General features: G+C 37.5%; 1 protein-coding gene across 1 annotated transcript; it reads left to right on the top strand.

Annotated features, from left to right (window-relative positions):
• Nucleotides 1-28,632: 28,632 nt before the first annotated feature.
• Nucleotides 28,633-129,402, top strand: DKK2 (dickkopf WNT signaling pathway inhibitor 2). The gene is made up of 4 exons (XM_081131836.1): nucleotides 28,633-29,584; nucleotides 122,203-122,353; nucleotides 123,967-124,122; nucleotides 127,007-129,402. Exons 1-4 carry the CDS (start codon nucleotides 29,363-29,365, stop codon nucleotides 127,255-127,257), a joined length of 780 nt encoding a protein of 259 aa, XP_080987962.1. The 5' UTR covers nucleotides 28,633-29,362; the 3' UTR covers nucleotides 127,258-129,402.
• Nucleotides 129,403-144,179: the final 14,777 nt, after the last annotated feature.

Raw genomic sequence — 144,179 nt, 5'->3', positions numbered from 1 at the left:
ATGTTATGTATATTTTTACTTTACAGATACTCTGTTACAGGGTATAGTCAACTGTCCAGGAAGTTGGAGGTCCATTAAAGAGAGAGAGTTTTTACTGAACAGCTTTGGAGCTTGGAGAAAAGTACAGATGATGATTTCTCTCATCCCTTCCCCTATAACAGTATGTATTTTAAAATATCAGAAAGGGTGTCTAACTGGATGAATCACATAACTGAAGTGGTTATACAGTTTAGACATGCAACTTATATTCTATCAACATGCTTCTTCTCCATTGCACATAAGTTAAAGATTTAAACATACGATTGGATCCAAAGAAAGAATTGTGCAATATCCAGAGGTAATGAAAATCATGTTTAATTGGTTGCGCTTGACTAATGCTTGTGCGATCCCTACAAACTCTTTGGTCCAACTATCTCATGTAAACCACATCCTACATTTACATTTTCTCCTGTGTATCATTCTGAGTTTTATTTGACTACTCCCAAAATGTTAAATCCGATAGTTAATTGGTGACTTTCTACTAATTGATTAGCTGTTGCAAAAGGGGAAAAAATGGAATGTGAAGTTGCAAATCAATGACACATGCTTTCATATTCACACCAGTCTGAAAGATTATACATCACTGTTTTGTATAAAATGTATAAATAGGATATAAAATTAGCTGAAATTTTTTCTTCCTCTACATGACAGATAAGCAGAAAATGCTTTTGGATGCAACACGAAAATAGGCAATCCTTGGCCATTTTCTTGGAATTGTTTCCAAAAGAACAAGGAAAGAGCAAAGTAATTTTTCTTTAACAAGGACATAAACAGAGAAAAATGTGGAGAAAAGATCTTTTTATTAGCGGAAAAAGATTAGAAGTACAATCTGTAAGCTATAGCTATACCAATATATTGTAGTTGTAGGGACAGAGAAACTACAGTTTAATAAAGGACCCACCCGGCTATGATGGTGGTTTAGCATCTTGATGGAGGCCCCAGTACATAGGAGGCCAGAGCACTTTAGAGATAAAGCACTACATCATCTGTCCACTCCAATTGCATTGAAAGGAACCACCTGTCAGCATAAATACTTCCAAATAGGCAATGAGGTATCTAAAATATTTTATGATTTTTGAACTTTATTACCTTTAACAAAAAATTTTTATAGGACCACATCTCTTTTTCATAATAGCAAAAAGAAGGAGAGACATAACATTTAATGTGGAGAGATTTTATAACGATGTATACTATTAAAACTAAAGCATACCTTTTCCAAGTGATTGTATTGATTTAAAAAGTATGCAAATAAAGATACTGAATGCATTTAATTTATTAATTTTGTTAATCCTCACCTAAGGATATTTTTTCCATTGACTTTTAGAGAGAGTAGAAAGGAGGGAGGGGGAGAGAGAGAGAGAGAGAGAGAGAGAGACTGAGGTGAGAGAGACACATCAATTGGTTGCCTCCTGCACCTACCCAGACCAGAGCTGGGATTGAACCTGCAACCCAGGTATGTGCCCTTGACCGGCAATCAAACCCAAGACCCTTTGGTGCATGGGACGATGCTCTAACCACTGAATCACACTGGCCAGGGCAACACATTTTTCTTTTAATTATTTAAACCCATTTAGATAGGAGAGGAGGGAGTTGTATTCTCCTACATGTGTATGTTGCAAAAATCCAGAATAATTAGGTTGCAATCAAGAAGAGCTTTGTTGAATTCCTTGCATCTTTTCACTGTTGTTTTACATTTCTATGTTTTTACTTATATCTAATTACCATTTGTAGTGGAGTAGGCAAATTTTTTATACTATAATGGTAGGCATACAAGTCCATTCTCAAAGATACCCTTTGACAATGAATATGTATTTTATCCAAGAATCTGAACAACTCTTGTCTTTAAAATTATTTTATGTATGTATTCACTCATCCAACAAATACATGTTGAATGACCTTTACTTACTAGGCACTGTTTAGGCACAGGGGGTAGTGCTTCATTAATTAATGTATTTTGATGAGTTTGTTGTCAGTCATTTCCTAGGATTCATAATTTGATGGCAGCATTTCAGATGGTTTGAAGAGAGTTAAAATGAGAGAGCAACGCTGAACAATCACATGATTCTATTTTTTGAGACATTTTGTGAGCTCCTGACGTTGTCTATATTCAAACCTCTCCAACCTTTATGTGAGAAATATCCAGCAATGACTGAGTTTACTTCGATTTGAATAAGACTTGAGTTTTCTACCTTCACTGAACATGTAGATGCAGGAGTTAAACTCACGAAGACCGATTTTAAGAAGCTCAATTTTTGCATGTATGAATTTGTGATACTACAGCATATAGCCATTACATACACACTGCAAAAGACTTGGTGGAGAGAACAAAATTATATCTAAAACCTCCTTCACTGAATTAGTGTCTTATTTTTCTTATTGAAAAAAAAGGTTTTTTTGAAATTCAGGCCTTGCTCAAAGCCCTTTTCAACAACCCAAGAAATCATGGTGTCATTATGTTCACGGACTTTCCAATGTATGGAGATTCTGTGTGTGTGTGTGTGGGGGGGGGGGGGATGTGCACATACACTAAGGAGGCCATGTGAGGACATAACTGAGAAGGAGGCCCTCACAAGAACTTGACCACACTGGCACCCTGATTTCCAAATTCCAGCCACCAGAATCATGAAAAATAAGTGTTTGATGTTTGAGCCATCCAGTGTATGGTAATTTTTTAATAGCAGCCCAAACTGCTATTGTGAGATTCTACCTTTTATTGTGAGATTCCTTCTCTTGTGCAAAAGTATTCATCTCCCTATAAAATTAAGAATGTGATAACTCAGACCAACAAATCTCAAATTCTAGTCCACGAAATTCTGGAGTTTGAGCAATAATTTAAGGGGCAACAATTAAATACAATCTTGTCAGTGAAATACAATGTGGCCATGGGAGGTGGCTTTCAACGAACCCTTTGGGGACTTGATGCTAACATTGGAAGTACTTGAGGGAGAGCCAATAAAACTGTCTTCTCTGATTTGGGGAATTTGGGGTTGCGTTAGGGAAACAGTGACTAATTTATGAGAAGTATTTGGAGAAGATATAGTCTGTCAAAATAAATGCATCTTTCCTCTTTTCTTGAGAGGAAGCAAGCTGTTTTTTGGATTTCCTTGGAATCCTTAAAAATAGCAGGAAGAGACATGTTTCCATTATTCATGGTATGCTTTTTCCCTGCAGGTTGAACAGGCCAAATATTTGTACTTGCATAGGTGAGGCTGGAAAGTTCCACACATACTGGATATAGAGATCTTTAGGTGTGACCCATACCCACAGCTTAATCCCCTTTATTCAAGGTCCCAGGGCTTCCTCAGTCCAAGGACTGGTGACTGACTTTAGTCACACATGGATTCTAAAAATTAGGTAAGTCGAACACAGTGGGGAGGAGCCCAACCACAGGGTCACTCTCCTATAGTTGCATGTGTTTGCTGTCTATCTGGGTATAAAAAAGAAGAATTTACACTTTAGATTCCTTGGTCACCTTGCTTCAGACTGCTTAATCTACCTGAAAAGTCCCCCATATTTTCTTTCTCCTGTCCTCATTAAATTTAATTCTATACTTTTGTGAAACTTCTGAAGACAGGTAAGTCTAGGGCTCAAACCTCATCTTCATCAGCAAATTGGATACAGTATCAGTTACATGCAGGGATGTGATAATATGACTAAATGTAAAAACATGCATTCAGCCCTTAATGAAAAATCCTAGAACATCACACACGCCATAGACGACAGCTTGAAACCAAAGGTACAAAGATCTGTGTCTATATACTTTGCACTATTGTCTTAACAATACTTTATATCCAGTAAAAGGTTTTACCTTGAGTTTGTTCTACAACCTTATATGTGTTTCTAGTGTGGTTATAAGCTTAATCAGGTTGAGAAATCTTTAATCAGCTTTTTATATTTTATCTTCAGTGGCCATCTTAGGCACCGAGTTAAGAGGGCATGTGATAAGTCTTCCATTCTGAAATGAATTTTTTAAATGTAAAGGCATCCAGGTCATGCCCTGCCCACGTATCGAAAGAGGGACACCTTAATAAACAATTTCCACTCCACTAGAAACAAATGTGCAGGATCAATCTGTGGATGGCATTTGGCAGATTTAGATCCTCTTGGAAGATATGGAGGAAAATAATGCCTCATAATGATTGTAAATTCAATTTAAAATTGATTTAAAAGTCTCTCCTTTTGGTTATTATGATTGTTTAAGTTCTGGCCCTCCTCCTCTGATTACCATGATTTCTGGCCCCGTGTGCTCCTCCTTTATTTCTTGCCAAGGAATAAAATCAAACCCCACTGTGATGATCCATTTTCATTTTTCCAAACAAGCATTGTGTTTTCAGGAATACAGGGAGGGAAGCAGGGGAAAGTGAACTTCTGGTTGAACTGCTCAGCTCAGAATTCCCCTCCACTGGGAAACCTTTTTCTACACCTTCCCTTCCCAATTTTTATAAGAGTAATTACTCATAATTATTTATTTTCTGTGCTATCTCTGCACCCTGTACATACAGTTAATCTTTCACTTTCTCATACCTGCTGTTACTTATTTCTTTGCAATAACCTGTCTCCCTTCTGGGGCTGTGGGCTGCTTGAGGGTAATGACTGTGCTGTACACATCTTTGCATCCCGAGAGCTGTTTGAACGTGCATGTGACAATCATTCACTGAGCTGAAGTGCTGAGTTCTTAATACTATTACTTCTAGTTAACACATTGGAAAACATGTTTATGTGTTCATTTTCAAAACAAGTAAGCAGTGATAACTGTCTGGCTAAACCATGACTTTGAATAATTTTTCTTTGTAATACATATATATTTTTTCTGTTTTTAAAAGTTGATGTTGTTGTTATGTTTTTTAATCTCTCAACTCTTGGCGATGAATTACTTCTGCTACATATATGGCTTTAAGCTCTTGGTGAAAAGTTTCCTGCCTGCTCTGCCTTTCCTGATGAATGTTTTCCTGTTGGATGTGTTTAATTTATTTACTTTTCCTGTAATGACACATTCTTTCTAACTATATAGAACCTCTCTGCTTAAGTTGTTATATAAATATCCTAGATTGAATTGCCCCTAAGGAACTAGCCTGATATTAAAAAGATTTATTTTCTCTCTGTTGTTCCTCACGAATAAATTCAGCAAATACAAAAGGCTGTTCTTTGGAATACTATGTAAAGCCAGTCCCCGACTCATGATGGCACGACGCAGGATTCTTCAACTTTATAATGGTGCAAAAGCGATATGCACTCCGTAGAAATTGTACTTAGAATTTTGAATTTTGATCTTTCCCCAGGCTAGCGATATTTGATATGATACTGGATGCTTCTTCCGACGTTAGGCCGTGGCTGTGAACCTCAGCCCCCAATCAGCCACATGATCACCACAGTTAAAAAAATGGTAATCTATAGAGTACTGTGTTGCCAGCGTTTTTTTGGATATTGCATTTTGTGTTTTTGCATCACATCATGTCTACAAATCGCCCATCTGTGTCTCCTGCTCCTGGTGAAAAGAAGCTCAAGATAATTACACAATTGTAGACCAAGGTAAGTGTTCTGAGCATGCTGAAGGTAGGCTAGGCTCAGCTGGGAAGTTCGGTAGGTTGGGTGTATTAAATGCATTTTCGACTTAGAGGCTTTTCGACTTATGATGGATGTATTGGGACATTACTCCATCAGAGTTGACAAGCATCTTGTACTATGTTTAACTACCTTATTTTTTTTTTAAAGGTAAAGGTGAGAATAAATAAATTAATAACTGAATTCTGTTTATCTCTTTTCCTTATTTTCAACTTTACATTTTAATTTTTTACTCTATAGTCTTTCAAATGTAACTAAATGAGAATATTAATACTGTTTTTCCTATACTCATAAGAGAAAGCAAGATATATATTTTTTATGTAAAATATCAAAATGATTAATGATATGAACATGTATTAAGAACCGTAAAATAATTTTTACATGCAATTAAGGCAAAAGGGCAGAAGTTAATTTCACTACATAGAACTAAATAATTTCCACAATAATAATAAAGTGAGATAAACAAATATTTAAAAATATTTAAAATTATATTTAAAGTAAAATGATCTCTGCACCCTGTAATATTACACAGGGTTTAAAAGGACGTTACTGTTAGTTATCATTCTAAAGACAAGGTTTAGTTAGTTGTCCAGACCCACACAACTAGTTAGCAGCAGAATTCTCCTGACTTGCAGATCATGGTCTTTTTATTTTTACGCAAATATATCAGGAGGACACATCAAACCATGAATTGTCAATGCATTTCAGTTCTCTCCTTATTAAGCATAAAAATTATGTAATCGGTTATGTTTTGGTGCCAAATTTGTATTAATTTTCAATGCAAGGCTTACTATAAATATGCAGTTATTGCTTAGTGTTTGGTTCACGTTTTATTTATTAAACATTTATTTAGCACCTTCAGTGTGCTGCACGGTGGTAGACACTGAACATACCACAGCGGTGACGCACAGCCCTGCCCTGGGAAGGCATGGTCAGCAGCAGAGCCACACGTGAGCACATATTCTGAACATTAAAATTTTCCTTTTAACATTTCATGAAGAGTGCATTTGAGCTAGGACAGATAATATTCTTGGAGTTTTCCATGTTTAAGGAGATAAAACTTTTAGAGGAGCATAACTGGACATGTCTGAAACTGTGAAGTAGGACAATGGACCTGCCTTGTCCATACCCGAGAGACTCTTTTCCTGGAATTGCCTCTTTACAGCCTCTTCTCATTTGTCCCCAGTAGGTTCTGTGCTCCACTCACGCAGGAATAGCTGCTATTTGTTAAGCTCCTGCCATGCAGTTTTTTTAAATTGAATTTATTGGCATGACACTGGTTTGCAAAACCAAACAGGTTTGAAGTGTACAACTCAATAAAAGATCATCTTTACACTGCATTGTGTGCCCATTGACCCAAACAAAGCCTCTTTCCATCCCCATTCCCCTCCCCTCAATTTACCCATCGCCACTTAGCCCCCACGGCCCTTTCCCTCTGGCTCTCACCACACAGCTGTCTGTGTCTGCCTGTTATGGGTATAAGTTTTCTGGATAATCCCTTCACCTTTTCTCTTCTAGTCCTTGTGCTTCCCTCCTCCCCTCTGACAGCGGCCTGTCTGTTCCAAGTGTCCATGCCTCTATTTCTATTTGGTTCATCAGTTTATTTTATTCGTTAGATTCTACACATAAGTGAAATCATATGGTACTTGTCTTTTTCTGATTGGCCTATTTCACTTGGCATAATAATCTCCAGGTCCGTTCATGCTGTTACAAAAGGTCAGCTTTCCTTCCTCTTTACAGCAGCATAGCATTCCGGTGTGTAGACATACAAGGGCTTTTTGATCCACTGGTCTACTGCTGGGCACTTGGGCTGTTTCCAGATCTTGGCTACTTTAAGTAACACTTCAATGTACATAGGGGTGCATATATTCTTTCGAATTAGTGTTTCTGGATTCTTAGGGTATGTTCCCAGAAGTGGGATCCCTGGGTTAAAAGGCAGTTTTATTTTTAATTTTTTGAAGAAACTCCATACTGTTTTCCATAGTGGCTGCACCAGTCCGCATTCCCAGGAGCAGTGCACTAGGGCTCCCCTTTCTCCACACCCTCGCCAGCACCTGTTTGTTGATTTGTTGATGGAGCCATTCTGACAGGTGTGGGGTGATATGATGTCTCATTGTGGTTTTAATTTGCATCTCTCTCATAGTGACTTTTAGCATCTTTTCATATGTATATTGGCCATCGTTAAGTCCTCTTTGGAGAAGTATCTATTCAGGTCCTTTGCCTAAGTTTTTAATTGGGTTGTTTGTCTTCCTGGTGTTGAGTTGTGTAAGTTATTTATATATTTTGGAAATTAACCCTTTATCAGATGTATCATTGACAAATATGTTCTCCCATGGAGTGGGTTCCCTTCATTTTGTTGGTGGCTTCTTTTGTTGTGCAGAAGTTTTTTATTTTGATGTAGTCCCATTTGTTTATTTTTTCCATTGTTTCCCTTGCCCTAGGAGATGTATTGGCAAGCATATTGTTATGATAGATGTCTGAGATTTTGCTGTCTGTTTTCTCCTAAGATTTTTATCATTTTGTGACTTACATTTAAATCTTTTATCTATTTTGAGTTTATTCTTGTGTATGGTATAAGTGGGTGGTCTAGTTTCATTTTTTTGCATGTACCTGTCCAGCTTTCCCAGCATCATTTATTGAAGAGACTGTATTTTCCATGTTGTATGTTCTTGCCTACTTTGTCAAATATTAATTGACCGTAAAGGCATGGGTTTATTCCTGGGCTCTCTGTTCTGTTCCATTGATCTATATGCCTGTTCTTATGCCAGTACCAGGCTGTTTTGATTACAGTGGCCTTGCAGTATAATTTTATATGCGGTATTGTGATACCTCCAATTTTGTTCTTCTATCTCCAGATTGCTGAGGCTATTTGGGTTCTTTTTTGGTTTCATATGAATATTTGGAATATTTGTTTTAGATCTGTGAAATATGCCATTGGTATTTTAAAGAAATTGTGTTGGATGTATGGATTGCTTTGGGCAGTATGCACTTTTTAATAATATTAATTATTCTAATATGTGAACTTGGTCTATGCTTCCACTTATTTCAATCTTCCTCAATTTTTTTCTTTAGTGTCCTATAATTTTCTAAGTACAGGTCTTTTACCTCCTTGGTTAAGTTTATTCCTAGGTACCTTATTTATTTATTTTCTTGCAATAGTAAATGAGTTTGTTTTCTTCATTTTTTGCAGCTTCATGTCTCTGCTGTTTCTGTAACCTCTGTCACTCTCCTCAGTTCACTATTACCTATTCATTCTTTAAATCTTGGTTCAGATCTCATCTCTGCTTGGAAGGATATCTTCGCCCTCCAAAGCTGGAGTTATTACTCAGCCATTTGAAATGCTATATCCTGTTGAAGTGACCACTATTATACAAGTCTGATACATCTACTTGGTTTTTATTGTGATTTTGTATTTTATTAATTAATTTAAATAGGAATGGTTCCTAACATTTTTCTACTTCTACAGATGATATGTGGCTTTCATTAGGAAAGAGATGTCTTCTTCCTCAGAACTTGGATTGTTATAATTTAAATGGATCTGGGTTGTTTCATGTAGTGCATATTTAAATAGTCACCTCAAGGATGGAGGGATGGATTGATCAGTGATAAGAATTTACTTCAGAGGTTTCTTGATTTTCTGACTTGTCGTTATAGAGGTGAGTCAATTCCTATCCCTCAGCGTGGGCTCTTAAAGCCTTGATCTTTGTGCCACTGAGGAGTTAAACAAACCAAATAGTCCAAGGAGAGAACAGAGTATGTGACTCAAGGAGTAAAAAATTTGAAGCTCCTTTAAATCAATAATTTCTCAAAAACTTTTTTCTCTTAAACATGAGACTGCTTTTATTTTTAAATTAAGCTTCCAATGTGCTTTAATAATTTTGTCATAATCACAAGTACCTTTATAAATTTGAAATACCAAGCAGTTATAAGAACCCTAAATAGTTATAACAAATACTGTGCACTGTTTTACATTGCTTATGTTCTTGATTCTTCCATAGGTCATTTGCTCCTTTTATCTTCTGAACTAACACCACTTACTCTATTACCTCATCAGCACTCCTTTCAGTGAGATTATTTCAACATGTCGCACTTCAGAAACAATGTCAGACCTTGCAGAGCCTGAATTTTTTGCGTGAGCTTTCCACAAAATTGCTTTGTATATTAGGTCATAAGGGTTTCTTAAAACTAAATCAGACACATTCAATTGTGTATGGTTATAATTTATTTGTTTTAGATAAATATTATCTAGAGCGATATGAATGTGCTTTAAATTATTTTATGATGTCTTGAGAAATTCTGTTCATTGTAACATCAGAAATAATTTTGAATGTTTCAGTGGATCTTATAGGTTAGTCACTGATGTTTTTCCTTTCTCCTTTCTTCCCCTTGAACTTTCCAGCGATGCCAACATTTCTACACAATTATCAGAGTGAATGTAATGTCTGGTTTATTTTTAAAATCTTTGAGTTCTGAAACATATTTATACCGCACCCTTATGAATGCTGTAGAGGTAGCTCTGTTGATTTTAACTTTGTAAGATATAATGGGCAGAATAATTCCAAACATGTCTAATGTATCTTCTAAGATATTTATGGTTTAGTTTACTCTTGATACACACCAAAGTCCTCTGTATGGAACACAAATCATTCAATAGTACTCTCCAAGTATGAACGAATAATTCCAATCATTGTGGTTTATTTCTTAATGCTCTCTCTCACAATGCTATCCTTTTCGCCAGTGAGAGTGTGTGATATGCCTGCCGTGATCAGAATGGTTTTTATATTACTTTCTGCAGTAGAAAAATTAATGATTGCCTCTCTACTCACAAACTTTCTGAAAAGTGCCTGTTCCTGTTCAAAGCTTCCTCTATGGGCAACTGTGACCCTAGGCAGCTTCTTTGCATGAGGTGACCCTACCCCTAAAAGGAACCAATAAACAGGCTCTGTTGGCCAGGAATTTGGAATTTACAGTGATCAAATTGAATGAATCATCCAGCTAAGAAAAACTGAGCCCCAAGGTTATAAAAAGATGTGACTGGAAGTTCTCTCTAATTAAAAAAAAAAAAGACAAATCCGGTTACAGAGAGAAGACAGCCACAGTCATCAAACAAAGGTGGTTTTCAGAAAGCAGCAGCAGAATGAAGCAGGAGCACCAACCTGGGCAAGCACGGGAGACAGCAGCCCAGGAGGGGCAGAGGGAGTGGCCCCCGGCTCTCAGCTCCCAGGTCTGGATGGGTGCGATCCAGGGGAGCTGTGCTTTCATTCTTACCCTCAGATGCTTGGGAGACTGCCTGTTGTGCTCTTACTCTCAAATTTCTTACACTGCCTGCTTCAAATTTTCTATGCAAGCTTGAGTAAATTTTTGTTAATTGCAACCTGATAATCCTGAGAGGTATTTAAAAATTGATAGATATTTATAAATTTAGTAAGACTTGAGAGGTATTGTAAATAAAAAGAGCGAAAGAGATTCTCCTTCAAGTTCATATCATATAAAACTACCAGTTCCGAAGTATGGGAATAGAGAAATATTTACATTTCAATCTGAAAAAGAACTTTTCAGTGTTAAGGTATATTTCCATATTAGAAAATCATAAGCACTTTTATTCACATGATTTCGATCACACAAGACAATCATGTAAGATGTTTTCTAGTTCCTCAACATCTTGCGTCAGTCAAACCTGAATTCTAGCATTGTTTAGCTTGAACTTAATGGAAAGCATCCTTATTTGCTCAAGTAATAAATTTTCTCCATTTGTTTCCAGACTAGTATTTTTACAAGTTGTGCCCTTTTTTATTCCAATTCAGTATTTTTTATGTTTTAGGACTCTTTTGATTATATGTGACAAAAATCCCAACTTTGAAATAGCTTAGATTAAAGGAGAAATGTATTGCTCTCTTAATAGTAGAAGTTTTTAACATTAGACATGGGGTCTGGCTCAAACCATAACTAATTTTTTCTCTCTGTCTCGCATCTCAAGTGCCCGAGGAGGTTCAATTCTTAGGTAGATGCTTTCCTATCTCACACTCTGACAGTTAAGAAATCTAGAAATCTTGTCAAAAGAAAAACTCATTCTCAATGTTTCCAGCAAATGTCTGAGCCTGCTGCTAAGAAACAACTTTTGTGGCCAGAGAGCTAGAATGCTCCGAGTTGCTAGGTCCGGGTCCCAGGGCCACTATTGAAGTCACATGAAGTAAGAATGGGGCAGGGAGGAGGGGGGCAGTTAGTTTCACAAAGGGAAACCAAGGCGCTTTTACTATTAGGGGAAGGGCGATGGTCCTGGGAGGCCTAAGCACAGAAATTCCTTGTATCTGCTCAACATGTTCCACATTCATTCTGACTTCTCTTGCCCACCTCAGTTGTTACAGCTTTTTTGTTGTCAGTTATAGCCTGTTGACCTATACATTCTTATGCACTAATAGTGCATTATCTGTCAAATGACACCCCCCAATTCAAAAATCATTCATCTGGTGATAGCCTTAGAAGCCAAGATCTTTTATGTGACATGATTCAAAGAGTGCCAGGAGAGTTCCTCCTTTTCTTCAAATATTCCTTCCCATGACCTGCCACAGAGATGTGCTTTTTTGGATTCTAAGGGTCTTGGAGTTGTCCAGGTTTTTTTAAGCACAAATATTCCCTTAAAGCAGTAGCACTTTAAACCACTCAGAGATGGTGCTCTAGCAGGGATTAGTTGATGGCGAGTGATAAAACAGTTTTCTGAAGGGCAGTGTCTAAGGGAGATGGAATATTAGATGATTTTTGCTGGCACAACATCAAGGATTTACTTGGTCTAATTTCACAATTTTGCTCATGGTTACTCCTGCTCTAAGCCATCTTTTCTATGCTTCAACCCCAGTGGAAAAATCCAGATAAGTTATAATGACCATAAGAGAAGAGGGAATAAAATGACACAGGGGTTTCTTATTCTTAGATGTTGGAAAAATGACAGAATTTCAAGTGCCAAACCACAAAAAAGACCAGATACAAGAGCTCTCCATCAGTATTTGTGGGGTAAGACTTTGTATCAAAGAAAGATAATGCTGTTATATCTGCAAGTTTTCCTAGTAGGGAAAACTTATTTCAATAACAGATGTCGAGATCTTGAAAAATATTAAATTCAAGTGCAAAGCAATAATGTTTTATTGACGTGAATTGGAGAGAATTTATGTCTTTTAACGTTTTGCATCTTCTACAAGCCAGGAATTAATCTTGGTGTTAGAGACACATTGACATATAAAATCGACTCAAATCCTCACCTTCACTGAACTTACCTATTAGTGGAGAGCATATGCAATAATCACCATAGTAAGTAAAATATGTAGAATAGTAAAAACTTATAAATGCCTTTGGAGAAATAAAATATAGAGTAAATTAGAAGAGATGAGGAGGGCTTTGTGGTGGTAATGGTGCAATTCTAAGTAGCATAGATTTGATTGGAAGATAACAATAGGGCAAAACCTTGAAACTGGTCAGGGAATGAGCCCCAGGGACATTGGCAGGAAAAAGTGGGCAGAGAAGTCCCCAGGTTAGAACATGTCCTGAGGGTTCAGCAGCAGTAATGAGGTTGGTGTGTGGGGACTGAATGAACAAGGAGGAGACTAAAGGGAGATGAGAACCCAAATGAGATAATTACATTATTTTCTACCAAAATACTTTAGTAGAAGTTAGTTGTATCCGCTGAGGTTCTAAAAGTTTAGCTATTACATTTTTAACCTGTCTTTTCACTTCTAAAATATGATCAGATGATTAGATTACCAAGTCTGAGTGACGGTCTACTTTGTCTAGATAGTTTTACCTATTTTGAATTTCCTCAATTTAGAATCTCATTTTATAAATACATGTGAAATATTTCCTAAATTGATGTCTATGCGACGTGTGTTAAGAGAATGTTCTTAAAATTGTAATTTCTTGATAGGGCTTGAGGATGAGACTTTACCAAGTGTGACCATATGCAGTCACAGACTGGGTGTGGAGAAAAAAGGCAGCCTTGCAGCAAAATGTGCCTAAAAGTGGAAAACTGCAAACAATCTCCCTCTAGTGTCCAAGAAGGATACTGTGCAGATCTTACTTGGGTGGAATTGGTTGGAAATTGCTCAGATGAGGTCAAGATGAAGCTCAGTTTGGGTCTTGCCACTGACGCTGGGCAACTGTGGACCAGTTATTGATCAAAATCTTCAATAAATGGAAAGGGTGAGATGCATCATTGTAAAGTAACTTAGTAGCTGGTAAAATTTATTTGAGATCAGTTTTTATTGTGTTTGTCAATGTATAATATATTTTATAAACGTTTGTCAGTATCAAACTCCGTGGAGCCAAGGTATTTTGGGAAAAGTTACAAAAATAGAAAATGAGAGTCCCTAGTCTTGATAACAATAATATATTTTGAATTTTCTGTCGTGAGTATTTATTCCCAGCCCTGTCCTCTGCCACCAAGTGACACAATTTATGACTCCCCCCCCCCCTCCAGGGAATTCAAATGCTTAGAGAGTTCACTTTATTTAGTGTTAGCCAAAGTAAACACAAGAAAGCAGGTCTTTAAAAGGAAATAAAATATTACATTCCAAAAATAGATTATAATGCCACTACGTGGCTTTTTTAGTGGTAAAGTTGAGAATTGATAGAATTTTTTAATCAATAGAATTTTAAATCTTTTACTAATTATTTTAAAGTCAGATGTTTTTCCCTCTAGGGCTTGAGTTCTTGCTCAGTGCTTCCTGGCTATTAACATTTTTAAATTTTGCTTTACTACCTGTTCAAGTAATACTTGAATATAAGTATAACTTAACATTTGCATAAATAAACAAAAATACAAATGAGCCCTAAAAATTTAAGTAATATTGGAATACATCTAATAAAAAATACCCTTCATCAATCCATTTTCTTCAATCCTACTTTTCTTCCATGATTAAACCAACATTAGAGAATTGAACTTCATTAGAATATTCAATGTATACACACAAACACACACTCACCTGCATACAGACTATATTTCTGCATTATGCTTTTCTTACTATATAACTATATAACTTGGAGGTATTTGCATGTGGTAATTATTCATTTGTCTCTAATGCTCTTTCTCTATCTGTACATCTGTTTATCTACTTATCTATCTATCCACCCATCCATCTATCCATCCATTCACCCATCCATCCCTTTATCTGTCTAATCTATCTTTTTTTTTTTTTACATCACCTAGTAAGTCCCCTCTCCCCATCACTAATTTCTACCTCTTTCTGCTCATCTGCCCTAATCTCTCTCACCAAAGACTGGCTTTAATTGTTCCTGTTCAGAAGACAGAAAATACTATCAGCAATTCTGAGTTTGCATATTCTATTTCAAGAAGACATGTAGACTTAGACTGTTATTTTTAGTGTTAATTCCAAGTTTCACAGGGAAAGAAGGAGCTCAATGGCCTTACTGGTTCAGATATGACACTAAATTAATCTACAGTGGCCAAGTAGGCAGTTGAAGTTGTAGCAACAAGAACACCAGAAACCTTGCCCTGCAGCTACAGGAACTGTAAATGAGAGATAGTTCCCAGATTAAATGGTTCTCTGGGAAGAAGGTGGGGATCTAGGCATCCAATTCAGTAGGTATCTAGTTATAGGAAACCTTCCTCCTTAAAAATCCCATTCAATTATAAAACTTCCCTCTCAGAGGTGCACTCTAACACCAAGAGCATTATTTAGGACATTTGTGTAGGAATTATCTTCTTATACAATATTTCTGGGACATCCTCTTATATTCTTCTCTGGCTTCTTGACCACCAATAATATCATCTCTTCCACACTATAATATTATTGAAATCAAGTGCCACTTGAAAAAAAAAAATCAAAATATGCTTGTTTTAGGTATATCTCCTAGTAAGATGATCCCCAGTTTATGATTCTTTGACTTAGGATTTTTCAAGTTTATACACTGGTTGAAAAGCTATACACATTGATCTTTTCCTGGGCTAGAGATATGTGTAAGATACTCTCTCATGATGCTGGGCAGCAGCAACACAGCTGCCAGCCGGCCATGGGATCTCAAGGATAAACAACAGATACTCTACAGTGTACTGTGCTGCCAACTCTTTTTGGAGCATACTTAAGGTAGGCTAATCTAAGGTGTGATGTTCAGTAATTTAGGTGAATTAAATTCATTTTCAACTTATGATGGGTTTATCTGGATGTAACCCCATCATAAGTAGAGAAGCATCTGTAATGGACAGTGGCACTGAAGCTAAGTTGTCATTGCAGAAGAGTTTAGAAGAGGTGAAGGCCTCATGATGCCTTTATTATATATTATTTATTATTACTTTTTTAAATCCTCACCCAAGGATATGTTTTTATTGATTTTAGAGAGAGAGATAGAGAAACATCAATGTGAGAAAGAAACATGAATCTGTTGCCTGCCCTATGCACCCTGACCGGGGATCAAACCCAAAACCTGGGTATGTGCCCTGACCAGGAATCAAACCTGCAACATTTGGTGTATGGGATAACACTCCAGCCAGCTGAGACACCTGGCCAGGGCCTCATAATGTTTTAGGAGACTTTCAGACCCAGTGTTTTAATGTTTGCATTCTTTTGAAGAGATTAGAAGAATATTCATTTTATATTCTTCATGATGATGTTTTGCCCCAAAGGTCACCTGATGGTATAATTGGAGGTTTTGTCCTAAAAATTGTTGTTATTGTTACTGCTGTTGTTGTCACTTCTATATATGGGAATTTTCAAAGCTATAAATGCAGAAGAGTATAATGAATCCTCTTATATCACCCAACTTCAACAATTACCAACTCATGACCAATCAAGTTTCAATGACACCTCAATGAACTCACCCCTCCTCCAAATTATATTGAAGCAAATCACAGACATAAAGCCATCTCATCTTGTAAATATCCCAGTATGAATCTTCAAAAGGTAAGGACTCTCAAAGGAAAACTCATTCATCATAACTGTGATTGCACCTTAAACATTAACAATACCAAAGAACTTATACGCATATATGCATAACCCATGGACACAGATGGTGAAGGCCTGGGTAGGGGGCAGGAATGGGGAGAAGGGGGTCAATGAGGAAAAAAGGGGGAGCATCTGTATTACTTTCAACAATAAAGATAAATATAAATTTTAAAAGTAACAATAGTTTCTAAGTTTATCAAATGTCCATCATATAATTTTTTTCAATTTGTTTACTTGAATCAGATCCATGTATGATCCATGCATTACAATTGTTTAATGTATCTCTTAATTATTTTTTATTTTATGGGTTTCTTTCTCCATCACCCTTCTTTTCTCCAATTTTGTTGTTACTACTGTTCATAAAAACTGAGTCATTGTTATGTGGAGTTTTGCACGTGATCAGGATTTTGCTAATTTTATCCCCATGGTGCTGTTTAACATGTTTCTCCATTCTCGGTATATCTGAAATTCATACTTTGATCTAGATGTTTGATGAGATTCAGATTCAATTTTTTGGCAAGACAACTTGATAGGTGGTAATGTGAACTCCCATTAAGCAGCACATAATGTTTGGCTGTCTCAGTTTCTGTGATGTCATCAAAAGTTGATGATTGCCTAGATTTCATAACTCCTTAGGCATTGCAAAATGGTGATATCTTAAACTTATCATTTATTTTTCACATATTAACCCTTATGTGAAGAAAAATTCTTGACAATTTATTTGGTTATCTTGAGGTATGGTGAGACTAGGAAAAGCAGAATAAATGCTTTTTCCCCCCGTCCTTTATAATTTTCCAAACAGTAAGCTGGCTACTTGCATCATTCAGAGAATACCAATGCTTTTTTTATATTGTTATGAACTGATGGGCCTAAATCTATTTTATGAGTCCCAGTATATTGAAGTTATTTTTCTTATTGATTCACATTTGCCCAGCAGAGACTCTTCAAGTTGGCTCTGAAATCCTCGGAGCGTGATCCCAGCAGTCTTTTATAATTTCCTTGCTATCCGATTTGTCAAAATGATAAGGCTGATACTGTATATTTCCTACTCCACTCTTGAGGTTAGTTAGCATTTTCTGCAAAAGAACCCTGGATCCTTTTAGTAGAAAGTTAATAGGGAGACTGAACATTCAAATTCCACTATGCATGGCTTATTTCTATTTAGCCTCATGGTTTTTAAATCTGATTCTCCTTTCTCCAACATCAAAAATCCTGGTCTCCCACCAGGGAGAAAAATCCTGGTCTCCTACACAAAAGTGATGATAGTCCCATAGAAGCCACAGAACTGTCTCCCGATAATGATACCAACCCTAACACTTAGAATCTGATTATTAAAAAGAGTTCTGTAATGAATCATTAGTTTATAGTTGTGTAAAATATTTACATGGTTACATAGTCAACTCTATGAACTAAGAGTAGTTTATATCCATGGTCACTGCCACCCTATTCTTTGTTCTCCATTCTAGTTTTGTGGTGGTTTGTCTTAATTTTTTAAAAATCATAAGCAAAGACATATAGGTAGAGGTACAGTAACAGATATAGAGTTGAAACCTACCCTTTCCTAGTTAAAGGATAGTACACAATTTTTCATCTTGCTTTTTTTCCACTTAAGGATATGTCTTGGAGGTCACTCCATAGTAGTGATACATCACATCTTGTAGTGATACAACACTCATTGCTTTTCGCAGATACACAGAACTCCATTGTAGGTATGTCTTGAGTTTATTCAACCCATGCCCTACTTATAGACATTTAGATTATTTTGAAACCCTTGATATTACAAATAGTGCTACAATAAATAGCTCTGTAGCTATGTATTTTCCTATTTTTAATAGTGTATTTTTGGAATAGATTCTTAATAATGGGATTACTCACTGAATCAAAGGGAAAATTAATGTGTAATTTTCTAGTTTGCCAAATTCCTCCCAAGAAGGAAAATGCCATTTTGTATTCCCATTAACAGTGTATGAGTGTGCTTGTGCCATTTGGATTTTTACAGGCTTATAAATAAGAAATGATATATTGGTGATAGTTTTAATTTGCACCATTGTATTATTATATAAACTTTTTCATATTTTAAATCATTTAATTTTTCTCTAAACTCTCTGTTCATATCTCCAGGCTATTTTCTTTACAAAGTTGTTAGAAAACTTTTCTCTTTCATTTATCTCTTTGCACAATAGGTATTTTCACCATTTGCCTCTGCTTTAAGATGTAAATACTTTTTTTCTGTTTGTTATTAATTTTTTAGCTCTGTTTATAGTGATTTTTTGCCATAAATAAATCAACTTTATGAAACCCGATTTTCCAATTTTTCCCTTTATCACTTCTGGATTTTAAATCAGGAGAATATTTCTCTGGTTATGGAGGAACTCAGTTTATGGACAATTCATCCAAGTTTTCATTTTACCCCTTGCATTGCTTTATTTTTCACATTTAAATTTTTTATCCATATGGAATTTATCTGTTAGAGTATGAGAAATAGATCAAGTTTTAACTCTTTTCAGATGACTGTCTAGTTAAACCAGTGCTTTAAAAGTCCATCGTTTAGCCCAGAGGTTTTGGATGCTGCTCCTCTCATACTAAATGTCCATATGTAGCTGAGTATACCGCTGAGTTTTTTATTGTGTCACATTGGTCTTTTGTCTATTTACATCCCAATAACAAATTAATGCCTTATCTCCATCTCTTCAACCATTACTCTTCTTTTTTAGAGTTTTCTTGAGCATTCTCAGTTCGTCTCCCAAAAGATTTTTTCTTCAGTCCAATACATTTTGAAATCAACTTTGCCAGTTTCAGGGAATGAGAAACATGATGTATTTTTTTGTAATTACATTAAACTTATTAATTAAGATATAACTGACATCTTTATAACGTTGAGACTTCTGCTCAAAGAATATTGTATAACTTTCCATTTGGTTCAGTGTGCTATTTTTATTTTTTGGATGTATTTGTTGTTTTCATATAAACTTTGTACATTTTAGCTTATGTTTATTAAGCTTTATTAGATTTTGGTGATTGACACGGCGTCTTCTCTCCCATTATGACTTCTAAATTATTATTTTTCTTATGTATGAAGACTAGCAATTACTGGATATTAAGTTTAAAATCTACTTATTTTAGTAAATTTTGTTGTTGTTTTTTTAATTTTCCAGATATTTACTTACATAATATACAAATGGAAATAGTTTTACTTTAACCTTTCTAATTCTTATGGCTATAATTGATTTTTGTTGCTCCATTGAATGACTGACAGCACAGTGCTCAATACTAGTGGAGATCGTAGCCATCTTCACCTTGTTTCTTAGTTTCTAATTTAAGCATCAAGTGATTCCTTACTAAATAAAGATGCTAACTTTTGTCATAAGGTATGTGCATATGTCCATACATTTCCATTCTGTTGGTTACTTTTTAACATGAATGGTGTTAGTTGAGTGTTGCCAAATGCTTTTTCTGCATCTACGGAGATGATCGTATCTTTCTCCTTAGCTCTATTATCCTGAGGGAACATATTATTGGATTTCCTAACCTTACATTTCTGAGTAAACCCCATTTAGGCATGATGTATTGTTTAAAAGAACTGCTGCATTTAGTTTACCACTACTTTACTTAAGATTTCATCACATCAACATTCGAAAGGAGCTTGGTGTGTTGCTCTCTCTTTCTCTCAACTTGTTACTGCACAGCCATTAGATCATACTTTGTCTCTCCCTGAAGACTATTACGTAGATTTAGTTCTACAAGTAATTGCATATTTAGCGCCAGTCCTTATCTCAATGTCTCCCCAGTCATTGTGGTTTTCTAGATCTTATTTTATGCTAATTTCTAGGGGAGATTTTGAAAATGTTATTCTCTGCCTTCTTGGATTCGCAAACTGTTTTGTCTGGAACCTTTGTACAAGTAGCCAGAGAAAGTGTGAGAATGACGTGGTAGGAAATGAGATTGAATAGGTGTGAATTCTAATGCATTCTGCACATTCATTGGACCATTTACAACATAGTTTTTTTGCTTCTGTTTCTGAGTGTTTTGAATTTTTACAGTAGACTGCAATGCCCTATCAGCAACCTCTGCATAGATCTTGGCAAAAGAAGGTAGCTCTCATGCGTAGTTAGGTAAAAAAAAAAAGCTATGTTTTTTGTTTGTTTGCTTTAAATCTTGGCAATCTAAGACTTGAGAAGTATTGCAACCTCTCTTCATGGGAGGGGTAGACAGTTTTTTGTTTTTGTCAAGTCTCTTCCATTCACTAATACTGATCTAGGAAAGGCCTTTAAACACTTTTCTCCAGAAAGGTTGCTTTGTAATAATTTCTAGCTCTTTATCTTTCTTACCATTGATAAATGTGCATTACTGCCCTCTGCTGCATGAACTTGGACCTCTCCTACTCTTGCAGGCTAATAATAACTGTGTAAAATCATTGATTTTTTTAAAGCACATTTCTAACAGTTAACTGGAGTTCCCCTATTGTCAAACAATAATATCATGATAAGTTGCAATTTCCATCCACCATATATATGGATTTACTTAGAGGGATTATATAGAGTGGTTTCCTTATAGGCATTTTAAAGTTAAATGGTCTGAAAAAGAAAATCAGGTGATCATGTCTGCTATGTGCTGAAAGTGCTTTACAAATGAGCAGCAGACAGTGTACAAATTAACTTATATTTAACAGTCTTAGGCTGCATCTACACTTGGCTAAAGACAGTAAACAGTGTTGTAATAAGCATAACTTTTGATCAGAACTTGCAATTGTGAGCTTTTTTAATGGACGACCTACTAGAATTATGGGAACACAGAGAAGGAAAATCAGGTAATTCCATGAATGTGAAAGGTTATAAATGTACTTTGGTTTTTCATGTTTGAAAGGGTGCCAGTTTGCATAATCCTTGACCCCAATGTCAGCTCCAGTGATAAGTAAACAAAAGGATAGTTATCAAACTTTGAAAAATTCTATTACATATAAAGCTCATATTTGTACAATACAGTTTGATACCTAAAAGACCAATTGATCAAATATTTAAGCATTTTATTTTCTTGTTAATCAAGGCACACCCAATGATAATAGACAATAAGGCTAACCATTTTTAGAACGTGGAAACAGTTGCCATGTTCGAGAAGATATTATTTGACCTTGGGTATGTACAAATTTGCACATATATACTTGATACCAACCACCAAAATAGCATTTAAGGGATTTTAGAAAGAAGAACAACAGCAGCAATAAAAATTAACCTAAATTTAAGCTTATTCTAACTCATATTTCTTCATAATTTAAAAACTGAATGGTCAAAGTGCAGGTATATTCAAAAATGATTTCATGACCACTTTCAATGAAATTAGATATTCCCTCTGCTGCTGCATATTTAGCACTGCCTTGAATTAATTAAAGGTACTGTGATTCCAAGTGACTATTAATTTACTGACTAAACTCAACAAATTAAGTCAAACAACTGGACAAATTGAGTTAGTACCAGAAGAGCTCGCTGACTGCTGGGTCACTCTTTTTTTGATTGCCATTTCCTTTTCCTTCGTCCTACCATGATTTCACTTTTGTATCATCTACTCCTGTATTTTATTGCTTCCTGTTTCATTAACAAATTGCTCTTTCTCAACATAGCAATGACCTTACCTTCTTGGCACATAGCTTGTGGTCTTTGTTTTCTTTTTCAGGGCCCAGGTGGAATCTTGACAATCACATTCACACTCAGTCAGCTGGATTCATGTTTAGCCATAATTCACACAAAGAAGGAAGGTCAGCAAGTTAGCATCATTGGCACAGGCCGAAAGCAAATGGTAATGGGAAATTTTAAATAATGTTTTCAAGTGTATGACACATCGCTCACATTAAGTTTAGAAACTCTGGTAGAGTTCCAGAAGTGTTACTTTCCCCAAATGTTTTAATATGCATAATGCCTATAAATCTATCTGTTATAAAGAAAATTGTGTCCTCTCCCCCCCAAAAAAATTATATGTTGAAACCCTAACTGCCAGCACTTCAGAATATAATCACCTTTGGAAATATGGTCTTTAAAAATATAATTAACTTAAAATGAGGTTCTTTATGATAGGCCTTAATCCAATATGACTAGTATCCTTATAAGAAGAGGGAATTTGGACAAAGACAGAGGGACTACACAGTGAGAAGGAGGCCATCTGCAAGCCAACGTGAGAGGCCTCCAAGAAACCAAATCTGCTGACACCTTAATCTTGGACTCCTTGCCTCCAGAACCGTGAAACAATAAATTTCTGTTGTTTAAGCCACTCAGTCTGTGTGGTATTTTGTTCTGGCAGCCAGAGCAGAAATACTGTAGAGGGCCTTTTTCTGTTCTCTACAAAATTATCATTCAGTTTCCAAGAGGTTTTACTGGGCAAACCTGCAGTATATGCACTCATCCACTTATATTCTTGGTGTTATTTGTAGCCCTTTACTAAGTAGTTTATCATGGGCCTTTCAGGAGAATTGGTGTTAGGCCCTGCTGCAGCGATGCAAGGCACCTTCAGTTTCCTCTAACGGATTCTTCTTTTCTTAAGTGCACTCCACATTGTTGCCATAACTGCGCATCTATAATACAAATGAGGACCAGCTGTGCTACAAGCTACTTTTTGCTCAGTATTATTTAATATTGAACATTGCACTGAAGCCATAAACTATGGGATACAAATAAGAGATAATATGTATAATAGATATAAATAACTTAACAAGCCTGGCATATAAGCATTCAATATATTTTGGTTATTTTTTAAATTATTGCTATACACTCCAAGCCAGTTACCTATAAAATCTCTTCAATTGATTCAAGTTTAATACCTTGATTTATCATACCTCAAACTGTTCTTGAGAATTGTAGCTTATTTCTAGAGTATCAAAAGGTAGACTCTATTCTAAAATGGTCATTCAAAGATAAATTAAACACAATTTACATTCCTTATTACCAATTCCAGTTATGCTTCAAAGAAGATTTGAAACTGTCACATTGGAACCTATTTCCTTATTTTTTTGCAAATTGTTTTCCCATTACTTTAAAATCTGTGCCACAATTTACTTTATAGTGAAAGTTTTTCCATTTTCATTGATCATAGGTTCAGTTAATTTACCAGGAACAAACACATTGTACCATGACTGGATTAGTTACCCTGCCCTTCCATTTTTTAATATTCTCTACTTCACTGAATAAATTGCCAGATTTCCAATACTTTCTCCTTTAGAGTAAGGTTGGCTGTGGAAATTATCTGTAATAATAACAGGGTAGAAATCAGTCCATCTTGTTGGTTGGTAGATTGAGGGTTATAGTATATTTTGCTCAACTCACTGTAGCTTCCAAATCTAAACATTTAAGAGTTGATGAACCAACCAACCAACCAATACAACCCTCTGCCAAATAAAAATAATAACAAAAACAGGCATTGAAAATTGTTACTGGAGCTCTCCCCCATGAAGTCCTATCAAGAACACAGCAGCTCTAACTTCCTTATGTGACTTCTGTAGAACCTGGAGAGCTAAGGAACAGAGTTTGGAAGCCACTGGTCCAGGTTATCCAAATGTTGTTTATTTTGTTGCTCATCAAGATGAGATTTCTTTTCTTTTAGATATGTTTTTTTCCTAATTGATTTTAGAGAGAGAGGAAAGAAGAGGGAGTGAGAAACATCAATGAAAGAGAAACATCGATCAGCCGCCTCCTGCACGCACCCTACTGGGGATTGAGCCCACAACTTGGGAATGTGCCCTGATAGGGAATTGAACCAGTGACTTCTTGGTGCACAGGACAACACTCAACCAACTGAGCCACGCCAGCCAGGGCAAGATGAGATTTCTTGCAATGAACTTCTCTCAAGAATTACATGTATTTTTTTTCCCCACTGTCAAGTATAGTATTGTTTCTAAAGATGAATCTTGAAACAGAGTGCCAGAACTTAGCAGTAGGAGTAAGTGGACCACTAGGAAGGATATGTAGTGTATAGAAGTGGTAGAAATTGTGTATCACAAAGGGTAATATTTGGTGTTAAACATTCAGAGATTGTTTCTAATTTCAGTTCCACTTAAGGTAACTCACTTGTCAATAAAAGTTTGTCTACTCGAGTTTCTGACTATATTATTTGCACACATTTTGTAAGTTAGGTTCAGGCTCTGTGGAGGGCATCTGTTCAGTAATTCTTTTCATTTGGGTGGTACAGTATTGAAGAGGTGATTGGTATGTCAAGGACCAAAAAGTAAGCATCAGTTAAGCAATTATGTTTCTGATTCATTTACTGTGAAATCCCTTGGACCATTTCACTTCTGCATATTTGTGTCAAACACAATTAATGTCTCAAATGTGGATGATGAGCCCTATTCTCATTGACTGGTCCTATTGTCCCCGAGATCAAGGCAGAAGACAGTTAACAGCTGAAATTAAAACAGGCATCAAATAGGAGATGCAATTTTTCCTATGTCCTATGAAAATTAGTGCTATCAAGAAACACAAAAAAAGTGTTCAGAATACCAGAGCTCTCATTTATTATGAATTATTTGAAATGTAGTTGACATCAATACATGGTATTTTGTTTTTTCAGGCAGTGAGAAACATAAAACTCTGGTGTGATAGAATCCAAGTGTGAGTACTGCTAGAATAGAAAACCAGGTAGCCTGGTTTACTAAGGAGGAAAACCACATAACCATATTTTCCAAACCCTTTAACATCCAACAAAATGAAGGTCTTTCATGTCCACCTTGTGTGGACAAGATGATTTGGGGTCCTGTAGGGTCTACTAAAAAGTAATCTCCCTTCCCAAGTTTGCCATAGCACCATACTTTTGTTCTTACTAACCTAAAATGACCACAACTAGTGCCATTTCTTTGAGTTCAACCACACATGCAGGAGTGTTGCCTCTCTGTGCACTATTAAAATGTACATATAACTTATGAGAAAAGGAAAGACTCTGGGGGTAGTCTCTAATATTTTTATTCTCAAAGTCACACAAATACAATCCAGATCAGAAGTTCCAGCTAGCCTGTGGGGGACTGGGATGGGCAGAATTCAATAGTGAATGAGAACAGAGGAAGGCTCATAGCAGCAACTCCGGAGAGAGGCTAAGGGCAGATTTCAGTGAGGCATGGCCTTGACAGTAGACTGCAAGCCTCCCCGTGGCCAAGGCGCTGGCTGACCCACCTGCGTATCTTCAAGGCCCTAAACTTAATAAATATGCTGTCAATGCAAAACAACTGCTAAATAGACTGCATGGAAGTGGTCACTAGTGCAGGGAGAGAGACAATTTGATGGAAAACAAGAATAAAGTGATGACATGTATATTTAGCTCACCTTGGGGTTAAGTGTTCAGAAGGAAGCCAGGATCCAGAAACAATTGCTGAGGCACTTGTGGTTTTTCTAGAAACTAAAATGATCCCACAACTGGAAGAGCTAAGTTGGAGGGAAGGATGGCCAAAGGAAAAACCGTCCACAGAGGTACTTTCTTCTGGACAAGAGGGCCCTATTCTTACTTCTGTACAGTGTTGTTTTTATATATTTACTCCCTAATGATGTTATTGCAAGAGACATAAAAATCTATTTTTCTAATTAAATACGAAGATCCTATCTTCATACTTATTAAACACATGAGAAAACACATGTGGGGTTATGACAATGATCCAAAGACTATGTTTATTTGCAGTTAGTTGATTTTGTGCATGCATGTCTACTTGTCAACATATGGTTCATGTGTCTGTTTCTGTCTGTTACATAATTTCACAGAGAGCATTTGTATCATAAATGAAATGAGTTTTTACCTCTTTCTTTTTGTTTGTTTCCTAAGATGTAGTTGTGTATGTTTTAGGATTTGATTCCATGTTGTGTAGAGGAGAATATGTGTGCAAGTGAATTTCATGTGAATTTTAATTTGTAACTGTCTTGGTGAAAGTTTAGTTTTGGAGCTTGTAGGGAGTTGTGTAAGCCTTCGAGGTCATCTCTTTATCATGATACCCCAAGCTGAGGGGTTTCCTGAGAATAAATACACTGAGCTTGTAATCACTTTTCTTTTTCATCAGTACACATCCCAAGAGTTAGGTGGGATCCTATTTTGGATGGAGGTACAGAAAAGGGGAACTGACAGAAACAGGGGAAGTATCTTCAGATATTCTTTTGGCTTATCCGAGTTTGCTCTTGAGCAGATGGTGGATATCCACACCCTTCAAACCAGATGCAGAGTGATTTCTTGCTACATAGCTAGCTCTCTTTTGCTCTAAAATACTATTGAAAACAATAATAATAACTGAACCAGTGGGCTCCTAACTTAATTTTCCTCATTTCTCTAATGTTCTCTGCTTGGCAACCTGGAGTAAAGACACCAGACATACCCTTCTGTAAAGTCTGAGCTCTGACTCCCACGTTCTTATTTATAGAGCAGGGGTCAGTTTCCTTGCCCTCCACTAGTGCCCGGAATGCTCCGCTTGTCCTTAAAAGTCCATTCCTGAGCATATTTTTAAAACGTAAAAAATTTTTAAATGTGAAAATCTTACCCTAAGGAAGCACACAGATAAAAAGGAAACATGCCAGAGGGCGCCTCAAGTTTTAATCCCCCTTTGCCTCTGTATTAATTAATAATAATAATAATAATAAAAACACCTTTCTGGAAACTAAGGTTTCCACAGCAGACAGACTCACAGATTGGGGCAGAGGCAGAGAAACAGGCAAAGCTGGTGCTGTCTGGAAGAACCAGCTATAAATTCACACTTAGAACTCGGCCTTCTTTTGGGGAAAAGAAAAGATTCACCACTGTTCTCACTTAGCGACACGGTGCATTCCTGCCCTGGAGGTGCTGCCCGGCGAGTGCGGGATCGGGCGTGAGCACTGAGGGCGCGCGGTTCGCCAGGCCGAGCGCGCACCCGGAGCGCAGCCCCGCCCCGCAGCTGGCCGCCGAGCGCGCTGCGCTGCCTCGATTTCCCTGCGCACAGGCGCTAAAGACCGCGAAGCAGAAACGCGAACGACTTCGGAACAAGTCCTGGCGTGGCCGTGGAAGGCACAGTGGCCCCTGAGGGCTGAGCCTCGCCGAGCCCGGAGCTCGCCCGGGACTCCCCACCTCCCGCAGTGCTCCCGCGCCTCGCCCGCCTGCTGCCGCTGGCGCCCCCAAGCGCCGCGCGCCCAGGCTCTTCTTGGAGCCTCCTCGGACCTTCGCAGCAGCGCGTTGGGCTTGGGGAGCCGCGGGGTCTGGCAGGACAGGTTTCCCGTGGAATTCCCAGGGGCTAGGAGTGAGGAGGCCGTGGAAGGCAGCCCTCGGCGGCCCCCTGTCCCCGTGCGCTCCGCCCTGGGATGTCCTCCTCCCTGCGGGGGCGACTGTCTGGCGCGGGAAAGGTGCGCGGTGGAGCCGTGAGGTTCAAACCTTGGGAAACATACTCAGGGGCTCCCCATTCCTCCCAGCCCCTCACCGACAGGGACAAAGGCTGCGCGTGGGGTGGGTGGAAGGCAGAGACTATCGAGGCTAGAAAGCCCTAAGCGCGTCCTAGGAGAAAAGAATAGGACATCTTCCCAACCCTTCTCCGGTCCTCTCCCTCCGCATTACAAAGCCCCCCTCGGGATGGGCTGAGCACCCCCTCGGGCGCCGACACAGCCTCAGCCGCAGTCATCCCCTGGGAGGCACAGGCTAAAACCTAACTCGCGCGGGCTCCGACCACAGTATAACGCCCGCGGACTCACTTCCCTCGCCCTTGGGCAGGGCTTTTCCAGGGCTCCCCTCGGGGTCGGGGACCGAGGATGGGTCGGGAACCGAAGGGAGGGCGCGCGGGCGGTCCCCAGGCGCGGTGGCGGCCGGCCGGCCCCCACTTCCACGTTTGCACTCCTTGCGTTTCCACGGGTCCTTCCACCCTCCCGGGCCGCAGTTAGGAGCCCGGAGCCCTCACGTTCCTCTAGGGGCGAAACCCATTTTCTCCATTGTAGGGGGAGGGAGATGGGAGGGGGAGAGAGAGGGGGGCTGGCGGGGAAGCCGCAGGGGGAAGGAGAGGAGGGGGGCGGGAACACGGGGGGTGAGAAAAGCTTTTTCACTCTTTGTCACTCTTGAATTGGGGGCGGAGGAAGAAAACCACTATGTGAAGCTATAAAAAGCAAAGGGGGCGGCGGCGAGAGAGCAGACGCGGAGCGGGAGGCCCGGCGGAGCGCGCGACGGCTCCGCAGCATCGCGGCCGCACCCCCGGCGGCTCTCGGCCGCTGGTGTGAACCAGGGAAAGACGCTCCCGGCGACCGTCCGCGCGCGCTCGGGGCGGGGCGGGGACCTCGGCTGGCCCCGGACCTCCGGCGTCCGCTCCGGGGGCGGTTCCCGATCTCCCAGGAGAGCGCGGGCTCGCAGAGAAAAGGAAGACTTGAGTCCTGCAGAGTGTGAGGCGTAAAGGGTAGGCAAGGAAAAGAGGAGAGAAAAGCGTCGGAGGCCGAAGGAGAAGGCACTGGTGTCGACGTCGAGCAGCTAAGAGGAAGGCTGGAGCGCGGGGATCCCGGCGGGGCCACGGAGGTGCGGGGCGCGGCGCAGCGGAAGCGGCGGCCGGCGGGGCTGAGTCTTCTGGCACCTCGGGGCACGCCTCCTCGGCGGGAAGGCGCCTCGCCTCGGCTTCCAGTCACTGCACAACTTCCTGCGCTGGTGGAGAAGCGGGTCTTGCTTGGGTAGCGCGCGCTCCTGGTGTGAGGCGTGAGACTGAGTTCACAGGTGCTTGCCCCACCCCCTCCCGAAGCCAAGTGGGGTTTGGGGAGCAGCGTCTTCGAGCCTCCGCGCCCCGAGCGAGTGGCCCGCCTGTTGGGGTCCTCCCTCCCCTCGCATCAGCATCCCTCGGGCTCTGCGCCTCCCCGGGGACCCCTCGCCGGGAGATGGCCGCTTTGATGCGGGGCAAGGACTCGTCCCGCTGTCTGCTTCTCCTGGCCGCGGTGCTGATGGTGGAGAGCTCGCAGCTCGGCGGTTCGCGGGCCAAACTCAACTCCATCAAGTCCTCTCTGGGCGGGGAGACGCCTTTACAGGCCTCCAATCGATCTGCGGGCACATACCAAGGACTGGCTTTCGGCGGCAGTAAGAAGGGCAAAAACCTGGGGCAGGTAGGAAAACACCCCCAATATACTCTTCAAACCAGGAGAGGGAGGGACCAGCGCTCCCGAGAGCTTCGTTCGCCTTTGCGCCCCTTGAACTTCCCAGTGCGCTCGCAGGTGGGGCGCACACGACAGCTGGGGAGGGGATCCCAGAGCAGGTCTGCGAGCGCGGAGGGTGTGGAGCCGGCGGGGTAGGGTCCCGTCTCACCTTTGCTTTGGGGCTCGGGCATGTGCAGCGATCTAAGTGCGTACGCAGGGGTGGGGAAAGCGGCCGGAACGGTCCTTCTCGCAATTTAACTCGGCGATGCTGAGGATGATGCTAGTATCTAACCCGTAGCCACTGGCAGTGTTCTAAGCGTTTTACATATATTTAATTTCCACACTCTATGAGCCGGGCTCTGTTACTGTCTCTATTCAGCAAGTGGAGAAACTGAGGCACGGGATAGCAGTTCTTTGCCCAAGGCTTACTGCTAGTGTAAGTGGCAGAACGAGCGGGATTCCAGTCCCAAGAGCCTGAGTCTGGTCCTGGGCTCATCCTTACATTTCACAATCTGGAGGTGCTGGGTGCTTACCCACTTACAGGTTTTCCTTTCCTTCCAACCACTTTGTCTTCTTCAAAGAAGGTCACAGGCAGAAAGCTTCGATAGGCTCCCAGGTCTCACTCCTGGAGAACTGTAAATAAATCATCCGGGAGGGAGCAAAATAACGCAGGGACGGGGCTGCATCGTAGGCGCGGTCGACGGGGTGCCGGCGATGGAGCAAGGAAAGCCCCGGGGGCATTTCTCTGCTAGAGGGAACTTTCCGTGGGCGTCTCCACGTCTGCCTCTGTCTCGCAGACAGACAGATTGACAGTCACGTGTAAACAGTTACACAAACAGACACACACAAAGGCAGGCGCGCGCGCACTCGGCCCCAGCGGCGGCCGGCGCGCAGCAGCCAGGAGAGGGGGCCCTGTGGGCACCGGGAACCACGACAGCTCCTCCTTCCGCTCCTTTTGTAGGAAGCCCAAACCGAAAGCCAGTTCGCCAGACAGCACTGGCACTTGGCACAGCACAGCTGTCAACCCATGAAGGCGGTTCATTGCCCCACATACCCGAGTTTCCTTGTTTCAGCAAAGGAACCAACTGCAGGCGCTCTCTGCGCTCTCGGTGCCCTCCGCTGCCCTTGACCTCAGCGCCAGCGGCGGGGTGAAGGGTGACAGCTAGGGCCAAACCTGGATGGGAGCCAGGGAAGACCTGGCCCGCACTTGGCCCCCCTACTGCCCTCTCACGGGACAGTTTTGCTGGTTTAGCAGTTCCAGGAGGCCTCCTGGGCTTTGAAATGTCAAGCATTTCAGCTATCCCCTCGAAGGAATACAAGGTCTGCAATCACAGGATTTTCTTAAAGGTCTCAAGGGAAATAAACTATACATATGCATATACTTACACTGCACACATACATATCCTTTGCACTTTATCACACATGTCACTTATCTCCACACATACATGACCACGATCCTGTTCTCGTCCTTCAGAAACACCCTGACATTTTCAATCAGAACGAACCTAACGTTTTCTTAGAAGTCCATCGTGAGATGGGACCAAGGTTGCAAAGAAAGGATGCTCTCAATCCAAATCATCAGACGTATCTCTAAGGGAACCGACTTTCAAGTCCCACCTTATCAGTTGCTGAAAAGAGCCTAATGTTTAGTTCAGCCGAGGACAGAAGAAGGGGTCCAATGTGTTTTGAGGTTCCATGCACATCCTGTATGTTTCTGTAGAGGACTTTCTGTGTCTGTCACCACTGAACCCCAACACCTGATGTTCCTCAGTCAAATGGCCAGTATGTCAGTACTGGCCATGGGGTTACATGGACTAGACTGAGGGGTGCACCCTAGAACCCAGCTTATCCTTTATGTTTTGATAGTATATTTGTACGTAAATACTCATAAAATGTCTGTTTATATTGCTATTTCTCCAAGTACCTGCTCCTTAAACAGGTCGCAACTCTGTTTGAACGTCTTTATTAAACTGAAGATTTATTTATTTATTCTAAAAGTGAGTTGAATTCTTTGAGTTGAATTACTCAGATGCTCTCCATAACTTAGTGGTACTATAAAATATATTTTATTATATTTATTTAACTGCAATATTAGATCCTTAAAATCTATGGTTGGGTTTGTGAGAAAATTGTAACATATCAGAGATAATGGTAACATAAAATAAAACACTGAGTTGAATTGCAGGAAGATAGCTGGGAAATGCGAGGATTATCTTTTGTATATTCTGGCTGCTCAGTTGTTTAGCGGGTGATCTAAAATACTGTTGTCAAGAAATAAATAGAAAAATCTCTTCTCTTTGAAGTAGGAAGAGGAGTCTTTGAAAATTTATGAGTTTCTTTATTTTCTTTATTCCATTAGTTACGTGGTCACCAAAATCCTTAATACTCTTATTTTCAATCATGGAATGACAATTAGGAAAGATTATTCAAAAGGGAAGATGTAGTTCTTTTTACAAAGAAAAACTCTGAAACTGAAATGTAGCTAAGCTGAATTTTTATTCATCATAATAGAAAAATATGAATGGTTGAGAAGACTGGAAGTGAAGTGCCAACTGATCAAATTAGCTAAATTATGTAGGGTCACCCTGAGGCCTAGTAAATTCTGTTCTCTGCCTTTTCCCTCATCCTTGACTGATGCTGTTGAAATACATGAATTTCAGAGGTACAGGAACAAGGAGCTGTAGGATGACCTTCAAGTAGGCTTATTAGACACTTCCTCTTTGGGCTTCTATTCTGCAGTGAAAATTGTCTACTTAGTTTTTTTCTGATACACTTTCAGGATAGAGAATTAAAATAAAATTTTGATTGCCATTGCAGAAGAAACTATCAAACAAATCTAATAATTTATTAATCTCCAAAAGTGAAAATGAGACTAAGTGGGTCCCAAGGTTTTCTTGATTCACTGTAGATTGATTTCATATGAAGTAACCGTTCTTATTTGTAGGAATGCCAATTGTTATAGGCAAGGTGGGTTATTTGTAAATCACTCCTTGAAAACGTGCCTTTGAATTTCAGAAACAAACGAGGTGGGGGCTCAGAGAAAACGCACTGTGTTCCAGGGGTGTTACAATTCTCATTCGTAAGGTTTGCTTTCAAAAGAACGGCCATGAGTTATGATGGAAACTGACATAGAAAATTGAATGTAGAAATATTCAGGGAATTGGTACAGAAGTGGTAAAAATGTTTTTGCTGAGTTTTTCACATTAATATTTTAATTTGGCTTTTTGTTTGCATCTATTGCTAATGAGTTTTAAGATGCAGTGAATATATATATATATATATATATATATATATATATATATATATGGGATAAATTAGGTTGTAGGGCTGTTACTAACATATATGTGCGTCAATATTTTACTTATATACTTCAATTTCTAAAGAAATTATTGCAAATTTTCTAAATCAAAGGTAATTTTAAACAAAATCTTTACTATCATACAGATAAATATATTCTGATTAAGTACACTGTTGCTCAACATCACTTCTGGAGTTTGAGGTGTCAACTTTACAGGCTTTCTTAAAGACACATTTTTTTAAAGAGCAATTTATAAAATGATTTTACCTTTGCGATGCACAATGATATGTTTTCGGGAATGAAAAGCCTTTCGGATTTGTGTTGGTAATTGCTTCTTTTAGTGTCTACTCCTTGCCTTTTCCTTTTGAGACAAGCAGAGTAATTAATTTGAATGAAATGCTATAGAATTTTAAAATATTTAAAAATATTATAAATAAAGCTTTGGGAAATAATTACATTTTTAAGATAGGTCAACTTCCTGACATGCGCCTCTAAAAAGAATCTGAAACTGATTTAACGTTTTCAGATTTCATGATTTTCTAATATAACTTGGACATTTGGAGGACAGTGGTTTGGATGAAGTTATGTTGTGAAAAAAGAATGTTTGAAATACATTGAAACAGAAGCTTGAGGGAGTTGATTAGAAAGCATTACTATTTATATGCTGCATTTTCTTTAATAAAAATATTCTATTTGCACGCACAATCACGCACAAAATCGCTTGCTGAAATAACTCTACACTCTGTTTTCTATAGGTGATCTCCTCACTTTCTGAAATTATCCATGATTTTTTTTTTTTTTTTTTTTAACCCCAGCCCAACTTCCCCTTGCTGGAGAGTAAATACCTGGATATCAACTGACATTACACGAAATCGGGAAAACAAATCATTTTTCAAATCTTCCAAAATATAAAGATTTTGAAACAATCTACACTAAGGTTTCTTTCCTTTCACTGCAGATAATAGAGAATTGATGATAGTGGATGCAAGTGGAAGGTTACCTCATGAATAGCAAGAAAAGTATTTTAATGATAATCTAAGTATGAGCATCCATCATTTTATTTTTGTGCTAGACTAGCGAGAGCAAGGGACACGGTTACTTAAACTCACTCCAGCTGTGACTTCGACCCTACCATAGTCTTCTTTAGTGCTCCCTTCTGATACAAATACTTCCCAGGATGTTTCAAATCTTACCGTTATTTTAAAGTAGAGAAAGCAATATAATAGAAAGGTAACTGATGCATTCTGTTCTATGAGAATATTCCCACTTTCTTTTCTTTTCTCTGAACAATCACTTTAAATGTGCATTAAAATAAGCTATTAAATTATAGAGGCCTTTTATAATGCTCAGTATATTTACCATTTTCGACTGAGTCTCTTCTGAGTTTACTTCTTGGTATTGATGTAACATCAAAATGAATTACAATTTTATTTCTGTGTGTGACTCCCTGATGGCCCCTGAAAGGCATTTTACTTCCTGATACCTCTAGTCACTTGTCCTCATCTGCAAAAAAGCAGATAAAGCTGCTCCTAGTTATTTATCCGATGATTGAAAAGATTTAGGCGATTTTGTGTCTGCCTCTGTTTCCCACTGAGTCATTTAAAAAAATTCTGAAGCAAACCCAAAAGGAAACAAAATTCATACTACTTAATAGATGGACTTCTGCATGGCACAGAATTGCTTTAAGCTTGCATAGAAAAATTGAATATGGAATGAAAAACAAAAATTTAGTATTACTATTTAAGGCCATCAGAAGTTAACTTTCTCTTCCTCTGCTGCCCACTCTTGCTAGGAACTAATGAAGAACAGCACATTTTGTCTGATTGTTGGATTTCTTAAGGCAAATATAAATCAGTCTCCCACACAAAGAGGTCAACTAATGTAAAATATGGGAGATTTTTTGATAGAAACATCTGTCCACAGGAAGAAAAGTCACCATCCAAATATTTGAAATAGTGACTTCCCAATGGGTCTTGCATGCTAAGAACTTTGGGTCACTGCCCACCCCTTCAGGTCAAATTAAGGAATGAAGGCCATGAATATTGCCAGCATCTACTCAGAAGTTTGTAAGGAGAGCTGATCCCGTCAGTCCTGGAGTTTGTAATGGTAAATGGAGAAACCGTTAAGGCAGGGGGACTTCAATATCAGATGTAAATTGCTGTATTTTAACTCAAGTGATTTGTTCATGTAGCTCTAAAAACAGAATTATTAGTCTAACATTTATTCTACAACCACTGAATCTATTAACAGATTATATTTGGGGGAATCTTAATACTAGTTTAGAATGATCTATGTGCTCCAAATAATAAATGTAGAAATAAATCCAGCAAAACACAAAAGTAATAAATTTTTTAAAAAGTTACTTATCTCTCTTCCATAGTGAAATAAAATAAACAAATGTGCATCAGACAACCTTTTAAACACATTACAGTGTCTAATTTAATTGGTTGATTCTATTTATGTATTATAATTTGGTACACAGAATAGCTTAAATTTATGTATTTCATAATAATACAACACTTTAACTGCCCCACTCCATGTAAAACAAATAAAAGCAATGAATGAATAAGTACACTAAGTGGCAAAATAAATCAAAGCATCACAATGAAGGAGAGTGACTTCCTCAAGGGGTGGTCCTAACCAAATGTTTTCCAAAAGATATTAATTCTCTGTATAATGCTCTATCGTGTGGAATGAAAATGTGTTTTCTTCTGGGGACTGGAAGAAAAGAGTAATTTTCAGAGTATTATTTCCTTAAACTGGCTTGCAAAGGATTATAGCACACATTGCACTGTAGTAAGAGGTTCCGTTTATTGATTATTTCCTCTGGGCCAGCCACTGCTCTAGACACTTTATTTAAATTAACTCTTGATCTCTCCGCAGTTTTGAAGCAAGTCCTAGTATCATCCTTATTTCTATAAGTGGTGGAATATTTTATAAATGCTAAAACAATAATTCTCCTGAGGCACAGGGAGGTTATGCAATTTGTGCAAATCACACAGCAGTAAGTGAAAAAAGCCAAAATAAAAACCTATGCAAAAGAATGTGAGAGCCTGCATCCTCAAGTACCAGGCTAGGTTGCTGCAATTTGCTAAGGCTATTCTGGATTTAAGAGGAAAGCAGACCCTTTATTTTATTCTTCCGTCTTATGTTTTCTAATGACATGGGTATAAATGTAGGTTCATTAAAAACCACAGCAAAACCCAGGCCCTCTCCTGCTGCCAACTGCTGCTACTCCGAGCAGCCACTGGATGTTAGCACTTCATGGACACAAAGGCAGGCACCAGAGCCCTTCACCATCTTCGTCTCTGCCTTTCCTTGCCTCCCTGCCAAGAATTCTTCACTGTCATCAGGCAAATACACACACACACACACACACACACACACACACACACACACCCTTTCTTTCTCTACTCTGTCCGATAAATTATAGTGTTGCCCAAGTAGAAGAGAATGTTATTGGATAGATTCTATTTCTCTTCTTTTCTCATGGCAACCACCACACACTCCCTGTCCTGTCTCCCTGCATCTGAGTGCCACCATGCACCCACTGACAGCGACAGGCTGGGGCCTTCTGTATGGCCTCCCTACAGCGGCTCGAAGTTGGCTCAGCTGACACCCCGCTCACCCCGATCAGACGGGAAGGCTGTCTAGGTTTAGAGCCTGCTTTCTCCTTGCTCTGACCGTCCAAGCTGTCCTTCAGACGGTCTGTAGTAGCCCTACGGCCCTTTGGTTTCCTAGCAGGCTCTACGTTCCTGCTCACCACTCCCTAGGCTAATGTCTTTGAAAAAGTCACTTAATTCTGATTCTTTTTATTTTGACATCTGTGGAATAACATAACAATAACAATAGCAACAATAATAATAATACTTCTCTTTCTGGGCAACGGGGAGGAAAAGGAAAGTGCACGTTAGTACTGAATATCTTTATTGCTGCTGCCATCACAGAAATAAGTGAGGTCAAGTGCTCGTGAACAAAATAGAAAGGGGCTGCTTTCACTACCCACCACGCTGGGAAAGGGCAACTAAACTAACACATGCCCTGTACATGGAGGAAACGAATGACCTCAATGACACTAAGGCTGAGAATTGTAACACAGAATAAAACAAGACAAAACACACACACACACACACACACACACATGCTATGCCATTTCTTGTATTGCATGCTAACACTACGAGGGGTATTAATTCACTGTTGTCTTGTAAAAAACTGAGCAAAATGGTACATAACTGAGTAATTGGTGACACTACACAGAAGCAAGAGTACACCAGGCATTACACATATGATCACGATACGTGGAGGTCCTCACAACCACTGCAATATTAGTTATCTAAGCACAGGAACCAACAGAATCGAAGAACATGCTCGCGTCCACTGCCAACAGCATTAACTTGATATTCTCCAAAGTGAGGTCGCCTCTGCGAGGGCAGGCTGTCCGCGCTGCGCGGTGCGGCCCGGGAGCTTGCTGAGAACGGAGGGTGTCCGATCCCCTCGAGTGTCAGCTGTCCTGCTGGCAGGACTCAGAAATGCCGGGCTCATTATTCCCCCTTCATTCCCTTCACTTTCTTTTTTGTTGTTGTTTTATTTGAATTTGTTATGATTCAGGTAATTTGGAAATATTTTAACAATAGTAAATTGAGAGTGAAAGTCATCTCATAGAAGTGTGCGATACATTTCGCATATTGGAAACAAACTGGTTGCCAATAAGTGTTTCTATCTAATAAGGATCTAAAGAAACTTCATCCAAATGTGGGGATGGGGAAAAGTTGTTATTTAAAACCAATTGAAATGACGGCTCACATTCAAATAATATTCTTCGCTTGCTCTTCCTAGCTTTACTTCATCTTAACCCTTTGAAATTTGGCTCAACAGGCATTTTGCTAATTTGTCTCTTGAAATCTAGTCTTTTTTTTCAGTAAACGCCCTCTGTACTTTGTAGCCTGTTGTCTGTCCTTTATGCCTTACATATCCCTTTCTTTCTATAATATTACATATTTCTCTTTTCCTCTATGGCTCATTTCTCTCGATTTCATTCACCATTTTCTCTGTGGGCATTTTCCACATTCTCTCCTCAGTCCCCTTTTCTGTCTGTTTCATTTTCTCTTCTTTGCTGATATTATTTCCTTCTTTGGAATCATTTCACATATGCAAATATCTAGCTTTAGCTTGATTAAACTCCTGAGCCCCTTTGCCTGCTCAAATATTTTGGAAGTTTTTCCAGAAACAAACATACAAAAAAAATCTTCATATCATAAATTAAGCCTTTTATCTCTAACTTCAAATTGTCAGGAGTCAGGCAACCAAGTCTTTAGTATTTCTCTAATTTATAGGATTCCTTCATTAATTTTAATCTCTTCTGTTGCTTTCTTGTCATCCCAAATGCCATTGCTTTTACTCAGATATTATCGTTTCCCGATAGACTATTGCACTGTTATAATAGTTCAGTACTTTTTCAAACCATCTCTCACACTTCATCCAATGTGAGCTTTCTAAAGTAAAAATCTGATCAGGCTTTTCTCCATTCTATATACATTTCCAGAGCATGAAATCTAAATTTCTCAACACACAAGATAAATGCCACACAAGATAATTGGGATGTAAAGCCAAGCAGTCTTTCTTGAGTCTGTGCCTCAATCACTGTGCTCTGCTGCCCCTCAGATAAACTGGAGGCCAGAGAAACCAGCAAGAGACTTGTTATTGGTGTTTCCCAATTCATATGTGATTAAATTCCTCAGGTAAGTCAGTCAGCCTGCTCATTGTTTACTTGCTTCTTAGGTGTATGGTATGATCACGGTAAAAATAACATTTATTAGACATATGCTGGGTCCTTGGTCTATGTAGCTATAGAAACAAATGTAGTCTTGCGGAATCCAGTTAGAATTTTAAGGCTCAAAGACGCACCTAGAAATTGTCCAGTTCATGCTCCCATTTCCAGTACCACATTAGGGCCAGCAATTTGATGAATTTTCCTTTTTATAAAGATTTCTAAGGATGAACACTCATATTACATCTCTCAGTTAACTAGTCATCTTAATTTTAATTATGGTAAGAGTGGGAACATTCTGCTTTCTGCTGTAAGCAAAGCATAAATATAACAAAGCTGGAGATCACTCTCTGTTTAAAAAAACCATCCGATTAATAGAAAATGTGATCTAGTTATTTTTTAATGTGTTTTTATTGATTTCAGAGAGAGAGGAAGGGAGAGGGAGAGAGGGATAAGAATATCAATGACCAGAGTTCATTAATTGGCTGCCTCCTGCATGCTCCCTACGGGGCATGTGCCCTGACGGGGAATCGAACCATAACCTCTGATTCATGGGTAGGCGATCAATCCCTAAGCCATACCAGCTGAGCTGATCTAGTTGGGTTTTTTTTGTCGTTCTTCATGGATTAGACTCTGGTTCCCTTGTTGGAGAGTCAAACTAACTGGGAGAATAAGGCTATCTCCATAAACAGTCAAGAAAAGGTCTGTTTGTCCTAGAAATTATGCTAATAGTGTAAAGAGGTGCTGTCTGCCTTTTCCAAATATTTTAGAAGAAATTAAATTAAATTTTTAATTTTTTTTCCTTTGTAAAAGCTCCACTGTTCCCTGAGGAAGTCTGCTCCTAATTTCATCATTTATAACACACTCAAGGAACATTAGTGAGAAGAGGTAGATTTACAAGGAATTAGAAGTCTAATGAGAAATGACAAAGTTGCACCAGCAGGAGGGTAGGAGCCTGGTGACCTCAGGATGGACTGGCAGGAAGGGTGTTAAGTGAAGTGGACAAGTTCTTACTAAGGTAGAGTGGACGGGTAGAATGTGTGCTGACATATATCAAAGAAAGAAATTTGATAAAGATGCAAGTTTAAAATGATGCCACAGGTTTTTTAAAACAAACTCTAACATTATTTTTCAAAATTAGTCACTACAGACAACTCATTCTTGGATTTTGTCATTTAGACCTTTTTTGAAACTAATTTCAGAAGTAGATTGTATGTTTGTTTATTTTAAGCCAGAACTTTATGACCATAAACAATGTTATACATATTAACATACCATATTCAAAATACTTGGCTCTGAGTGGTTTTGTGTTGTTTCCATAAGCCAAATACCCTACAGAAGGTGAAGATAAAAAAAAAAAAAAAAAAAGTGACATAGTTCAGGAAACAATTCCAAAAAGTTTCCAAAGATTTTCTCACTCACGAAATCACTATCGAGGTTACAGTTATAAACCCTTCAATAGTGATGAGGGCTTTAAGATGGAAAACCCTGTTGGATTTATAGTCTTAACACTGAAATAAAATGTGTGTAATATTATTTTGTAATGAGGTCTTCTCCATTAGAGGAACCTGGTCAAAATTTACATGATATGGTTGCTATTTCTCAGAGAATCGTGGTGTTCAGGAAGCAATTAATGAGTACAAGCCAGCAGTAAGTTCCCCACCCAGAACCCACTCTCTTCCTGAAAAAGGAGACAGGAACAATTTAGTTCCATAGAGACTAGTTTGGTGACACATTTTTTTCAAGTGCCACTTATTAGATAAATTCATGAACTGAGGCCAAAAAAAAAAGATATGTCAAAGTTTATTTTTTTTAATGCAAACATATCTAATTAAAATTTCAGAGTAAAAGCCAAATTGCTTAACTCAGTAAAAATGTTTTTGCAGTTGTTCAAATTAATACAATGCTTCCAGAATGCTCTCTGGAAATTCTTGTAAATTTCCTTGCTTGCCTATTTGCCTTACTGCTATCTTCCCAACACTTTTCAGAAGGAAATAGCTTTTTAACAAGAAAAATCTTGAAATTAGATTTCCAAGGAGTCTTGGCCACACCAGCTGCAACACACTGTAACTGAATTTTAGTCTCTCTGTGTTGGTTCTCATTGTTAAAACGCAAGTGACCAACACTCAGGTCTTATGCCATAGCCATCCCTGTGATTGATTACAAATTGGATTGGAGTGTGTACTGTAATTTCTTGTTAGAAAACACAAGCTTTCAACACAAAAGGACAATTATACTTGATGGCCTGGCACTTAAAAATTAAGACCAAAAATATACTTCTGGTTCTTAGTAAATATCACTAAAGAAGAGTGTAACCTAATCTCACCAGTAATTCTGTTTTTTTAAGAAGTCCACTTCTTAAGAGAGTTAGAGACTAACTGGAAAGAATGCTCTGATGGTTGAGACCAGAATGTTCTGAAATTTCAAGGACTATTTAAAATACTTTAGGGAATCAAGACAGAGTGACCAAAGCAACAGACAAATTAACAATTTCAAATCCATGCTATCAGATTTAAGAATTGCAAACTTAATGAAGATTCAGCAATCATAATGAGATTTAATATAAGGATTTGAAGAAATGATATTCTGCAGGTGTATTCCATAAGATGTATGGGAAGGAAAGGAAGAGCACAACTGATAGCTACTTGTGACTTAAACACAAAATCAAGCAGGGTTAATAGGCCAACCTCCCAATCAGTCATTGCCCATTCATGGATAATACAGTCTGATATTGAACATGGTATTACTGTACATTTTCAGTACATTCCAACCAATAACTTACAGCCAGCATTAGTGTGCTAGGATACTGAGCAATATATATAGTGTATTGCTTCTAGAAAATAGGATAACTGACAGTCTTTCAGAGCCCACTTTATGTCAAGAACTTTGTGTTATCTCACTTAATATTCTCAATACCCTATGAGCTTCTATCATGTGCAAAACACAGTGAATGTTTGAGGGAAGCAGACAGGCAAGAAAGAAGATGCTAGAAAGGAGATGCATTATTACCATATTCAATAAGAGTTAGTTCAGCATTTGGTATCAGTGGTCCCATGATGGCTCAGCTTCACACTTAGAGTTATTTGATTATGGTTTTAATGTTGAATAGTTTTGCCTTTCTGAGTTAAATGGGGAAAAACACTTGATTTTTTTTTTTTTAATTCGTGAAAGTGAATGAGATTCATATGGTCATCAGGTCATTGGGTCATCATACAAATGGCCAACAGGTACATGAAAATATGCTGAAAATCATTAATCATCAGGGGAATGCAAATCAAAACCAAACTGAGATATCACCTCACACCTGTTAGAATGGTTACTATAAAAAAGACAAGAAATAACAAGCGTTAGTGAGGCTGTGGAGATAAGGAAATTTTTGTGTACTATTGGTGGGAATGTAAATTGGTACAGCCATTATAGAAAACAGTATTGAGGTTCCTCAATACTGAAGGATAGAACTACCATATGATCCAGCAATTCTACTTCTGAGTATGTATTATGAGAAAATAAAATCACTATTTGCCCGGCTGGGCATGGCTTAGTGGTTGAGCATCGACCTAGGATCCAGGAGATCACAGTTCGATTTCTGCTCAGGGCACATGTCCGGGTTGCGACCTTGACCCCCAGTTGATGTTTCAACTCTCTCTCTCTCCCTCTCCCTTCCTCTCTCTGAAATCAGCAAAGATATATTTAAAAAAACAAACAAACAAAAAAAACTACTCAAACAGGTATTATGTGCCCACATGTTCATTGCAGCATTATTTACAATAGCCAAGATATGAAAACAACCTAAATGTTCATCAATGAATGAATGGATAAAGAAGTTGTGATAAACAACTTGATATGTTGCCATCTGCAACAACATGGATAGATAGGCCTCAGTGGCATTATGCTAAGTGAAATAAGTCAGATAGACAAATACCATGTGATCTTTCTTATATGTGGAATCTTGAAAAAACAAACATATAAACAAACAACAAGCTTATAGATACAGAGAACAAACTGGTGGTTGCTCAAGACAGAGGGTGGTGGGTGGAAGAATAAAACTAACTTTTTTTAAACAAAAAAAAGTAAAGTGGAGAGATATCACCGAGACTGAAGACTGACACAACTCCGTATGCAACTAGTTCAGCAAATTTGTCTGGCTATTTTTTTATTTACTCCATTCCTTGTACAGTATATTTTCAATTACACAGAGAAAGATAAGCATGTTTTAGTGGAGCAGGCCTTGTATGAACTGAGAAAGAAAAATGATCAGTGGCATTTAATCTGAATTGTGAGCAATTTCTCAAGTAGGTCTACATTCTTGAATTAATTAGGATTATGAGTTCTTGGTCCAAGGGAAGTAAGGTGAATATTCTCACCTTGGTCAACTGGGACCTACTGAACGTGACTTGTCAAACTATTGCTATGTTATAGTTACTGCATTTTCAGGATGATATTGTAACTATACGTATACTATAAAGTATAAGTTTTCTTTTCATTTGCTTACCAATCTAAAAAAAGCGAATAAAATTGTTTCCGCCATCCTGGGGTTTTATTTTGTTTTATTATAAGAGTTTAACAACTTTGTAGAACTGTGCCTATGAAGTAGAAACACTGTCAAAGTCCTTGTCTTCTTATGTCTGATGAGTAAACCAAAATCGCCGTAATCTTCAAGGGGAGTAACTGCAATTACACATTAAAGGAACAGAAATAAACATTTTAAGTAGATGATCATTACTAAAAGGTAACATTGCTAAACAAGGACTTAAAGATAGTTTGTGGGACATTCATCCCCCAACTCTGCAAAGAAATGAGTGTTCGATCATACTCTTCTAGATGTCAGTTTTAGTGCAGGGAGACAAAGGCAATTGATACTAATTGTTTAATAGCTTCTGGATTGTTCACCATGTTTGCTCTGACCAGGTTTTCATAAATGATTAGGGAGTCGAGGTGTGGGCCAAATGTCTCCTGATGTTTTAGAAAGAGTAAGGGAGAGAGATATTCCCTTGTTGGTCTGATAATTGCAAACCCAGCGACAGGAACATAGAGCATTTTTGGAATGTGCACATGCTTAACACCTGGAATTTTCTGAGAGTTATAGTCATACTTCATCAGTCACCAGAATGAAAAGCCAAATGCAGATCTGAAGGCGGACTTCTGAGGCAATTCTTCTGGACTCGCAATATACCCTCCTTGTCATCTCTCAAACATAAGCTTTTAATCCCCTCTTCCGAAAATTGTTTATTTTAAAATATGAGGAAGGCTAAGGATGTCACAGCTGAGCTGTGAACTTTCTCTTTAAAGAATCCCATTCTTCAAACCCATCTTCGGCAAAGAAACTGGCACTTCATGTGCTGAGCAGATGGTGTCCTGCAGCACTGGCCAACCCACATGCGCAGCTGGGCCTATCTGGCACACAGGTGTCCTGATTTGGACCCTCTTGTAATTCTGACACCACACTTTCCTCCACTGGGAAGTGTGACTTGGCGTTGCTGTTTTTTCCAGTGACAACAGATATACGGGCCTAACAACAGCTCCGACTCAGGCGATAACATAACCCTCTAACTCATATTTAGCTCGGACCCAGAGCATAGGGTTTGTCCTAAGAGTCTGGGCCAACTTTTTGGTTTAGATTTCCTCTTTTTTATTATCTTTTGTCATTCATGTTTCCTCCCTTCACCTCCCTGAATTTTGGGTACTTCTCAGAAGGGTGAGAAAGTCCCTCTGATGGGGAAAATGATGCTGTAATACACAAACAAAGCTCAAAACTGAACATAAATTGGGTGGCTTTTCTACTCATTGGCAACTATTGGGCAACCACAGTTAAATCCTTAACCTTCAAGGATTTAAAAATTGGGAAAACTAGGCCAATTCATTCAACTTTTCATTGCATCTGACAAAAGCTACTGTAAAAGTAAAAGGAGATTTCAAATGTAGGCAGCAAAGAGGAAATTCAGTTGCCGTTTCTTCTGCATAGTCTTTTACATAATCATTTCCGTCTCACCAAGAATACTTCTCAGTGCAGAGCCCAGATGTTTTGAAGTTTTATTTTTCTTAAGGAAACAATATTTAAAATTTTTCCCATTCCTTCCCATCTTAGTAACAGCTGCCTCTAGCAACTGCTTATAATGAAATACGGCTAGGTAGGAAAAACATTGGTGGAAATAATGAGAGAAGTAGATGGTATCACAGTTTGGGGGTTTAGATTGTGTTCTTGTGCTGTCTCTGATTCTCTCTCTTTCACAACCTGATTTTGAAAATTATCTCATTTATTAAAAGCAAGCCATCTTCACATAATTGTCCTGTACACAATTGATTGGCTTTGCCTTTAGACGAGTAGACATAATTACTCAGCTCAAGAGGGAACTAAAATTGTATCACCCAGAAGTGATCTTATCCCACTGTTAAGATAATTCAGCCATTGTCGTTAATCTAAAAGGAAAAATATAGTATGGGAAATATATTCTGATTTTCATAAAAGTGAAGAATTTATTCCCTAGAATGATGAGTTTGATATTGATTCTGGGCTACATTACAAAGCAGATTATAAAATTAAGTACTGAGCGAAATAGATATACCCAAGAAATAACACAGGTTTTCTTAGAATAAATCATGACATACTAATTTATTATTTCTTGAGCAAAGAAAGCCGTCTGGTATCAGTATGCTGTTTAATCCTTCCCATCTGTCGTTATTCCCGTAGTGATTTAATGGTCTTGTGGCTTTAAATGCCACTGTAGAGAATGACTCCCCTATTTATTTATACCTCAAGGCAAAACCTCTTCCTTGAACTTTAAAATAATATACTCAAATGCCAACCTAATATTTCCACTAATAGATATTTTTTGTAGACCATATCGAGATTCCGTTTTTTCCCTTTTCCAAACATGCTGTCACATGGATTTCCTTATCTCACTTGATGATAAATCCATTTTTCTAATTGCTCAACCAACAGCCTTGGATTCATCAATAACTTTTCTTTTCTCTCACATTCACATTCAGCTCACCAGGAGAGCCCCTTAGCCTTATCTTTAAGACATATCCATAGACCAAAACAGGCATCTCTTCAAAGGTATGAGGTAATAGCTCACAGAAAAAATGACTTAGGAACTTAAATAAGATTGAACAAGATATGGACAGGGCAGCACAGACTCTCCTAAGAAAATAACTTCATATAAATATGAGAAACATATTTATTTTATAGTTTAGGAGGTGTTTATCTGTATACATTTAGAACATTAAAAAAATTAGTATTCTGGGAACCAATTCAATCATCAAGTCTGCTATTGCCAGGGCAGGAAAAATTACTCAAGTGTCATACACTATAAAAACAAAAACACTTTGTAAATCCTGTTCTTTGTTAGTAAGCTGGATTCCTCAATGATTTTCTTTAGTGACTAAACAACATCAAACACCATATATTAGCTTATTAGCTGTGTTCTTGATACCTTCCAAATGTTGTTTTTTTTTAAATTTATTTATTTATTTTTGGGGGTTTTTTTAGTTTTTCTGTTATGGTGCACATATCGCTAACAGTGGATGTTAAGCAGATAAGAAGAATGAGTTTTTAGACTGACTATGGCACTCTCTAATGGCCTTAGATACTTATATCTTAATACTGAGATGTGACAGCTCCTCAAACTCAGACTTTCAAATAACTTTGCTCTATTTGACTCTTTGGAAGGGCAAGCTTTATTTATTGTTAAAAGTTAGTGGAAATGCTGTTACACAAGAGGTGTCATGATATTGTTATCACATCATTAATTAAAGTCCCAATTTTTATCATGAGTATTAAATTTTTCTGTTTTAATGTTACTCATATAACCAATATGATTTATCTGTCACACAGGTACATAAACATTTGAGAGAAATCCTATTTCATTTTAGCAACTAAAAGTATCTCCTTTGGGCTAAATTTCAGGTTATTTTCTAATTCCATTTACAGGACTTGATATTTGTGTCTTAAGAGAGACTGAAAATACAAAGCTATATTAATTGATACTGTGATATTGACAAATTAACCAATGAAACAGACTAGAAAACCTACATATAGATTGAAACATAGGTCATTAAAGAAAGAGGAACTATTTAAAAACTTATGCTGGAAAAGTTGAGTATCCATATACAAAAATTTGATATTGTAACACTACCTTCCTATATACAAAAATCAATTCCAAATGGATCAGTGCTTATACATAAAAAGAAAAAAATATAAAATATTTAGAAGAAAGTATAGTAAATATTTTTAAAACCTTGGATAAGAAGGAATTTTTAAGCAAGGCACATGCCAAAATGAAAAGAAAAGAGGTAAATTTGAAAAAAGGTAAAAATACTGGCCTACCAACGACACTATAAAGAAAGTAGAAAACAGTCCATTAACTGGGAAATGTGTGAGCACATGTAGCCATCTGAAATCTGTGTGATTATAGATTATTGTCTAGAATATTTAACAAATTCCTATAAATTAAAAAGGAATTAGAGGGGGGTAATCTAATAAAAAATGGGAAAAACACACAAACATTCATTTGACAGAAGGGTAATAAGGTGGCCAATGAATATTTGAATAGATCCTCAAACTTACTCGTAGTAAAAATAATGCAAACAAAGATATTGACCTTTCATTGTATACACAATGGGTGATCAAAAATTAAGAAATTGATAATACCAACTGTGTAGGAGGATATGTAGAACTTTAATTTATTATTCATGGGAGTGGAATCATTACTACCACTGGAAAATATCTTGTAATTCTGAACATTCATACATTCTATGACTTAGCAATTCCGCTCCTATGAAAAAAATTCTGCTCCTTGTTCATGTGTGCCAGAAGATATGTATAAAAAGGGGTATAGAAGCACTGTTGGTAATATCAAAAAACAGGTCATCAACAAGAAAATGCATATATAAATTATGGTAGATTAATACAATGGAGAGTTATGGAAAAATGGAAATAAATAAATGAACTATAGCTAGAAGTGAGCATGAATGAAGCTTTGAAATGTAATGGTTACTGGCAAAAAGAAAAAATGTACAAATAATATTGAGGATACTGTCAAATTTGGTGGGAGGTATACTAAATAGAGGCAAATTATTAATATTGTTGTAATTCTTCGGTTCGATGGTGGGTTCACAGTTGTTCTTGATAACTTACAAATATTTAAATACATTCTGCGTGTATCAAATACATTTTAAGATTTTTAGAAATAAAAGATTGAAGGAGAGATTTGAGAATCTTTGAGGATCTTCCATTCAGGTGGGATAACTGCAGATGAGAGTCAAGAGAGATGGGAGTACCTATGAACACATCCTCTGAAAAGTATTATCACTTTAAAAGTAACTTTTAGAGGTCATAAGTTGACAAGAGTATTAGGGAGAGTTGTTTAAAAGTGGAACTCAGACTTTAGAAAATGTAGTTAAAACATTTTTTTTCAGTAACATCTTTTATTTTATTTATTAATTTTACCTAAAAGAATGGCCAAAAAACAAGCTGTGGTTATTCAGACTTAGGATTTACCAAGTATTTTCTCAGAAATAAACAAAGTGTGTCTGTTACTTCAAGGAAAACATTTCATATTTGTTGCCACAGTGAGATTTGAGTTTTCAAAGTCTGTATAACTTTAGGAAGCAACATTTTCTAAATAGTCGATGGATAAAGTTGCAAATTTATAATGTAAAGTAGACCAAAGGACTTTAATGTAATAGAGTATGAAAGATTCATAGATATGGTTTCAAATTTCATATGGCAACTAACCTTTAAGAAACTACCATTTGTCAAGTTTTGGTACAGTAATCAAAGAGAAATATTCACAATTATATGAAAAAGCTATTAAGATACTCCTCCCCTTTCCAACTACATGTTTGTATGAAACCAGATTTTCTTTATCTATTTCAACAAAAATAACATACTGCAAGAAATTAAATGCAGAAACAGTTAAGAGAATCCAGTTGTCTTCTACTAAGTCACACATTCAAGAGATTTTCAAAAATGTAAAATAATGCCATACTCCTCACTACATTTTTCTTCTGTTTAGTTATCTTTCATAAACTTATAATGGGTTATTGCTATTTTTTAAATAAGCTAATAAATATTACTTTTTTAAAAGCTTTAACTTCTAATAAGTTTATTATGGATAGATACAACACAGACAACAGCTTTTTGGTGCTCTCAATAGTTTTTTAAGATTTTAATAGGCTCCTTAGGCTCAACGCTGAAAACCACTTTCTTATGCATTAAATTGTTGGTCTTTGTCTTCCTGTGCTTAGGAGCAAAGTAAATAAAAAAGGTTCAGGAATTTCAGAACCTACCAGGAGAAGTAGGAAGCCAACTTGACCCATTCATTTTAATGTAAGGGTCTAGTTTCTCAGACTTAAAGCCTCTTACTAAGGTTGAATCCCATATTTTTCTCTTAAGCAATATTTATTGAGAAACTTCTACAGGATAAGCATCTTTCTGGAACTGGGAATACAGAGAAAAGAGAAATGCCCCTGCCCTCTCTTAGAATGGACGCTGAAGTTAAACATTGGATTTAACTTGAATTTATGACAGTGAAAGATTGTGCGAAAGCACAAAAGTGTACCTAGTAGATTATTTCAATTTAGAAAATAGCAATAAAAGTATTATCTTTCTTTATTGCCTACCTACTCTCCTGATTAGCTTAATAAAGGGTTAAATTATCATTTTAAAGGAAATCACTGGACATTTTATAGTTTTAAGTTGATGGGTTTTTAACCAAGAATCATGACTAGTAATCTAACTCAAAGCACAGACTGAGTAAGGACATCATATTGTTCCTCCCTTCCTAACTTTGTGGGAAGGCAGCCTAATTGTAGGTAAATACAATCATGAAAATGAAAGAAAACAGGTTTTGGGGTGTTTTTTTGGTGTTTTTGTTTTGTTTTATTTTGTTTTTTTGTTTGTTTTTAGTGTAGAAAGCAGCTTGATCTGTAAAGTGATTGTAAACTTCACAGATGGTAAAATGTTTGAGAATCCTTAGAGGAAAATAAAATCTTTTGAAATACAAATTTGAGGAACTGAGGAACCATCACCTGGGGCCAAATTCTTATTCCCTGTCATTCCAGAAGAATTCCCACAGAATTACAGAGATTTAGAAACTGGTTAGTAAGTACTCATTTAAAGAAAAATCTCTGTCAGTCAAGGAGCCAAAAATTGCGTTTTGCGTAACAAAATGCCTTACTCTATTTTGATACCTATTCAAGAATGTCCCTTCTATTGCTGTGTCAAAGTAAGCGTTCACATATTTTATTCAAGTGACTTACTTGAAAAACATTGCTGCTCCTTTGCCCTCCCCCCAGCTGCAATTCCCTTGTTGAAGCATGATTTCATAAATTTATTCTGAAATAAAATTTTATTTTCTCTTTGCTCTACCCCTTCCAGCTGCAAACTCCTACCAGATTTGTGCAATAATTAATATATATGTTTAAAATAAGAACTCCTCTTCTCTCTTCTACTGTCCCGTTTGCAGATTTCTAGCCCTCATATGGCTTTTTCAGCTTTTTGTTTGTAATAGTATTTTATAAACACAAAACAAGCTTTGATTCTCTTATACTTGTTTCCAAGCCCACACTGTCTCCTGACTCTCAGTCATTCTGATTCTTGCCAATGAAGGTTAAACCAGGCCCTTCCTCAACTGCAATATTACTTTTAAATTGCACTATTTTTATTTTATTTTTGAATTCTTTAGTCCTCAAAACATTACTGAATGAGCATTAGTCAAGGAAGGGCATGTTATCATTCTCTAGTTGTGAAAGTAAGGGGATTTGTTTTTAGATTCTAATTTATCTAATTTATCTTTATTGTTGAAAGTTTTGCAGGTGTCACCCTTTCCCCCCATTGACCTCCTCCCACCCTCCTGGGCCCTCTCCCTAGGTCTTCACCACACTGTGTCCATGGGCTATGCATATATGCACATAAATTCTTTGGTTAATATCTCCCCCTCCCCCTTTCCCTCTGCTACATGTCAGTCTGTTGCATGCTTCAATATCTCTGCTTCTATTATATTTGTCAGCTTATTTTGTTCATTAGATTTCACATAAAAGTGAGATTTTTTTAATGCTCGAGGACAATAGACATCCAGCTTTTTTCAGCTGATCCTTTAGAAGATAATCTATAATTCTTCATATTAAAAATGTAAGTATATAAAAGCATTTCAGTTGTTGAGAAGACGTACCTAGTTCTACTTTGATAAACTTTGATGTTCATATTTGTTTTCATTTATTGATCAGATTTGCAAATAGAAAATTCTCTTATTTGGCAGTTTATGAAATGGCATTACAAGTAATCAAATATTCCTGATCGTAGGCTAGTGATTTGATATTTCTATTATTGGTCTTCATATTTCTACATACTTTTGAAAGTTTCTGCGTAGTAAAATATCAAGTCTAGGAAACCCACCTGTCTTATTACTACTATTAAATAGTTTTATTTTACTTGGAAACAGATATTAGCCTAATTAGACACTAAATAAATAATTTGAGGTCTAGAGAAGGTTCACTTTGCGTGTGTGTGTGTAAGGTATTGTTTTGTGTATGAAGCACTAAAGGAACTTTGACCTCTTTCCTTTGCTCTTCTACATTGTGACTGGAGTGAGCTTCCAAAATTGCAAATGTGATGTTGTCTCTCTCTTTTAAGATGAACTCTAACTGCCTTAACATGACTTAGAAGCCCCTGACTTACAAGAGCACTTATCTTTGCCTCATACATGGTGCTTTTCCCTTTACACATTTTACCATTTTCCTTGCATAACTCTTACTCATCCTACAGGTCTTACTGAACTTCTCAAGACAAAACAAGATTCCCAGGTGTCCTAGGTGTACCAAGTATTTACTCTCATGACTGTTGCTATTCTGAATATTTTTGGTCAGTATTACCCCTCACTCCCCATTCCCAACCAAACTGAAAGATCATATATTTTTCACTAATGTATATTCAGTGTTTATCCCAGTAACAGACACAGAGAGAATATATAGTAAATATTACTTGAATGAATGAATGAATGAATGTTGAATTACAAATCCTTTAAAGTCCCTCTAAACCCTGAAATATGATTTTATTTTGCTTTTTACGTAGTCTATGTAGTTTTAATGGTGGTGATTTCAGAATTACTATTTTCTTTCAACCCTGTTTTATCAGAGGCTGAAACATAACTAAGAAACATTGAAGTTTAACCTAACAAGGTACAGCCAGAAAAGGAGTGAGTCTCAGAAAATGATATGGGGTTCTAGTTTGGGAAATTTCTCATTGTGAGAATTGATGTGTCCCAAAGAGTCAAGAAACCTGTAAAATAACATGCACTTGCCTCCTGCTCTTTCCCTCAAGTCTTAACAATATGAAGTATTCATTGTGTGTCTATTCTGGCCATTTAACTTGGCTCCATCCACTAGGATACCAGCTCCTAAACTTAGCTACACAGCAGAATCACCAGATGCCCAGGCTGTACCTCAGACCAATTAAATCAAACCTCCTGGTGCAAAATCCAGGTATCATTAGTTTTAAAACTAACTTCAGGTGACTTCAGTGCACAGTCAACTTGAGATCCCCTGCACTTGAAGGTGCCCACGGAGCTGTTGATTTGCGTCACATTAAGCTCTACAAGCATGCTCAAGAAAAGGGATCTTAGGGTCAGAAAATTACCTCCAGGTGTGAGCTGCAGCACCACTACACATTAGGTATTCAATTTTTTTCTCAAACATTTCTTTTTTTGTAGTGGTATCATTTAAAACTACATTTATTTTAAAATAATAATGGCATCTCAAACGGAGTCACTTTATTTTCAGGAATGCTGAGATAAATGGCCACTTTGGCAAGAAGAGACAATACATTTGAAAAAATAAGTTGTTTCCTTTCTGCCACCTTCCTTAAGCCTATGCTGAAAAGAACTTAAATTTTTCATGACCATATAAAGAGGAAATAGGGCCTTTGTTACTCTTGAGTCCATTGACTCAGAAGGGATATTAAAGTTCCATACAGGCACTTCAATTTAAGCACAAACTTTAAAATTAACATAAACTTCTTTTTAAAATTTTTAAATTAATTTTTAATTTTAATTTTTTAATGATTTTAGAGAGAGGAATGGAGAAAGAGAGAGAGAGAGAAACCAATTTGAGAAAGATCGATTGGTTGCCTCCTACACATGCCCCGACCAGGGATGAAACCGAAAACCTTGCGTATGTGCACTGACTGGGAATCCAATGGCCACCTTTTGGTGTATGGGAGGATGTTCCAACCAACTGAGCCACACTGGCTAGGGAAATTTTATTATTTTTTTAATAGCTGTTTATTTTTTTCCATCACCATTTATCCCCTCTATTCCCTCTTCCACTTCCATGCTCCCACCCCCTGCCATCATCGCACTATTGTCCATGTCCATGAGTTCTCTCTCTCTCTCTCTGTTCAAGCCCTCCACCTTAAAGGATAAAATCATGATTATTCCACTGGGGAAAAATTATTGGCCTAAAAAGAGCAAAGCTACTATGAGAGCTGTACTTTCAAGGTATATACACAACCATTATTTTTTTATTAGCTCTGAAAACATGAAGGTCTATATTAAAGAATGTCTTCTCTGTAATAATGTCAACAATAAAAAAAAAAGAAAAAAAACTCTTACCCTATTAATAAAATAAGAATCCATGAGCCTATACAGACTAGATAAGATAAATTAGATAACTCGGCAGAGGGAAAAAAAATGGCTTCTCTTTACATCTAAAACACTGTCTCTTTGAATAGTTTTCAGAATCTATCAATCTTTGCCATTCTTGTCATATTAACATTCCTTATTTCCCTCCACTTTTGCCTCCAAAATAGATACATTTTACAAGCAAGGAAGGTGAAGATTTCATTTCAATTCGCTATGAAAATTCTGTACTTTGCATTAATAATCTGAGAACACTATGTTTGCCAAAAGGTTCTTATTTAACAGTTACATGTTTCCTTAATTTTCATTTGATGTTTTGTATAAAAGCAGGACACAAGCCAGAGATTGTCACCTGCTCTTTCACTTTTTTTTTACCTAAGTCAAATTGGGAGGTATGTAGTATGGGTGTGCAGAAGGTGGTGAGCAGAGAGTAAAAAAAAAAAAAAAAAAATTAAATGTGGAAACCACCTGCACTCAATTCAGCCATCAAATGAATCACAGAATTTAACACTTAGCAAATACTGCACACTTAACTTAACCTGGAAGTCACTAAAGATTTCAACCAGATCCTAGAAATTTGACCCAGACAAACAAACCTTCTTGGTAACCAAAAGCTTGCTGAAGGTGTTCTTTTTCCCACAGCCAGGTGCTGCTAAGCATGGAAAAGGGATCTGAAACCAGGGAGGGCTCTCTCCCCGGGGTTTAGTTAGGGTATATAGAAAGCTGCACTGCTTTGAAAGCATCGTGGAGATGTTGAAATTCCTCCATCTGAATCCTGCTGTAACACCATGTTGCCAAAATTACATATTCAAACGATTACCCTTAATAACAGAAAAAAGCTGCCTGTCTTTTAAAAATAAAGTTACTTTAACGTGAGCCTTCAAACCATTACCTTTTAGCTCTTTAATTTTTATTTCCGTTATTTACCTTCTAGCTCATTAACTATATTCTAGCTCTTTGATTATCTTCTTAGTTCTTTAGTTTTTATTTTCTTTCTGGAGCTCTAAGAAGAATCCCTATCCTGGACTTTTTCAGATTCTAGAGGCCACCCACGTTCCCTGGCTTATGGGACCCCCTTTCTTCATCCTCAAAGCCAGCAACAGAAAGCCCAGTCTTTTCACATTGCATCTTTCTGACCCTTCTGCCTTAGTAACATCTATAAGTCTTATAGTCCTCTGACTCTAGGCTGGAAAGTTTTCAAATTTTAAAGACCTACGTGACTGGATTGGACTTGCCCAGATATTCCAGAATAATCTTCCCATCCCAAGGTTTTAAATATCTACAAAGTCTCTTTTGTCACAAGTTTTAAAGATTAGGATATGGACATCATTGGGAGACAATTACTCTGCCTACTGCAATATGTGTGACCTTTATATATGGCATCTATAATTTTATTGAATTATAGAATTATAAAATTAAGTAAATTAAAAGAAATTTATTGGAAATATTTTTTCATCAATTGCAGATGACTTGTGGTTAATGGTAGAATAGATGTTAATAGATTTTTAATTGGGGGCTTTGGTCTAAATCACCCTTGAAATTTCTTAGAAAGATATCATTATGAATTCTAGCATAGGCCTATTAATGCAGTACTTTTTTTCTTCATTGGTAGAATAGATCACTAGAAATGTGATCTGAGTACCAGATGCTGTAGTTAGCAGACAAAACTGTGTATCTGTAGACACTTTAATCACAATGAAGTTAGACACCACAATATTACGATATAAGAAACACTTTGGAACTGAGTAATTCAATAGCATATTCACACACCAAATCCCTCACTCTGATTATACAATTTGGAATCATGGGCTGAATTTAAGTTGTTTTTTCTCTTGCACTCTATTTTATAGATTTTTGTACTCTCTCTCCCAGTACCCACAGTATTATAAATATGTTATGTTGAACCATGTTGCTTCATAAATTCTAATTTTGACTATCCCCTGTAAAAAGAGAAATAAGTAAAACAAATAGAGAATATGAATTCCACTCTATGAGTTTTTCTCCCATCTCATAATTCATTTTGGAATGCAAGTATTAAACATCTTAGAGCAATGCTTCTCAAATTACAACGTACTTACCAATTACATGGGGATCTGATAACAATGCGGATCTGAATTGGTAGATCTCAGGTGAGCCTAATATTTTGCATCCCAGGTGATGTGATGCTGCTGGACCTAGTCTGGGACAGGTTAGTTGTAGCCTACTGACGATGTCCTGTTGCCATGGTAACCTGTGGTGGGAAAGGAAGCTGCATGTTCAGGTACTTGGTTTATGTGCTGGGTTGAGGAACCCAAGGAGTGAAGCTTTCATCTGTGGAATATGACTGAACGTGTCTAAGTCAGATTCCCACCAAGGCAGAACTTTAGGGCAGTGGTGCTGAGCCATTGTCTCAGTGGTGGCCAAGGCTGGTGGGATCGCTCACTGGTGGCATCCCGAGGCCTCTCTAGTGGGTCAAGCGCACACTGGGAGTGTTGTGTGTGTGTGTGTGTGTGTGTGTGTAGAGCATGAGCATTTCTGTCAGGACTAGAATGATGGTAAACTATGCCTGGCCGTAGCGAAGGCAGAGGAAACTCATGGAGGTTTGTAGCAGTCCTGTGTGAATCCCTTGTCTGACCTGAGTACAGGGGAGAAAGGCCAAGCCATCTACTAACTAGTTCTGTTCAAAGTCTCCCTCATAGGATAACAGGCACACATGGAGTACACCATGTGAAGAGAAAGGCAGAGATCTGCAAGCTGAGGATCTCTAAAGATTGTCAACAATAATCAGATGCTATGGGAGGGAGAGGCGAAGAACAGATTCTCCCTCAGCACCCTCAGAAGGAAACAACCCTGCATTTTAAGTAACATGGTTTTAGTGGACTTGAACTATGAAGGATTTCATTTTTAATATATTTATAATCCTATAGTAGGTGCCATGAATTATATACTATTAATCATTTATGGAATGTGATAGCTTATCTGACACCCTACTAAGCATTTTGTGTGTCATCTGATTTAATCCAAACAACAGTGTCAAAGAACTGTTATTATCTCCATTTTTACTGAAAAGAAAGCAAACACTGAGCAAAGTCAAATGATTTATCCAAGATCACGCAATTTGTAAGTAACACAGCTAAAGTCAAATACATCTGTTATTCCAGGGCCTGGGATTTTGATCACTATGTTTTGGTAATTATTTCAACTGGGACTAGACTGAAAACCCCAGGTTCAGAAGTTAGAATATTAAAATGAGGTTAATTTTCAATTTTCATACCATTTTTAGGGCATACCAAAGTTGCTTTTGACAACATGTGCTCAACGACTAGTGCTGTTCTCTTTCTTTCCCTTTTTCTCTCTTACTTTTTTTTTTTTTTTTTGGCTGTGGAAATCATTGAGCCAGCAAAGCAGAAGCACGTGAAGCCCTGCAGCAGATAGAGATTTTCCATTCACATTTTGAAGAGAATAAAACAGCCAAATGAAAGAACCCAAATGGCAAACACTGTAAAGTCATCCTTTCATAAAAATGTATTTTTGGTGAAGAGGTCTTTCATTTGGAAATTAGATCCAGCCTCTGCGATGGAAAAAGCAAGTAAAAGGCAGGGAGAGGCAGTAGGTCTGCTAACTATATAGTCGCACAGTGATACTTAGAGTTCCAGAATACAAAAATATAGACTTAAAAGATTTGGATAATTTGTTCGCATGCCTATGCGCTGTGAAATCAGGCACTGGGAAGAAACAGAGTGTTGTAGCTCGTTCAACAATATAATTCAGAACAGATTTTTTTTTCTTCTCGAACACATGGTTTTGAAATTGAAGATTTCTTTTCTTCGAAGGAAGATGAAAAATTCATCATGTACCAAGGGCAAAACATTAAGTGCAGGTTAAGATCTCCATGGCAGGTAACACTGCACTTCCTGCTGTCCTTTGATTGGATGCGTGTATTTCTTGTCAGAAAAGACCAGTGGGTTGAGGTCTGGAGTAGCCTAGTGAAGGTATCAACGTCATGACGAAGCTTTCACATTCCAAAGAACAGTGATTTTCTTTTCTGTTGTGAATTCAAAGGGCTTATTTTTCCTAATTATTTCAGAAACTGTTTTCAATATATTGTTATAGGTCTTCTCTTACGGAAAACAAGTGGCCTTTCATTTCTGTAGGTTACAAAACTGATAGTTGGTTCCTTGTACACATGAGATATTGTCCACTAAGAACAAGACGGGGCGCACCTAGAGGTGCTGAGAGGCGAGAAACCACGTTCTCTGCCTCTAGGAACTTAAAATCTGCAAATCATCTGGGATAAGAGGAAAGAAAAAGAAAGAAGGTACTGTTCTCTAAAGCAGGAGATACCTCCCAAGGTTTGTGCTAAGAGCTTTATATGTATTTTTTAATCCTTATGATAATTAGTACTAGTTGATTCAAACTCCAGTTCAGCTTCCTCCATAAGCTATTTTTTAAAAAAATATATAGTCCTGAAAGCATGAACATCATCATAGAGTTAAGGGTTAAATTGTTTATTTAGAAAGTTCTTAGAAGAGGAAAGGCTTTAGAATTGCCAAGATTTCTATTAATTTCCTAGGGCTGCTGTAACGAAGTACCACAAACCAGGTGGCTTAAAACAATAGAAATGTATGATTTCAGAGCGTGGCGGGGAGAAGCCTGAGTCCGGGTGTCGGTGGCGTGGGGCCCCCCGAAGGCTGCGGGAGGGCTCTTCCCTGCCCCTTCCTTGGCCTGCTGGTGGCCGGCTAAGCCTGGCCTTCCTCAGCCTTGTCTGCTGTACACGTTCGCTGGGCCGCTAGAGCACCTCCTCTCACTGGGGCTTTATGTCTCTAAGGTGACTAGGTTTTTTTGTTTTGTTTTAGTTTTCCTGTTTTTTTGTTTTTGTTTGTTTGTTTTAGCCCAGAGAAGAGGCCTGTCCATGTGATATGGAGAAAAGTGAAAAGAGGTCAATCCTGAGACCAGTCATACCTGTTTTTTTCCCCCCAGGAAGCTTCAAATCTATGACCTCAGAACCAACTTGGAGTTAGTGCAGTTTAGGTAGTTGAACTGAGAATAATTATTTCTCTCAACTCATGGATTTTGAAGGTAGTGCCATCTAAACGTCCTAGTTGTGTGGCCCATTCAGGGACAATTCAAAGGTCAGTGTCCTCGTCTGTGAAATGGACATGATACACATTTCACAGGACTCGACGGGACGTTTACAGAGCCTGGCATCATGTCCTGCACGCTATGAACATGGATGTTTGTGCTCTTCCTTTGTCCTTTGGCTTATTGGGTACAGTTTAAGAAATCTGGCATAGGTCCCCTGTATTATTAGCATGTAAATAAGAAAAAGAGTAAAATGAAAAATTTAGCATATACCAAAACGCAAACATATTGAATAGTTATCAAATAAAAAATTAAATTTTTCAGGTTTGAATTGTCCTTTTGTTCCTCCAGTAGAAGCCTCCACTCTGAGTAATATTTCAGGTGCTAAAAGTAGTTCGGTGTCCAGTGTTACAAAACTGATGATGGAAATTTTGCTTGGATTAAAAAAATCATTCTGTCCAAATGTTTTAAACAACATTCTTTATTCCAATTGAAGTGAGTGCTATGTTGTTGATAAATTAAACAGAAACACTACAGTTTTCTCTAGCCATTAATGTTATTTCAAAACTGTGAACTGTGATTTTTTCAGTCTATAACACTAACAAAGTCCATAGTAAAAACAAATTTGCCACTAATCAAGGACAAATCTTAAAAGTAATGTATTAGGTATATAGTAAATGTTAACTCTAATAATTACATTTTAATGAGTTTTAATCTCTTGGAATTTATAGAGCTATGCATTGTTTTGAATATTTTGGTCTGTTAATGTTTATATTTCTATTTTATCACACCTTTACACAATACCCTTTTCTTCAATTATGTATGCTCTTATCACTGCTTTCTGTATTTCTTTTCACATTACATATTTTATCACATTTACTTATTTTTGTAGTGATAGGGTTTCAAAACATTCCCCTCCCTTTCACAGGCATAGTTTTGTTTGGTTTGTTTGTTTGTCTTACCAGAATTAGGTGAAGAGTTTAAATCTTACAATTTAAAATCGCTTAGTTTATACTTAAATTTTACATTAAACACATGTCTATAGAATATTAAAGTTAAAAAGATGAAAAAATACAAAATTTGACTTAATTTTTAATTAGCTATTTTTTATGTAGCCATATGACCTTATCACTAAAGAAATATTGAATTAGAAAAAAAAAGTCTCCTTAAAAAAAAAAGATATATATGTATGTATGTTCACATACACACAAACATACATTCACACACACACATATATTTATTAAAAATTCTTCTTTATAAAGTAGGTTCACATCTAATTCATTCTTAAATACCTACAATCTGCAATGACCCAGGCCTGTGCTAAGCAATTTGCACTTCAGTTGTGATTCCCATAGTAAGTCCAGAAGGTAGGCACAGCGTTATCATCAGGAAAGTAAAGGAATTTGTCTAAGAACATAAGCTAAGCTCCAAGGTCATGCTTTTCATCCGGGTCTTCCTGATTCCAAAGCCTGTATGCTTCCTCTGAAGTCAACTCCTGCCTTATTTTCCCTAAAGAAATGTAAAGTGGGCAACTCTAAGGAGTTACTTTACACGCAGATTGGCTATGTCAGTGACCCCCATTTTTAATCCTTCAGTTTTCCTCTAAAAGTTTTTCACATAGTATTCAGGAAGCTATTTTTATTAGTTGCAAAATTACATATTCATAATATGGTCAATTTGTGTGACAAAATTACTTGGGATTTTGTCTCAAATGTAAGCTTGGTGATATAGTCCTCAGTGTGAAGTGTTATTTAATGCTTTCTGTAATTAGCACAAATAAATGGATTTCTCATTCTAAACAGGACACAGGTCATTTTTTTCTGATTAATTATAGCTATTCAGATATAGCTCATCTTAAGGAAATTTGATAACACATTTATTAGACATACAATTTGGGGAAGTATTATTGATACTTTGTAGAACTATTCCCTTTACATGAGAATCCATTACAGATTTTCATTTAATTTATTGTTATAATTTTTAAATTACTATTCTTTTTTTGACTAGAACTTCTGAGTTAAATGAGGTTTATTGTAAACTGCTAGTTGGCACTTATTTCTGAGATTGCTTTTGGAAGGAACATGGATGATTCTGGAGTAAAAGAAGGGATGTAAATAGACCTCTACACTCTTGCATAGCCAAAGCGATTACAACAATTTGACAGAAAAAAATGGAGATACACTTTATGTACTCTTCTTCCAGAAGAAATTTAAGCAAAATAACTTGTTTTGTGGCCAGATGAAGGGCTTCCACATTGTGAGTTTGAAACAGAATGGACTAGAAAAACCCAGTACATTAAAAATAGATTAGAAAACATGATTCATTTATTTTTGGAAAAACAGGATGTCGTGACAACTGAGAAGAAAGAGAAATGTCTGTTTGCTTGGGTATTTCAAGTCCTCTCTGCCAGTTGTTTAGCATTCTCCTGCCTCACCTACTTAAGTGTTCAGAAAGGGTGTTTTATACGCAGGATAAGCTCTGGCTCATCCTTGCTCTTGAATAGTCCTGACAGCTTTAAGACTGTAATTCTAGAAACAGGAGCCTGATATTAAGCATCTGCACATGTTCTCCATTATTGCCTCAGAAGAAAACAATAGTTGGGTAAGCTTACACTCTAACGGAATTCATTTTTACTAAGTAGTTACATTTAGTCGGATATAATTTGGTAGACCATGAAAGAGAAAAAACACACAGCATATTACATGGGAAGGGCAAATGTGTACCTATTCAAAAATGTCTGAGTAGCTAATTACACATATGTCCATAATTGCAGACTTGAACAGTTATTTCAATACACCTGACTCTTAGGGATCTTTGAAAATTAAGTATTTAAGCTACCAGGACCTTTATCATGGATGTTTTGATTTGTAGACTTAATATTTTCCTATCCTCTAATAACTTTTTTGAATAAAGTTGCAAGAAAGTTTTTTAGTTTCCACAGTTAAAGGAAAACTTGAACTCTTAAGGAAACTAAGAAATACATCTCTTGGGTGCCTAGATAGCTGATCGGCCCCAAATAATTTGTGGATGCTCTTGGTGAGTTCTACTATTTCAGGAGGAATTGATTCTATTTGCAATACTGACATTACATGTGTAAGTATGATCCATATAGTCCTACCAATATATGCAGCACCTGGCTGGTAAAAGATCTGAAAGAACAAAGAAAGAAATAAAGAGCAAAGAAAGACATAAAGGAAGAACAAATAAAATAACTGAAACTTTTTAACCTGAAAGAATGTCTAGCAGTACTTTGTGTTACTGTAAATAATTGTTCATGCATTCATTCAACCATTTATTAAAGGCCTAGTATGTGTCAGGCCCTGTGCTAAATGCTAAATATGTAGAAGGAGCTCTCACTTTATATAGCTAGTATGATGAGAACAGATATTCTTTGTAAATGGGAGAAAGAATTGGGACTAATGGATAAGCATTACAGAAATTCAAATGAATTTTGTATAAGGTAAAATTTTCTTAAAAATCAGAGAGTTTATTAAAATAAATGGCTGTTTTGTGTTATAGACCCTTAAGAGTGTTCTAAATGAAATCTTGTGCCAATTTATAGGGAATATTTAATATATGATAGTCCTCAACACTATGATTTGTTTTTAAAATCATGTCATTTATTATTAGTCAAATTAAAATTAGGTCCACAGAGCTAACCTTGGCCTACAGAAAAGGCTAAACTAGGTGTCAGACAGACACTCTTCAGAGAAGTAGGAAAAAAACTACCGGTTGTACTTCTGTCACAACTACCCCAAAAAGAAGAGAGCTAATCTCGTGCAGCTGTTTTTCCTTGTTCTGCTAGTTATTAGACTAGCGAACAGGTCACCAAGGGAACTATGAAAACCTGTCACCATCCCATGACCCAATAATTTCATGTGTGAGGTTAATCACCAGACTTTGCCTTTTCTTTGATGTCTTGGAGTGTGAGGGTAGTCGTGGCTCCAAGATCTGCCAACTTCAATATCCATGTGATTTCATAGTTTACCTTAGAACTCTGGGCTTAAAAGAGTTCTTTCAAAGACTTAGAAACTGTTTTTGGTAGCATACTAAACTTACAATCTGTTGTCTATGAGAGGTGTTCCGTTACCTTTCTTAGAAATAAAATGGAATCCTGATGAAAATACTTAAAACAAGACATCTCTAGGTTTATACTTTATTCCAGAGGCATCCTCTATGTCTTCCATAAATCGAATCATATGCTATTTTTAAAATCTCATCTACAAATCATTGTAGGTGGGCCAGCCTCATAGCTGAACACATCATTAAGAGATTCTGTGATTCTGAAGATCCATAGTGACATATCTAACTAATTTCTACATATTCTATTTCATTTCCATTACAAATGAAAGATTTTCAAAGTAGATGTCTTTTGATTTTTAATTCTTCAGAACTGTTTTCCCCCTTTAAGATCTTTCTCAATGTCTCAAAAAGTTTGGGGCATATTTTCATATGGTTGATTAAGTAAAAATAAGGAAGTAAAATTTCTTTTGAATTTCTCCTGGAGAAAGGGTAATCAAAGGTACATAGAGTCCCCTTCCTCAGTGACCTCATTCTGCACTTGAGAATGATTTGTTTTTGCTCTTACATTAGGTAGGATTACAAAAATTTATATTGGGGATTTATTTCTCAAATATTATTTCAGCAAACAGTGAATAAGCAAGAGCATGATGAATTCTTTCTGTGCATCTTACTTCATAAAAATCAAGACACCAGCAAAAAAATGGAACATTGGTGTAACTTCTGAGATAAAGTTTAATTTTAACTTATAAATTCTTATATAAAGTAAAAGTAGGAAAAAGACTTTTAAAACTCTAATCAACATATTTCCAACAATGTCTATCATTAAAAAGTGAAATGAAATTATTAACTGTACTACACATTTTAACTCCTTATATTAATTCTCAGTGTCTTAGAAAATGACATTATGACTATTATTAATCTTAGTAAAACATTTACTGTTATTAAATTCTTCCCTGGCCAGGGTTGCTTAGTGGTTAGAGTGTCGGCCAGTGCTCCTGAGAATCTCAGGTTCGATTTTCAGTCAAGGGCACGTGGTACTTGGGTTGCAGGTTCAATCCCTGCCCCCCATTAGTAGAGTGTGGGAGATGACCAATCAATGTGTCTCTCTCTCATCGACATTTCTCTCTTCTCTCTCTCTCTCCTTCTCCCCTCCTTTCCACTCTCTCTAAAAATCAATGGAAAAATGTCCTTGGGTGAAGACTAAAAAAAAAATTCTGGAGGCATGAAAAAGGAAATAAATTGAATTATAAGAAATTAATATTTTAGGTAATGGTTCTAGTGTTATATATAATTAATACCGTTAATAGTATTAATAATGTTATCTATAAGAAATGGACACCAATTATTATAAAATAATATGCCAGTCCTGAGAAATTTTCAGTAGTAGAATAACAGCATATTTTACCAGAAAAAAATGAAGGAGGAAATAAGTCCAGCCGTCTCCCGAAAGCTGCTTGAGCAGAGTTAACTGCATGTGCCTATGTGTCAGTCAAACAAGAGCCCTTGTAGTCCTTGCTCTAGTGTCAGGTGAGCAGGACAGTCCTCATAAGAGCACCAGGACTTCAAAGGAGAGCAGCTGGGGGCCAGATGGGGCCAGTTGTCGCCTTGAAAGGGTTAACTGCTAAGTTCCTTCCCAAGGTGTTACTCTTCCCAACTCATTCTCCCATTATTCACACAAAGAAAGCCCAGGTGCTGAATTATCTTAGAGAAAGACAGAATTGGTCTCTAACCCTGGATTTTTTTTGGTAATTGCTCAGTATAATCCACCCTTCAAATTGTTTAATTAGGAATTATTATAAACTTTAAATTGTGAACTTGTAATGAGAATCATTTGCGTGTGTGTGTGTGTGTGTGTGTGTGTGTGTGTGTGTGTGTGTGTGATTCCTTTGGAAGACTTCTTTCTGGAAGAAGAGGGATGTATGTGTCTAAACCCTGGGCAAAAGTGTATAAGCAGACTCTGAAAAAATTATCTTAAGTGAATATAAGCAATGTATTGTGGCCACTTGGGGTTTTGGAAATAAGCAGCCATGCATGGCTTTTGTCCTTAAGGGGTCCTAGACAAGTGGGTAGCAGGCCAGAGATAAAGAAAGCTAAATGGCCCCTTTGGTGAGAGGAGAGGATGGTACGTGAACTAAAGAGTGGAGAAGCTGCTAAATACAGTGTCTGCTGGCAGTTTCCATAAACCACTAACTGCTCTTTAAGTTCTTCAAACCAAATTACTTCAACCACTAGATAAGGTTTCAATGCATGATATTATTATGCTGTAGGCATTTTCCCTCTTCCAAGTTAATATTTTTGTTTTGATTTTGGCTGGGTAATTTCCTTTGTTGGTCAGCCACAACATTTCCATTAACTCACATAAATTCCCCATCTCACGACTCTTGCCAGTTTTCTCCCTGCCCAAACAGGATAGATAACATTAGCAGTGGTGCGTGAAACATCTAAAATTAAAATTATTTTTCCCACAGCTTCCGACCACTGGATTGTGAATAACTTCTGTATTATTCACAACCTTCCTAATCAGAGCAATGAACTTGGGAATACTTTTTACTTTAACTAGGAGCTAAATCTTCATGCATGAGACTAGAAATTGTCTATATGTTTTAAAAAATAAAGGAATACCAGAGTTGATTCAGAGATTGCTTTTTGATCTTGTAATCTAGTTTGTTTTGGCTGCTCAGAGCAGTGGTCGCTTTGAGCTTGTATGACTTCAGTCCTCGCTTCCTAAGAGTAAGGAGTTACCCACTAGGCTTCATAGGCCCAACCTAGCAATCCAATTAGTCCACAATCTAAGTGGCCACATATTTACTAAAGCAAATTGTAAAGCAAATTGGTCTTCCTGATACTGTGGCAAAGACTGGGTGGGTAAAATTAGCTAGTATTTCACAGTTAAAGTAAACTAGAGAAATGAGTCTAATCCTGGGATAATTTGGAACCTTCATTTATTGTGCATTTTAGTATGTATCAGGCATGCGTTAAGAACTTCATATGTCTAATCTCTTGAATTACTGACAACAACCCAGAGAAGTAAATATTATTTTTCAAATCTTTCAGATTTATGGGCATAACTTCTTTAAACAGTTTGCCCAAGGATATATGGTCACCAATAGAAGAACCAGGATTTCAGCAAGACTCCAAAGCTGTGCTCTGAACCATTCACTACTCCATGCTATTTCATTGAGCCCTGGTTAGCCAGGCTTTGGCAAGGATGGAAAAGGAAAACTTCTCTGCACTTGAACTGGTTTCTCATTCAAAAGAACCCAAAAAGTGGTCCATAGTGGTTCTCTGCAGTATCCGTATGGGATCTTCTTAGCTCCAGAAAAGATCCCCATTCAATCCATATGTAGCTCTTTCTCAGAGGGCCCAGGAACACCTGTGACAACAATAAGCCCAAAGAGTTTTCATCTTCTGCTAACTACTGTTCCAAATGTTTTTCATTTAATTTTCACAACAACCCTGTGAGGTAAGTTCTCATGCTCTGTGGCAAGGCATATTATAGTAGGGAGGAGGTTTTTTGTATTCAAATATATTTGTGAAATGCTACCTACTCTATTTTCTTTTCAATAATTCATGATTCACATTAGCCTAGTAAAGGCTCTGAAAATTCCGCAGTCAGAAACAGCTTTGTTTTAGCTAGCATATTTCAAAGTTATTTTAATATACACTCCCATCTCCACTAGCACCTATTAACATCTCACAGAGTTCAGGCTGATGAGTGCTCTACCAGGTAATCAATAACAGTGTGAGTCCAGAAGCCAAACCATGGGCAAAACTTTAACGACCAGGAGGTGAAGAGGTTGTGTGTGTGTGGGAGGTGGGGTGGGGGGGTGGGGGGCAGGAGGTGGGAAGGGATGCTACTCCAGTAACTCTGGAAACCACACTAGACACAATGGGCTCAGGAGAGCAAAGCTGCATTCCATGTGTTGGAGAGTTGTTTGCCAGCACAGAAATAAATGTATAAAATGGTTGGCACTTAACCCCAGGTTGGCAGTTAACCAACCCAAACCTTTAACACTTCTGCTATCTCCTAACACAAATCTTTCATCTAATAATAAAGTTATTCCAGGACTTTGGGAAGACTAGCACCATATATGTAATTGCTGATGATAGGATGATTCTGTTCAAGCATAGATAATCGTGTTACATGTACTTGAGAAACTGTTGGTCCTTTCAGAGCCTGCTGCTTATCTCAGAACTCTGAGGAAATACTGAGCAAGTGACTTAGATCCAAAATCTTCTCACCTTTCTGGATCCATGGGATCACTTTAGAGTTTAGTGTTAGGATAGAAATAAGGAATGATGAGAGGTTGGCCGTGGAAACAACTGGACAGAGCATCTAAGCGGCAAAATGAGTGAGGGAATTAACTGCCCCTGGAGTTCAGTGTTTGGAACTGAGGATGTAGGCCAAATTGTTACTAAGGCTTCAGAAAGTTTGAGCCTCAATTGTGAATCTCAATAATGGGTGGGATTTGGAAATATGCAGATGAGGAAAAGTAGTATTCTCATGTATGTACATGTATACGCGAGCGTGTGTATGTGCGTGTGTGTGTGTGTGTGTTGCAGGACAGGTAAAAAGAAGGAGTCAGTATGAAATAAAAGGACTGTGACAAAGAAAGCCTGTGTTGTGGAAATTACAGTCACTTGATCTGGCTGCATGAATGCGCTCATATGAGACTTTAGAAAATGTAGGTTAAATTTAAGTTAAGGAGTTCTTTGAAGGGCCAGGCCAAGAATTTGGATCTGTGCTGGTAGTAAAAAGAGAGTCCTAAAGGTTCTCAAGCAGTAGGATGACAGAAAAACTGTTAGGAAGAATCATGGAGTGGTGAGAAAGAAAATATTGCCAACATATTGTGTAATTATGCTGTTAATATAAACTCATTATTTTACACCAAAAAAGTAACATTTCAATAATTGTTTGCAAAATCCTTTTTGCAAAGGAGTTTTCCTAATCCGTTGCAAAAAAACAAATCTTTTCTCTCATAATTTGTGAGGCTATATTAACTATTTTTGCCAAGTGGTGTCCACCAATGATTTATATTGGAAGGGCATTCTGCCTTTGCATATATTGCATACTCATGTAGAATAAAATTTTTCACTTAAAAGAGAAATAATCTGATACCAGCTCTATTTAGCATCCTACTTTCAAAGTCTATGCTATAGATTTCAGCTTCCTTCTGATCATAATTTTCTTCTATGTGCAGAAGGAAAAGAGCAAAAGGTACACAGGCCTTCTTAATTTTGAGCATTGAGTATATTTTCCACTTGCCCTTTCTGATCCTTCTCTGACCTGTTCAGTGCCCTAGGGGGCTGACCTGAAAGAAATGCACCAAGGGCACCCTTGCCTCTGGTTGTCAGTTGAGTTGGGCCATCAGAAAAGACAGGAGATTGAATGGTAGGAAGAGATGCAATGGTGTGTCAGAGAGAGCCAACTCTGCACGTTTTCCCTCAGCTCAGCTTTAGTGACATCATGTTTTTAGCTTGCATTCAGACATGATGGGTGAACTTACACCATGAAATGAGCCAATGTTACAAATCAGGGTTTTCATTTTTGGACAATCCAGTTGCCAGCATGCCATTAGAGGAGTGTGGTTCCAGGTATTTACACTTTTTGTGCTCTGTACTTGGCCATCAAGGTTGGCTAAGTACCTCAACCAAAAGTGCATGAAGGGGGCTCTCTCCATAGAGCAACAATGTTCAGGTTTCTTTAATGTTCAGTTCTTTAGGCTTAAAAGAGAAAATGGTTTTCTGCCCTGCTCACCTCAGACTACTTCACCATTTCTTCTACTTCTTTAAACTACACCATCCAATATGGTAGCCAGTAGCTACATGTGGCTATTGACCACCTGATGATGTGTCTATCCTCATACAGTAACAGGTGAATTAAATGATTTATTTTATTTGGTTAAAGTTCATTAAAATTTAAAAACAGAAATAGTATAAAACATGTTCCCATTAAACAGAATTTTATTGTAGGGCTATATTTTACTTGAGAATTTATTACTTGAACTGAGATAGGCTGTAAATGTAAAATACATATGACATTTTGGAAATTTAATATGAAAAAAGAAAAAATATCTTATGAATGGCTTCTTTAAACTTATTACATATTAAAATAATATTTTGGTTGTGTTAGGTTAAACTGAATATATTATTAAGATTAATTTTACTGGTTTCTTTTCACTTTTTAAATGTGATTATTAAAAAGTTCTAAATTTCTGCATGGCTGTCACTATTGGACATTCCTACCCTAAAGCTTGCCCACACTACTATAAATAGCCCCTTTATACTCTGAAAAACACAGCTTAAATATGCCATCAGTTTCTGACTGGTGGGACCCTAGCTGATATCACCACCACTAAAAATGAAATCAGTGACTAATTCATTTTATTACTTATGAGCTAAATTACCACTCTATTTTTAAAGAGAAAAAAAAAACCAGTTTTCTTTTGTGGGATATATTCAGTGAGCACTATTAAGTAGGTGGCACTTGGCTTCTAATGATGTTTCCTACACAATTTTTACAGTGTGCTGTAGTGGAATAATCCTCAGAATGGGAGGAAGTATTAATATTGTTAAGAAACTATCATATGCCAGGCAATTATCTGATAGATTATCCAATACAACTCTCCCAATAGTTCTGAGAGAGAGAAATGTTTTGAGGTAGCCTCATTTTACAGACCGGGAGACTGAAGCACAGGGAAATTACTTGTTCAAGGTCACACAGCTAATAAGCATAGAGTCCAAAAATCAAGCCCAGATTTGCTTGTCTTTATAACCCAGGATCATCGTAGCACACTAAATAATAAATATCTCTTACCCTAAGGCATTTTAAACAAAATTTAGTGGGGAAAGGTGTTGACTTTGCTAGATTATAATTTAAAACTTCCCTTGCAATGTTGGTGGTCTTTAGCTTCCCTTTTCCCTCCCACCCAGTCTCGTGGACCACCTATCACTTCTTCCTCAGCCCCAAGGGTAACCACTTTCTAACTGACCTAGAAAAGACCATAGCTCACAATAGTTCTATGAAGAGTTGTATCTGGGAGTGGCTTGTAAGGTCATTTTCGGGACGGGAGAGCCGGAGATTTGGTGGAATAAAGCAGGCCAGTTTGGGAAGGCTGTATTCTGCTGAGCCCAGCCCCTCCCCCAGCCATGGTCTCACCCCATCCTGCCCTTGACCCTTACTTAGAGTGCTACGTTGACTATTAGATAGTGTTGCTTTCCTTTAGTAAAGCTGGGAAAGGAGGAAAACAAAGACTCAGAGATGTGATCTGTACCCAAGGCACAATAGGGATGAAACCCTTCACCTTGGAGTTGAAGAAACCATGGTGCTGTTTCCCATTCTTAGTTCCAATCTAAGTATATTTATTTTTTTCTCCTGCATTCAAGTCTGATTTACAATGTAATTCTTCATGGGAGTTTTCAAGTGATGTTTACACACATGTTAGCACTTGTTGCACTGGACTTCATGTATCCTCCCAAATGGGTGTGAAATAAAAATATTTTTAAAATGCAGGTAGGGACTGTATTTGAACCCAGTTAATTCTGGAATTTTGCACAGCTGTGTGACATTAAACACTAAAAAGAAAATGACAGGAAACTCCAGGGTCACTGCAAAATTGGTCGTGGTTTTGTATTCCTTAGTAAAGAACCCTTTGGGTGCATAATAATTGTAACAAAGCAAGTGATGCTTCCTCTTACGTGCATTGTATATTTTTGGTCTGATCTAATATGACTGTGTGACCATCTAGATATCTTCTCATGTAAACTTGTCTGAAACTGAAAACAGAGGCAATGTTAGTAGGGATTAAAAGCAAAGCTTGGAATCAGGCAGACCTGACTTCAGCTGTGCTACCGAAATGCTGTATGATTGTGGACTAGTTCCTTCTCCTCTCTACACCTGTTTCCTCATCTTCAGGAAGAGGGTAACATCAGATCAGAGTTTTTTTCAGGTGTAAGCAATAGAAATCAACTCTTAAGTGACTTATACAAAATATATATATTTTAAAGAAATTTATTGTAAGGATATGATGTAGCTAAAAGAATCAAATGAAAGAATGAACTGGATCATAGAAGAGTATGAACCCACTGAGCTCCAGGGTTATAAAAAAGAAGACCTTATGGATATTATTAGTCCCTCAACCAGAACAAAAGAGCACTAAATCGAATTTCATCTTTTGGCCTCTCTACTCAAGATGCAAATTCCCAGAAGGAGTATAAGTAGCTAGTTGGGGTCCTGCATTCTTTTCCTTGGCCCAGGGAGGGTGGGAAAAGGTACAGTGCCCCAACTGACAAACCTCAGTAAATGAAGGACACTGAGTTCTTAAAATAAAACATCAAGTTACCAAGAAAGGGGCATGGGTGTTGAAAAAAAAAAGTGGTTTTGACTCTCTTGTCTTACAGAGTCATTATACCCTTCAAATGAGATCACTGATATACAGTGACAATACATAAAAATTGTCAGTGAAGATAACATTAAAAAATTATCATTAGGAAAGAGTTCATAATCCAGCTTATTCCTCTGTCCTAAGAAATGAACATATTCTCAATGAACGTATTTTACACACACACACACAGCAGTTTCTTAGCTTGTAATAATGGAGCATTGTAACAATTTGCTATCTAACTAGATGGAGATACATGGAAAAAAAAATAAGTAGTAATTATGTCCCAAATCGTTAGCATGCAATTATTTAATTCAAAAATCTGCCTTTGCTATTTCAAACATAAGCCGACAATGAATCCCATGCCATCTATTTTTGTTATGGTAAATCATAGTTGTATGTGGTCATGATTATGGCTAATTGTAGGATAAAGGATTTAATTTTAGAGTATGAATGAAATATGTTCTTGTTGACATTTATGCATGACAGTCTGGGAACAATAGGGGAAGACCTAACGGTTATGTGACATAAATCCTCCTACAGAGAGAATAATGAGGAACATTTAAATCAAGGACTCTGATTCTTAATGATGGCACTGATGATTCTAGGAGCCTGGGCTCTCCATATTTAGAATGCACCAGCTGCTTCAAATTAGAGAGACTGTGGACTCTTCTGACATGGATTCATTGATGGCTTGAGTGTGTGAATGTCTTTCCAGTTATGTGCAAATAGAAAATCTAGGACACTTCCTAGTTTATAGAGGAATATATTTTATGCTAAGCTGCTATTCCACACAAACATTGCATCAAAATTTGTAACTTTTTAGAAACATTGAATGAGAATCTATTTATGCTCAGCTCATGGACTGCATGACAACACTAGGAAGTTAAAAGGAACCAACTCTATCTTTTTAAACTACTGCTTTCACTTGACAACGTCTTCCATTTAAAACTAAACAATTAGCACCATCAAGCAAGTCCTCATACGATTAACATAGGACTCAAAGTTACTTCCCATTCTGGAAATCCTTAGGAAAAGGCAAGATATTTATACACTATGAAGAGGGAGCAGAGTATGCCCTGTGCTTCTACAGCACGTCTCCAGTAAGAGCAACTCCTGCTGCACTGACTGTGGTTATTGAGTGTCAAGATGTAGTGCCCGCCAAAACTTTTCAGAGGATATTTCAAATAAATTTGAATTGAAAGAAATTTAAAATTGTGCCATTTTATAGTTGTACAGTACTGTATGTAAGTACACTTTGGGTATTCAAATGAATCTTAGTCATCTCCCTTTCCATTCTGAAAATATCTTAATATTCCCACAGTACCTCCGGGCCTCCATTAGGGAAAAATCAGTAGGAAGCTTGGCTGGCTGGGATCTAAATCAAGTCCTCATCAGAGACCCCACCTTCCATCCTTGCCCCCCTCCCTCCCTCCCTCCCTGCTTTTCTTTCTTTTAGTTAAATATTTTGATTTGAGATCATTGTAGGTTCACATGCAGTTGTAATAAATAACGTAGGGAGATCTGGTGTATCCTTTGCCCAGTTTCCCTCGCTTGTAACATTTTGCAAAACTACAGTTCAATGTCACAACCAGGATATTGACATTGATATGTCAAAATATGGAACATTTTCATTCCCCAGAGATCTAAAAATGTTGCCTTTTGTATTCACATCCACTTCTCTCCCACCCTAATTCTGTCATTTCAAGAATGTTCCATAAATAGAATTATATGTGTGTGTGTGTGTGTGTGTATATACACACACACACACACACACACACACACACATATATATGTATATATATTTAATCTTTTGGGATTGTTTTTCCTCACTCAGCATAACTCTCTGGAACTTTATACAGTCTGTTGTGTATATCAATAGTTCATTCTTTTTTTTATAGTAGGATTTCATGGTGTGAATATACCAGTTTGTCTAACCATTCACCTATTGAAAGACATCCGGGTTTGTTTCCAGTGTTTGTCTATTAAGGATAATGCTGCTAAAGATGCTTGTATACCAACATTGATAGCAGCATAATTCACAATAGGCAAAAGGTAGAAACAACCCAAATGAATATCAACAGATGAATGGATAAACAAAATATGGTACATACACACCCTGGGATATTATTCAACCTTAAGAAGGAATGGCATTCTAGCACATGTTGCAACATGGATGAACCTTGAAAACATTATGCTAAGTGAAACAAGCCAGATACAAAAGGACACATATTGTAGAATTCCACTTTATGAAGTACCCAAAAGAGGAAAGTTCATAGAGGTAGAAAGTAGAATAGAGGTTAACAGGGACTGAAGGGAAAGGGACATGAGTTATTTAATGGGCATAGAGTTTCTGTTTGGGATGATGGACAGTGGTAATGATTGTACAGTATAGTGAATGTACATAATGCCACTGAATTGTCCATGAAAAATGGTTAAAGTGGTAAAATTTATTATGCATATTTTACCACAATATAAGTATATAAACATTTGTACATAATTTTTTGTATGAACAGAAATTTTCATTTCTCTGGGGTATAAACCCAGGAATGCAACTGTTGGGTCATTTGATAGTTGTGTCTTCAGTTTTTTAAAAAAATGCCAAACTGTTTTGCAGAGTAATGAGCCATTTAATTTCCATTAAAAATATATGAGTGATCCAGTTTCTCTGTATCCTCACCAACATTTGGTGGTGTCACTTTTTTTTTTTAATACATCTCCATTGATTTCAGAGAGAGGAAAGGAGAGGGAGATACAGAGATAGAAACATCAATGATGACAGAGTCATTGATCGGCTGCCTCCTGCACACCCCCTGCTGGGGATCAAGCCTGCAACTGGGCTTGTGCCCTGACCGGGAATCGAACCTCGGTCTCCCAGATCCTAGGTCGATGCTCAAATGCTGAGCCATGCACTGCCGGACGGTATCGCATTTTTAAATTTTTTAAATTTAAGCTGTTCTGGCCCTTGCAGGGTAGTACAGTTGGTTAGAGAGTTGTCCTGATACACTAAGGTTGCAGGTTCAATCTCTGGTCAGGGCATATACAAGAGTCAACCAATGAATACATAAATAAGTGGAACAACAAATCAGTGTTTCTCTTTCTAAAAAAAAAAGAAATCAATAAATTTAAACCATTCTGAATGATGTGCACTTATATCACATTATGGTTTCAATGTGAACACCCCTTCAGATGCATTTTGCCATCTGTATGTCTTCTAGTTGATATGTCTTTTGCCTGCTTTCTAATTGGGTTGTTTGCCTTTTTTACTGTTGAGTTTTGAGGGTTCTTTATATATTCTATATACTAGACCAGCAATTTTCAACCCTTTTTAATCTCATGGCACACATAAACCAATTACTAAAATTCTGTAGCACACCAAAAATATATTTGTTGCTGATCTGACAAAAAACACATATAATTTTTATTTGTTAGGCTCAATGGCTATTGCTGTGTTGGCTGTTGTCATTTTTCATTTGACAATCTAAGGGAAAAGAGGTCAGTGCCTCTGACTAAATACTCAGGTACTGCATTTTTAAAAATTCTTCCAGCACTCCGGTTGAAAATCGCTGCGCTAGGCCTTTGTCAGAGGTGTAGTTTGCAAACATTTTCTCCTATTCTATTACTTGTATTTTATTCTTTTTAACAGAGTCTTTCATAGAACAAACATTTTAAATTTTAATTATGTCAAATTTATCATTTTTTCTCTTTGTTATGTTTTTGCTGTTAAGTCAAAGAACTTTTTGGCTAGTTCTAGTTCCCAAAGTGTTTTCCTACCTATTTTTCCCTAAAAGTTTTAGAGTTTTATGTTGACATTTAAATTCACAATTCAGCTTGAGTTAATTTTTATATAAAGTGTTATTATTTTTTTCACATGGATATATGATTGCTCTTGCACCATTTATTGAAAAGGCCCTTCTCTCTCCATTGAATATTCTTTTACCCCCAAATAACACCTTCCCTTTCTTCATTCTCCCCCCACCCCCTTTTGTCTTTCTCTTTCTTTTTGGCTACTGTTTTACATAATCTACAGTATATTTACTCTGGCAGGTTTTTCTTTCTATCAACGTAGGTTTTAGCACATTCATGCTGTGAGTTTTGATGTTTAACATGTATATGGAAGGCATGGATTTACATCGCCTATATAGTCACAAAACACCTAAATCAGCATTATACAGGTCTTGCAATGTACTTTTATAATTGTCATGTTAATTAATGCGCAAAAGAGAGATGACAATGGGTACATTTTTATTCCTCTTGTTACACAATGTACCCAGTGTCAGCAGCCCCAGTCCCTCTGTGTTTGTTTCTGCCCTGGTGTATTAGGAGCACCGCAGCCAGGGAATGAGGCACAGGGGACGAGAGCAGATCCCGTGCATTCCTTCTCTCCCTCCTTCACTTCTTCCCTCTACAAATATTTAACAAATACTTGAGAATAAAATGTTGAACAAAGTAGACAAGTCTTTGCTTTCAAGGAGGTTTTATTCTAGTGAAGGAGGAAGAAAATTAGTAAATAAATCAATGAAATAATCACAGGTTGGAATAAATGCCATTTCGTAAGGTTTGATCATTGCTGTACTCTGCAATACTCCAAATCTTCAGATATTAGTTATTTTGATTGTATTATTAGAATTACAAGATGTATCATTAGAGTGATATTGGGGTTGAACTCATTGACAGTGTTTTATTGATCTGCCCAATATTTATTGAGTATAATGACACTGTCTTAGTTGCTGCTATAAGCCCAAAGATTAAATATTGCATAAGTTTTATCTCCAAGAATTTGTAACTTAGCTGAAGAGATAAGAATATACATAAACACATAAATACATTAAATGTGTCATTTAAAGAGAAGGAATGATAAAAGCTTAAAAGAAAACCAATAAAGAGGGAAAGTCCCTGCCCTGGAAATGACCATGGAAAAGCATCACTGAGCAATATCACAAGGATGGGCTTTGTAACAAACCTTAAAGAGGAAACAAGATTTCAAATACAGTGGTACCTTGGTTTTCTAATGCAATCCGTTCTGGGAGCCCGTTCGAGTTCTGAAACATTCGAAAACCGAGGGATCCACAGCCGAGAGCCGGGCCTCAGGATCTTGCCCTCAGCAGAAGCCGCGTGGCATGTTCGACTTCCGAGGCGTGTTTGAAAACTGAAGCATTTTCTTCGGGTTTATGGCATTTGTAAACCGAAATGCTTGCCAACGAAGACGTTCGAAAACCGAGGTACCACTGCAGTCAAAAACCATGGAGGAGGCAAAGGACAGTGCAGATGACTGCCCTAGGGAAGGCTCGGCATGGAGACGAAGCATGGTTCCCAATGAGTTTAGAAATATTTGTTTGCATAATGTGTCAACATAAAATCACAACAGTTTTATTGTTAATTCAATTCACTGTTTTAAAAATTCAGACCACTCCTTCACGAATCCACAGGGCACATATTAGGTATTATAGATAAACGCAGCCCTATAGTCTAAGTTGATATTAATAATTCTAGTTCCTCAGAATGTTCTGAGTTTCAAATCACATTGACAGTGAAACAAAATAGCCATGTATAGCTGTACAGCAAAAGCTATATTATGCGGTCTTGTTAAAATTAAATTTTATTTTGGAGCTCTTATATGGAAACAGCTTTCTGTAACATAGATTGATGTAACAGAAACCATAATACCTATGTGTAGGTTTCTAGATGAATACTTTAAGACTTAACGATAGTAAACTGAAGTGACTAATTTTATAAATTGTCCCCCATGAATCTAGTTGACCATTCATAAAAGTCTTATGTGGTTAAATGTCAAAGACTGACAAACAAACAAACACCTGGATCCTGTGACATGTGAGAAAAGACAGAAAGTGCGTCTGTGCATGAGTGCAGTGAGTAAGTCAGTAGTAGGGCTGGGAGTAGCCCAGCGTCTGCCGAGTGCGCTACACTCCGCAGAGCAGAGCCTGAACACGCGCAAGCCTTCCTGGTTTGGGTCAGCAATACTGTCCAGCAGTGATGTGGGCTCCTCCTAGGATGTCGGGAGTGTATAATTTACCATGGAGCGGCCTATTTATGGTACACAGGAGGATACCTTGCTGGTTGTTTTTTCTGCAGCTATTAAATCTTAGCAGCAGTTAAAATCCAAGATGCTATATGACTTTGCACAAGATGACAGGATGCTTCCTGCATGCTTCCTGTCTTTAAAAAAATGATATTAGGTAGTCTTATCAGAAGTCAAGGAATGGGGAAAATGTGAATTTGAGCCACGTGAACTTGCCTTCAAATCTTGACTCTTTATTTAAATTTTGTTGGCCTATGTTTTGGTTTTCTTTTGCACAATAGACAAAACAATATGTACCTTGAGTGGTCATTTTGAGTATTAAATGAGATAATGGAATCAAATATAAATATAATGCCCATCATCTATTAGATGGTCACACTTCCTTAACCTCCAGCACCACATCCCCTCTCCATTTCCTGTCATCCATTGGGGAAATTAACACAATAAGCTTAGAGTTTTATAAATCCTAAAATTAAAAGCTTTGAATGTTTTCCTATTGAAAATTGATGGTAATTCATATAAGAAGAATTCAATAGCTTCTCATCTATTGGGTACATATAAGAAAAAGCTAGCAAATGTCTTAAGAACTTTATACATGTTATGATTTTGAACCATACATCTATTAGATATTATTATAAGAACTTTGCAAATGTTTATCCCAACAGTCATGAGGCAAAAGTACCAACCTATTTATTTTGACTTCAGAACAAGAATGGAAGCTCCACTAGAAGAAAAAATGTTCACTCTCCTTGTATTTTAACAGTACTTTGCTTTGCATTTAATAGTTAGTCAAGGAACATTAGTTGATTGTTTTTCTTGAAAATTTTTATTGCTATATCTAGAAAGATGTCATTATAGAGACTCTGCTTCTCTGATCCAAGTGTTAATCAAGAAGCTCTAGGTAATGAAATCTATCTAGGTTATAAGTGAAAAAGCAAGAGTTTTGCTCTGTGATTTGTGAATAACCTTGATACATTTTGCTTGTAGGAACTGATTTGCTCATTTAAGTAAAGATGGGGTTGGAGCGGAGAGGGAGGGAAAGAAAAAGAGAGGGGGAAGGAGGGAGGGAGAAGGAAAGAGAAGAAAGGAAGGAAGGGGAAGGGAAATACAGAATTCTCTAAATTCTCAGGTGTGAGAAATTGTTAGTGAATTATCCTCGAAGTGGTCAGATTGCATTTCAAAAGATTGCACTGAAAAAGGCTTACTGTATTTAGCAAAAATAAAAATTAAAAAATTTATAGCATCACCAGCCTGAGGCCTTTACTTCTCTGGACCTATTAACTTGCATCATAAATAAATGGATGCTCTATTACAATGAATTTAGGGTAGCAAAGAAAGTAGTGTCAGGTTGCTACATATGGATTATTTTCAAGGGTGGAAAATAAAATAATGAGGATACCAACTGGGCCACCCACTGCAAAATGTGGGTGACCAAATGAGCCAACAGAACCTCTAATGAGTATTTACTCCAAACGACTCTGCATGTAAACTACTTCCAGACTGATGTGGTGCCAAGCTTAGAGGATTAAGTCTTTCAATGGCTTTTGTTGATCAGCAGCCAAGGCATCTAGGAACAAAGAAGGGGGTCTCCTTATTAAACGTATCAAGAATATTACTTTCAGACAAGAAGAATGCAAAGAATGGACCAAACACTAAAAACTAAATGGGAGATAGTAGAAATAAGTAATAACAGCATCGTTCATACTGTGGATTTAGGGTGATTTTGTTAAGGCATTATTTTTCAGAAGACTTTAAAGCATTGCTTAACATTTATGTGGTCTGGACTATATTATCGGTAGTTGTATACGTGTCTTTGGTTTTGGTGATGGTGAGGGCAGGAATTTCTCTGCTCTGTCTTATCGGTGTGCTATTAATCTTCTAGTTCTTTCTTCCTCCAGAACTAAGCAAAGTATAGATACAGTTGTTTAATAATTATTTTTGAAATACATTAAGTTGAATTATGCAGCTACTCTTGCTTTAATAATATAGAAAGCATGGGGAGGAACATAACATGGTTTTCTTTTAAGAGCAATAAATCTATAATGCAGAGGAATTGCTTGTCTAGAGGGAATAGCTAAATAGTCACTTAGAGAGTTAGTAACTGGGTTTATCCTGACTCAGGGACCTTGTATATCTCAAATCCCCCAAAGCAATGCAAATGACAGAGCACATATGGAAAATCACATTCTCTATATGTTTACTCAGAGAAAACACAAGGCAAGAAAATGTTTGCACAAAATGTTTGTGCAAGAAAATGTTTGCGACAAAAGTCAGTGCTAGAACAGATTCTAAGATGGCCACCCAAATAAATGTTTACTTCTTTAAGCAAAGAAAAACAAAACAAAACCTAATTTGGTATTCTGAAAGTCTGAAACATAACAAAGGTTGTTTGATTGCTTTTTTCTGTTTCCAAATAGTTGTGTTAACATTTTGGAAACTTTACCTTTCTAGTCTTTCTCAAAGAAGTGGTCAATTGCATTTAATAGCAAGATCTCCTAAGAAACACTATAAACTGTGGCCACCAGTTTCCCCCTTTTTAGGTACAAGGTTGCCATATGGATGTAAGGAATTGACCTACAATTTTGGAACCACACTCTCTGGATTGGAGATTTTTCCGATGATCAGCAATGCCAGTTTTGCCATAGTCCTAACATTCTGTGGGTTCAATAAATAGGCCCTGTGCAGATATAGTGGCTCACAGGCTAGACCAGAGCTGTAAAAATAAAACTGAACTTTGACCAGAAGCAGTGAGTACTTGTTGGGTCAATCATTTGAGAGATTCTGTGGTAGCAACGGGGATTGCCGATCAAGATAGTCTTGGGGGTGCCATGGGAAGAAGAAGGTGGTGATGTAGTATTACATAATGATGATGATGAGGAGGAGGAAGATGGTAATAATAATAGCTACTATTGGGTACCTGCTCTATGCCAAGCACTTTGCTGAGAATTTCACACACATAATCTCACTGGATCTTGAGAGTGATAACGGCAAAAACAGAGAACTCTTACTGGACTACGATTGCATGTTGCAGTTATGCATGTAATTCAGAAGGCTTCCAAATGATTGCATATTTATATTCTTAACTTAACAATCCCTTATAGTGCTGGGAAATGTTCTTATTTCTATACACTAATTCTTTCAATTCTCATCCTGTGAAGCAGATCGCAATATTATCCCTATTTTATAAACGTGAAAGCTGAGATTAAATAAATTGACAAGGGTCACACATCTTCAAAGTGGCAGAACTGGGTGGGATTCAAATCCAAGCCACTTGGCTCAAGCAACCTAAAGTTTGACCCAAACTCAAAAATATGGTTGCAGGACAACAACGATGAGTGGTTCCGTTTTTATAAAGTTCTATCCAACTCATCATATTCCTGAAACTGTATGTTAAGTGTCTCTCTCTTATAGTCCACATCCAGTTCTGCAGTAGAAACAGTAAGTGCTCCAGTTCTTATGCCCTTGGGTTCAGGGTCCCACAGAGTGGAACTGACAGGAAGATTGGAATTATATGGGCGGAGGGATTTCTGACAAATTTAAACTCCTGGGGATATTTCTGTGCTCGGGGGAACTTCATGTCTTCCTTTTGTCAGCTCCTTTTCTTTGCTACCACCAGGCAATTTCTAGTTGTTTTTTTCTACCTGCATTCTTTTTTTAATTTTTTACTGAGGTGACATTGGTTAGTAAAACTATATAGGTTTCAAGTATACAATTCCATGATACTTCTTTTGTATATTGCATTCTGTGCCCAACACCCAAAGTCAAATCTTTTGTCACGTGTTCTTTTGTCACTACCTATATTTAATCTCCTTTATATTTTTTACACCTGAAGCAAGCACTCAAAGTAAATATCAAACACTTTCAAAGACTTTACTGTCAGGGACCAGAAAGAAAGAGGGTGAAAGTTTATCAAAGAGGAAAATATATTCCTCCTTTAAAAAGCAAACAAACAAAAGACTACCCTTCTTTCCCCTTCACCTCACATTTAAACTTTATCCATGGTGCACGTTACGTAATTACATGATTTTCAGTGTACTATATTTTTGTTTCATTCTGGAGTTAGAATGAAACTGAAGTTCTGAGAGGAGGGTTGGGAAGTGTGGGAAGGGAATAAATGAGGGAAAGATGGGCATAAGCACTACAAAAAGGGTAGGTCCTGAGAGGGAGGGAGCCCAGGAAAATAGTCCTGGAAAAGGAGAGGTGGAGCACCTGGGATGACCTCAGGCTATGTGAGAGAAGAAAGAGCAGAGAGGTTCCAATGTGGAGCCTAAGAGTTGAGCAAAAGCAGAGTAAGGAAAGCCAGGTTTCAACTCTAAACAAAGATCATGAAACTGTTTCTTGGGGTAATGGACTCCTACATTAAATAATAAAAAAGGCATAAATCAGCCTTATCCACCAGGAACCTACCACTCAACTGGGATTTGTTTTGGGTCAAATGCTAAAATTTATTCTTGAGCACTTTTGTTTTACTCTGGGAATATCTCTAGGTTGACCAGTTATGCTTCTGTGAAATCCAAACTGGACACATGAGACAGGGAAGAAGACTATGAATGTAAATCTTGAGGGAGTGTCTTTTTTATCTTCTCTTCAGTGGGGGAGTCAAAAATAGTAACTCTTCTCATCTTAACCTGAGAAACTACAACCAGAGCCAGATCTTGAATTTTCTGTAAACTCCATGTGTGATAACAGGTCAGGAATCTTGCCAGGGCATTCAAAGCCAAACTGCCCAGAAAGCCATATGGGAAATGACGACTCAATGACCTCATTATATGTGTTGAACATATAACGTGTTGTGTATTTTATGTGTTCTGTATTTCTGCTATCTGTTGGGCATACCGTGCTTTACAGAAATTTTAGCTAAAAGTAAATGTAATATAATGTAATATTTGGATTAACTTTAAGAATTTGAAGCATGGCCCCATTATTTAGACTTTTACTTTAAGTATTAATCACAATCAAGACCTCCTCGGTGGGAAGAAGGAAATAAAGAGGTGTGTGTGTGTGTTTGTGTATACAAACACAATGCTAAAATGTTGGAGAGAGGAATGATGTGAGAATTGGTTGTATCATTATTGGTTGTATCACAAGTTGCTTAACTATTCTAGCTTTATTATCCTCATTTCTAAAAATGGCAATAACAACCAAAATGAAGAAAGCTTTAGAAAAAAGTTGAGAAGCCACGGCATTCGATGGAGGCTCTATTTGACTTAAATATCTGCAATTAAAATTTTTTTTATTACAGCTGACATGAAACATTACATTAGTTTCAGATGTACAACCTCGTGATTAGACATTTATATAACTTACAAACTGATCACCAATAAATCTAGTACCCATCTGACACCATACATAGTTATTACAATATTTTTGACTATATCCCCTATGCTGTACTTTACATCCTGGAACTATTTTGTAACTACCAATTTGAACTTCTTAGCCCTGCCCCTTTACACCCAGCTGCACAGTGCCCCCAACGTGTTCTCTGTATCTATGAGTTTGCTTCTGTTTTGTTTCTTTGTTTATTTTGTTTTTTCAGATTCTACATATAAGTGAAATCCTATAGCATTTGTCTTCCTCTGACTCATTTCACTAAACACAATACCCTCTAGGTCTATCCATGTTGTTGCAGATTCAAGATTTCAGTCTTTCTCATGGCTGAGTCATATTCCATTGTACATTTGCACCACTTCTATATCTATTCACCATTATGTATGATGTTAACTATGGGTTTCTTATATATGCCTTTTATTTGCTCCTTCTATCTTCACTTTGCTGGAAGTTTTTATCATAAATCAATGTTGGATTTTGTCAAATGATACTTCTGCATCTATTGATACAATCATATAATTTTTATGTTTCATTATGTGTATGTGGTTTGTCATGATAATTGATTTTTAGGTATTGAACCAACCTTGAATCTCAGGAATAAATCCCACTTGATCATGGTGTATGATCTTTTTAATGTATTGCTGATTTCAGTTTGCTAATATTTTGTTAAGGATTTTTGCATCTATGTTCCTCAGGGATACTGCCCTATAATTTTCAATTTTGTAGTGTCTTTGGTTTTAGTGTGTCAAATCAGAGCAATGTTAGCCACTTCAATATTTTGGAATAGTTTAAGAAGGATTGATATTAATTTAATTTTTTGTATATTTGGCATAATTCACCTGAAAAACCATCTGGTCCAGGACATTTGCTTGTTTTTATTAGTAGTAATAAATCTGTTCAGATTTTCTGTTTTTTCCTGATTCAATCTTCAAAGATTGTATGTTCCTAGGTATTTATACATTTCTTACAGATTGTTCTTTTGGTTGGCATATAATTATTTGTATGTATTTTTGCAGTGTCAGTTGTCACTTCTCTTTTATTTTTTATTTTACTTATTTAGACCTTCCCTCTTTTTTTCTTGATATGTCTAGCTGAAGGTTTATCAATTCTGTTTATCTTTACAAAGAACCAGACTTTGGTTTCATTGATCTTTCTATTGCTTTTATAGTTTCTCTCTTTTTTTTTTTTTTAAATTTCCCTTATTATCTTTATTATTTCCTTTCATCCACTCACTTTGGGCTTTGCTCTTTTTTTTCTAGTTCCTTTAGGTGTATGGTTAGATTGTTTATTTGAGAATTTCTTATTTCTTGAGGTAGGTCTGTATTGCTATGAACTGCTTTGGCTGTGTCTCATAGGATTTGGGTAATTGAGTATTCATTTTCATTTGTCTTAAGGTATCTTGTGATTTTTTTGTCTTGATCTAGTTGTTAACCTATTCATTGTTTAGCAGCATGTTATTAAGCCTCCATGTGTTTGTGTATTTTTTGTTTTTTTTCTTGTAATTGATTTCTTGATTGATGCCATGTGATCAGAGAAGATGTTTGATATGATTTCAATCTTACTTGTTTTCTGGCTTAACATATGGTCTATCCTTGAAAATGTTCCATGTATACTTGAGAAGAATGTATATTCTGATGCTTTAGGGTAAATACTTTAAAAATATCAACTAAATTCATCTGACTGAATGTATAATTTAAGGTCACCATTTCCTTGCTGATTTTATGTTTGGATGATCTAGCCAGTGATGTCAATGGAGTGTTAAAGTTCCCTACTATTACTGTATGACTGGCTATCTCTTCTTTTATGTTCATCAATATTTGCATTATATATTTAGGTGCTCCAATGTTGCATTATATATTTAGGTGCTCAGTCTCTGTGTGTCTTTCAATCTGAATGGGTCCCTTGTAGGCAGTATATGTACAGGTCTCGTATTTTTATTATTATTATTATTATTATTATTATTTTAAATCATTACCTGAGGATATTTTTTTTCCATTGCTTTTCAGAGAGAGTGGAAGGGAGAGAGAGGGGGGGAGAAAGAGAGAGAGAAAGAAAGAGAGAGAAACATAGATGTGAGAGAGACACATCAATTGGTTACCTTCTGCACTTGCACTGACTGGAACCTGGGGTCAAACTTGCAACTGAGGTACTTACCCTAGGCCAGAATCAAACCTGGGACCCTTCAGTCCGCAGTCCAATGCTTTAGCCACTGAGCCAAACTGGCTAAGGCCAGATCTTATATTTTTAATCCATCCAGCCATCGTATGTCTTTTGATTAAAACATTTAGTCCATTTACATTTAAACTAATTATTGATAGGTATATAGTTATTGACATTGTATTGTTTTCTAATTGTTTTGTAGTTTTTTCTTCTTTTCTTATTCTCTTTCTGGTTTTTTCTTGTATATTGATGACTTTCTATAGTGTTATGTTTGGATTTCTTTCCTTATTTTTTGTATATCTCTTATAGATATCTTATTTGTGCCTATCATGTGCTGTATATATACCAAACTCTGTGTATAGTGGTCGATTTTAAGTTGATGGTTGCTTAAGTTCAAACACATTCTAAAATTACTAAAATTTTTACTCACCTCTTCCACATTTATGTTTTTATCATTATTTTTTACTTTTGTGTGTGTGTGTTTGTATATTCCTTTATTTGCTGGTGTAATTATACATGATTTTTCTACTTTTGTTTAACTTTTGTATGAGCTTTACAATTGAATGATTCATTGCTTTTACTAAGTTTTTGCCTTTGTCAGTGAAATTTTTTTCTTTCCTATGTTTTCTTATTCATTCTTTTCTACTTAAGGAAGTCCCTTTATTATTTCTTGTAATACTGGTTTAGTGGTGAAGAGCTCCTTTAGCATTTTCTTCTTTGGGAAACTATCTCTCATTCCATTCTAATTGATAGTCTTATTGGGTAGAGTAATCTTAACTGTCAGTTTATACCTTTCATCAATTTGAATATTTCATGCCATTCCCTTATGGCCTACAATGTCTTTTGAAAAATTTCCTTGTAGTCTTATGGGAGCTCCCTTGTATGTATGGGAGCTCCCTTTTCTCTTGTTACATTTACAACTCTCTGTTTTTAAATTTTCACATTATAATTATGATTTGTCTTTGTGTGGGCCTTTTTGGATTCATCTTGTTAGGAACTCTTTGCATATCCTGGACAGTGTATCTATTTCCTTCCTCAGGTTAGGAAAGTTTTCAGTCATTAGTTTTTCAAATAGATTTCAATCCTTTCTTTCTCTCTTCTCCTTCTTTTATCCCTATGATGCAAATGTTGGTACAAGTGAAGTTGTCCCAGAAGTTCCTTAAACTATCTTATTTTTAAAATTTATTTTTCTTTTAGTTGTCATAATTGGGTGTTTTCTGCTACCTTGTCTTCCAGATCACAGATTCTATCCTCTGCTTCACCTAATCTGCTATTGATTCCTTGTAGTGTTATCTTTATTTCAGTTATTGTATTCTTTAGTTCTGACTTGTTCTTTCTTATGTTTTATGTCTCCTTTTTATGTTTTCTATATCTTTGTTGAAGTTCTCACTGAGTTCATTTATTTTTCTTCCAAGTTTGTTGAGCATCCTTATAACTAGTGTTTTGAGCTCTGTATCTCATAGAGATTGCTTGTCTACATTTTTTTTTCTTTCTAGAGTGTTGCCCTGTTTCTTTGTTGTCTCCTCATTTTGGCTGACTCTATATGTTTGTTTCTATGTATTAGGTGGATTTGCTATGTCTCTCAGCCTTGACAAAGGAGACTTATGTAGAAGGTGAACTGTGGGTCTCAGTGGCCTCATCTCCATGGATACTTGATCCAGGTGCTCCAGGAGTGCCCCTGAGTGGTTTGTATGAGCCCTTTTGTTAAAGTTGAGTCTTTTTTTTTTTTTTTTTTATTAAAGGTATTTATTGATTGATTTTAGAGACAGGATGGGAGAGAGAGAGAAAGAGAGAGAAAGAGAAACATCAGTCTGCCTCTGAAGGCATCCATGTATTCATCAGTTGATTCCTGCATGTTCCCCAACTGGGGATCAAACCTGCAACCTGGGAGTATTAAGCCAATGCTCCAACCAACTGAGCCAGCTAGTCAGGGCTTATAGTTGAGTCTTAACTGCTGTTGGCATGTCAATGAGTGAGGTTGATCCTCAGTCTGACTGGCTGTGAGGGCTGGCCACACCTACAGCAGAGAAGCTATTGTGCAGGGGTGACCCATTAGATCATGAATCAAATTATTGGTACTCATGCCAGTCAAGGTCACCCTTCAAGTATGTTGTTTGTAGAGCTGGTTGGGTGGGGCTCTGGTGCAGGCCATTGTTAGCTGCTGCTTGTATGTAGATTGGGGCCTGCTTGTTAGGTGCTAAAAATTGATCTACATTTGGTTGTCACTTGTGCTGGGCTTCAAAGCACTTGGGAGAAACTACACTGCAAACAGACCAGCTGCCACTTGTGGGCACTGTTACGTGAGCTAAGGCCAGCACTACTTATACTGGGTTTGTGGATGCTTAGTTGGAGCTATGTTAGAGGCTAAAGCTGGCTTCCATTTATGCTGGGCTTGGCGCCGCCTGATGGGTGTTGCAATGCAATTTGAGATCAGTTGTTGCTTCTACTGGGCTTAAGTCCACTTGGCAGGAGCTACAATGCAAACCAAGCCTGGGTGCTGCTTTTGTGAAGTATGTGAACCTCCGAGAGAGTCTTTAGTATTATCTGAGAGTAGATGTCCATTGCATGAGATCTGTAGACTTTGAGAAAGTCTGTAGTGAAAGCCTAGGGTAGCTACCACTACTGTGGGGTTTGTGGTTCTTTGAGTGAGTCTGAAGCATGAGCCAGGGCAGGCCAGTCCTGTGGAGGAGCCACTGTAAAAGGCTCAGGCCTGCCAAGGAAGTTAGGTAGGGTGGCATCTCAGGGAATCATCAGGGTGGGATGAGCAGTGTTAGCAAGGTCAATGGAAAGCACAGATTTGGTGCTTGCCTGCACTTGGCCAGCTGGGTTGGAGGATAGCTCTACAAACAAACAATAGCACCTGCCAGCACTTCTGTACCTCAAGAGAATTGTCCCTGTCCCTATCCCTTCATCCCTCATCCTGATGTTTGTTAATTTAGTTCCTCCCCATATGTCTTCAGCACTTTTTGCACTTATGCCTCTCTCACTGGAGTCCAGAGCAAGCGAGTTTATGAGTGAATGAGTGTGTATAGGCCCTTATAGAGAAATAGCATCTTGGTCTCCAGCAGATCTTTATTTTTCTCAGAAAAATGTAATCCCTGCTGGTTTATATAGCCAGATGTTATGAGGACTCCTTTTCCAAGCAGCGGTGCCCTAGGCTGGGGATCCCAGTGTGGGGCTGGGATCCCTTACTTCTCATGGGGTACTCCCACAGCTGAGATATCCCTCCCATTTCATAACCACCACACTCGGGTGTGGGACCTGCCTGAACTGTATCTCTACCCCTCCTACCAGTCTTGATGTGGCTTCTTCTTTATATCCTTAGTTATCAATAGTCTTCAGGTGGTTCTCAGTGACAGTTGTTCCATAATTTAGTTGTAATTTTAAAAAATATATATTTCTTTATTGATTTGAGAGAGAGGAAGGGAGAGGGAGAGAGAGAGATGAAACATCAGTGATGAGAGAGAGCCATTGATCGGCTGTCTCCTGTATATCACTAATAGGGATCAGCCCGCAACCCTGGCATGTGCCTTGATGGGGGATTGAACTGCAGTCTCCTGGATCATAGGTAGATGCTCAACCACTGAGCCATGCAGGCCGGGCTTAGCTGTAATTTTAATGTGATCATAGGAGGAGGTGAGCACAGAGTTTACCTACTCTGCCTTCTTCAATAGCTACAAATTTTGTCTCTCTGCTGTGTCTCACTGAGGTTTTCTTTCCTTCCTCCCTCCCTTCTTCCTTTATTCATTTGAATAAATATTTATAATTCTATTAAGTGATAGGCATTGTGTTCTAGATATTTAACACAATCCTCAGTGGAAAAAACAGAGCTGTGCCCTAAGATAATGTCATCATCATCCTTAAATCTTTCTATGGTTTCCTATTTCTTTTACAATAATAACCAATATCTATGTCACGGCCTAGCCAGCCTCATTTCACTCCATTGCCACCTTGCTTTCACCCCTCTGGAGTTTTTTGTTCACCATGTTGTTTGCTGCTGTAGGGACTTAATAGATACCATTTCTACTTTCTGAAATTTTTCCTCAGTACCACTTTCTCTTCCACTAGTTAACTCCTAGGCATCTTTCAGATCTCAGCTCAAATATTACTTCCTTGGAAAAACTTACTCTGACCCTTCTCTTTTTCTATGTGCTTCCACAACACTGTGCCACATTTATTCAGAGTATTATCTAAACTTATTGAATTTATTTATTAATCTCTACTCCACCAAACAACAAACTCCATAAGAGCACACACTGTGTTTGTCTTCTTCTTCCAGCATTGTGAAGCCAGTGCTTCCCATGGTGCCTGACCTACAATAAGTGCTCTATTTTTATTAGTTGAATGAATGAGTGAATAGTGAATAAACGAATGAGTGGATCCACCAAGGAACTTGGTGGAATTGTCATCCATTCTTGTCCCTATCTGTAATTATAAAGCTTTAAAAAGCTCTCTCTCCATTAAAACATTTTTAAAAATTGTGCATTTCTATAATGCACAAATGGACTATAATAATGAAGATAATTCTTTGAAGGCAGTTCCTTATTGTGAGCTTTCTTAAACTTGTAATCTATTATTAACCAGAAATCTATGGCTGAAAAGCCTGGTAGTTCTGAGACAGCCTCCAGAGAATTATGAGTACCAGGCTTTTCATTAAGATGCATATCGTTTAAAGAAAGAAAAAAACAGAGGCTTACAATATGCTCTTTCAAACGTGACTATTTGAGAACAATGCTCAAGACATTTAGTTTACTTTCTAACAGATGAGATTTAAATTAAAAAAACACATGCATTCTTGGAAAAATTAGAGTGGCTGAAAATTTAGAAGGGATGGAGAGTTGGCCACTAATGAGAAAACCCCTAGGAAATTGATTAGGTTGGTATTCAGTTGCAGCTTTTGTGAGCAGAGTTCAGAGTAATGCTACATGAATTTTGGCCTATAGTGCATATTCCTACAAAAGTTCCACTGTGTAGAAGGTGTATGAAAATATTTAATGAATTGCATGCTTTTCTTTAAACTTAAGAGTCTGATTCCAGAGTTTGGAAAAGTTTGTTATTATTCTTCAGTGAAAAAATTGTATGTCATAAGAGCCAACTTTTTTTTTCTTCTTTTTTTTTAAAGAATAGTTTATTGATTTTAGAGAAAGAGGAAGGGAGAGAAACATCAATGTGAGAGTGCAACATCAATTGGCTGCCTCCTGCATGTACCCCATGTGGGATGGAGCCTGAAACCCAGGCATGTGCCTTGATTAGGAATTGAATGAGCAACCTTTCGGTACATGGGACAATACCCAACCAACTGATCCACACTAACTAAAAGCCAGCTTTTTACTAGAGCTAATATATCAGCTACTGTTTTGGGAAAAATTATTGTGAAATTACCACTTTGTCATTATCTCATAATTTCAATCATAGTACAAGTATAATTTGATTATCCAGGACTTACTGCAAGAATCCAAACCCAAGTTCATTTAAAACTATGTGCTTAAAAGTCTTTAAATTTTCACAAATTATTATTATTTATTTTTATATTTTTTTAATTTATTTTTTAATCCTCACCTGAGGATATTTTTTCCATTGCTTTTCAGAGAGAATAGAAGGGAGAGAGAGAGAAACATTGGTGTGAGAGAGATACATGGATTAGTTGCCTTCTGCATGTGCCTCAACAGGGACCTGGGATTGAGCCACCAACTGAGGTATGTGCCTTTGGCCAGAATCAAGCCCAGTACCCTTCAGTCTTCAGGCCGATGCTCTAATAACTGGGCCAAAGAAGCTAGGGCCCAAATTATTTTTAAATCTTAAATTACTATATGTATTATTAGGTTTTTCACTGGACTTCAAACACAACGGAGAACTTCTTCATGGTATTCATATTGTTTGGAAGTAAATGGAAAGAGTTATATAAAAGATTAAAAACAAGTGCAATAGGTTACATCTATTAAATCTTAATCTTGGTGGAATGGTCCAAATAGTTTTGTTGCTTTTTAGTTGGGAAGACCTGTATAACTCTTCGCTTTGACATTCTTGGGAAACTTATTCATTTCAAACTTTTAGAAATAACTCATTCGGTTCATAAAAATATATGTTGCCATAGTTTTGACATAATGGCTGATATTAGCTATTCCAAAAAAATAGGAAATATTAATTATCTAGACATTAAAAAAACAAGATAAAAGTATATTTCTTTTTTTTGTCTTCAAAATTGCTTCTTAGGTGGTATTAAAATGTCAAGGAACAAAAATTTATAAGATGTAGATAAAGTAAAAAGGATGTAAGAGTATAAAAATGTGGAAAGAGAAATATTTCTTCTTTTACCTTTATTTTATTTGAAATCAGGTAGGTTAAGTGGTAATGAACACCGAATTAGTCGGACTTTCCAAAGAAAAACAACCAATTATCTATATCACATATCTATACAGTTATAGATATATGTGTCTATAGTTTATATCTTCATCTATATGTCTACCTATATTTTAAAAGAAATTGGCTCACATGATTGTGGGACTGGCAAGTCTGAAATCCATAGGCTGGAAATGCAAAAATAGTTGACACTGCGGTCTCAGGCAGAATTTCTTCTGGAAATTTCAGGTTTTGCTTTTAAGGCCTTTCAATTAATTAGATGAGGCCCTCTCTCATTATCAAGGATAATCTCTTAAAGTCAACTGATTGTAGATGTGAGCCACATCCACAAGATACCTGCACAGCAGCACCTAGCTAGATCAGTGTTTGATTAAATGACTGGGGACATTAATCTACCAAAGTTGACACAAACCATCACAAACACCAGCTTGCTTATTAGTCTCCAGCTTTCTTATCTTTCTCTTGCTGGCAATTCAATTCATATTCTTAATTTAAATTTCAAAATAAAGCAGTTTTGAAAACTCTTGTACTTGTGATAATTACTGTTTCTTCCTTTAGTTGCTTACTCTTTGGTTTAGTCTTTTGTTATATTCATCTGAAAATCATAAAAATAGAATAAACAAAGCTCACTCTACCCACCCACGTACTTGATCAATAGGTCAAGTATACAGGACCGCTTTGGCAGTCCAGTAAAACTTAGAACCCATTCTCAAAACCATGTTTACATAAAATAATAAAACTGAAAGAAACATTATCTACATTGAAATGTGACTAACCAAGTTTGTGATATAGCAACATATATGTTTACTTATACATTAAATAACAAGGTATAGCTTTAGGTTTAATAGCTACCATAATTTTCAAATGGTGATGAGTGGAAACAGTATTTGGGGATTCAGATAAGCCTATTTTTGTATTTCTGTGATTTCTATTGTTGCCAAAGTCACAGATACTGCCAATGCCAAGTTCAGAGACCTCTGGTTAAGAACCAGTCCACTGAAGAGAAAAGAGAATGATGGTTTGACAGAGATTTAAGGATTATCTATGGATTTAATTCTCACGCATTGCCCTGATGATAAGAATAATGATAGCAGTAGCTAGCGCAGCATTTATTAAGTGCCAGACATTATTCTAAGTGCTTTATACATATCACATCACATGGAGTTTTTGTATAAATTTTAGTTTTTCTAAGATTTTACAGATGCACAGAGAGGTGGAGTAACTTTTTAGAGTCATACTATTTTGTAAGTGATGGAACCAAGTCCATATGGTCTTTTTTAACTATTGTGCTATATAATTAACAGCTGGTTTCTTTGTATTTCTCTGAATTTTTTAGTAAATGGTGAGAGGGCAGGATTATGTGAAAAACCTTTTTCAGTAGAACGTTATGAAATGCAGTTTGAATACCTATAAATCTGCATAAAGGGTTTATTATTGTCTATCTAATTTACAAGTTGTAACTAAACTGTTAGAAGTACAAGAAAAAGAAAACCCATGCTTACAGAGAAAGTCTGTGACTGTTAACATTTACCAGATTAAAACATTTTTTATTTAGTACAAGCTGTTGGTGGCTACAAATGTAAGAGTTTGAAATTTCTTTATAAGATTAAAACATTTTAAAATTTATTGTTATATGGTTGTTTGACTGTTGGAATTCTAGAACCACTTGTAAAAATGTCAAGGTCTTAGAAGTAGTAAAGATTGAAATTTAGGGAAATTATCTTGTTAAAATATTGCTACTATATTTAAATATTAAATATTTTTCAACCCTAAAAATGCAAAAGAGATGATCCGCAACATGTACCAACTTTTCAATAGCGTCAAAACACCATCACTGCTTTCCCCCCCACAAAAAAAATTTAATGAGCTTAGGATTACTATTTTAGAATACATGCAATCTATCCAACTCTTGATTTTCCAGAGAAGGAGGAGGTGAGATGGCATGAGGAAAGCTTACACATTTTATAACAATATGAATGTCAGCATGAAACCCTGAATCTTTAGATAGTGTTTCTTAAGGGTATTTGACCATTTATTTAATAAGACATAAATCACAGCTTATAAAATAAATTTATAGTGAATATCTAGACATCCAAGTTCTTCTTTCTACATATATCTAGTTTTATCATTTTTGTCTAAGTTTATAACCCCTCAGTTCTGTTTTCATCTCAGTGAGCAAGTTGCTTCATAAATTGATGACATGTTGAACAAACTAAGGAATAATTTTTAAAAATGATCTGAGCTTCATTGTATATGAGCTTACTTGAATATTTATACAGTCTATAGTAGGAAGGGAAAATTGGTTTCACAAGTGGCAAATATTTGTTGAATGAGTGAATGAATAAATCAGTATGAGAAAGAGGAGTGAACTTTTGCCAACCACAATTTTTTCAATATCCTTCACTTTTGTAAACTACTATTGTCATGGATTTGCTCATATTTTGGATTTTTGGTTTATTTTTTGTAATCATAGACTAAATTTTTTTTTTTTTTTAATTCCCATTAAATCTGTTCATTCTGTTCTAGGAATGAAGTTACTTATGGGAATTTTACAAATTGTATCTCCTCTTAAGAAACAGTTGAAAAAATGGGCATAAAGAATCAAGTAGGCTTCCCAGATGAATGAAGAGATTTCCACAAGAGGGAAAGGGTTAATTTCCTTGCATTGTGTGCTTCAGGCCAACCATTTCTTAATGGCATGGAAGACCAATTTTCTAGAGTCCCCGAAAAAGAAGAATGAGACCAATCAGGAACATAAACTTATGTGAGGCAATCAGGCGCTCATAAAAACAGCTTAATGTAATGAACTTTTGTGATGTGGAGACTTGGAATATTTCATTTCTAACCCACCAAGAAAACCCTTTTATACGTTTGGAATATTTTCCCATACAGGCAAATAAAATCTTATTTTAGACATCTTGTAAACTTGGAAAGTCAAATACAGTAATGGGGCGTATATTTTTGGCCTTCCAAAATATTGTCTGCTTGATATCAACCATTAAGAAAAGAAATGTGAACATATGTCTTCATTTAATGTCATTTTTTTCATCTCTCAAATTTTTAATAACAACCTTTCTGGTCATTTTGTTTTATTTAAGAAATAGAGAGAACATGAGAAAAACTGAATCTATGAGGCAGGAGGGCAATTGATTGAACTGGATACCAAATATTAGAAGCAGCTGTGCTCAAGAGAGTAATTTTTTTGCCTTCCATGGTTAATTAAAATTTTTACCAAACTAAATGATATTATGTATGCATACATGAATTGAGACTTCCTTCACAGTGCCTGACATATATTCAATACAGTAGGACGTTTTTTTTAGTTTATATGTATGATTTGGGGGAAGGCATAACATAAATGGGAAATTAAGAGTGACAATATCACTCAAGGTGCCAATCTTGTAAATTATAGGTAATTTGTAATCAGGTGTATTTTCATAAATGTCAGGTTCACATCTGTTTTTCACTGATCTTTTTTTTTAAAAAAATTGAGATTATCTCAACAAAGATAAGAGATAATACATCCGTTGCAAGGATCCTGTAATATAATCTATATATAACTTATTTATAAATAAAATATAACTTTTTTTTGTTAATACTCATCTGAGGATATTTTGTCCATTGATTTTTAGAGAGAGTAGACGGAGGGAGGGAGGGGGGAGGAGAGAGAGAGAGAGAAACATTGATGTGAGACAGACACATGGATTGATTGTCTCCCACAAGTGCCCCAACCAGAGCCAAGGGATCTAACCTGCAACCTAGGTACGTGCCCTGCCCTTGACCAGGAATTGAACCCGTGACCCCTTGATTTATAGGCCTGCGCTCTAACCACTCAGCACACTGGCCAGGGCTCTAATATAACTTCTGATATACATAATCATGCTATCAATCATTTCTATCCTAGATCATAAAAAATGCAAAAAAGGAAGTTTTGCAATATAGACAGTTCTGAATAAATTTTTAGTATTTTTACTTCAATAGCAGTGGTCAACTAAATTTTTTGAAGAGTTCTTGCTACCTTTAAAGATGCTGGTGGACTATCATCTTAACAAATATGGACTACATTCTCTTACTTGTTAAATTAAATCACCTTCGGAGTTCAGAATTCTTGTACTTGACGATAGCTCAGTGATTCTCTTCTCTGCACCAGAAACTGCGCCGTGAACTTGCATACAGAGATGAGCTAAACACCTTACTTGCCCTTAGGGAAATTTTTAAACAACTGTAGTCGATTTTTATCAATACTGCAACAAAGATAAATGAGTTCAGTTGGGAGCAGGGGTTAGAGTTCTGTTTCTGGGGCTGGGATGCAGGAGGAAGGCATGGAAGAGAGGGCTCCAAAGAGGGGTAATACGTACCTAACTGTTTGCTGGGCTATGTCATAACTTAAACAAGATTTTTCTATCAGTATTCTGTAGTTAATAGCAATAGCTCACTACCAAGAAGTGTTTTTCATTTGTTCTCTTTATATTCCTGATGACGGCAAATAAAACCATTTGGCATACCTCAGTTTAGCTGCAATTTCACCAAAGATTTCCATGGCACATCAGATATTCGTTGATCTTCATTGGAAAAAAGTAATAGTTTGCTTCTCCCTTTGTATTGTCAGGTGTGACAAGATGAATTGTGGCAAATTCATGGGTAATGTGTTGATTTGTGTTGGATGTGATTCCGTAAGAGGGAAAACAATTGTCAAATAAACATACTATGGTGTGGTGCTTCCTTTCCCAGCCCTATAAAACCTCCCCAAATGTCATGCTTTATTATGAAAAATGGAAACACACAAGTTTATTTTTAAAATGTGTTCACCTAACATTTACTTTCAGAGAGTTTTAGCTATAGAGATACTTTACCTTTCTGACTTTAGAAGGCTAGGTAGGAAAATAAAGTTGCAAGTACATGAAACACAGACTTTATTTTTGTATTATTATTTATTAATCATTGTATTATTTATTTGTATTACAACTGTAAACCTACTTTTGCCCACCCCTATGAGTAAGGAAGGGGGGTTTTTAAGTCATTTAAGTTATGACATAGCCCTTTCGTATTTGGAAGGGTGTAAATATCACATTAAAAGAGAAAATACAACCCCATTACATTTTCAGTAAGTTGCTGCTTTAAAAACTAATTAACATTAAAATCTAGCACACTATGTCTTGTTGATTATTACTTGATTTATGAATGATAAATTTCCATTGAGAAGACACGAAAAGTTGCTTCACTGTGCAATTTCTCAAGGTTTACAATGGAAGCAAAGCAGTGTTATTAACTCTAAGCATATGAGGTCATATTTCACAATAGGGACACCCCTCCACAACATCCAGAAATGTTTCCACTCCAGTCTCTCAGGCATGGCCTTCTGTTTAATGTGGATGATGGTTTCTGGATAGCATGAACTAACTGCCAAAGACCCGCTTTTCTCTGTCACCTAACAATGGGCATTTCTCAGACTCAGATAAATGGAAAGGTATCCTGTGTTCATGGACTGAAATATTTCAAATTGTTAAAGTGTCAGTGCTACCAAAAGCCATCTATAGATTTAATGCAATCCCTATGAAGATTTCAATGGTGTTTTTTTTACAGAATTAGAAAAAACACTCCTAAAATTATATGGAACCACACAGACCCCAAATAGCCAAAGAAATGCCAAGAATGTGTTGTGTCTTAATTACTTAAAATGCAATTGCAACAGTCATTTCTTCTTCCTTTCTTATTATGTTATGATAAAAATAAACTTTTAGGTAGTCCAAATGGAAAATATAGGGAATTGATGATAATATTACATCAGGCAAAATGAACCAGAAAAAAAATCAGCAACTCAAAACTTCAAAATTTATATGCACATCCTAGGACTTTTAGATAAGAGCTTACCTTCTAAATCTTTTGTCTGTGAAACTTTAGCTGGCACAGTGGTGACTTTGGCTACATGTGGGAGAGCAGACAACTTTCCATCACACAGATTATTTCCTATTTTAGATCTTTTATGTATATCAATGAGGATAACACTTTTACTACATTCACAATGTACTTTAAATAACATGTCATGTCATTTGACCACTCAATGAATGGTGTGATAAATAGAATAGTAGTCACTGTTCTACTCATTGTGTATTTGTGGAAACTGAGGCTTGGCTGATAATTTGTAAGAGATGGCATTTGTACTGTGCCCATGACTTGCATTTTTCTCACCACACTACACAGCAGGACTTGGCGTGGTAAGAAAACTAGATGTCAGAAGCTTAGGATAAATTGACCGGAATCATAAAGTAAATGAGTACAGATTTGAGGTCCAAAATATTTTATTTCTTTACCTGAAAGGGATAGGGTTTTGGTACATTATTACAAATTCTATGTTCTATGGTGCTGTGCTTCTGGAATGTCAGAAGGAGGCTAACGTATTTCCCTTTCTTCAGTGAACATAAGGAATCTGTCACTTGTTTCTTCACTGGGCTACGTTATTTAAATGTAGGATTCCTCTTTTTGCATAAAGAATTGCCTCATATGGAGGCAGGGGCAAAAATCTCAGTAGTCTATGAGCTTCTGAAGGAAGAGAAAGAAAGATGGAGAGTTTTCTCTTTTTATCCACTGAATGAGACAATTCATCTATAACCTTGAAAATCATCAAAATGTAATTGACCCTCCAAGTGGTGATGGTTAGTCTTCTTTGTTGCATAGTTTTCTTTATTAAAACATTTGTTATTTTGTTCTTTTTATGTAGACCAGAGCCACTGGGAAGGTATGAACAGAGTTCACACCCAGAAGGGTATACTAGCCATTTCTTCATATTTGTGCTACAAATGTGTTCTGTCTGTCTTATTCCCATAGAGAAAGGTGAAGCTCAATGCCCCTTTGGAGTAGTGAACACAGTGATGGGGCACTCAGCGCTGGTTGCCCTGGTAACATCATCTCAGATCTTACACTAACAGCTGGTTGTCTACAAAAAAAAAAAAAAATGAACAAGAAGTTGAAATACAAATGGGAATACCACAAAATAACAGTGGTTACTTAGGAGGAATGCCAAGAAACAACCAAGCTAAAGTAGGAAATTAGATGCAGCTCACCAAAGGTGGAGATAAAAATATATCAGGGATTTAAAGTAAAGGTAAAAGATAATGTCCCTACAGACTAAAATAAAGATTGTGGGTTTAAGTTTTTCAATATTTTTATAAGCAAATTGACCAACATACTGGGAATATAAAAGATCAAAATTAAATTTTGGAGCCCTGGCTGGCGTGGTTCAGTTGGTTGAGCATCTGTGCAGGAGGCAGCCTATCCATGTTTCTCTCTCATCGATGTTTTTTTCCTCTCTCTTTCCATCATCCTTCCTCTATTTCTCAAATCAATAAAAACATATTTAAAAAATTAAATTTTGGAAAATTTAGACTTTTTGGAGTCTCTACAAATCCTAACAGAAGTGGAAACCACGATTATCATTTCAGTTAAACTTTTGAGAATTCATGGTAAGGTGTTAGAAGATTAGAAAATGCTCAGGCCTTTCCCTAGGGGTGGTTGAACAATAACTTTTAACTTCTTGTTTCTATTAATTGAATTAAACATATTTACATTATACTTGAAGAATTTGAGGTTATTATTTATTTATTTTATTTTATTTTTGGTTGACCCATCACCTGAGAATATTTTTTTCCACTGATTTTTTTAGCAGTGAAAGGGAGGGAAGGGAGAAGAGAAAGAGAAACATCGAAGTGAGAGATACATCAATTGGTTGCCTCCTGCACAAACTGTGACCAGGGTCAGGGATCTAACCTGCAACCCAGGTACTTACCCTTGTCCAGGAATCAAACTGGAGACCCTTAGGTGAGAGGGCTGGTGTTCTAACCACTGAGCAACACTGGCCAGGGCTAGTTTTTATTTTTGAGGTTTGTGTTTACTTTAGGGACTCACTGAATTTATACTGACATTGAAGACGTGTTCAATTTATTTTATTTTATTTATTTAACTTTACTGATTTCAGAGAGAGGAAGGGAGAGGGAGAGATAGAAACACCAGCGAGAGAGAGTCATTGATCGGCTGCCTCCTGCACACCCCCCACTGGGGATGGAGCCCGCAACCCGGAAAATGTGCCCTGACCGGGAGTCGAACCGGGATCCCCTGTATCATAGGTTGATGCTTAACCACTGAGCCACGCCAGCCAGGCAAGAAGTGCTCATTTTAAATCATAACCTTAACACAAATAAAGATCTTTGGCATCAATATCACTGTTCATTTTGAAGGCCACAGGGCATAATTATTTCCAAAAAGTTATTAACACAGAGTCATAGTGATGGTTCTTCATCCCCATCTCTGAGGTTGGAAAGTCTATTAAATTCCCAATTCCTATAGTAAAAAATATTTGTGCTATATCTACTTTATACTAGGGTATATTAGAATATCTAAATAGAAATAGGACCTTTTTTCACAAAGAAATTGACCAAAGCTAAACAGAGGATGCTTTAACAAAAACTTTCCATTAAATAAAACCACTGGCCTAATAGAATGTAAGACTTATTCTGAGTAGATTTAATAGGCAGAACCAGAAAAACTGGATTGGAATGAAAAGGGAATTAGACTTTTACTTGTTACAGGGAAAAACAGCTTAGAAATTTGTTTCCAAATGTAATGAACAGCCCCTAGAGGTCATGATTTCCTCACTGCAGTCAAGGTTGGATGGTCACTTGTCAAAGATGCTGAATAAGAGATTCATGTTGAGTTAAATAACTAATAAGCTCATATCCAAATCTAAAATTTAGTTTTCTTGTTTAGCCAATGCTACAGAAAACATGCAGTTATTTTTCAAACATGAATTTTTGTTTAATGACATTTAGAAAAAAATAAGCAAATAACTGACTGCATTATTTTCCACATAATGCAAATGTTTTCCCAAATGGTAAGACATATCAATTATTTTTCTTAACAGACATATTTTTAGAGAAAAATTTCAAACACTAAAAAAATTTAAAAGAATAATTAAGTCCCTGACTTTCACCAACCCAGAATTAAAAGTTTTTAATGTTTTTCATATTTGACTACAAAATAAAATGTTAGAGTTTAACAGGTTTAATTTTATCATTAAGAATGCTCTAAATACCTGGAGAAAATTATGCTAAGTGAAATAAGCCAGGCAGAGAAAGACAAACATCACATGATCTCACTTATATGTGGAACCTAAAGAACTTAAACTGATGAACAGAATAGATTCAATGACATGGAAGCATAGATCAGACTGATGAATGTCAGAGGGATGGAGGAGGGTGGGGGGGTGGAGGGGGAGAGAGTAACCAAAGAATTTATATGCACATATGCACAACCCAAGGACATGGACAATGGTGGGGAGAGGGACTGGGGAGGGGGTGAGATGAGGTGGAATGGGTCGTTGGGGAGAAAAAGGGACATCTAAAATATTTTTTTAAAATTAAATTAATAAAAAATTTTTTTAAAAAAGAATGCTCTAAATACTTCTCTTTTCTCCCACAACAATCTCATCCCCTACTCCCTTAGTCACAAGGTTTTGTTGGTCTCCCTTTAAATCCTTTCAATCACTCCAATTTTCACCTCTTTGGAGGATGTTTAAAGATAAATAGGAAATTCATGAGGAAAAGACAGTTTAGATTGACTTAGTGAGTACAGATGTAAATATGCAACATTTAAGAAGCCAGAAGAGACCAGAAGATGTTAAGCAGTGAGTGGGAAATATTTGGAATTTCAAGGGACAAGTTTTAGTCATTTCTGTTTAGAATGACAATCTCCACAAGATAATCAAAACCATAGATGTGGACAGAATTCTGGAGTAAAAGATTCTACAAAAATAAAAATAAATTTAGGCCAGGGCTGTTTATCATTACGGTGTTAGAAAGGTGAGAGAATGAAGAGATTCCATTTAAGACAGGGTGAAGAACCAGGGTGATGTGTGCTAGAAGCTAAGGAGAAAATTACTGTCCTTTCTGGAGAATCATTTTCTCCAGAAAGAACAGAGAATGATTCCAGCAAGGATAACACTTTGAACTGAGCTCCTAGAAGGTTAAGAATGACCAGGAGTGATGATGAGTTTCTGCATGTTGGTAGCATCAGATCTAAGGTTAAATGTTGAATTAAGGAATGAATGAGTGGCTAGGAAGAGGAGACTAGAGGCATAAACTAAGCTTTCAAGATATTTACCAATGAAAGAAAGAATGTGCATAGTTAGAGATTGTATTTTTAATAGATTTTTGTAAGAGAAAAAATGCTCTTAGATGGGGAGAAATAGAAAATACACTATCTCTTTCTAACTAAACCCTCACTAGTCAAATTCAGAAAAACAATTTATTCAGGTAGTGGGGCAAAGTTATACAAAAGAAAGGAACAACAATGGGAGGAGGAAGAGTCTGTGGAGAGAGGTAAGGAGGAAAAGGGTCTCTCTAAGGCTAGATACGTAAAACCATGTTTATTAAATATAGCCATTCACTCATTCATTCATTCATTCATTCATTCATTCATTCATTCAGCATCTGTTATATGCCAGATACAGTTCTCCATGTTGGAGACACTCATAAACAAAACAAAATAAAGAAAATACTTTCCCTAACAGTGCTAATACTTCAGTGAGGGGACAGACAATAAACAAGTAAACAATTAAAATAGGTAGCATGTCAGATGGTGAGAAATGTTATCAAGAGAAAACAACAAAGTAGTAAAGGAGATAAGGGAGCAGTAGAGTGAAGTGTCATGGAGGCCTCAGGAGTAAGGTGACATTTCAGCAAAGACCTGAAGGAGAAGAGGGAAGTGGGCCGTGTGTCTCTTGGGGAAGAGCCTTCTAGGCAGAGAAGAACTGGTGCTGCGCCCTCAGTTCCAGGACGGAAGGTGTGCAGTGGAGCCGAGCAGTGCAGATGGTGAGAGGAGGTTGGATTCTAAAAGCACGTTGAAGATCGAGCTGACTGGATTTGGTGATGGGCTTGGAGTTAGGAGCAAGAGAGAGGAATTCAGGGTGGCTGCCCGGTTTTTGGCCTCACAGCTGCCCATATAGACATATCGTTTACCGAGATGGGGAAGACTGCTGTGAAAAAGAAATAGAATAGCATTTGTAATATTTTTTGAAGGGCCATCCCTACCTGCATGGATTTTTACAAAACATATGTACCTACTGGGACCTTTTTGACATTCCCACTTGGAATTGAATTGTTAAAGTTTTGCAGTTCAAGACACGTTTTATGCTGTGCAGGAGCCTTACACACATTATTGCTTATAAAACACTTAACACAGAGCAGGGTACACAGTAGACACTCAATAAATATTAGCTATGATTAGAACTTTTTGTAATGCCAGTCTTTGTTAGCAACGTTGATGCTATTTATCAAATATTCTGCCTAGGTATCTAGTTTGTTCTACTAGTTGGAAACAATAAACGGAGGTAATATATTGATTCTGTAATGCAAAAGGAAAGCAACTTAATGACAAATAGCCTCTGGGAAACTAGTAATTATTTTTTAAAGTTGCAACAAATATCTTGTTAAAAACAAAAAACAAAACAACTTTTCTAGGTGATTTCCTTCCTCCTATAGATGAAAAGCCAGAAGCCTGCAGATACTGAATTGATGGAATATAATGCATGCTAATTGATGGAAGAGTCATAACTGGAACCCAGAATTCAGTCTCGCAGTCCTCAGCTACTTGGATCATAATATTTCTCTTTTGTTTGAATGCAAAAAACCATTTGTACAGAGATTCTATGTGTTTTTAAGCAACTGCTTTTTTATTTATCAGAGCTATAAGGTTTTTTTTAACCCTCTGATTGTGCCTTCATTTGATGTATGGGCAGAAAATAAATAGAAGTCATGTCAGTGTGACCAGGGCTGTCATCTTTTACCCGAAGTAAAAAGAGAGTCAAAATAGCCTCCCACCCACAGAGCAGAGATCTAGAAATGTGTAATTCAAGTCACCTGGTACCATGGGCTCTGCAGGTGTTGGTAACACACACCCTTTAGTGGTAAATGGTTTCCTGGTGTTTCATTTAGTCCCAGTGTCACTGCATAAAGAAGGAAATCTCAGACATCAAAGGGAGAAAGATTAAAGGATCCCAGCACTTTAGAAACAAGACATTGTCAGCTCCACCGGTTACTCTCCTGCAAAGCTCCTCCTTACCCAACCTCAAGCTAAGCGACCAGGGGAGTGCACACAGATCTGGTAGGCAGATGTCGGAATATATGTTGGCTGCCTTACAAGTTGCCTTCTATACACATGTGCACACATGGGCAGGGGCAAAAAAAGTAGTTTTGGGTTGATGCTAAAACACTGGCATCAACTCGTGCAGAGATTCAGGAGAGGAAGAGATGCCCTAATCAAAGTTCTTAAGACCTTTCAGTGCATTTGGACTAGGATGCTAGCATGACATCTGTCCTGGTGAGGATTGACCTCTGTAATAAAGCTCCATCCATAAGTTGTATCATATAGGTTGCTTTGTAGCCATATATTTAGAAGTGGCTTAAGTAATAATAAAAGAAACCCTCTTACCTTTGATTGGTAACTAAACCTATTAATTCAACATTTAATGACTACTCTATGGCAGGCACTGTGTCATACCCATGAGAGTTCTGGTGTTTTGGAAATACACACTTACACAGTTTGGCAGTTTCCTCAGCTGTGCTGGAAGAGATAACAACTTTAGATAGTGAAGCCCTTTTAAAAGGACTGATCTTCAGCAACAATTACGATTCTAGTTTACATAGCAGTAATTATGCCAACAAAGGGCTTTCACCTCCATGTTTTCATTTTGATGTTGATGGAGCCTATAAACCTGTGAGGTAGAGAAAGCAGACACCTCCTACCGCCTACTTTGTGCAAATATGTAACATCCTGATTGAATTAGCAAAACCTGTAATTAGAAAATAGGGGAGTAAGCAAGTCATTATAGCACAATGGCTCTCAAAGTGTGGTCTCCAGACCAGCAGCATCGGCATCACCTGGGAACTTATTAGACCTGCCGACTCTCAGGCCCCACTCCAGACTTCGCTGAATCAGAAACTGTGTGGCTAGAGCCCTGCAGTTTATGTTTTAACACGTCCTGGTGATTCTGATGCGGGCTAATGTTTGAGAACCACTAGTCTGGGAAGGAATTCAGATATAGATAACCTGGGTTGTGTTTCTGGCTCCAGCACTTACTGACTATAGGTACCTAAGAGTCACTGAGTAGGGGGTCCTTGCTGCAAAGCTGAAGCTAGCAATGCCTACCCATTTCAGAGCAATGGAAATGTTTTGGAATGGATAGAGGTAGTGGTAGTGCCATTCTGAAGGTACTAAATGCCACTGAATTATTCACTTTAAAATGGTTAGTTTTATGTTACTTGAATTTCACATCAATAATTTTTTATTTTTTATTTATTTATTTTAAATATATCTTATTGATTTCAGAGAGAGGAAAGGAGAGGGAGAGAGAGAGATAGAAACATCAATGATGAGAGAGTCACTGAGCACACCCCCGACTGGGGATGGAGCCCGCAACCCAGGCATGTGCCCTGACCGGGAATCGAACCCCGATCGCCTGGATCCTAGGTCAACGCTCAACTGCTGAGCCACGCCCGGCAGGGCCAATAATTTCTTTTAAATGCCTGCCCAGCCCTGGCCGAGTAGCTCAGCTGGTTAGAATGTTGTCCCGATATACCAAGGGTGCAGATTCGATCCCCAGTTAGAGCACATACAAGAATCAACCAATAAGTGTGTAAATAAGTGGAACAACAAACAAATCAATGTGTGTGTCTCTCTCTCCTCTCTTTCTAAAAATCAATAAAAACTATTTCAAAAATGCCTGCCCGATTCACCTCCCTGACTAGACGTGACAATGTGCGTGAAGGCTCTTTGCCAACCAGAAGGTGCTATACAGAGGTGAGTTTATGAGAAGGCTATTCAGAGAGTAAGCATCCTTACTTCTTTTTTTTCCTGAAAATCAAAGAGCTCTGTCAATTCAATTAGACAGACATTTAGCAAGTGTTACAGAACAATGGGGCATCCTAAAGAAAACATTTTATCTTTACAGTATCATTTGAGCAGCTATCATGGGGTAAATTTGGGGCGGGATGAGGGGAACACCAGCTGCAGCTCATGTGGTTAGTATCAAGAAGTACAGTCCTACACCTCCAGGTCATACATGCACCCCAGTTATTTCACCCCCACCCCAGAAAAAATTAAGAGACAATATACTTAGAAATTTTTCACACAGTCTGATACCAGTTCTCTTTCCCTTGTTTGCCCGTTCCAGGATAGTGGAGTTCCCATGTGCTCCTTGAAAAGACAGTTGACAGTGCCATCAGCACCTGGATGTGACCGCTAACAAAAGCAATGTCTTGTTTCTGCCCTATATTACATAAGTCTGAGGGCAGGCGCTTGTCTTCCTCGTCTTTACCACCCCTAATAGGCCGACATTAATAGCCCTCCAGTAAATAGGCAATGAATAGCAATGGTTCAGAATGGGTGTTTTCCTGCGGGGTCCTGGGATAATTTTAACATTGGACATTTGAGGACAAGAGGCTGGAGCACTAATTTATAAATCCAATGAACTCATGGCTACCTCTGTGGAGTAGATGATGAATAATCCAGTTTGCAGAAGCTCAGAAGGTCACTCACACTATCCAAGGTCTCGTCTACCTGATGCAACCTTATCAGAGGCTGCCTTTCAGCCTCTCCAAGGTGAGGGTGGAACCAGGAGGGGATTTTGACTCCGCGTGGTCCTGAGGCTCTCTGTGCTGTGCATGTGGAGCCAGGTGATTTCAGGTTATGTCTGGAGTTGAGTTGGCTGCTCCTTGAAGATTAGTTTTAGAGTTCTGCCTAAGCAGCAGGAATCCTTTAGTCTATTTTTAAAATTTCAAATATGCGCAAAGGGAGAGAGAATAGTATAGATTAACCCCCATGTGCCCATCCTGTAGCTTCAAGAATTTTTTTAACTCATGGCTAATCTTGTTTCATTCACATTCCCCAACTCATTCCCACTTTCTCCAGAGCATTTAAAAATAAATCCTATGCATTGTTATTTCATCCACAAATATTTCATTTGTTTTTTTTTTTCCCCTAAAGAAGCATGAACTTTAAAAATAAAATTGTAATACTATTATCAGAAGTTGGAGTTAACAAAAATACTTAAATATCATTAAATATTCAGTAAGTAGAATTCTCGAATGCTTACAATTTTGGATATTATTGAGGAAAAGTGATTACAGTTAAAATTTGGTATTTGTAATATACACCAGTAGTTGATCTCTATTGGTCTATATAGTGACACATCAATTAGGTGCCTAGGCAAATCGTGAAATCATTTTGTAAGAAGCACATCTGCAAAATATCTGTAGTTTCCAGGAACCTGTTATTTTCAGAGCCTAGTGAAAATATGTACAGTTCATAGAGAAGCTCTAGCAACCGTGGCATCTGTTAGCAGGAGGAGTGTTTTTGGCTGGTGGGATGGTGAATTTAAGGATCTGTGGCTGGGCTGAGGTTATGTGGAGAGTTGCTGAACTCTAGTGAGAAATGTGAAAAGCTCATCCTCACCACACCCAGGTTATGCACCCAAATTCCCAGACAATTTTTGTATTATTTCCGGCAGTCTGTCCTCAATGAAAACCATACCACTCTATCACTGGAAACACATTTTCCCTTTGATTGGATATTAGTTGAAGACTCAGCAGTGAACCAGCCAGACAGCGGAACATGGGTGTGTATTATAAACCCATCTCTGTACATCCAAACATTAGATAAACAATGGAAAGATTCCCCTGCAGACATGACCAGAACACTGGATGTTAACTAAAGTTCTCCCAGAGCTTTCCAAACATATGTTGGCAGTTGTAACAGAGAATTAATTTGTTAATACTTAAGATGTTCACTACTTTGAAGACGAATAGCTTGATGTACAGTTTCTGTTAGATATTAATATTCATTATTATATAATCAATAACTGGCTGATTACTGTTTCAACTGATTCATTCTATGAAACTGTATTTTAAAGATCTGTGATTTATTTTTTGGAAGGTTCTCAGAAAGCAAGATTGGACTTTAGCAAATTTGCTCTTATCAATATTTTTGTATAAGAAAGAGATTGCAATGTGTCTTGGAATCATGATTTGTAAATTGTAAACAGCTTTCAATATACCATTTATAAAAGCTCAGCTCTAATTCTCGTTACTATGGAATGAGCAGTCTTATCTCAAGAGCTCATTCTTAGCTTTTCCAAACCCTCCTGCTTAAGATCCCAGGCAGAATTTGATCCGCGTGTGTTAGGACTGTGCTCCAGAATGGGAGATGAAAAGCAGCACATGACCAGATCTGTGTGCTTTTGATCTGCCTTCAGAAAAGAGTCTGGCTAGTGCTGGGTTTTGTAATAAAAATCACCTCATCTAACGTTAACATGGAAATGACTTGCTTGCGTGCGTAAAGCTCTGGTGATCACAGTTAACCCCAGGAAGTGGGACAGTCGGACCGTAACCCACCTTGTCTGATAACTGCTGTGCTCACGTGGGGCTGTGTCTTTCCTCTTGCTGTGAGGAAATGCAATTGCACGGTCTCTAGACTCTGCAGCTACACTGTGCAGGAGTCTTACAGAGACTTAAACTTTTCAAACACAAAGTAGTGTCTCCTAGATTCAAAACATGTACTAATCATGTAACTTCGAAAATTTGACCTGGAAAGTGGAGTTTCAATTTCTTGCCTCTTTGCCCAGACAAAAGGCTTAGAGCATCCTTTCATAAATGCCAAATACAAACTTAGGTTGCGCTGAATAAAGTCCTTTGCAAATTTCATTAACTTCTTAAACTTGAAAGTAGGGTCTGAAAAATGTTTGGGTGTCTCTAAAATTTCAATGTATGAGCAGAGTAAGAGGAACTGGATAGGTGTGTACAATAACCATACTCATGATTTAAAAGGAATTTGGCTCAAAACCTAGAGGTACTGTCCACATTTTTTTTTTTTTTTTTTTTGGTCAATATTGACATGCCAATGAGATTTAGCTAATTTAACCGGGCTGGGAAGAACCTTGTTTAACTCAATTTGTTTAGGATCATAAACAAATTAGACATCAAATAAATGTGTTAGTGGTGGCATTCTAGTGGCAAGCATTTGGAAAGAGTCCTTTAGTTTTTATGTTCTGGTTGTTATTTTGCTGTGACTAAAGCATATTAGGAAATCGAATCCCTTTAGTATTCCGTCTATGTATCTCCAACAGGTTAAAGGAAGCCACCACGAGTTGCTCACCTCTTGCTTCTTTGCAAAAATACCTCATGGTGGTGGAGGTTAACTAGGAACATTATCGGATATGATCCAACGATGAGAAAACTATTGAGAGACAAAGGCGAAGAAAAGTTAGAAAGAAACGTTTTGGATGGAGTGTCATCACCTTCATCTGATTCTCAGAAGTACCCAGGGTTATATCTCCCACCCACCAAGATTCTTCAACAATTTCCTGGGGACAATTAGGAAAGAGAGTCACTGCTGTGAATGGCTACTAGCATGGCATTATTGCTGTGTCGGAAACTACTGATACCATTTATAAATCAAGGAGCTTACTTTTTACTTTAGATAATTTATATGTGAGAAATAGCATCAGCTACAGGATGTAATGTAAAGGAACTGATGATGGCACTTGAAACTGAATTTGAGCTCACCATTAAATACTTGCAGTCAAGTTGCTGGCTAGAAAATTACTCATTGCCCAATTCCCTTTCTCTTAACATATGATTTCCTTAGCTATAGAGTTGTAGGCTATGAATGGTTTATGTAGATCTTCGCTGAGTTCTAAAAATCTGTTTCAAAATAACCTCTTAATTTTCAAATTCTTTTTTCTTTTTCTTTTCTTTTTTACCATCTCCCAATGGGTACTTATATGAGCATTTTTGTCAAATCAATTATATGAATTTCCAACCACTGTTTCAACAAGATCTCATTCATTAATTCATTACTGAACAAAATATGGAATGCTAATTTATTCCAGGCATTATGTGACCACTGGGGATACAGAGGTGAAAGATGATTTCTGTAATCAAAGAGTGTAAAGAAGGCATACAAAGATTCAACAGAATGTGATCGATGTCACGGCACAGACAAGCACGCGGTGTTAGCAGGGCACAGGTTACAAGGGAAATTCACATCGACTGGGAGTGAGGAGCCAGCCTGGAAGGCTTCCCAACAGTGAAGTTACTTGATATAACCTCTGAATGATGAGCTGGAATTATTCTGATGATGAATTGTATTGGGAAAAGTTGTCCTTGGCAGAGGAAAATGTTTGCAAATGTATAGTCATGAGAGGGTGTGGCTGACTCTCTCATGTGCAAATAGCCCCGGTATAGCTGGTGTGTATGATTCACATGCTGGGAAGTTCATAGGGAGCATATGCCCTGCTAAGAACAAAAAAGGTTTCTGGTCATCTTTATAGTAAGATAGCTGCCTTCCTTGATTAAAACAAACAAAAACAAACAGGACAGATTTCAGATAGGATTCCAAACAGAGTTCTAGAAACACTTTACTACTAGATGTGAGGGGAAAAAACTGAAAAAAATGTATAGAATTACAGATTGGCCCTAGCAAAGTTGTATAAAAAGTCTATTAACTATTTGGCTAATGAATTTTGTTCAATTTGTTTGACTAGACTTCCTGTTAAACAAAATAGTTGTGTGAGTCAGGACATATCTACCCCAGTACCTGGGGGATCCTTGCTGTGTGAGCTGCACTCCACTTTTCTTTCCCACTCTCCCTCCCCAACCTTGAATTCTAAAACTCAGTATTTGCCACAAAGCCTGCTCAAGTGTCAGGGAAGACACAGAGGTGTTAAAAAGACTCCAATTCCAGTATACCTGGAGGTCTTTAGTAATGAACAAGGGCCAAGAAAAGAAGCAATGGGCATACAGAGGAGCTATTCTTTGAACTGGCTGGAAGGACCAGTGGGATGGAGGGGAAGTGACTTAAACCCAGAGACATGATTTCATTTTTTTTCTTTTTTTTCATCTAGTAACAAGTCACCTGGCCCCTGTTGCACTATTTGAGAATGTGCTGGTCACCACTCAAAGCAGATGTACTGGGATGTGGGTGGTGTGGGAGACCAAGATCTTCAATGTGTTTTCTTTGCAGTTACTAACACATTGAGTATGTCATTACAAGATGTACCTCATTTCTGAGGCTGAGATTTGAACATTAGGGTCACATACACCAAAGGATCTGTCATCCGGCTCAGAATTTCTTCCCTTTCCAATCCTCTAGAAAAACATTTAAATTGATTTTTTAAATATGGTTTTATTGATTTCAGAGAGAGGAAGGGAGAGGGAGAGAGACAGAAACATCAATGATGAGAGAGAATCATCGATTGGCTGCCTCCTGCACACCCCCTACTGAGGATCGAGCCTGCAGCCCAGGCATGTGCCCTGACCAGGAATCGAACAATGACTTCAAGGTTCACGAGTTGATGCTCAACCACTGAGCCACACCTGTGGGGCTAAATTGATTTTTCTGATGGAAGACTATAACCAATAAGTGATGGCCTTCTCTAATGCAATGTTTTCACTAGCCATAAATTTCCTTTGTCCTTGCCTGTGCTGCCTTCCCTCCCTTCTTCCACACAATAAGAATCTAAGTTGGTTCACGGGGGTAGGAGGCTGAGAAGACCATGTGTGCATGGAGATACCGATTATTTTTTGGAAAAGTATTTTATTTTAATAAACAACATGTGGTCATATAATTCCTATTATTAGATACTAAAAACAAAAATAATCTACAAGCTGGGGCTTTTCAACTCAATCGTCTTGTGAATGTCTGAAATAAATGAGTAGCCTTGGCTATTGTAATTTCCTCTGTCAGGAAGTCAGGCGACTATTCCACCTGGATGCTTTAACTCTGTCATTATGTTGGAAACTCTGAGACTGCTTCAAACTCTCTCGAACATAGTTTGTGCTGATCTTTGGAACCCAGATATGACAATAGAAGTGTATTGAGAGTGCTCTTTGAATGAACTTTTATGTGGGATCTATCTGCCTTACCAACTGAACATTCTAAATAAATAAAAATGAAACACAGGCACAAAGTACAGGTCCATAACTGTTACTGGTTATAAAAAGATTGGCTTGAGATACCCAGAGAAGAAATCAAGGTGGGAAATGGGAAAAATAAGGATGGTAAAATAAGCATTTATATGAGAGAAGGGCCATTCCTTTCTCTTCGTAACAGACAAACTGGCTTATCCAAAGCTCAGGAGTTAAAGTCCTTCATCCAGTTGCACATGTAACAGGCATCTTCGCCCCTCCATTTCCCAGTAGTACATAATCTCATAGTGGTTCCAGTCCAAGGCTTCTCAAGTTTACTGTTTATTTTCCTCTCAATGGCAGAGGCAGACATAGATGACAGGCAGGTTTCTGTGCTGGAGCTGTGAGCCACCTGCTCATCCTGCTTTTTAATCAAAAGGTTTCTTAGCTGATTCGACCTTTGTGCTATCTCTGTTAGGTAAGCCTCTTGCTCCAACCGTCTACGTAATTATTTTGGGTCATGATTCTTAAATAATTGCCTTTCTTCCTAGCACACCTGGAGGGATAAAATTCTGCCTGCCTTCTTTTTATGGCTCAATTTGAGTGGTAACAATGTTATATTTCCAAGCAGTATGTGTTCAGGGTTTAAAATAGTTCTTAAACAGAAATTAAGAGTCTTTTCACTGCAAAGGCATATCGAGGATTATATTTTGCTGTGCTTATTTTTGATCTTCCCTGCCATAAAAGAAAGAAAGCAACCTTTTCTATTTTATCAGCTTCCATCAACTGTTTCCTCAAAATCAGAATAGCAGAACAGAATGGAGTGAGTGTCCTTTTAATATAAGTCTAGCCTAATTCCTAGAGGAAATGAAAGAGAATTCAGCAAGATTAGAGAAGTGCAGAGTTTGCATGTTCGAAACTAAATGAATTCAGCCAAGACAATAAGCACTAGCTCAAATAAATACTTGTTGGAAAAATGGATTTTATATATATATATATATATAACTTGAATGTCTCACTGATAATCTGATTCTGCTAAAAAGATGACAATGTGAAAGAAAAAAGAAAATTTTACCCAAGAAGCGTCAACTTGAATTCCTTATACTCTTGCAAGAAGGCTTGTTTCTAGGGAAAAGAAGTTCTTTCAAGACTTCCTAATATGAAAACCATGAGGCATAAATTAGCAGAGAATAAGAAATTTCACTTCGAATCTTACTATATTAGAGATTAAAATTAATAGGTATTAATTTTAATAGATAATACATGCATGTAGTGGAAATTATAGAATGTTTGAAAGGGTAGGGTTTAGGTGAAAACTAAAAACAAATCTCCTCTTTACTCTGTTCCCAATAACCCTGCCACCTTGCCTTGGGTAAATTCTGTAACACATTATTTGGTATAGTTCCTTAGATAATTTGCACACACACACACACACACACACACACACACACACACATTACACATCCTTTTATAGCTTCATTTCTAAACCCATAATATTATAAATGAAAAAGTCTCAAAGTAAAATACTACCAGCATTGATTTATTCTATAATCATCAAAAGGTATTTTCTAAACAGTAATTTTATAAAGTATATTAAGTTTTCATATCTCCCCTTAATATCTACATTTGAATTTTAAATATGATTTTAATTGGAAAGGGGAATCTGATGCTATACAAAGAATAAAAATTAATAAAATCACACATCATCTACTTATCATACTTGATATGAGGAGGAATAGTACTTGTTTTGTAAAGAGCCGCAGGACACAAAATGCAAACAAAACAAACAAACAAAAAACCACCCAAACCTGCAAAGCTCTATGTTGCCAACCAGACACCACGTGAAGCTATGAAACAATTCAGCCATAATGAGTGTGTGGACAGCTCTGAGTCTACATGTGTCCCTCTCAAAGTGCACTGGTATGTTCGTTATGTGTTCTTTTATTTTTCATATAGTTTTAGAAATTCTCAAGCCCACCCCTAAGCACCGTGGCTAAGTAATAAGAGTGAAGGTGAACCTGCCTGGAAATAGTTGCTGTTGTCAATGAGTCTCTTACTTAGACTCACCTTGATGTCAGGGAATCAATCCCTCATTTGGACCCATGTCTGTCTGGGAGATAAAGCTGAGTCCATACCTCATGTAGACCAGACATTGTTTGTATGATTTATATCCAAGAGGCATCCTTAATCTTTGCAACAATTCTATAAAGGAGTGTTTTCTTATCTTACCTGATCATATGATCACCAGAATGGTATTTATGAAAAATACAGATACCCAGACCATATCCACTCCTACAGAACTAGAGTCGTTACGAGAAGTCTGTGAACAAGTAATTGTTAAGAAACCCCATGAGATTTTTATGATTACATAAATAGGGAAACATTGCTGGAAGTAAGAATTATACCCATCTTATCAAGGGGGAAGCTGAGACTCAGTTAATTAACTTTAACAACAAATTCATTATGGAGGCATAATTCAAATTGCAGTAAAAGTCCCAAATTCTTCCTACCATATCACCTTTCTGAAGGTCACAAGGTCAGGGAAATTTGTAAGGCTACAATGAAAGTTTTATATCATGGGCACTCAGTCCTGGATATTGTGTAGTTTCTTCCTCTGTTTTGGTTAGAACAATTACACTCAACCAATCACAGAATTATAAAGGGGCTTTATAATTATATATGGAGTATAAAGGGCTCCAACCACTGCTGCAAAGGCACTCCTGAGATGCTACTTTTTGAGCGTGGGATAGAATATCTATTCCAAATGTGGGGGCAATGGGTCAAAAACAGGCAAGCATTTTAACCAGGTGAACTGCCTGGTGTAGATTTCTCTAGATACCGAGACCATATGGGAAGGATCAGCACTCATTTACCTCACCATCAGTAGTAGTAATGTGCCTGTTACAACTGAGAATGTGGTCAGTGTTCTAAGTAGAGAACTCCCTGGAATCTCCTTTCTGCTTAATGACACACAGAAAACAGGGTGGAACAACTGAAGTTAGAGAGGACCTTGTCTCTGTTCCATAGAATTACTGTTTAAGTGAGGTTTGCTGAATACCTTGAGGCAGTTAATGGAGCACTGGCAGGAATCCATCATTCTGAATTTATAATCCAGGCAGTGTTAGTAGAAATTCTCTCAGCTCTGAACTTTTGTATCAAAAAACAAAGGGAATTAATTTCCAGACCCTCAACTTCCATTGTTCTTTTTCTTAAAATTGTCTGGGAATATGCCTGTGTTTACAATAAATTTTGCTATTTTAAGGGGGGAAGGGGGATACCGAAACAGTCACTCATTCCAAATCTTGATATACTGCATTAGTGAGAGGTACAAAAACCTGTTTTGATGACAGACTAAAGTAGAATTTGGAATATTAGTTTAACAAAGATATTCTTAATGATAGATCAGGGCATCCTAAATGCACAAAGGCACTTTCATTCTTTATATTTTCATTAGTTTTTTAAAAGTGAATCTTGGCCCCAGTTGGAAAGTTCTGGATACAGAACATCCTAATTAGTTGTGATCACTTGTATATTTCAAAATTTAACCTAAGGTTTTCTAAGACAATTTCATTTTTAAAATTGATCGATAAATATGTTCTGATATATTGTAGGATCAATATGCATTGATTCGTTGAATCATGTCAAATTACTGTGAACTTAGTTTTGCAAAATGTCTAATGTTATCTATCATAACAATACATGTAAACTTATGCTGAAAATATTACACGTCAAATGTGTGAAACGGTATTTGTTTTTCAAAATTATTTTAAGGGTAACGCTGGAAAAATATTTGTAGGTCACTGAACCGGTTGTGTCTGGGTCATACTCGGTGTCCAGTAAGTAAATAAATGCTGAATAAGGAATGACTGAGTGCTGAATGCACACCAGGCAGCTGCCTTCACGGGCCTGTGGCACACCTCCAGGACATCATGAAATACCTGAACTTTTCCCCTGGAATTTAATATGGCTCAGTCCTCCTGGCCTTATGTTCGGAAACCCTCATAGACGCTTCGAGTCCATCTTTATCCCCCAGAGGTAACGGGGACGATGGAAATCCGTTTGCACAGCGCGCGGCTTGCAGGATTCAGCCGCACGGGAGCAGGCCGAGCTCTCCGCCTGGGCCTCCTGCGGCCGCAGTTGCAGGGTTTGATTTTGAACCGAGCAGCATACCTTGCGCGGTCCCTGAACTACAGACCTCTCCCATGAAATGTCTGACGAGGGACATTCATCTTCTCTCTAAGGACCTAGGGGAAGCCCGTCCAGTCCGGTTTCCCAAATGCAATTGCCAACCTGCGGCTGCTCCTCCGAGACCCCAGCCCTTCGCCGCCGCCTTCGTGGCCCCAAGTGTTTCTCATTCGCGCAGCTGGGTTGCCCGGGCCCCCCTCCCCCGCAGGCTTTTTTTTTTCCTGCCTGCCCAGCTGATGATGTTTTTCTGGCTCCAGAAAACTTCCGAGGTTGTTGCAAACAGTGCTTGCAGGGACAAAGGATTGTCCCGATTAAAACAACAACAGAACTAGGACAGTCTTGCAAAAATCCGGATGGGTGGCCGTCCCACATGAACGAGTTGGGATGTTTCTCTCTTCCTCTCCCCACCCTAGCCCCCGTGATTCAGCAGGAACAATGTCATTATTTTGAAACCTCTGGAGTTAAACTAAGGTTTAGTTGTGGCCAAATGTCTATTCAACAGCCGGTGCTGCTGAGATACCTGAAACACTTTTTTTATTTCATTATTCGTAGCGATCTGATTACTTCTTTGTCGAGTTGGACTATTCTAAGGATTGGGAGGTAATTGAAAAATAAGAATAGATTTCAACCCTAAATCTAAGTCTCGAATTAATAGTACTTTTCTCTCTGCTGTTTTCAGAATAATTAAAAATAAAAGGCTCAATTAGTTCAAATAAGGTGCAGTAACATTTCATTTTCTTTTGTTCATTAGAATATTATGTAATTATTATTATTTGCATGATGGGCTTTTGCTTATAACTCTGATTACATTGAGTTTACCTGGACATAAACTGCTGTTGAGAAATGGAATGAGCCCTGGCCGGGAGGCTCAGTTAGTTGGAGCATGATCCCTTACACCAAAAAGGTTTGGGGTTCAATTACCAGTCAGGGCACATACCTAGGCTGCAGGTTAGATCCCAGGTCAGGGTGCACAGGGAGGCAACAGATGGACGTTTCTCTCACATTGATGTCTCTCACACTCTCTCTCTCCCTTCCTCTCTCTCTAAAAAAATCAACAAAAAATTATCCTACTGTGAGGATTAAAAAAATAATAAAAAGAAATAGAATGAGAAAATGTTTATAGTCTCATCAGTGTTTTCTGCCAGTATTTGGTCTTTCCAACAGCTGCAGCAGGACATGCCATTGGTATTTGGAGGCTTCTAGAAAGAAAGGTAGCCAAGTTTACTTTTCTAATCTCTATATTCAGCTCACAGGTCACCACTCAAACACCTTCTCTACATCTGCATTAAACCATCACTGTTTTCAGAGTGAGGCCTGAAATCCCCAGGTTCCCTGCTGCTGAGCACATACAGACAACTTACTTGCAGAAGTCACTCGACCTCTCTTCACTTCATTGCTAAAATTTTAAATAATGATTCCAAATTAGCACAGAGTAAATTGACTGGAAACAATTCTTTGTACTAAAAAGAAATGCTCATTTCTGATTGACCTGATGCAAGCCCTGTCCAATGTGTTTTCTCTTTTTTTAGTTCATGTCATGGTTTTAATGATAAGCAGCACTGTTATTTATGGAAACCACTCTTTTTTTTTTTTTTTGCCTAGAAAGGGGATTGAGTAAAACTTTGTTTTTTGGCCTGATCATGGACAGCTCTTAGACATTCTTAATTTATGGCCCATCATCATCTGCTATTATGAGGTGTTTCAAATGAATTCATGTCCTAATTGTGACCAAGGCCATGTCATGAATGATTCTGCATGAAGGCAGTTATTCTTGGATGTTTATGCAGCCCCATTTCTGATTCAGTTTTGGAGTATTTTAGTACAGGGTAAGTGTACTAAAGTCTCTCCCTAATTCTGTCACTTGATTTACAGTGGCATAGGTTGTGACTATTCTTCCTGAAAAGGGTCTTGGCTCTTGGAGGGTCTGCCTCAGGCTGGTCAGTAGTGCGTGGGTTCTTGACTTCTTGCAGGAAAAGTTTCACAATACGAGTCCAGGTGAATTTTAGAGGAAGTTTTTTAAAGCTGGGGACAGGGAAACAAGAAAGGGCTGGGGAAATGAATGTAGGCTGGTCTGCTTTGGCTCACTAAGAAGTCAGAAAAAAGGGGGCCTTGGGGATAGGCTCAGGGGGTTTACCCAGGATGAACTGCCATTGCCCATTGCTGCCCTGGCTGCAAGCCTGGTGGGGCCCCTTAGAGTTTAGGAGATGAGTTCCTGTGGGGAAAGAAGGTGGAAGGGAGGCGCAGGCATGCTCCTGGGAGGGAGAGCAGGCACCAGGACCTTTGTCTTAACAGGTTTTAAAGGCTGGGCATTTGGGGAGGTCCTAGGGAAGAATCCATATCATATTCATCAGCTTTATGGTGATGTATCAAAATGAGATTTATTTTCTTACCTTCATCTGTCCTTGGGTATGGTTGGCAAATGGCACTAATTGAATTTCTGTTATGTGTCTCAGTGAGCAGGGCAATTCAAGCTATTTACCTTCTGGTTGGGGAGGAGACAGGCAAACCATTTACTGTTAAGTTTCCCTGTTTTAAAGAAGATAGGACTTAATAGATGGCTGCAAACTGCTTGGCATCTAGATTTTCTAGATGGCTGCAAACTGCTGTTTATCTTTCTCAGTTTCCCTATTCTGCTTGTCCTGGCTTACTAGATTGTCTCAAAGGGTCATAAAAATTCACTCTGAACAATTTCCATAGAAGATAAAATAAATGAGCCTTTTTATTCATTTATAAAATAAGTATCAGGAAACCATATTATTATTTTTGTTAAATAGAAACTTAGAGTAAGGCACTCAAGTTCACTTTCTATTAGTCAGAAATCCATCATCAAATGATAGCAGGAAAAAAAATTTGGAGCCAAAGTAAATGGAAAATAAAGATTTCTTTTCATGAGAAAGTTTCTGAATGCCATTTTTATTAATGTATATAATTCCCTTCAGTGGTCTGTTAATCACCACAGTCATTTCTTCAGGATCCCCCACAACTACTTTTACCAAGTAGTTCTTTCACCCTCCATCCCTCTTTCCCTCCCTCCCTCTCTAGCCTACTATGATATAATTTTCATACATATTAAAGGGATTAATGTAGAGGGCGAGAAAATTTCATTAGCAAGCTGGAGAGTCCTCATTGAATTGAAAATGTCTTGTTTAAAACTCTTTACTGAAAAATAATTCATTGGGCTGAAAACACAAGCATTGCTATTAATGGGTCAGATCCATATTTTCTCATGTTCTGCATTTTCTTGCTAATGACTACGGCAAGGGAAACTTCACGGCTGAGTAGATCTGTACTGGGGAACACTGATTTCAAGAGGCCAGGCATGCCCCCAAATGCCACTTGCTTTTCATAAAACCTGCTTCAATTAATTTGTCTAATCCTTTCTTGATTTTATTCACAAATAAAAGCTGTTTTTTGGAACTAGAATTTTCATAAGCATACTAGAAGTTGTGTAACATAGCCTTGCACTTCAATTATTAAAAGTTTTTTGTCAAAAAATTCCTCTCCACATTACATTCTGGGATTTCATTCCAAGTAGAAATTCATATTAATAACGACCTTGCATTAAAAAAAATCCTACATGCAATTTGTGCCTGTGTAATTTCTGTTTCAAGGTAATTAAAAGATATATTGAGCCTGGCAGACATGGCTCAGCGGTTGAGCATCGACCTATGATCCAGGAGATCCTGGTTCGATTCCTGGTCAGGGCACATGCCCGGGTTGTGGGCTCGATCCTCAGTGGGGGGCGTGCAGGAGGCAGCCGATCAATGACTCTCTCTCATCATTGATGTTTCTATCACTCTCTCTCCCTTACCTTCCCTCTCTCTGAAATCAATAAAAAGTATATTTTTTTAAAAAGATATTGAAATATAATAAAATTACTTACCCTCTAAAATATTTTCTCAGACAAAATGAGCTTTTGTCTGAAAAAAAACTTGTGAGAATTTTACTGTGATCTCATTCAAATAAAGGACACTTTGCATACTACTTTTTGTAATATCATCTGTGTTACTAGGGAGATGACAAGACCTTGGTTTTTCTCTTCTTGAAGGAAAAATTTCAATCAAGAAACAAAGTGTAGCAAAGTAATTAAAAACTTATTGTCCACAGCAAAAGTATACTTAAGACAGTGAAACAAGGAAGGACATAGAAGTACCAGGAGAGTCTAGGCTGGGCTGCTTTGGCTCACCGAGAAGTCAGAGAAAAGGGGGCCTTGGAGAGAGGTTCAGGGGGTAAGCCCAGGACAAGCTGCTGCTGCTCACTGGTCCCCTGGCTGCAAGTTTGTTGGGGTCCCTTAGAGGGAAGAAGAAGGAAGGGAATGGCTCAGACGTGCTCCCCTGAGGAGAGCACACCCTGCGTCCTTCATCTTGAGTGTATTTATCTCTCTCTTGCAGGTGGAAGTCTTAGGGGAGGTCTCAGGGGAGGGTCTCAATAGAATATTCATCAGCTTTCCAGGAGGGCTCTTTCAGGGTCATGGTCTCCACTGATTGGTCAGTGCCCGGGCAGTAGGTCATTAGTCAATGTATCTAGTCCTGAGGCAGCCATGGAATAACTTGTCTGGTTTTGCTGCTCTTCTGGGCCTGGAGCTGAAGTACAACTGAGGTCTAGATGTTCTTTTTAGGGAGGAAACCGTCAGGGGGTCTAAACTGCACGACCAGCGATATGCTAAGGGAGGAAAGGTTACCCTGGAGATGAGGCTCTTGTTTTCTCAGTTTTGTCCCCTTGTTAAGCATCCAAGGCTTTCTGCCCCAGTGAGTTTCTGCACCTGGCCCAGCGTACTTGCTCTGCTCATATCTGCCTAACTACCTATATAACATTCAGTAGTTTTGTTTCAACGTTTTTTATTTCTTATCTACTAAGAATGAGAAGATGGTAATGTGCTTTCCAGTTTTTGGATAACATAACTGCTTTTAGCAAACAACTTGCTTTCCACCATATAGACTATTATTTTAGGAATGGAACCAAGTATTATTTTATATTCAGATTCTCTTGAAGATTTTTTGTTTGAGTTGTAAATTGCACATGATGTTTTAGGTAGCATGTGTTTATTTCTGTTGAAAGAACATGTCCTATTTTTGAGGAAGAAAACAACTTGTAAGACATCAAATGTTTCTTGCAAAACAATTTGATGAAATAAATGTAAATGAATCAAATCCATGTGAATTGTATTTCAATTAAAATGAGTGGGTTTAAATATGAAGGGAGTAAAATGCTTGGGGGGAAGAGTGTAGCAAGGCAGGAAGTGACATTTGTTTTGTTTTCATAAGTTTTGGAGTCTTGAAAAGTGGCCTAATACTCCAAATTCAACTTCATTCAGATTCTCCCATAAGCCCAATAATGGAGTTCCAGAATAGGGCGATAATATAAATTCATTTTATAGCTTTATCTGGCACTGATTATAATATAGGCACCAAATATTGCCACTGTGCAGTCCTTCGAAAACACTCTCAATGAAAAAAGTTAGTGGTTTTTCTATTTTTTATTTTCTTTTGAGAGTAAACAGTACATTGTCATGAAGCTAAAAGTATATATATTTTTTCATATAACCACATGTAAAGTTTTCAGACTCACACATCAATTCCATATTTCTTTCCTTTCACTGAAGATGATCCCATCTAAATGAAAACCATGTGAGGACTGATGTTGAGTGTATACACACATTGTATACACACATAAGAAGGAGTAGGGCAGAGGAAAAAAGGCGACAGTAGAAACAGAGAGAAGAGAGAAAGAGAGAGAATGGGGAAAGGAAAAAGCATTGCATCCAGTTAGATCATTGAACCTCATTTCACAAGTAAAGTACACAAATCACACTCATCATTTGAGTCACAAAAATGTTATCCCACAGTTTTATATTCATATCACTTACGCTTGTTTTAAAAACTACATAGCTTTTTTTTCTGGTATTTTTTAATTAAAAAATAACTATGCATTAGCCTGAAAACCGGGGGGGGGGGAATGAATTACCAAAAAAAAAAAAAAAAGACATAATAAGTCTCCCTGTCAACGTTTCTCAAAATAGGAGTAAGTTTGATGTGTGGTGTGACATTTCAGTTTACCAACTCTCAGTTTCTGAAAACAGGGACAATTTATGTGCCCCGATAACTTCCAAGAGGCAAGGAGTATATAATTGTAGAATATGTTTTTATTTTTTTAGGTAATATGACACTGTTTAAGGTGCCTTCTGAACACATAGCTTGGTAGGGAAGGAAGTAGAAATGGAAATCCTTTCTGTATAGAACTGTTCTTTTGTGTAAGGAGCCTGCTTTTTTGTTCCCAAGAATGTGATGATGTAATTGGAGCTTAGCATCTCTCTGACCACTCAGAACACTGCTGTTGCTGCTGCTCACCACCACGTGGGAAGTGATGCTGTTCCTTGCTCCTCACAGGCAGGACTTGTGAAGTGTCACTCTTAAAATATCTGTTTCATAATTCGGCAGATGCATTTTCTTTTCTTTTCTTTTTTGTTTATTTTGTTTAAAATATTACAGATGTCCCTTTTTCTCCCCAATAACCCATTTCACCCTGCCTCATTCCCCTCCCCAGTCCCTCTCCCCACCATTGTCCGTGTCCTTGGGTTGTGCATACATGCATATAAATTATTTGGTTACTCTCTCCCCCTCCACCCACCCGCCCTCCTCCATCCCTCTGACATTCGTCAGTCTGATTCATGTTTCCATGTCATTGAATCTATTCTGTTCATCAGTTTGTTAAGTTCTTTGGATTCCACGTATAAGCGAGATCATGTGATGTATGTCTTTCTCTGCCTGGCTTATTTCACTTAGCATGATATTCTCCAGGTCCCTCCATACTGTCCCAAAGGTACGAGATCCTTCTTCTTTACAGCTGCATAGTATTCCATGGTGTGAATGTCCCATGGCTTTTTATCCACTCAGCTACTGATGGGCACTTGGGCTGTTTCCAGATCTTAGCTATCGTAAATTGTGCTGCTATGAATATAAGCGTTTTATTTTCTAGCACAGCCCTTTGTTAATTTATTTAACCCTTCTCTCATCTTAGTCTAGCACATGAAAACTAAGTGGCTAAGCTGGCTGTTCCATCCACACCTTAGATCAGTGACAATATAAGAATTGTAACTGCTTCTGAGCCCCTAAAGTCATTCTTAAGGGCTCTATTAAACAATGCAAAATCTAAATTTTAACTTGAAATTTGTGCCCATGAAAATAAATGAATAATGTCAACTTTATCTTCACCATCAACAATCAATATTTCTAAGGTTCTCAGTTAAGTAAGTGTCTATATATAAGATCTATGCTCAGAACATTATTACAATGGTGTATATTATGACTTATTTTTCATCATAATTTGAGACAGTAACTTCATAAGTTAAAAGATCTAATCTACTTTGCTTTTGCTGTTGTTTTTCTGCTTCCCGACAGGCCTACCCTTGCAGCAGCGATAAGGAATGTGAAGTTGGGAGATACTGCCACAGTCCCCACCAAGGATCTTCAGCCTGCATGGTGTGTCGAAGGAAAAAGAAGCGCTGCCATAGAGATGGCATGTGTTGCCCTGGTAACCGCTGCAATAATGGTAAAGATTGCGCTCAGTGTTGATGGTCCTCTTTCTTTTCATGTTAGTCTACCTTCTCCATAAACTCCCAACATGTAAAGAGCCTTTCCAGACAGGCAAGTTTAGATAAGATTTCCTGGATTACCTCTAAAATCTTAGTTTCCCTAGGCTTTCATCACCTTCTGTATTTAATAATCTATGCTGAGTTGGATCTACCCTGTTGAAGAGTTGCATGTAAATAGCTAGATGTTCTATTCCACTAAAAACATGAGCAAAGGCATGCAAAAGAACCAAAGAAAAGAACCTGCTGTGATTTGGTAATGCAGCTGTGAGTCCATCTTCCAATTTCATATCCACTTCATACATTGATTCTTATACCCAAAGTATCCTTTTTTTGAAGGCCTTGCCTGGTGGCACGCTCAGATGGTGATGAAGTGGTTGGTTCCTCCAAAAGGAATTATAGGAGTCTATTCCCCAGCCATTCCATAAACATGGTTTCACCCAATGAATTTATAGGCAAAAATTCAGCATTAATGATGAAATGAAGAACTGCAGACAACACGCGATAAAACCACTAAATAATTGCAGAAGGTGATCAGAAACATACACTTAGCCTTGCAAGCAACATAATCAGGCTCATATTCCTATACTTGTTCCTCACCTCTGGGCATAGACCTGCTGTAAATACCTTGGACAGGAAGTGAAGGGCAGAGGACCTCATACCATTAGAAAACTTTACAGTGTAGATTAGAATTGCATTGTTGATTGAACAAAGGGAACTGTGTCCCAAAGATGCATGTCTGGTCAGACATTTTTAAAGTATGAAAAGCTAATATCAATTTAATACTTTACTATGTCACTATTCTGAGCCTCCGAATGTATTCACAATAACTTATTAAAGTGAATTCTGTTTTTATTCCGACTTTTGCCCAAGGTCACTTAGTCTTTTTCCCCCCAATATTTTTATGGATCTCAGAGAGAGGAAGGAAGAAGGAGAGAGAGATAGAAACATCAATGATGAGAGAGAGTCATTGATCGGCTGCCTCCTGCATGCCCTATTCTGAGGATCGAGGCCGCAACCGGGCATGTGCCCAATCAAGAATTGAACCTTGATTTCCTGGATCATAGGTGGATGTCCAACCACTGAGCCACGCTGTCTGGGCATCACTTAGTCTTGAGAGAGAGAAGATGCCAATCAAGAAAGCCTGGTTCAGGGACAAACTTTTCAATACTCAGTTTCAATAAATTTGTAAATGAATGGATGGATGAATGAATAGATAGATGACAGATAGGTAGATGATAGATAGATTAGATAGATAGATGATTAGATAGATAGATAGATAGATAGATAGATAGATAGATAGATGATAGATAGATAATGATAGATAGATGATGATAGATAGATGATAGATGATAGATGATGATATAGATAGATGATGATAGATAGATAGATGATAGATAGATAGATGATAGATAGATATAGATAGATAGATAGATAGATAGATAGATAGATAGATAGATAGATAGATAGATAGATTAGATAGAGCTTCATGCCTCACACCAGGAGAATACTTGGATACAAACCACACTGTATAGAATTGAATAAAACTAACCTCTTACCTGACCATTTTCAGGCATCTGCATCCCAGTCACCGAGAGCATCTTAACCCCTCACATCCCAGCTCTGGATGGCACTCGGCATCGAGATCGAAACCATGGCCATTACTCCAACCACGACTTGGGATGGCAGAATCTAGGAAGACCACACACTAAGATGTCACATATAAAAGGTAGGGAATACCTGTAGTCCTATGTCTACTTTTTATAAAGAAGCACAGTAACTATACTTACTTAACTCCATTGGTTTCAGAAAAATACAAAGAAGATGTTTTAAAGGCAAGGATTTAACTGAATTTATTAATTTTTTTTTTGTTAATCCTCACCAGAGAATACTTTTTCCATTGTTTTTCAGAGAGTGGAAGGGGGGGGGAGAGAGAGAGAGAGAGAAACATCAATGTGAGAGAGACACATCCATTGATTGTCTCCCTCATGTGGCCCAACCAGGGCTGGGGATGGAGCCTGCAAACGAGGTACGTGGCCTTGGCTGGAATTGAACCCAGGACACTTCAGGCCTCATTCTGATGCTCTAACCACTGAACAAAACTGGATAGGGCATGAGTTTATTAATTCTTAAATTTAAAGATTCTTAAAGCTGTTTTAGAGATCTTAAATTGTTAGTAAATATGTGTTACAAGAAGTGCAATACCCTGATCTACCATGTCACTTTCTTAACATTCCTGTTTTTTTACATGGGATTTAGAAGAAATTCCTTATACAACATTTTGATCACATATCAAAAGGTAAAGAAAGCATTCTGAAAAATAAATAAGAAAATGTGTATTTCCATGTGACTTAATCACTGTGTTTTTTAGCCTTTCTCACCTTTGCAGATTGAGAAATTTTATTTCACTAAACAACCAGATAACATAATATTCATAAAGCAATTTATTACAAATAATTGGTTTCTAGTGCAGTTATGTATGGCCATAAATCCCCTTCATTGTATCAAAATATTTGAGAAGATTAATGCCTAATGACAAAATTTAAAAGTATGAACCTTATTACCAGTAGTAAAAATTTAAAAAAATCCATTTTTAAAGGAAGCTTCTTGTAAGTATATTCTGTGGAGCAGTACTTTTTCAAGACATTCTGTGAATAAAAGTGCCCTGTGTTCAAGAGTTCTGTAATAATGTACCTCACCATTTTGGGAACTTTATAATAAACATTGGTTTATTGAAGACTCTGAGAAGTTCAGCAATGAGGAAAACTGATTAACTTTTTAAAATATTGTATTTCCCCAACTTGCTTGAATAAAAAAAACCTATTTCCCCACATTTTCATTTCCTGCAAAGAAAGTATCATATAAGATACCTGACCAATTAGTCCGACCTGGAATACAAATGGTCACGTGGATAGGACTAGAGACTGACAATTCTTCTTCAATTATCCTTTGTTTACACTCTTAAAGGCCTAAGTCCTTTACCCATATCTCCTATTCCAACTCCACCAAGTTCACATGAATTTGTTAATACATGAGTATTTCTCTTTATTCTAGATGTCTATGTCACTGTATATTTTCAAAGTTACTACTTATTTATATATAATTATATGTACAATTTTATGACAGCAAGTAGGAAGAAATCTTATGCGGATGGCTAGTGAGTTGTGCCCACATCACACAGTGGAATTGGTTACATTTGGGATGATAGATGACCGTTTTGACCAGGATTCTAACACCATGGCCTATGAGCCAAATCGGTCCTGCTGCCTGTTTTTGTAAATAATCTTTTATTGTAACACAGACTTGCTCATTTATTTAGACATTATCTATGGCTGTTTTTGCAAGACAGCAGCAGAATTGAAGAATTGTGACACATATGATCTAAAAAGCCAAAAAGATTTCTAATCTGTATGTAACAGAGAAGTTTGCTGACCACTTCTTTATACAGGTTACACATCAACCCAACTGGGATGTGGGGGCTCTACATGGGCCAGGGCTCCACATGTTTTTTGTTTTTTTGTTTGTTTGTTCAATATCTTTTTTATTGATTTTAGAGAGAAGAAGTGAGAGGGAGAGAGAGATGAAAACATCCTTGTGAAAGGGAAACATCGATTGGCTGCCTCCTACACAACCCCTGCTGGGGATCAAGCTCACAACCTGGGCATGTGCTCTGACCAGGAATCAAACTGGTGACCGTTTGGTACATGGGAAAACACTCAACTAACTGAGCCACACCAGCCAGAGCTCCACATGTTTTTCTGTGGCAGGTTCTTGGTTGATTCTGGGGCGTTCTGTCCTTTCTCTGTATCACACCTCTTTCTAGGCTGCATTTCCTATGCTTCTGGCCACATGGGTTTGCCTGTGGTGGGACACTGAGAGGAAGGGGAAAGAAAAAGCCAACATGTTCTCCTTGCCTCCAGCAGTGTTTCTGGCAGAGCTGTATCTCCTTGGGGTTTTAGTCCCTCCAGTTGGGCCTGATGAGTTGTCATTCCAGCTAGTGACCCGAGTCCTCAATTCTGCCATCATTTGCTCCTCTGGATCCTCCAGTCTGAATGTGGTAGTAGCTTCCTGCTGTGCTGCTTTAGCATCCTCTGATACTTCTGAGCCCTGCCACTACCTGTGTGACCAGTTCTCTGTATTAAATACCTTCTGTTTTGAAGAATCAGTTTCCATTTTCCTGGCTAGACTCTGATACATGATCTTAGGAGATCCTGAGAATTTCAACTTCCTCCTTGAATCAGAGTTTGTTTACACCTCTCAAGAAGGTATCAAATTAATTAAATTGAAAATAATTATTTTTATTTTCTTATTTTGCACTCATCTAGTAAAAAAATAATAATGATGATGATGATCAGGGAAGTATCTAGAAGTAGACCATGACAAACTAAAGAAAAGATAAAGTATAATCTAGCTATTTATTAAACTTGATATTCACACAGCAAATATGAAAATAAACAATAATAGATTTACAGGTTTAGAGGGAGAGCCCATTTTTTTGAATCCAAGACATTATGGAAGACAGCATAAGTGAAAATATTTTATGTGCTTCTGACTGTAAAGTAAAATTTTTGCTGAAGTGTTGTGGTGACGTGTTTCGGTCATCATCCCTGTAGGGCATGAAGGAGACCCCTGCCTACGATCGTCAGATTGCATTGAAGGGTTTTGCTGTGCTCGTCACTTCTGGACCAAGATCTGCAAGCCAGTGCTCCATCAGGGGGAAGTCTGTACCAAACAGCGCAAGAAGGGCTCTCATGGGCTGGAAATTTTCCAGCGGTGCGACTGTGCAAAAGGCCTGTCTTGTAAAGTATGGAAAGATGCCACCTACTCCTCCAAAGCGAGACTCCACGTGTGTCAGAAAATATGATCACTTCAGAGAAAATGCATCCCAAGCAGACTGTGAGCCTGTGCATTTAGTGCATCATAGCAGGTGGAAGATAGGATTCGGATCTCAGAAGAATGGCTAATGTAAGGCATGTGATAAGAGTATAAATCACAGAGAGAGAGAAAAATGGGAACTAAGCTGATTGGAAAGGGTGACTAATGTGGTGCAACTTGTGTGTTTCCATTACGCAGCTTGTTTATGTAAATAATGTACACACTTGTGAAAATGCAATTACTGAAGAAGAAAGAAAGCACAGTGAAAATTACTGACGAACACCCTGGGACTTTCAGAGTTTAGGCTGTGCTGGAGGATCGGTGTCCTTCAGATTGGCGATTGTCTGTAAAATAACCTAAAAGCCGTATTTCTATTCAAAGTTATGGTTTAATAAAATACAGTATATCTTGGTATACAATAAGATCTAAAACATGAAAAAAATTGTTAAATAGGAAATGAAACACGGAGAAGAGTTCATTTCCAACACAGATTACCTTTTAAATTGGAACACTACTTCTGTTCAATTAAAGGCCTTGGTAGGCAAGAAAGAAAGCAGTTGATATTTCCCGAATGATTTCAAAATGATTGCAGGTCTTTTATCAAGGCCTTTAGAAAAGAAAAATAAACAACTTGTTTTTCTTCAAACTGCTTATTTATGGTTTCCAATATTCACTTTCACCTCTACTTAATAAGAACCAATATAACAAGACAAAAGTAGTCCCTTCAGATTCCTAAAGAATGACATTGAATATTTCTAAATTGTATGCGATTCCTACCATGAATAAATGTTATTTTCCAACCTAACCCCAATGGTAGTGAAAAGCGCAGAGCAAAATCTTCACAGGTCACAAATCTTTATAAGATATCCAAAATAAATGGGAAATGAAGATAATAGAGAGATGGTTGCTTTTTAAAGCTTTGACATTACCTTTGTGTTGATAGCATTAGACTGGTAAATACACTTATTCTTTACATACTCTGCAGTATATCAGGGTAAAGCTGATAACACAAACTGGAGCGGAATCTGTCCTGCACTGAAGCCAGCAAGGAAATGGGGGAATCTTTGTCAAGTATCCAGGTTTGGGCAATACACAGATATGTCTGAAACAAAATGACTCTTTGTGTTTGAGTCCGAAAGCTGCACAACCTAAATGGCAGTTTTCTATGGTATTTGCTCCCTCAAATACTCACCACACAGATGAGTACAGTGTGAGGTCACTAGTTGACCTCAAAATATATATTTTATCCATTTGAGGTTCTAAAATGATATGAAGAGTTCTAACAAAATTGACTTCCAAGAAAGGCAGTGCACAGTAAGATTCCATTGCCCTCATTTCTAACTGGCTGGTGGCAACGTCTGATTTTTCTGCACCAACCTTTCCATACAACAGCTTTTTGTTTTTTGCCAAAGATATAGTTTCTGTTTTCTGCATCCATTGAGATAAAAAAAGTATGTACATGGAATAACTTGTAAAATCTACATATTGCTAACCTATAAAACCACAGGTTCTTCATCCTTTGAAACTATTTTATCACTTTTTTTACTTTACTCACTTCTAAATATTATGTCTAGAGCATAAAGCAAAAAAGTTATAGTTGTTACTTCTGACCTTTTCTTTTATAGACTTAAAATCACTCCTTAATTTTATTTTACTTAACCTTCATCTTTAGTCTCAAATTCAAGTTCTCCCAGTAGAAATTGAATCCAAGCCTGCCTGTCTATTAAGAATTTCAGCTTCCCACACACATCTACTAGGATAATCAAGATTTACTTTTCCCCTACATGTCTGTAAAAACAAAAAATTTCAGCTTATCTATCCAAGAACCATAGTCTGTGCAAACAGGATTCTATATGTTTGACAACATAAAAATGGAACATTTTAGTCAAATGCTTCCTATATAACAATTACATTTATAATCTGGTTTCTGCATTATTTCCCTTATGTACATCCCTTCAAAAATTATTATTTGAAGTAATTTATTTACAGGAAATGTTAATGAGATGTATTTTCTTATAGAGATATTTCTTACAGAAAGCTTTGTAGCAGAATATATTTGCAGCAATTGACTTTGTAATTTAGGGGGAATGTATAATAAGATAAAATATATTAAAATTTTCTCCTTTAAAAATTGACTTCAAATTTTCTTTTGTTTTTCTTATGGGAAAAAATTTCATAGAATCATGGATTCTCAAAGTTCAATTGGACTTGATCTGATTTTGTAGTCTGAGTGGAAATCCATTGGACAACATCACCATTAGATGATCCAAGGCAGTTTACGACTGAAGGCAGCTCATTTCATGGCATTAGGGTTGTAATTTTTAGAAAGTTATTTTTTCGTTCAAGTATTCCAGTTAATGTTTTTCACCCATTCATTCTTATTTTGCTTTCTGGAACATCTTGGAACAAGGACTCTCTACTAACTTCTTCAAAACTCTTGAAGCCACCTAGCATATTTCTTATAACCATCTCTCCAGGTTAAAATTTTTCAAACTAGAAATGCCAACATGCTCAGAATATTGGTTCATTCTCCTATGGTACAGAGAAGATACACACTATCTTTATCCCGGTATGGATACAAACTGAGTTACCTGGCCCTAAGTGAACTCAAACTTGCTTCCTGGGAAGGTTTTTCCTCTGCTTCCTGAACACAAGGATGTCAGGAGTATTTAACAAACAGTACTCACCAATTATGAGACCACGAGGGGTTGTATTGGAGACGACAATGGGATAAAAATGTGGAAAAATAAACATCTGTGACACAGTGGAGTGAATTAAGTATAACCAAGGCAGCATACGGAATTGAAACAGTCTCACAGCTAGATGTCAGAGTTGAAGATGCCTCAAGTACTGCTGACATAATTCCCACATTTCCTAATTAGTCACTTAAGTGTATTTATAAGTAGTTAATCCATTTCAGAATATTTATATTTCTTAGCTACAGTGTATTTTTATATTATAACAATCATATGGGTGTTATTTTTTTTTTTTCTTTTCCACTGAGCTCAGTGAGATGCTCTGGGAAGTGACAAATTGTCCTGACTTCTGTTTTAGACAAGAAATGAAATACCCATTGTAGCCTTCTGACTTGAGGAAACAATCAATTACACCTTTCTCACTCCCCAAATTCAGGCCATTTGAGAAAAAGACAAAGACAGAAAGGCAGATGAAGACAGATTACCCTGAAAAAATGAATATTGGTGAATGTGGTGTGTATCTGTGGGCAAGAGGACACCAGAAAGAGATAAGTTCTGTGCCCATTCTCAAGCAAGACCAGACAACATCAGTTCTACCTGTGGGAGCTGCTCCTGTAAACTTTACAACATGGATAGGCAGAACAGAACGATACACTCTTCTGGCAGTTAGTGCCAAAGAAGGGTAGGAAAGGGATGGAACTATGTATTTCTCATTCAGGAATTTCATTTGAAATTCTACAGAACTGGATAATTCATACCACATGAGAGTAATGAATGAGAGATAGAGTGAGACAAAGATAATTAGACACTCTACATCAAATTAACATTAAGAATTAGAAACGACCCTCTCCCCCGATATCATTCCCCAGATCTTTATATTTTAACCCATTATACATAACCATTTATCTCTGATGAAGATATGGGTTTTAACCAAAATCTGATCAGATATCTACTAGAACAATACCTAATGAGGTCATTCCCCCAATGCCAATCACTCCTCCTATATGGATCCTCTCAGGACCAGGGGTGGGGAATTTAGATTTTATGCTCCCAAAATTGCAGTATGGATGGAAATAGTTCATTCATTCAATTTACTCCAAGACCACACTATACTCAGAACTAGAAAATAGCTCCTCTTTCTTTTCACTTTCCCAAATTATGTTTTGCGGTGAGATTAAATGACACATTGGGTATCTGATAATAAAATGTATAAAAGCATTTCAATCACAAAATTCCAACAGTACAAAGCCTGGACAGTGTGGCTCAGAGGTTGAGCATGGAACGTATGAACCAGGAGGTCATGGTTTAATTCCAGGTCAGGGCACATGCCTGGGTTACAGGCTTGATCCCCAGTGGGGGAGGTGAAGTGTAAGAGGCAGCCGATCAATGACTCTCATCATTGATGTTTCTCTCTCTCCTTCTCCCTTCCTCTCTTTGAAACCAATAAAAACATATTTTTTAAAATTCCAACAATACAGAGATGCTCTGCTTTTGAATATCAATTCTCTTCCATTAAAAATTCCTAGAATAAATTAAAGTACAAAATTTAAATTCACTTGCATGTTAAAGTCAAAATAAGTTAAAGTCAAAAAAGGTTAAAGTCTGTATTTGTTGTCTTCCTCTTTAGAATAAGGAGTCCAAAAAAATTGAAATTCGAAATCTTCAAGTTAATGGCTAGAGTTTTCTGTCTTCTTTTCATATTCTGCTCTGTTTCCACCAGAGGGATTCTTGATATCTGGGAGAAGTCAGACTCCTTCAGCAGCTATGTCCTGGACAATGTCTCACTGGAATGACAGACTTCATTTTTTTAAAAAGTTCAATGAATTTTTAGCACACATGAGAGTAAGCCAAAGATTTCACCACATTTAGGAAGCAAGCCAATCTCTACCTCTTAGAGCAGATATCTCAAAAAATGTGCCAGGACATGGTGTTGTCAAAAACCATAGCAGAGATGCTTCACATCTGAGTGAAGGAAGATAGATGGAGAAAATCTTTGTTTGTGCATTGCAAAATTTCAACCAATCCCAATCAGCTGTCTGGAACCCATGACCTATGTACTTAAACTTACCTGAGAGAAATGTCTCCACAAGACCTGAGCTATGGCACAGTATTTTACCATGTGGTAGGGTGGGAGGAGAATCCACCTGTGTGGTCCACCTACTCATAGAGAATGTGTGGTATTAAAGACATTGCTGCCTTCTTGTAAAACTGGTCAGTTTAGAAATTCACCATGATGTTAGCCTTATTGGGGCTTCTTTCTTATGTACCTAGCATATTGAAAGCATCACCAGTGCTTAACTGAGAACAGGTTTGGTTTGGTTTAGGGGGTGCCACAGTGGCTGCTTCCACTGCTTCATGCTGCGAAATTACTTACTCCCTCATCCCTGCTTTTGTGCTAGTCCTAGAAGCACATCAAAGGATTCCTGAAATAAAATTTCTATTGATAGTTACAAAAATTATTTTAGCAAAGGGTGCCTGAGGCACAGAAGACACTGCCAACTTACCTTCCTTCACTCAACACGTACTCACTGAGAGCACCTTCTATGTGCTAGGCAGCTTTGTAGGCACAGTGGGTAAAAGCAGAGAACCAAACTCATGAAGTTCATTTTCTCATTGTTTTTACATCTCAGTTATTTTTTAGAGCAATAACTAGGAGGCATAAAATAACTAAATAATTCATAAATTCTGTAAGAAACAGAGAGGAACACTTTGAAGAAAATTGAAGCAGGGTAGAGAAACAGAGGGTGATGAGTAGTGTTATCTTAATTAGATGGTCAGGGATGACCTCTTGAAGTAGAAATAAAAGAGCAGAAACCTGACTGGCATGAGAGGTTGGCAATACAAAGGTCTGGAGAAACGGTGGTCTATGAAGACGAGCAAGGCAAGCATTTGACAATGGGAAGAAGTTGAAGGGGAGGGTGAAGTGGGATGGGAAAGGAGGAGGGGTAGGAGATGAGGTTGGAGAAGGAGTCAGGTCAGATTGTGCAGGATATTATTGACCATCATAAGTACTTCTATTTTGAAAGAGATTTGGAGCTGGCAAGAGCTTTTGAGCATGGGAACAGCATGAGCTAATATGTTTTCAAAGGATCACCCAGGCTGCTGTATGGAGAAGAGACTCTAGTGCATCTGGGCAAGAAGTGCTGGTGGCTTAGATTAGCGAAGTAAAGTAGAAGTCGTGAGAAATCATTAGATTTCGGGTCTCTTGGAGATAGAGCCAACTGGATTTGCTAAACATAAACGTTTAGAGAAAAAGAGTAGAATCTCTCTAGCCTAGCATGAGGAACAAAAAAGAGAAGTTGTCAGTTTTAAAAGAGTTTAAAAAGTCTTCCCTGTACAGTGGCCTTCTATTTAATATATACAGAAAGAACTGTGCTCAGTAAAATCTCAACAATTCTTTAGAAAATTACCCTTTGTAAGTTTCTCATCATCGAGCTGAGGACTTGAGAAAAAATTCTATGTAGAAGGATTGCATCAACAACAAGAATTTGTTGGATGTACTAAGGAAAGCAGTTGCAGACAAGCAGAAAATGAGGAGGTGGCAAGAAGATATAGAAAAGACAGTAAACGGGTTAGGGCACAGAGATAGAGCAGAGATTCAAGTGAGCATGGAAGAAAGAGATGCATCGAGTAGAATGCTGGGAATCCTAAAAGGTGCTAATAAGATGCTTCAATTTAATACAGACTTCAAGGGGTGTCAAGAAAAACTCATGGGAGGAGAGTGTTTGACTCACAGCAGTAGGTTTAGAAAATTATTTTAGCAAAAGGTGTAGCTCAGGCAACACTCACATTGACATTGGGCCAATGAATTGCATTAAAGGGCAATTTGTCAAAGCAAGCCATAGTTCTCTCTCAGTCTTATGTAATTGTATAGTGTAGGACCTGGAAATTCTAAAGAAATAACAATATGCAAGTAATTGAAGTAGTTTCATGAGAAATACACTTGCCATCACACCTCTAACACATACGTCATGAATACCACAGTGCACAACCTTTTAAAATTTCCTAGGGGTCAACATTTCTTATAGATGCCATGGACTTGTTTTATTTGCTCCACACCTTCCCACTACACTGCACCTGCTACACCAGTCATCATTCTGTGTTTAATGGCCAGTCAGCCTCCAGGGCCTCGTAACAGATGGAGAACATCAGATCAGCTAGTGCATGTAAAATATTCTAAGTCCCACTTAAGCTTTTCAAGGAGACTTTGAAATTGAGATCATTTAATTTTCCATTTCTTTTCCTACCTGGCCTATCGCTCCTTACAGCTGTGTTCTTGTCTGTTTCAATAACCATTTATTCTGTGCCCAACTGTATGACTTAAAGCTTATTTAGGCAACATTAAGACTGAGCATCGTCTATGGAAATTTTAATGTAACATTTAAGCCATTTAGCACACGTCCATGTCTTATAAATTTCCTAGATCCAAATATAGTGATGCTACCTTTTATAATGCCTGAGAGGAATACACAACAGAACTATTGCACATGTTTCAAGGGATCTTGAATTCTCCATGGGAAGTAAACTCCCTAGCACACTCTGGGCTTCAGTTTGAGGCTGTTAAAAATCAATGTCAGCTGTGGATAAATATGGGGATGCTATGCAAAACTTTCCTTACAATAAAAGAGGTAAAGACAACAGAAAAACAGTTGGGATTTTTTTTCTTTAATGAGTATAACGTTAGTCAAAACACTGTTTTAAGGTTACAGAAGAGAATATCTGTTATTTAACAAGGAAAAACACTTCAAGGAAAACCTACTCAGTGTCAAGAGTGGGATAGGCTGAAGAGATTGACCATCTGGAAGAAAGGGACAGGCAGAGGCAATTCAAGACAATGCTCAGGGAGCAGGGGATATGTGAACTTTCCTTGGAAAAAGGTTTGTTTTGGTAGCCTTGGAATAAGTCAAAGGAAGCACTTAAAAGAAAGGATTGATTGGATATAAAATGGCTATTAGGAGTGGGGGATTCACAGGAAAACCAATGATTTAGGGACTGTCCAAACAAGAGAATATTGTGTTGTCCAAAATTCTCTGATTCTTCAGGTCATCTTACTGAGAACCCAGATCTTATCTTATCATTAATTGGCAAAGAAGGTTGTTTGTGAGGACTCCCTCATGAGATGCAGATGCAAAAGTAATGCTAATAGTCATTACTATTTGTACAGCACATGTACTTTGCCTCAGAATGCCATCAAGTGTGTTACTATACTTCATTCTTTACAATACGCTGTAACTCTTATCTCTTTAAATGTTTGCCGGGGGCTGGCTTAGTGGTGTCTCTATGTTTCTCACATCATTCATCACACAGCCCCTCTACAGCCAATGGAGTGGAGCCAGGATTTGAGACCCTGACTCTCTGAGGCCAGAGTTTGCACTCTTGTCCATTAGCTTATGTGGCTTCCATTGGAAAGACCTGCCCTTTTAAGATTATGGGGGAGTCTGTGGCTTGTCTATGGTGACAGAGCTCATTACTATCAGAGCTGAGACTAAAGGCTATCTTTCATAACCATATCTTGACTCCAAGATTTGCTGAGTACTTCCAAAACAGTTTCCTTATTTTCCCCGGAACCACAGTAGTCAGTGCTGGAATTAGGGCTAACAATATATCATCCCTCCCTGCTGATTTCTTTTGAGGGGACAAACTTGCCCACTGAGTATACAATGCTAACAAGAACAGTTTTGGGGTATTTAACATTCTACAGTTTATAAAGCTTACAAATAAACACTATATCATTTGATATGTGGACAATTGAAATGTAATTTAAAAGTTAAAAATTGTACAAGAATGAAAAGCAGGCACGGGGTTTTCAAAGCAGGATTTGAGGAGTATATGGCTGGAATTAGTTTTGCTATGACTAACATACTAAAATAGCAATTGAATTTCCATCCCACCCCATCTCGCATTCTGCTGTGATGACATAGCTCAGAGCAGAGAATTAATCATTTCTTTGAAAATTATTGCTATTTTTTTAAAAGTCAGTTGAAGATTCTACTGAACTTGTACTTTGTTCAATGTTCCTTATCAAAATATCAATTTCTATTTAGATAATACACAGAATTACTATCATGATGGAAATGTGTAAATCTTTCTTTCACTACACACATTTTTGTCCAATCATTCTGTCAGGAAAATGGAAATATAAGCTGAACAAAATAACTTGCCAATGTCACTGGGTTGGGGGCCAGAGGAAGTAGAGGTGGGGATTTATTCAAACTATAAGAAATATGTTTTGATTTTATACCAGTGTTTTACTTGTGTAAGTTATTTTATATATTATTTTAAAATACTACTAAATTTCTTGTTTGTTTGTCTTCTGTGGCCTAGAGAATTTATCAGCTTCCAGAAGAATGGTAATTTCTTATATTATAAACTGTGCTTCACTAATGGTATCCATCTACCCATTGATCCATCCACACATTGATCAATGGATCCATCCCATCCACTCATCCAGCCATCCACTCATCCATCCATCCATCCATCCATCCATCCATCCATCCATCCATCCATCCATCCATCTATTCACCCATTATATGTGGCTCCTTACAGAATAAAAGAGGCTGATTTTGAGTTTAAAATTTTTTTTTTCTTAAAAATTCTGGGTTTGATGAGTAATTTTTATCAGGATATGAAGGGTATTCTTGAGGAGCATTTCTGTTCTTGAAGAAAAGCTACAACTTGAAGAATCAGAGCCAGGTAAGAAAAGACTTTGTGAAATCATATGGTTCTTGTTTTCTTCAGTCTAATTTCTCTTAGCTTGATACTCTTAAGATCCATCCATGTTGTTGCAAATGGCAACATTTCAGCTTTTTTATGGCTGAGTAGTATTCCATGGTACATATGTGCCACATCTTTATCCAATCATCATTGAAGGACATTTATGTTGTTTCCATGTCTTGGTTCTTATGAAAAATGTTGCAATGATTATAGGGGGAAGGATAAAGATGATAAAGGGGGTTAAATAGATGGTGATGGAAGGAGACTAGACTATGGGTGCTGAGCACACAATGGAATATACAGATGATGTATTATAAAATTGTGCACCTGAAACTTATATAATGTTATTAACCAATGCTACCCCAATAAATATAATTTAAAATATTAAATAAATGAAGAAGACTATCACAGAGGGAAAAAAGACTTTGTATAATTAGTATAATTTGCTCTTTTTTAAAAATCCCACAACATTTAGTGTACAATTGGTTTCCACTAAAATGCCCTAACTTGGAAAGATCTTTATTGTTTATTGAATTGATATAGTGATTATTAAGTTGTAATATATTGAAATTACTTTAAAAAATGTACTTGACTGATCTGAATGGTCTTCCTTTGCCCTTCTTTCCCAGGAGACTGATAGCAACTGCTTCTGTGGGCTTCCTAAATCTCTAACTCCCTGCTGGGTTTGGCCAAAAGAGCAAGATTTGACAAAGGGACTAGAATGCTTGGAGGGTATGTCTTCTTGGTTCTTGTCCTCACGTGGTGTAGCCTAGTAAGGGCTGTATTCTTCAACAAAGGCCCTATCCTGAGTGCATCAACAGCTTTTGTTGCTTTCCTTAAAATTGCCTACACCATTATAAATAGTCCCTTTATCTGTCTCTCCCCAGTTACCTGTCTCTGTCTACCATCTGTTTCTTGTCAGGACCCTGACTGATACCTAGGTGTAAATGTTAATGTGCTTTTCGTTTTCACTGTTCTCCCTCGCAGTCTATGAAAGTCAAGATGTGACATAATGAAGATGGTAAATTATCATGACCAGGGCTTCATCTGGCTTCCAAGAATGTTTGGTGCTGTCTACAGAGTGCTGGCTTATATACTGATTTTAGGAAAATTTGTATTATTTAACACTTAGAAAATTGAAAATTCTTACATAAAAATCTGAGTTTCTAGAGTCTCCTGAAAAGCAAAAAAACAACACCATGAACTATTGGAAATTGCTGGGCCTGCTTTTCTGCCTATCAACTGACTAGAGCCAAGAAGGGCTAGGGTTTTCTACTCTCAGTTCCCACTACACCCTGATGTATCTGAGCATCACTTGCCTGCTCTTTCCCCCACCTTTAAATTGAGCTTATGTGTGTGTTTTTTCTTTCTTTTTCTTTTTCTTTCTTTTTTTTAATATATCTTTATTTATTTCAGAGAGAGGAAAGGAGAGGGAGAGAGAGAGAGACAGAAACATCAATGATGAGAGAGTCATTGATCAAGCCCACAACCGCGCATGTGCCCTGACCGGGAATCGAACCCTGATCGCCTGTATCCTAGGTCAATGCTCAACCGCTGAGCCACGCCCGGCTGGGCTGTGTGTTTTTTCTTATTGCACATTTATAAAAAAATGAAATGTCACACAAATACTCCAGTCTCCCATTATTTTTGGAATAACCTATAAATGCAACTTGACCTGGCCTCTGCTTGCCTTCTTGACCTCATCTCCTATCTCCCTCCCTATCTGTAGCTCCAATATAGCCACTTATTTTCTCTCTGTTCCTTGCACTCACCAGGGTTGTTCCCATCAGATTCACCCTTTTCTTCAGTCTGTTTGCCTAGTATAGTTTCCATACACACATACCCTCCTGAACTTCACAGGGCTTGCTTCCTTAATTCATAGAGGTCCATCAAGACTGTCACTTCCAAAAAAGTCTTCTCTCTAGAACCGGAAGGACTCCATTTTGAGAAGAAGATTTAGCCTGTATGCAGACAAGTCTAGTCTCTTGTTTTTTCTTCTAGATCCTCTACCTCTACCTTTCAGCTTCTTCCACCATAAATTATAAATTCATAAATTGTAGCAGCAAGTGAACTGACACCACATGATTCCTGCACGGTCCAGACAGTGAATGCTGCTTCAGCCCTGGGATTAAGGGGCAGAAGAGTTATTGTGCAGTATTAAAACCAGATGGTGTTATTTTAATTAGAGTAATGGGAGTTCTTAATCAGAGAACGTGCACTAACAAAGCCAGGATATATCATCATGACCATTAAAAAAATTGCAAAGCTGTTGCTTTAAAATATCCTTGAAATTTTTTCTGTAGAAATATCTCTGTCCTCAAATTCCTTCCACAATCTTTTATTTTTTTAAAAAAGTTCTTTCAATGAAGAGACAAAAAGCATAAGTATCATAAAAGGCATGAACACATAGAGTTTTGGTGCTTCAGTTTGAGGATATGGGCATGAATGTGTATGTATTTTCTGTGTGCATAAACTGTGTTTTCCTCAGAAATAAATAAAAGACAAATCCTCCCTTTGGAACCATTAACCCAGAAGATTCCTACGAGAAAAGTGAAATTTAATTTGGGAGGGATGAATGGAACAGTCTGGTCCCATAAGTAGTGCAATATACTTAGCTCCATTCCAATCATTTTAATAACTCACACCCACTCTTTATCCATTTCACTTGACTGTGTTTTAACACTTCTCTGTGGATCTCTAGAGACCTGAGCATTCTTTCCATGTTTCCGACACTTGTGCTTATATGGATGGAGGCTGATCCTCTCTCCTCCATTAGATTTTAAATTTATGGTGCACCAAGAACTTTATAACTCCCCACTCCACTTAGTAGCCCCGCAGCTGAAGTCTTACCTCCTTCATGAACTCTCCCTTAGACCCTTCTGACCCTTGGTGATCCTTTTTTCCTCCAAATTCATATTGTAGTTTTCATTGAACCACATCCCATAGCACTTGGCTGTAATAACATTTAGTGAGCACTTGTTATGTAGCACACACTTTTCTCTGTACGTTATATGCATTACTATATTTAACTCTCACAATAGCCCTATGCATCAGGTACTGACCTTATCCCAATTCAACAGGCCACATTAAAGTATTTGCTCAAGCCATAGAGCCAATAAATGTTATTATCCGCCAAGCTTTCTAAACTTAGAAACATTCCTTTCAGTCATTCTGATTGACCATGCTACACTATCTCTCACATATATAATATCTATTTAGTTACAAATTGTGTCCTATAAATTAGTTGAGTCTCAGCCAAATGTCATGCTGTACTGAATGAAATACCCCCTGTCGTTCCCAGGTCTGTGTTATGGGAGGCACTCAATAAATACATTTTAGAGAATTGAAACTTTTGTTGAAATTAAACAGTTTTCATGAGAGTCTCTACAGTTCTACATCAGCTCACCCAGCTGCACGTAGCCAAGTCTTTAGAATAGATGAGACTGTAGAATTTCTATTTTTGAGATCATCAGAATATTCCAAGGAAATGGATTTATGCTCTGTAACTGAGGTTATTATCTTTATGATCTAAGGGAGAAAAGCCGAGTCTGCAAAGCCTCCCATACACCAACATGACCAGAAACTGTATTTCCTTCTGGTGCAGAATAAGTTACAGTATAACTATACTTTCCCTTAGTTCATGTTGTGCAGAGAAACAGAGTTGACAAGAGAAAGAGGGAAGAAAAAGAAAACCACTATTATTAAACTTCTCTTTATCTTATCACCTAAATTTACCTTAAAACTGTATTTAAAGCAATTTAGTCAATTATAAGGGACCAGGATATCTGGATTTCTTTCTGAGTCTTTGAGCAGGAGTAATTAGAACCCTATGGTGTCAACAAGCAGACTTCGGGATGTTCAAGAACATGATGAAATTCTTTGAAAAATTCTATGTGTCTGCTGTTATGTTTGTTTGAGAGGGTTCGTAGCTTTTACCAATTCCTCAAAGGAGCTCAAAATAAGTGAACAACAGTATCACTGCTCTCCTCATGATTATATCATAAATAACCTGAAATTTGTTCGTTTGCACATAATCAAATAGAATAACTAATATGATGCTATATGAAAGCAAATTTTCAGGTTTTAATACAAGGAAAGAGAAAGCAAACAAAATTGTTCCTATTTTAGAACAGCCATTCTCAGGGCACTTTGACACTCTTAAAAATGTTTGCGGGCTCCCCCAAAGTGCTGTTGTTTATGTGGCTCTATCTATGAATAGTTACCGTAGTAGGAATTGAAACAAAAAGTTTAAAAATGCAAGTGTAGAGGGTGTGGCAAAAGTAGGTTTACAGTTGTTCATGTGGAAAATAATACAATAAATAATAATGCAAGAATAAACTCTGCGTTTCGTGTACTAACAACTGTAAGGCTACTTGTGACCCATCCTGTAAGAAAGTACACATTCTATTAGTCCCCAGAGTGACAGCACCATCCCGGGGATGGTCATGCAGCCTCTGGAAAACTCCACTGTGCCATTACGAGAGCATGAGATGGAAAAGCAAACGATGTTTTGCCTCATTATGAAAATACTTTCACTTTGCAGTCCCTTGAAGGGTCTAAGGGACCCTCAGAAATATTCAAGACAACATTTTGAGAGCTACTGCTTTAGGGAAAATAAAATCTTGTAATTGATATTGTTTTCCCATCTCATCTTGGCTTTGGGAAACATGAGATCAAATGCGAGATTCATCTCTGCAGAAACAAAGTGAAATTTGTGTAAGTGTTAATGCTACCCACGCTCTAATTTCATCCCTATTTTCTCTTTGCCTTACTTTTATCATATTTTATTTCCTCTTATTACACTGTATACATATGCACAAATCCCCTTAAGGCCTTTTTTGGAATAATATGTACTTAAAGAAACAAGCGCACGCGCGCGCGCACACACACACACACACACACACATGCCAAAAAACAAAACAGTAAATCACCATAAAATGATGAAATGGGACAATCATTTTTTTAAAGTAATTTATTCTCAAACTACCAAATGCAATGCCATGATACTATAAGAAAAATCTATAACTCCTAGCAAGTTAAAAATTGTTTAATGGACTAGTTTTGCAGGTAGAAGAGATGTGGTGTTTTAGTCACATTTCGTCTTTCTACAGAAAGGAGAAACGAAATAATGTTCTTGCTTCAGTGTTCTCTAGAATTAAATATAGATTTTTTTAAAAACAATTCTTGAATATAAAAATTACCTTGATTGAAATAGAAGGTATTTTATCATATTTTTATTACCTATGATGGACATGTGATACTTCTCTTACACAAATGAGTTGTCCATGTGCACTCAGCGTTCAATGGCTAATGTTAAATGTGGCAGAGAAGCGAAGGTCCTGAGTGGGAGCAGGTACAACAGAAGCAGCCAGTGTCTGGGTCTGTGTAGTGTTCATCATTGACAGCAAAATACAGCCTTTCATGTGCAACCGGTGACTTCCCTGCCTGCCAGTAGCCCATTGTTAAAGATAAATGTTTGAAAACAGAAGATTCCTCCCATGAAACCATAAATCTGTGTTTGTGGGATTGTCTAATCTCTGTTGTGGAAATGGATCTGACATCACCATCTGAAAATTATGGCTTTTGTCAACCCCAAACCAGGATGCAGATAACGATAAAGAAAATTTTCATCTTTCTGTTCAGGCAAATGTCACAGTTGTGTATAATTCGGTTACCCATGTTGAGAGAGTTTACTATCCTTTAATTAGAATTATCATCCAGGAGACGTCATGGTTTATGTGCTCACTAAAGCAACTGAACTGAGCCCTTACTTCCTCTAGAACTAATCCTGGGCTGGAAAATGCAAATGTCATCACTGTAATATTATAAGTCATGGAAACAACCCAGAAACGAGGATTTTCATCCAAGGGTTCAAATCAAGTCCATATTTCCAGGTCCTCAATCGCTTCCCTATGTTCTTTCATCAAACATTTCCAGTGTACGTTACACCTTGCTGGAAATATCTTTTAAATTCCACTTGTCAGAGTGACATGATGCACAAGTTGTGCTTTATGGTAGGAAAACAACCTGCCACCTACTTATCTGTGCACCCCTCCTTCACTCTCTGACAATATCCTCCAAGAAAATAGTATTGCTTTAGTTATCCTCTCTCCTCTTTTTTTGACATCTGAGCATATGTTGGAAGCAATGACATCATGCGCTAACCTTCCTCTCTCAAAGAGCATGCAACACCTTTCAGGCAAGATGCTCAGAGCTAACATTAAACATGCACCCTACCTCTTCCCTGCACATGGGTAACCATCTCCATATGATCAGAGAAGGTCACTCTGTGATCTGATGGTGCAGCTGGGAGTAGAGGCAGAATCCTGGCTCCCTGTGAAGTGTTGCAACTAGAAAGCACTCAGCCTGTTTCTTTGGGGAAGGATGCACACTCTGGGAGCAGGATGAAGGTCTGGCTAGGAAGAGGACAGGTCAGGGCTTTCTCAGCCCTGAGCATGCACCCTTCGAGATATTTTCACAGTGGTTCTTGGGTGGCTGTGACTTTGCTGAGTAATTACTTCTAACAGCACAGAGACAGTTCAGCTCCGTGTTTGATAGTATTACAGAGGCAATTTTCTTATTTTGAAAAAGAGAATCAAAGGCTGAAGAAGTGCCTCTTGATCTGGAAAATCTCCAACAGATTCCTTGACCCATAAAACAACTCAAAATATGTAAGTGAACGAAAAACCCATTCTCAACCTATATAAGCACAGGTAAAAAAATATATTCACTTTTATTTTTTTTTTTTAGAAATTAACAAGTTAGTCTGCCTGGGAGTTGAATTAGTTATTTTGAGCAGCTACTTTGGTACTTTAAAAATTGAAAGTTCTGAACAAATTCAGAACTTAGAATCTGAAAACTTCAGAACAAAACGCCCTTCCCGTCACACACAAACACACATACACACACACTGCCCCCATGTCTTCTCTATGAACTTCAATCCACCAGCAGGGCCTAGGTCAGCATCACTGTGGGGAAATATCCTATTAAAAGAAAAAAAATGTTTTTACCTGTATTTGCAGCTCAAAATGGGTTGTCAATAAGTATTTGTTGACTCTAATGATGAAAACTGTTGTAGAAACCTATGCCTACAAAGAATGATCATTTCCCATGCTCATTTTTATGGGAAAAATGCATTTTGAAGGAGAAGGGTGTAGTTATGAGATACTAAAGAATAATTTGACAACATCTGCTGAGATAAATCTTTACTCATGCAGACAAGGGTGCCATACATTGAATTGAACTTGATTTTACTTTCTGGTCCTGCATAATTAGTTTTTGTTGTCATTACTCTAATTAGACAAGGCAAGGAATCTACCATGCCCATTTAAGTTTGTGTTTTGCTTTGTTTGGTTTTTTTTAGAAAGGCAAGACCCAAAGGAAGAGTCAGAAATATTTCTTTATATTCAAACAACATCAAAGTCAGATTTTAAAATTACTTTTTTTTCTTATTTGTAAATTTTTTCTATGAACTAGCTCCACCTAAACATGGTTTAAAATT

The sequence above is a fragment of the Miniopterus schreibersii genome (assembly GCF_964146895.1).
Source record: "Miniopterus schreibersii genome assembly, chromosome: 1".
NCBI classification, from domain to species: Eukaryota; Metazoa; Chordata; class Mammalia; order Chiroptera; family Miniopteridae; genus Miniopterus; species Miniopterus schreibersii.
This window is presented reverse-complemented; position numbering and strand designations above follow the sequence as displayed.

Coding starts and splice junctions, on each gene's coding strand:
- DKK2 (XM_081131836.1), top strand. CDS start 29,363: ATGGCCGCTTTGATGCGGGGCAAGGACTCGTCCCGCTGTCTGCTTCTC. Junction 29,585..122,202: donor AGGGCAAAAACCTGGGGCAG/GTAGGAAAACAC, acceptor GCTTCCCGACAG/GCCTACCCTTGCAGCAGCGA. Junction 122,354..123,966: donor TGGTAACCGCTGCAATAATG/GTAAAGATTGCG, acceptor GACCATTTTCAG/GCATCTGCATCCCAGTCACC.